The sequence below is a fragment of the Symphalangus syndactylus genome, chromosome 6 (assembly GCF_028878055.3).
Source record: "Symphalangus syndactylus isolate Jambi chromosome 6, NHGRI_mSymSyn1-v2.1_pri, whole genome shotgun sequence".
NCBI lineage: Eukaryota > Metazoa > Chordata > Mammalia > Primates > Hylobatidae > Symphalangus > Symphalangus syndactylus.
Window position 1 is genome coordinate 40,469,471 of NC_072428.2, and position 128,985 is coordinate 40,598,455.

General features: G+C 42.6%; 1 protein-coding gene across 1 annotated transcript; it reads right to left on the reverse strand.

Annotated features, from left to right (window-relative positions):
• Positions 1–25,987: 25,987 nt before the first annotated feature.
• LOC129483896 (uncharacterized) lies at positions 25,988–108,679 on the reverse strand. Its single transcript, XM_055281308.1, has 5 exons — positions 108,597–108,679; positions 94,298–94,538; positions 88,911–89,079; positions 26,905–27,030; positions 25,988–26,185 (listed from the first exon to the last, which is right to left on the reverse strand). Exons 3-5 carry the CDS (start codon positions 89,014–89,016, stop codon positions 26,079–26,081), a joined length of 339 nt encoding a protein of 112 aa, XP_055137283.1. The 5' UTR covers positions 89,017–89,079; positions 94,298–94,538; positions 108,597–108,679; the 3' UTR covers positions 25,988–26,078.
• Positions 108,680–128,985: the final 20,306 nt, after the last annotated feature.

The following is a 128,985-nucleotide window of genomic DNA, read 5'->3' on the forward strand; positions in this document are numbered from 1 at the left end:
ATGTAATTGTTCCAGAGGTGCCTTTGGCCCTAACATTCTGCAAGTTCACTGAGAGCAAGCTGATTTCCTTGGCTCAAAATGTCCCTTTAGGCTGGGCCTAGGACAAGATCAGCAAGGACTAAGCCAGGCCTGGAAACTGTAAGCTCTCTCCTGGGCCTGTGACAGCTGATTAATGGACATGACCTTGTTCTGGGATTGAACTAGAAGGCAGCCAGGGAGGTGAGAATCCACAGGCACTAGAGAAGCAAACAGTTGTCCACAAAATCAGGGCCCAGGAAGGGTGTGGCCACCTTGGCTGCTGACAAACAGACAAACACAGGGACATAAATCAACCTTGCCTCTTGGACCTTCCCTTGAGGGAGCTACTGCCACCTCTTACAGTGTGATGATTAGGTTTAGAATGAGCTATAGTGTAAATTTACGGTGTCTGCAAGCTCCCCATATTTTCCTGAAGAAGATTCCTTCACCAAACAGTCTCGCCTGTCCTGAGGCCCCATGCTTAAGCCACACACAAATCTCGATTTCATCAGGAGCTCTTTGTTCCCTCAGCTGCTCCTTTTTTCCCTCCGAATACGCACACCCTTCCCTGGAAGTTTTATTGTTCGCCCACTGCGTTGTTTTCTCATGAGTTCCTTCCTATGGAGCTGGGGCTTAGCTAGCCTCTTCTTATGAGAAATAGACCCTGGCACCCACAAGAAAGCCTCCTTCACTCTTCATGATGTCTCTTTTTGCCATTAAAAAAAGAAAGACAATAAAAATCTCTCCTCCTCCTGGTGCTCTTTATAGATTTTCTCATTAAGAGAATTAAGAGCAATCAAAGCCAAATCCATGGCTGCTTCTCTTTAAATAAATCATCTTGAAACTCTTTGCTCCTCAAGTGAAATATGATGATTGTTTGCTGCCAACGCTAAACTCCCAGTGTAGGTTCCCATCGTCTTCTCTGCAGTGCAGTCAGAGGAAAGGAGAAAAGCAGGTGGTGGTGTTTGAGGCTGCACATTTCCACCCAACAGCCATATTCCTCTGATGTTTAAGGGGAAGGAGCTCCACACTTGGTTTCTGACTGGGCTCTGTCCAGGGCTTATACAATTGTTCCTTCTGGAAGCCATCCAGACCCAGAATGAGTAGAGGTAATGAGCTCCCCATTCCTGGAAATATTTACAAAGAGGATGGCTGCTCCTCTATTATCTGAGGAATTAGACTAAATGACTACTATGTCCACTTCTATTTGGAGTATCCTGAATCCAGAGCCCATTTTTCACTAGTCTTACAATGGTGTCTGAACAGCAAGTCCATCAAGGAAAGATCTGATGGGATATAGGGCCTAAGTACAGCCATCAGGAATGGGTAGGAAGAAGCCCTCATGGCAGAGGATAGCTGTAATCCAGGTAGACATGTCTAATCAAATTCTTTGCAGCCAGAAGAGAACTTCTCAGGGCAGTGGTGAACATTTCACAATATGACACGTAAAATGCAGTAGGCACATTGTAGGCTTCCAGTACATGCTGAAAACCAGCTTATACTGACATTAATTTGATGACTGTGACACATTAAATTATACTGGAGCATCCAAGGATCTGAGAGTCAGGAGAACTTGGTTGCCATTCTTTTTCTCTGTGTCCTTTTGGAGAAGTTATTTTCCCATTCTAGGTTTCAGTTGCCTCATTTGTAAAATCTAGGATTGGTCTATATCTGCAGTCCCCAAGGAAAGTTCAAGGGAAACTAAGTCCCATTAGATACTTAACATGAAATTATATTATGGTATAATATGTTTAGAAACCCTGCATGTAACAATGCTCCTTAAAGAATGACAATGCTGATGTGCCTGTGAAAAGTTCCAAAAACTTCTTCAGTGAATACATCTGTTTGTCTTTATTTAACCTTGTTTTTCTGGAATACATTTGAACACTGAAGTCTTTTATCCCAGTACATACCTTTATCACCCAAGTAACCAATGCTCCTCATCGTACACTCTGGGAAATAGCAATCTAGATCATCTCTAGATAGTTTTTCTAACCCTTATGGCTCCATAGTCTTAGGACATTATTTGCCGCTCTAATTAGCCAGAGAATCACCAATGAAAAGCTTTATCAAAATGTGCATGTGCAAGACCCACGCTGCCTGCATCCCTGGATTGCATCTCTGATTAGCCTCTCTATCTATGGGCTCTGCATGCACTCTTTCCTCTGCCTAAAACACCTACCACATTTTTTAACTAGCTAACTCAACCTTCTCATCTCAGCTTCAGTGTTATTTTCTCTGGACTTCCTTCTTCGTCACTCAGGTCTGGGATAGGTATCCGTTGATGTATCTTTTACTTTCCAAACCAAGTCTACACGGGAATCAAAGCTCTGTGAAGGCTTGGGCCATGCATCTTGTGTTCTCCGTTCTGTCTCTAGTGCCTAGGAAAGTGTGAGACACATAGGAGGCCCTCGATTAATATGTATTGAATGATTAGATACAAATCAAGTGACTTTTGGGACTGCTCTCTTAAAGGGAATACCCTTAACGAACTATAGATGTCTTCCCCTTCTATTACCCCACTGCCTCAATCCCTTAAGAGTGATGATCTCTTATGGGAAACTTATTTTTTCTTGTCCCAGTGAGGAAGTTACAGATAGGAAGACATCAGAGTTGTTCAAGACAGAACTGGCTGCCTCTGTAGGAAAGAGTATCTCATAATTGAGCACTTTTACCATAAACACAAAAGAGAACATCTTCAATTGAAATTTTGACTTAAATGACTTTGACATCCTCTTCCAACGCAAGTAATCTATAATTTAATTCTTCTTTAATCAGCATTCTGTATAATTTACAGATCCCTATAAAATAAAGCCTACTTGGTTAAATGTCTGGTTTTTAAGAACAACTAAATTTAAGCAATAACTAGTTTGCCAGCAGTCTATCACATTAACAATAGCAGTCTAATGCATTAATAAAATGCAGCTTAAATGCTAGAGTCAAGAAGCGAACTATATTATACAGCTATCAATTATGATAGAGATTGTAACTTTTTAAAAGTTTATGATATAATGTTCATTGAAAATATACAGACTCAAACTAGTATTATATAGACAGAATGATCACAACCTGGTTACATGCAGAAGAAAAAAGATGGGAAGGAAATAAACACAGAGGCAGAGTATTTGGGTAAGGAAGATGGGATCAGAAGTAGTTTGTCTATTCTGTTTTTTAATTTGCTCCTGCAAAATTTGTCTCTTTTTAATGTGCTTGTCTTAACTGTAAATTTTTCATAGATAAAAATAAGACTGGAAACAAGAGAAGATATGTTCTTTGGCTTTGCAAACATTATCTTGATTTTTTTCCAGCTGAGGTTTTGGGACCTTGTTCAAAGATGACTGAACTACAAAAAAGAATAATTCTGGCCTCCCTCTTATTTCCAAGCTGTTTTGAAATGTCCTTCATAACAAGATAGAATGACAACAATCACCCCCAAATTTAAATACTTCATTAAGTCATTAACAACCCCTGAAGAACCCAAGGTGGAAACTAAGCTGAGGTTGAAAAGCTGACGTGTTTGGCCTTTGTCTGCCCTCATTTGGGGGTTAAGTTGATTTTTTATTTATTTTTTGAGAGGATGAGGGGTAGGAGGGTGGCAGTTAGCCCAGGTCAGGAACCTTTATTCTTTGTCCTAAGATAAATCCCAAAAGCTATTACCAGGAAAAAGAAAAAAAGTTTCTGTTTGGCTTTTTGCTGTTCTGGCCATAAACAGCAGTCTGAGATCACGGGGGTTGTGGGTGCACAGGATTTAATCTCCGCCAGGTTTTCTTCCCATAAACATCCTTTCAGCTGTCCTGGCCCAAGACATCTTTCCCTTTCTGAGGCTGACACCTGGTTCTCAATGGAGTGGCCTGCTGCAGTGCTCTCAATGGGCCCAGCTACCTGGTCTGACCCTTCATGCCTGGAAAATTTCAGCTCATTCATGCTTGAGATATTTGGACCCAAGACAGTCTCTCACTTGGCAGTTAAACATAATTTGATGGAACAGTGAAGGCTGGCATAGTAGAAAGACCATGGCTTTGGGGAGTCAGACAATCTAAGTTTGAATCCCAGTCCCTCTGCTTACAAACAGTGTGACTTTGGTCAGACAAGCTACTTAACTTCCAGAAGCCTTCACTTCTTCTTGAGAAAATGGTATAATGATTTCTACCTGAGGGTTTTTTCATAGATTGAAGAAAGTATCAGATGCCTAATAGAGTAAACCTGAGTTCCCATTCCTTTGGTAACTAGAGTCACAGACAGAAGTGTTGAGCCACATTTTTGAAATACCATTGAGGAACTAGACTGTGTCCTGAAGAAACTAGCCAGGATGGTGAGACATCTGGAACCCAGGCCCTATAAAGAATAAGTAAAAGAGGCTGAGCGTGGTGGCTCACGCCTGTAATCCCAGCACTTTGGGAGGCCGAGGCGGGCATATCACGAGGTCAGGAGTTCGAGACCAGCCTGGCTAACATGGTGAAACCCCGTCTCTACTAAACAAAATACAAAAAAATTAGCCGGGTATGGTGGCGGGTGCCTGTAGTCCCAGCTACTCGGGAGGTTGAGGCAGGAGAATGGCGTGAACTCGGGAGGCAGAGCTTGCAGTGAGCTGAGATCATGCCACTGCACTCCAGCCTGAAGCCTGGGTGATAGAGCGAGACTCTGTCTCAAAAAAAAAAAAAAAAAAAAAAGAATAAGTAAAAGAACTGGGCACATTTGGTATAGAGAAGACCAGGGTGCTATAATAACTGACTTCAAATCTGTGATTCACTCAAATCTGAAAAGGGAGATGACTTGTTCTGTGTTTATTTTTTCTTAGTTACTGAATAAATATTTGTTTGATGCCTTTGCTGTGCCAGATGCTGTGTTTATTACTGAGGATGAACTAGGGAACCAGAGATTTCCTACCTGCCTTGAGCTTATGATCTAATTAGAAAGATGAACTTTGAATGAGCAATTTGAAGTGTAATTGGTAATAAAAAGGGGAGAGGCAAGGGCACTGTGTGGTTTTATAATCTGTCAGAATTAGGACCAATAGATAGGAACTATAGGGATGTTGGTTTCAACATCATAACCCAAAGAGAATCATATTATTGGACAGTTTATGTGCTTCACAAAGTTCCAACTGAGGGATGATTGAGGATTAGAATCTCAGCCTTATTTTATTCCTGAAACCATGCATCTGCTTAGAGGTGACACGTTTATTTTAGATTTGCACAGAAGTACCATATAGTCTAGAAATGGTTCTGAATTGAAATCCAAATGGTGACCCATGAAAATATCTGGGCCCTAGATATTCTTTGTTGGTCTATTTTTTTTTATCATTGTTGTTTTTGTTTTTAGTTTAAACTAGTCAGATTTGATAAAGTTCAGGATATTTCACATTAGAACCTAGATTTCTGGGTCCTTTGGTTAAATTGGGAAGTCTGATTACAGGGCCACATGTTTCTTCATGGAGAATATTAGCTAGAGATGAGTGATCCCTGCTACCCTTAAAGAACTATAGATGTCTTTCCCTTCTATTACCCCACTGCCTCAATCCTTTTACTCAAGTAATTTTTCTTCCCTGAGTCTTGGGCATTTACGTTTGATATCCCTTCTGTTTTTGTACCCAGAGCAGGAGGGAATGGGCTCCCCATTGAGGTGATGGACTTCATCCCTGGTGCTATTCAAGCAATGGCTATGGGCTTCCAGTCAGGGATGCAGTGAATGAGCCTCTTATACCAGGTAAGAATTTTTGACTGAGCTTGAAGTTTTGTAGGTACCTGAAACTCTTTGGATGAAAGTCTATCCTTGGTCTCAGGACACAGTCATTATGCATACAGCACCAAAGTATATGGATCAAAAGGAGCTTTCCTTTATATATTTTTTATATGGCTATGCCAAACACCTGAATCTATTCAACAAACCTTTAGTGAGTTCCTGATGTGTGCCTAACACTGCATTACACAATATGGAAGTGATCATTCCAGTCAGAGCCTGACACCAGCCAATATTCACAAACTTAGCTTATTTTAGCTTTGTTATTCAGTCTACTAAATGACTGAATAATCAACTAACTAACTCAGTAATTGTTATGAGCTGAATTATATGACCTCCAAAATTCACATGTTTAAGTCCTAACCTCTATGACCTCAGAATGTGACTGTATTTGGAAATAGGGCCTTTAAAATAGTAATTAAGTTAAAATGGAGTCCTCAGGGTGGGCCCTAATCCAATATAACTGGTGTCCTTATAGGAAGAGGATGTTAGGACAGAGGGATGACCATGTGAGGATATAGCAAGAAGGTGGCTATTGCCAAGTCAAGGAGAGGGGTTTCAGAAGAAACCAAGCCTGCCAACACCTTGATCTTGAATTTCTAGTCTCTAGAATTATGAGAAAATAAATTTCTATTAATTAAGCTACCCAGCCTAGGGTATTTTAGTACAGCAATTCTTGAAAACTAATATGCTAATAAACTAAGAAAAAAAAGTTAAAATCCTATTTCCTGCCCTGGAAGAGCTGATATAATAGGAGGGGAGGCTTGACTTGTAAACATTTCCACCATTAGTCAGAATGATCTTATAGCGACAGCTGGATCACATTGCCTCCCTCTTCTCAAACCTCTATTGGCTTCTCCTTATACTTAAAATAAAAACCGAGCTGTGTCCTACAAAGATCCTAGTGTGACCCAGCATCTGCCTAATGGCTAACTAGGTTTGTATTCCCCACCTCTCCTCACACCACATGCCCCCTTCTCCCGTTTCTGCTCCTCTCACAAGCCTAACAAGCACGCCAAGGTCTGAGAATGTTCTCCTCTTTCTACCTAGTTCAAGCCATCTTCTCATCACTCCCTGTTAGGGCTGCAGGAAGGGGCGGCAGAGGAAGAAAGGGGAGGAACTTCCATTTTCTAAGCTACAGATGCATAGGAGGCAATGTGCTCGGTGCTTCGCATACATTATCTGGAATATTAACCTCACTTAACAGATGAGAAAACTGAGGTTCAGAGAAGTCACAAAGCTTAAGTAGGAAGAGTGGATTGTATTTGAACCTAAGTCTTCCTGGACTGGAATGCCCAGCCTGACCCTGCCTAGTCATGCTGCCTGGTCACTTGCTTGAGGGGATGTGGAGGGGCTTCTTGGCCTTTATCTTACAACTGTGAAGTCTTTGTGTTAAACAAGCCCCTCTATAGGCTTTCTTGTTAAATGCACATGACCATTGACATCCCTCCCCTCCACTCCTCTTTACTGAACTTAATAAATAAAGCTGTTCTTTTATTTAACCTGGCATCTTCAGAAGAGTTTCTGCCTGCAGCTAGACCAGGAAGAAAGGAGACTGAGCAGAGGAAATGAAAGAGTAAAGGAGAGGAAAGAGTGGGTAGGACACAAAGCTGAGGTGACTGAAGCAGCAGGAAGTAGGCAGGGCATGAAGAATTGGGATTCAAAGCCCTTGAATTTAGTCCCCAACTTCACTTATGGGGCAATGCTCCAAGTCACTCGGTCACCCTGAACTTCAGCTGGAGAAGGGGAACAGGAATAATGCCTATCTTCCAGGAGTGTTCTGCACAAAACTGAAAGCACGGATTTAAAAGCACTCTGCAAATTATAAGGTATCATAAAAATGAGAGGGGTTGATTTTATTATAATTTATATTGTTACTTTGTAAAAATATTGAGGGTGAAAGGAACCTAAACTCAGTCCCTTTGACCAGAGATAAGGTTCAAGATTTTGACTTGGTTATGGAGTCCTGTGACCTGAGTGGGGCCCAGTGCATGGAGTCCATGAGTATGGAAATTAAGCTTTATCCTAGCTAGGGTCAGTGTCCAAGGAGGTCCCAGCCGACAAAGCGAGATGTACTTTCTAAGCAGCCAGTGATGACGAAAATCCAACAGGTACTGGCATTGAGGTCTGAAGTGATGATTCCAGTCAGAGCCTGACACCAGTCAATGAGCCAGGATGGTGATTCTGTTTCCCAAAGAGAGAGGTCAGAAAGAACTGGACAGTTGTTTGTCCATAGCCAAATAAGCTAGTGTTTGAGGTAGGCTTAAATCACTAGTACACTGAATAAAAAACCGAGGCCAAAGCCCAGTAAGATTGACAGCATACTGGGTAGATAATTTCCTCTAGGTGAAGAACTTGTTGCCTCAGCTGCTGAAAGTTTTGCTGGCAGAAGGGTCTTCAGTTGTTGGTCCTCTCATAGACTGCCCAAGGTACCTAGGATCACACCCTGCCCCTGGATCCCACATTCAGTGATTGATCAGTGCAGGAATATAAAGTCCTGGTTATCTTGACCCAACTAGGACAACCCTAAAGGGCCCTCCTATCTCCATAGCTTCCAGAGTGTGGTCTGAGGCTGTCTTGGGACTGCATCACAGCTAGACTTCTCCCTCTGCCCCTTGCTTTCACAGGTGTGGACCCCAAGGCCACTTCTCAATAAACACCCTATGTCCTAGACTCTTAGAGTCTGCTTTCTTGGGAATTCAACCTACAACAAATACCCATTGGGGTTTAAATATATGTACAGGTTGGTGGGAAAGTAGAGCCAGGGTTCCTCTCAGAAAGAGAGGATACCAAGTCTATGATGGCACAACTCATTCCAAGCCCAAGAGGCTGGAATGAAATATATCAGTGAATAAAACAAAAAAAAAAGTCTCTACACTCAGGAATGTATATTCTAGTGGTATCCATGGAGCAGGGTAGAGAGGCAACATTAAAAATAGACACCTGGGCAACATTGGGTGTGTAGTAGAATTCTCAGTAAATGTATATGAGCAAGGTTCAGAAGACAGAAATAGAAAGGAGCAAATGCACACAGATTCACAATCTCACACTGCTCAGAGTTTCATGCATAGAAGCCATGTAAGTCCAGACCTGGAGACTATGTTTCAAAGTGCTAACTACTGAAGGCCAGGGCTTCTGGGCTCAGAGGGGTATATGTTGCAAATATTCCTTCTGAACTGCCAGGATGTAGGTGGACTAAACTTTGAATTGATGGAACTAAGCTATCTCCAGGTGCCATATTGACTCCTTCTGATCAGAGCTACTAACAAGTAGCCTTATTATCAGCCAGACACTCTGCTAAGCACACACCATAGATGATCTCATTTAATACTCACAACAACTCTATGGGGTAGATATGCTTCTTGTTTCCACTATATGGATGCTGTGATTTGAATGCATGTGTCTCTACAGAATTCATTTGTTGGAGCTTAACCTCCAAGGTGATGGTATGAAGAGGTGGGGCCCATTGGTGGTGATTATGAATGAGATTTGTGCCCTTTTTTATAAGGCTCAAATGGACTAGTCAGCTCTTCTGTCCCTTCCTACCTGTGAGGACACTGCATCTGTTCTGTCCAGAGGATGTGGCAATAAAGTGCCGTTTCAGAAGCAGAACACAAGCCCTCTTCGGACACCTGCCTTGATCTTGGGCTTCCCAGCCTCTAGAACTGTGAGAAAAGAAAAAGCAATTCTGTTGTTTATAAACTACCTCGAGTATTTTGTCTCAGGAATTTTGTTAGAGCAGCAGAAATTGACTAAGACAACAGATGAAAAACATGAAGTTCAGAGAAGAAAAAGAAGGACTCACACTCAAGTACTCTTTTGCTTATACAGGACTTGTCCCATGAGACCCTTCAACTTCACATATTGTATCTTCATGAGAGGTTTCTTTTTTGCCTTTATGCCTTGGAAATGGCTACTGGAGTTATAACAGGCGTGAGGCCACCCTGGGTAATAGAGACATGGGCTTCCTTGGTTTTTGGACCCAATAGTTGTCATCCTGCCTGTCCAGAAAGAGACTGCATTGGTTCCTTTTACATCATAGTAGCATAAGTCAAAGCCCTTATAAGAGGCAATAAGTGTATAAAAAGGAAACCAAGTTGGGGCAAGATTAGTAGGCTTATCTATTAGAATGAAATAAATAATTTTTAAATAAAATACTGAATCAATGGATAAATCTATTTGAGTTTAAATGAGTCAGAGAGGTTTGCTATATATGTGGATGTGTGTGAATTATTGGCCAAACTCTGGTTCTCCACAAACTGTAAGATAAACCAAGGACAAATTTAATATCAAAGCAGAATTTGGTTTGAGCTCTCCCCTGATAACATTCATTCATTTGACAAAATTTTTATTAAAGTACCTACTCTGTGTCAGGTGCAGCTCTAGATGAATGAAATATATCAGTGAATAAAATAAAAAATAAGTCTCTACACTCAGGAACTTACATTCTAGTGTGTATCCATGGAGCAGGGTAGAAAGGCAACATTAAAAATAGACATAACAAACAAATCAAATAAGATATTTTAGAAAATAAGAACTGTCAAGAGAACACAAAAATAGAGCTGGGAATCAGGCATATGGTGTGGGAATTTTTTGTATTAAAAAGCATGGTCAGGGAGGGCTCATTAAGATGACATTAAGCAGAGACTTGAAGGAGGGGAGGGTTGCACCACACAGATATCCAGGGAAAAGTGTCTCAGGCAGCAGGAACAGCCAGTGTCAAGGCCCTAAGGTGGGAGCATGTTGGGAGCATTCTAGTAAGGAAGCTAGCCTGGCTGAGAAGAGGGGCCAAACAGATTAAGAGAACAAGCAGAAAGGTAACAACGGCAGGATTGTGTAGCCCACACTGGGCTCTGTAAGCTCTTTGGCTTTTCCTCTGTGTGCTCTGGAGCCTGTGGAGGGTATGGGGAGTGACATGATCTAATGTTTTAGAAGTAACCTCCAGCTGCTGTGTTGAGACAGATGGCAGAAGTGCATGAGTAATAGGTATCACTGTCCATCCTGGAGATGTTCCCCAATCAGAGAGGAGGGTCCACTCCTTCACTGCAAGCTTTTGGACTCTCATGGAGTTCTGGGCTTTCCTCAAGCTTGGGGTCCCTGGGGCCAGACTGCATCTGCAGGGATGGTCTGTCCTGCTCCCTAGCTATGGAAGCCACATTGCATAGTTTGCCCTTGTTCTCTGCAGACTCAGCTGCTGGCCCTTTCTCAGACTCCAGCAGATACCTCTGCTGGATTCTTGCTGTCTTTATCACAGTAATCTACACACTAAACTCAAATAACTGGCATTTCTGTCTGTCTTCCCAACTGATCTCGGAAATAGAAGCTTCCTTATTGTTACTTTAATTTCAAGCACAAAGTGTTTTATACAACTAGGGTTTCATTATATGCTTGATAACTGAATTAATGAATGTATAGAGCCAATGGGCAAACATTACAGGACATTTGAGCCTATTGGGAAAAAATTCTTAACAGCCAGAGCTGTCCAACAATGGAAGAGGCTGCCTTCTAAGGTAGAGAACTCCCCATCATCAGACAGTCCAAGCAGAAGCTAGGCAACAATTTGGCAGGGCTATTAAAGATGATACAGGGAGTGTTGAATTAGGTCTCCTGGAGCAGCATTCATTAATGATGATCTGCGTAAGCTTCATTTTAAGGCTATAGTAAAAATATAACATTTCATCTGTGTGTTCAGAGGTGAGCTTCAGGGATTGGGAATGTCCTGTTTGGTAGTAAGGTCTTGAGGGTAATACACTTATCCCACACCTCTTCATACTGTAGGTCAGACCATTTGAGAAAGCTGCTGGTATCAGAGAGGTGGAGATAAAAATTTGTAAAAAGAAAAAAAACATTTTGTAAAAAGCTGATGGGAGAAAATGGCTTGGATCTCTATCCCAGGTGGCTCCCTAATTCCAGTCCCCACCAAGCGAACTTCTTGACCCATTTGTGATGGATGGGCAGTCCCAGACCTTTCTGGTAAAGACTCTAATGAGAGAAAAAGGGCAGATCTACACGGGCTGGTGTCCTTCTTCCTCATCTCATCTGCTTTGTGAGCAATTCATGGGCTGAGGAAGGGGTCACAATTTCCCCACCTTGAAACTAAAATAGAAATTTGTTCCATGCAATGAACAGTTGAGGATGGGGAATGGGGAGTCAGTGTACTGTTCTAGGCACCGCAAATGCGACGAGACAGCACATCAGGCTCTAAAGTGGGGGCTGCTTGCTGGCCCCCATTGCCCTGAGATGGCTGAGTCCTGTGGAGGGTTAGCAGACAAGAGCTGTGCTTCTGTTTGATGGGGGAGAAAGACTCTTACAACTGAAGCTTTTACTTTAAGATACAATAAAAGACACTGACATGCTGTGTAAGCATTGTTCCTGGCTGTAGTTATTCCAATTATTTTTTATGTTTTCTCCTTAAATGAGAAACATATCAGACACTAACTCAAACACCGAGATACCTATTTATGCTTCAGAACAAACAGTTTAAGGGCATTATATACAGATGTCTAAATATTTAGAAAGTGTCTGTTTATGGGAGCAAAATGAAAAGTACCTGTTTTCATTTGAAGGATTTTATGTGAAATTTGCATGTAACAAAAGACAGCCCCAGTGGCAAAGGGGTGTTAGAGATGAGAAGTATGTGCAGGCGTGAAGTTGTGGAGGAGGGGGAGAAGGGAGCATTGTGGGGTGGGGGCCGTCCTTTGCACTGACCCAGAATTGGGGGGAACTGGCAAACTTAAGCTGGGGTGATGTTTCCCCTTTGGCTGGGGTGTAAATAAATTCCTTGAAGACATCAGAGTGTTTTAATGACCTAAAATGGGCTTCTGAACTCACAACTTTATCTTCTTATTAGACACTCTTCTTAGCCCCAGAGGGACATTTAAAGAGAAATAGGATCCTGATCATTTTAGGAAAATGTAGTAAACTGGGGATTATTAGACTATCTGGGGATGCTCTGGGCCCCCAGAGCTGGGGCATCATGGGAGCTTAGACGGAGGAGTTGAGAGATCATTTAACATTTTATCTGACATGCAAGCAGGCTTCAGCTCAATTTAAGAAAGAACACAATGTGTGAAGACACTGTGTAGGGTTTTGGGAAGTAGCGAGGTCTCTGTTGACTGAGGTGTTCTAAAATAAAAAGACCTCCTATCAGAGATGTTTTAGGGGATTAGCTAGATTGCAGTTTTTCTCTGGCCCTTTTAGTCTTCATGATTCTGAGATTAGGTGATTCACAAGAGTTCCAACGGCACTCTTCTTCCACGACTTTGTTTCCTAGGGACATACTGCCAGCCCTGTAGCTCCTGGAGCTGGGGACTCCTCAGCAGCTGATTGAATCTGCACTGAAAAATTTAGAGCTGTTTCTTGAGTGAAGGATAAATGCTACCTGTGCCATCTGTTCCTTGGTATCTCTCTGAAGCTCTCACTGGTCCCATTTCTAAAATTCTACATTTCTCATGATGGGGTCTTGCTCTTGCTTGACTTGGGGTGTGGTCTTAGACTTCTCTCCCCTTTTCTAGATGGGGTGGGATCTTATATGGGGGGATCCTAGTAGAATCATTTGCTTCAGGGGCTGTGAGAACAGAAACCGGCAGTCCAGGGGAGGGAGCAAGATTCCTAGGCTGTCTCCCTTTCTCTGTCCCACATTGGAATTTAACAGTGAGGCTGGGCTGATCACCTTGGCATTAGAGGGCAATGGGGAAGTTCTGAGTTCTGCCAAAGCCTCCTCCAGTTGGTTCCGTTGATTCAACCACCTCAGTATGATGGTGTGGTGTGTGTTTGGGGTGGAGCAAGGGATGTAGCTGAATTAGATGCAAGGGCTAAAGGCAGAAGCAGAGGTTCTCCTGTTAAAACAGGCAAAACGCCCATGGTGCAGCCCTTTCTATTTATGGTTGAGAGTTGAGACTCAAAGTTGGCCCTGGAGACAGAATGTAAATGGTTGACGTATCTTTCTAGGGCTTCCATTGAGAGCAGGACTTAAGGACAAGGGTTCCAGACCTCAGCAGATGGGAACATACCTCACAGGTGATTCACACATGTTCACTCCACAAGGAACATTCATCTTTATGCCAAAAGGGAGTGGCCAAAATAGTTAAGATGGGAAACTGGTTGGGGGTTAGGAGTTGGGGGTAGTGTGATGGAGATGCAGGAGCTTAGGCTGAGATGGGAATTGCTAGGATCAGCAAGACAAGAAGAAGATGAGGGAGACAGACATGAGATTTAAGACTATTTCAAATGGCTGTTTTCACTCTATTTTTCCCTTATCCTATGGAAGAGGAGCTCTGAGGCTGGGTATTCATTGTTTCATTTATTCATTCAGTGTTTTTTCAGTGGCATATTGAAAACAGGCCCCATCCATATATTGGAATAAGGTCCCTACTCTCAAAGAGCTGAATATTTAGTGGTAATTGCAGTCACCAAACTCTATTGAAGATTTTACACTCAATTGTCAAAGTCCAAGGTAGCTGGTATAGAGAGCAAGTCCCAGAGACCAGCTGAGGATCAGGAGCAGAACCTCACTAACTGGAGAGGGGTTGGCAGGAGCAAAGCAGGTCCCTCTTGCCCCTTAGAGGAAATTGGTGGCCAGAGAAGCTACCTGAACTTGGGACCAAATAGGCTAGTCTTACACCAGAAAGCACCTAGTAAAAAGTCTTGGCTGAAAACCTGAGTTCTCTAGAGGTACCCTAGCTAATTGGAGGTGACGGGAGGGCAGCACAGAAGCTTGGTGGTTAACACAAACCACCGCCACACCAGACCAATGGAGAGGAAACTTGAGAAAAACAGTGGAATCCTGAACTCAGTGCCTGGGAAATGACTCACAGATGAGGCTAATAAACAGAGAGAATCAACATTAAGCCCCATTGGACTGGATTCTGAAGATGCTTGAGGACTTCCTGCCTTAGTCAGATTTGGTTTGGAACTGGGGCAGGGCCAGGCCTGCAGGTGGAAGCAACATCAGCCCCAGCTGTGGGTCCTTCTGATCTCTTTTTCTCTCTACCAGAGAACTGGCTATTTTTACCTGTCAACTGGTAAGTTTTTAGAGAGACTGAATTCAACTGACATTTACTTTGTGTGTGTCCTCACACCCAGACCTAGAGATAAAAGAGAGAGCCTCTGCACTAACAGAGACAATGACTAGTGGGAGCAGGCCTTCTAAACAGCCAATTGCAGTGCAAAGCGACAAGGGCTTATAATGGATTTGGATAAAGAGCTTGGGATTCACGTAGAGGAGGAAGCCCATAAACATGCTGTAGAGCAGGCCCCTGACCACATGCTCAGTGAATGAATTAACAAACTGTTATTAGTTTTTTCTTTTTTGTGTGTTTTGGTTCAGAGAAGGATGGATAGAGAAAAGCATCATTACAGAAGGTGAAATGTGTGAATTTTATCCTGGCTTGAGTAGATTGAGTAGATGAAGAAGACAGTTCCAGACAGAGGAAACTCCACAAGAAATATCATGGAAATTTGGAAGAACACAGTGGGCTTGGGAAGAGGTGAGTTGTTTGGCGTGGCTAAAAAGAGATGAGGCTAGAGATAGCAGGCAAAGTGCAAAGGATCTTGAACACAGAATTAGGCAGCTTTTGCTGTGTAGCAAAAAACCACAGGATTTCAGGACACAAAAAAAGCTAGCATTGATGTCTAGCACATGCATTCACAAGGGGCTGGGATGGGTGTTTCAGGCCTGAGGTCAAGTTCAGCTCTGTCCCACACGTCTTACTGTGAGCCCAGGCTACCCAGTAGCAGTTTTCTGGGGTATGTTCTTCTCATGGAGGAGGTTGGAAGCTCTTAGAGGCGTAAGTGGAAACATATAATATTACTGAAATCCTAGGCTCAGAACTTAGACACTGTTTCTTCTACCAGTACAGAATCATGCCCCACGCCCAAGATGAATGGGGGCAAAAGAGCACTTTTCCCATAGGAAGTGATAGAGGGAGTGAGTTAAAATAGTTGTTTAACAATTCTCTTATCTGCCTTAAATACTATGCAATACTATTTTGTTTTGATTGTGGAAAAAATCGGGGATGTTGCTAGGTCTTCTTTGTAGTTGAGATGGTTCCATTTAAACAGGAGTGTCCAGAAACACTCACCATAATGCAAAGGGACATTTTATTCACACCTAAATGTAGTTAATATTCTGTACTTTGTTACATATTGGAGTGTCTGAAAGACAGGCACTGTGATTCATTTATCTCTATAGCTTCAACACTGAGCACAGCTTACAGCACACAGCAAGTGCTCGTAACATTTGTTGAATGGAATGGCCTTACATTGTCCTCGATGTATGATTAAAATGTAATGGGTAATGCACATTTCTATACCTCCATTGACAGTTCAAGGTAAGGGTGGGGTAATGAGTGAAGAGCAGACATGACCCACTCGAGGTGGGAATGAAAATGCCAATCAGAGAAACCAGCAGCAGTCGGAAGCAGGTGGCCCAAACCCCAGCTGCTATAGTCAAGAGGCCACTTGATGTTGGGAGCCAAGAAGGACTTTGAATAATGGGACTTCTTCCAGGTAACCGTCGATTTGAAAGATATGTATATATTTCTAATGACAATGGCTAACACATATTGGCTGCCTCCTATATGCCTGATACAATCTTAATATGTTGTATATATTATTTCATTTAATTAATTCTTCCTTTGGGCCACAGTTATTAATGAGAGACATCATTGAAGAGAAGCATAGTCTGTTTCCATTGTACTAGAGTTGCATTTTTATGTGCTGGTTCAGTGGCAAACGAGGACAGAAGGGGCCAAAGCAATGTAAATACAATTGAGTATTGTAAGCACAGCTGATGAAGTCAGTAAAACTGAGCAATTGCCGATGAAAGACTGAAAATGCACTGCAAATAGTTTCAGTTCTCAAATAAAAACATGACCAGATCAGTGAACAACAAAGAATGTGGACAAAAGAATGAAGGAGCCAGAAAAACTGATTCCCTCTCTGCCACTTTTGGTTCAGAATTCCATTGATAATTCTGGTGAGGAAGCACTTAGATCTCAGGGATCCTGTGCAGTATATCTGGTCCTGCAGACCCTTGAGAACAGGCATGTGGTTGTTCACTTTTGATGCCCCAGAGCCTAGCATAGTGCTTGGCAAATAGTGCAAACTCAACATTCTTTAAAGACCTGAACTCTGGCCTATCATAGGGTGAAAAGAAGCTTGAGGAAATTTACCAACCTCTTGACCAAGTTTCCATAGACAATGCCTCTTTCCGTTCCTCTCTGTTAGAGATCTCAGTGGTGGAAGCACCATCATCCCAAGGAGACTTAGGGTAAGTAACTACTCTTCAGTTCTCTCCTTTAATATCTGAATATAACCTTTTCCCTATCCCTGTACCTGCCCCTCACATCTGGCCCAAGATCTTGGTCTGCAGAAAGCAGGCAGATATCAACAGGCCATTGAACAAAGGCCTCTTGTGCTCTGAGTAGGGCTAAATTGTGGGGATGTGGCTTTGAAGGCTGTCATAGAAATTATGTGAGGCTGTGACTGGTGAATGGTGTGAGCTTTCAATTCATTACCAGAAAGAGTATGCACTGGGGCCGGGTGCAGTGGCTTACACCTGTAATCCCAGCACTTTGGGAGGCCGAGGAGGGCGGATCACAAGATCAGGAAATGGAGACCATCCTGGCTAACACGGTGAAACCCCATCTCTACTAAAAATACAAAAAATTAGCTGGGGGTGGTGCCGAGCGCCTGTAGTCCCAGCTACTCGGGAGGCCGAGGCAGGAGAATCATTAGAACCTGGGAGGCAAGGTTGCAGTGAGCCAAGATTGCGCCACTGCACTCCAGCCTGGGCAACAGAGGAAGACTCCGTCTAAAAAAAAAAAAAAAAGAGTGTGCATCACTCCCAAGCCATCTGGAATACAAAAGATGGTGCAAAACAAACAAACAAACAAACAAAAAAGCCTCCATTTAAAAAAAAATTTTCCTTCTTAGATCTTCTAATTCTATCAAGTTCACCTTGAATGGGGAGGAAAGGGAAAACTTTTCCTATCTATCTAACCCAATTCCTCTAATATATATAATAGAAATTGGCTATTAGACTGAGTAATTTCTAAAGAAAGCGGGGGCTTATTTGGCTTGCAATTCTACACGCTGTACAAGCACAGCACTAGCATCTGCCTCTGGTGAGACCTCAGGAAGCTTTTAGTCATGGTGGAAGGTCAAGGGGGAGCAAGTGTGTCCAACCCGCTCTCACGTGAACTATTAAAGTGAGAACTCATTACTACAGGCAGGGTGCATTTCACGAGGGATTTGCCTCCATGACCCAAACACCTCCCACCAGACTCCACCTCCAACATTGGGGACCATATTTCAATCTGAGATTTGATATCTGAAGCACATCATGGGATTAGTGCCCTCATAAAAGAGGCCCAGGGTCCCTTGTTTGCCCCTTCCACCATGAGAGGCACATAGCAGGCAATATGTATGAGGAACAGGCCTTTACCAGACTCCGAATTGGCTGGCACCTTGATCTTGGATTTCCCAGCATCCAGAACTGTGAGCAAAAAATTCTGTTGTTTATAAATTACCCAGCTTAAGATATTTTATTGTAGCAGCCAAAATGGACTATGGCCCTCTGGGTGATGGATGATGATGCAAGCATCTATACAGCATTATATAGGCAGAAAAAAAAAGGGTGTAGAATTACGGACAGTCTTCACAGAAGAGGTGCCCTTGAGCCAAGTTTAAAAATAAATGTCCATTTTCAATAATCTGATGAGAATATAAATTACAAAATGGCAGGTAGAAGGAAGAGCACTTACATGGGCATGGAGAAATAATAGAAAATGGCGCATTTGGGGAGCTTGAAGTATTTCTATTTGGCTAGAGTGCATGATCTCCACATGAAGGCACAACAGGAGACAAGATTTTTTTTTTTTTTGAGATGGAGTCTCACTCTGTTACCCAGGCTGGAGTGCAGTGGCATGATCTCGGCTCACTGCAACCTCTGCCTCCCGGATTTAAGCAATTCTCCTGCCTCAGCCTCCCGAGTAGCTGGGATTACAGGCATGTGCCACCATGCCCAGATAATTGTTTCTGTATTTTTAGTAGAGACAGGGTTTCACCATATTGGCCAGGCTGGTCTCGAACTCCTGACCTCAGGTGATTCACCAGCCTCGGCCTCCCAAAGTGCTGGGATTACAGGCGTGAGCCACCGCACCCAGCCAGAAGACAAGACTTGAAATATTTAAACAGAGTCTGCCCTACATCTTGGGTAAATCATTTTCCATTTCTGACTTTTAATCAGTTCATTTATATAGCTGGACTAGAGTCCCTGCCCTCCCTAATTCCTAAGGGCTTAGCTTCAGAATTTATTTTAATTTTTTTAGAGACAAAGTCTCACTATGTTGCCCAGGCTGGTCTCAAACTCCTGGCCTTCAGTGATCCTCCCGCCTTGGCCTCCCAAAGCACTGGGGTTTCTGGCATGAGCCACCTGGCCTGGCAACTTTAGAATTATAAAGGGAGACAATATCAGCCAGATGGTGGAATAGGAGGCTCCGTATTTTCTCTCTTCCTACAGATACATGGAATAAACAGCTACACATGGACCAATTTTCTGTGTGATAAATCTAGAATTATAAACGCGAACAAAATGGGCTGTTAAATATAATCTAGTCCACAGGTTTTTAAACTGTGTTGCCAGGGCTTCCTTGGAGTCTGGGGGTTCAACTGCCCTCAGGATGGGGGCCAAATAGGCTGAGACCCTTGTCTCCAGCTTCAGTCAGAGCAGCTGTGCTTTGCTTTGAGTATTGGCATCTGCGTATGAATTAAGAAAAAAGATGAGGTTCTGATTCTAAAAGGCGAAGTTTGAAAAATCACTGGACTGGACCAACCCTCCCACTTTGTAGATGAAGAAAATTTAGAGGCAGGAAGAGCAAGGAAATGACTTGTGTGGGGTCAAGAATGAGTCAATTAATGGGCTTTAAGAAGAGACTGGACTTCCTATTATTGAAGACACATTTTCATGCTCATTTTCTTCTTCAGATCAATCAAGGTGTCCCCCTCCTTCTTCTTGGAGGAGTCAGGCTCCTGCCAGCCAGATCTTCCACAACACTTAAAAGACAAAGGATCAAAGTGAAAAAACAAATGCTAATGCTCCCAACCCTGCTGACCACCTACTGGGCCCAAGAGGTTCAAAGCTTCAAACCGTGGAGGAAAAGCCCAGCCCCCTCCTATCACCTGGGCTCTCTGCAGCTTCTAGGACCACTCTCCAGCTCCCCCTTCCACATGGCTTTCTAGAGCTACTCAGGCCTCCTGACACACTTGGTCCGAAGAGGCTCCCAGAAGGCCTGGCCCCTAAATAGTCCCTGTACCATGATGACTACCTGTGCGCCTGGGGTTAACTGTGGTGGATAACTGTTCCATCTGTTCAAAATATGTTTACAAGGTATAGGCAGAGAAAAGGATTGGCAAGTACACACATTTCAAACTGCTGAAGAATTTTGTGGAAGTGTTCTGTGTGTTTTTAGGCAAACCACTCCAGTTTTCTGGGTCTCAGCTTTCCACTTTTAGAAATGAACAGCTGGAGGAGTTATTTCTAAGGCCCTTATCGGCTGACAAATGCCGCTCAGTCTTGTTGTTTTCTATTCTCTTAAGACATTCTTTGAAGACAGTTTTCCCCTGAGGAAAGTGCTTCAGAGGAGAAAATACACCAGGTACGTGTTCCTAGTGGAACACATGTTTAGGACAGTTAGGAGTGTAAGACATTGTAAAAGATGGAAAGGGAATGAGGACAGAAGACTCACGCTGAGTCTGCAGCAGGGATTTGCTGCTCCTTTTGAAGAATGTAAAGGGCCACTGTGCCAGGAGTTGGGCTCTGAGCCCTGTTGGGAATCCAGGGAGGTCCATGGTGGCTTGATCTGCTGCAGGCTCAAATTCACGCCATGCCTGGCCCCTGGGAATTCTGACACCCTTGGAGTCCAGTAAAATTTGAGTAGGGATGCATTCCAAGATTTAAGTAGCAAAGAGTGCAAAGTGAAAGATAATGAGAGGGTACCACCTGTGCCTTTTGCTTTTGTAATTCCTGCTTTGAACCTTTCCCTTTTAATGGTAATAAAAAAACGCAGGTAAGTAAGTCACTTTTATGCTGTCATTTCCAAGACCCTCCTCCAGGCAAGACTGATGTATGGTGGGTCCACATACCAAATGGATTGTTTACCCCGTTTCTGACCTGATTAGTCAGTCTTGTGCAATACTGGATTGTTAAATATTTTGAATACCACTCAAAACTCTAGGACTTTTTACTTGGGGTATTGGAGCAGAGAGACAAAAACCCTCAGGAAGACTTCTTTTCATCAAAATTCAACTAAGCACCTACTATGTGTCAGCCTCTTAGACATGCCTGCAGTCCCCAAACATCAGGTCTGCTAGGTGTGGTGCTGTCCAGAAGGAATTATGATTTCCCAGTATTATCAGATCCAGTAAAGAACTCAGTGAGAATAAAGGCTGGAGAACTAACCGCAACCAAATCCTAGTGCTCCTTAGGCTGCAATAATGCCACCTCCCTATTATCTTCTGGAGGGCAGGAGGTATTGGGCAGGAGGGAGAATGGAGGAGAAGCCCACTTGGGCTTTATTCTAAATAATTATTTGCAATTATCTGAAAGGGAAAGGAATTGCAATAGCAGGGAATCAAATCCTCTTAACCTTTGCTTATCTGGAATTTCCTTCTTTACCTATTTTCTGAGAAGGAGATTACCTCTTCCATGAAGTTTTTGTTTTCAGATTTTAGAAGCGACTTCACTCTCTTTTTTGCTTCTATTGCTATTTGTAAGGTCAGCTACTACAGTCTCATAGCACTTTACTATATTTATCTATTTAAAATGTTGTCTTCCCCAACCAGACCCAGATCTTCTCTAAGAAAGGACTGAGTCCATTTATCTTTTCCTTCTCGATGCCTAAGAGTGCCTGGTACATAATGCAACTTTGTAAATACTTGTTAAATGAAAAAATGAATGACTAAATAAGTAAAAATGAATGAATAAATAAAGAATTCCTAGACTCTGGCTCTCTGTAGGCATCACTAAATTATGTTGCCTATCTGGCTCCTGGTGGCATTTGTGTTCTAGCCCCTGCTGTAGGTGATAATTAATTAAAATTAGGACCAGCTGGAGTGTTAGAAAATCCTGAAATAGCAGTGGCTTAATAAGAATCGAGGTTTCTTTCTTTCTCATTGAAAGTTTGAAAGAAACAGCCAGGGTTTGCATGGTGTTCCATGGTTTGTTTCTATCTTGCTGTGCATGACCTCCACTGCTAAGGCCATTTATGGCCCAAGATGATTACTCCAGCTCCAGCCATCACATCTGTATTCCATCCTGCAGAAAGGAAGAAAGAAGGTAAAGAGCACATTATGACTCTTTAAGGACACTGGTTAAAGTTGCACACTCCATTTCTATGTAAATCCCATTGATTGTAACAGGATTAAGTCACGTGATCACCCCTTGCTCAGAGGACGTTGGAAGATATGGTTTTGGTTGTTAATAGCCACCGAAAATGTGGGAGTTATATTACCATTGAAGAATGGTGATTGAAGAACAACACACAATGTCTGCTATAGTAACCACTTATGGTTTTTTTCTTTGTTTTTTGGCAAGAGAGTGGATGGATGAAACCAATAGTATAGAAAGATCAATATGGTGGCTGGAAGGAATAAGACATTAAACAAAGAAGATACTGGAGTCAAGGAGACCAGTAGGAGGCAGTTTCGCAAAAGTCTAGATAGATGAGATGAAATAGGACAGTAGCAGATAGGTTGGAAGGGTAGATGCAGATTGCTAAAGCAGTTTGGTAGTGAACTAGTCAATGCCGTGTGAATATCGCTGGGGTGAGGAAAAAGAAGGAGTCTAGAATTAGGCTCCCTTTGTGATTGGTGCCCTTGGAAATGGAGCTGTCACTGATTGATTTGGGGAATTTCAGGAAGACCTCAGCAGGTGAGGTAGAGATGAGTACTGAGAGCGCTGATTTTGATTTGGGACCCTTAAAGAGCTGAGCACTGACTGATTCAGGTAACCCCTAGAGATCTAGGTAACCCCTAGAGTTTCCCAGAGTGCACCCCTAGAAGAAAACTCTAGGGATTACTTGGATCAGTCAGTAAGAATGGACAGTTGTCCAGTTGGAATGAGTATAGTGGAGCAGGAAACACAGTTGGAGGGTGAGGGTAGGCTCATCTTCCTGTCTTCTCCCCGGTACTGTGGTCATTGCCCTGTTAGAAGGGCCCCCATTGTCCTAGGGGCTACCAACCCGTTCTCAGAAGAGTTTGAAGACAGAAGTGATTTCAAATTCTCACTAATTAAAATGGAGGCTATCAGCATGTGCCTGAAGTCCTGCTGCTGCTGCAGAGGAAGTAAGGAGGGGTTCTCAAATCCACAGCCAAGCCTCTAGGCAGCATCCTGACTCCAGGGGGAGGTGCTGGGAAGCTGGGGAGGGGCAGCCACGTGCCAGCTGGCTGTGCCAAGTGAGGGAGCCACATGCCTGGGGTTCTGCCATGTGTTTGTTTATTTGGTTTGGCTGCTGTAAAACATACACACACAGACTCACAGCCTTAGGGCCTGTTTGCAGAGCCCATGTTTAATCCTCAACTAAAATCAGGAACAGCACAGGGAAAAAGAAGGAAGCCAAAATAGCAGAATACAACCAGGTAGCAGAGTTTGTCCATTCATTCATTAATTTATTCATTCACTCATTTAGCAAATTAATACCAGGCACTATGCAAGGCACTAGGGCAATAACGTGAAGACGTTTCCCCAAGGAGCTCCAAGACAGGGTCTGGGAACAGAGACAAGGGAAGAGGTCATTTTAGTACAAAGTGAAAGGTGCATGATACAGATTTACAGCACAGCTCTGATCTGGTCATTTCCTGGCTCAAAATTCGACAGGGGCTCCCCTTATATCTAATCACACCCTTAAACCTTCACCCATGCTCCAAGTTCAGGGGAATTCGAGCAGCTCCACGATCATGCTGCCCCTCACATCTCCTGACCTGCTCACACTCTGTTTCTCCTGCTTGTTAGGGCCTTCTTTCTTCTGTTCTTTGTTGCTTCCCACTCAGCCTTGAAAGTCAGGTGTCATCATCTCCTGGTGACCATCCTCTGGGTCCTCACTACATGCCCTGCAGCCTTTATTGCTGGCACTGCTCAACTGCAACTTTCACCTGCCCATCTCCCCTGTGGCCTGTGAGCAACTCCAGCAGAGATGGAGCTTGTCCACATCTGTATCCTGGCAGCTAATCGATGCCTGGCACAGAAACACTCTTAATAAATGCCTGTCCAATTGAATGGACATAATTTGGTGCCACTATGGATAGCCTCAATGTGCCATAATTAAAATACACTTGGATTCTGGAGTCAAACCCTGAGCTCTGTCACCTCCACCTTATCATTTCCTTCTCTGAGCATCAGTTTTCTTTTTCTTCAGCTTAATCTGATAATATTTCTAAGTATGTCTTATATGAAAATGCTTTATTTGGTACTCGTTCACCTTTCTTTCTTTAATGTGATAAACATGGAGCATTTATTTATTACTTTTATGATTATCCTCCTAAGAAAAAGACAAGGCCCTGCTCTGAGGAGTGAAGACACAATCCAGCAGGCAGGAGGGATGGCTAAGTTCAAAGTCTTCAGAAATGCCCCTCATGGACACCCCCAGGGTGCCCATCTCCAGGTTTCCACCAGGTAATATGGCCTTTTAGGTCATTATAAAGATGGATTTGATAATATGAAAGAGTGAAAACATTCTATTCTTCAAGTTTGCTTTCTTGATGTGTAACATTTAAATATTTAGATGTATGGTGTTTGAGTCTGTAGTTAGCTTGGGCTGTGTTTTAGTTAAGTTTTGGCTGCCACAACAAAATATCACAGATGGAGTAATTTATAAACAATAGAGATTTATTCCTCATGGTTCTGGAGGCTGTGAAGTTCAAGATCAAGGTGCTGACTAATTTGGTTTTTGGTGAGAGCTGTCGCTGTGGCCACATTTTTGCAGTGTCCTCACATGGCAGGGGGCAGGAGGGGAGTCTCTTTTTATAAAGAGACATCCCCCAACATGAGGGATCCATCCTCATGACCTAATTACCTCCCAAAAGCCCTGCTTCCAAATACCATCATATTAGGGGTTAAAGCATAAACATATGACTTCTGGGGAACACAGCTTAGTCTGCAGCAGCCTGCCTTGGTATCCCTGCTCTAGGTGCCACAAATGTTAGTGATGGGCCTTGGATGATGGAAGTGTAGGGGAGTTAGCTTCCCATGGTGGGGATCCCTCGGACCAGTGAGAAAAGGGAAAGGGAAAAAGAAGGAGCCAAATACATAAATACCCAGTTAAAAGAAAAAACTTTAGACAAATTAAACTTTACACAGTTTAATTGGGCAAAGAACGATTTGCGAATCGGCCAGCCCCCAGAACCAGAATAGGTTCAGAGCTACTCCACATGGTCGAATATTTATGGACAGAAAAAGGAAAGTGACCTAGCAAAGCCAGAAGTGAGGTACAGAAACAGCTGGATTGGTTACAGCTGGGCCTTTGCCTTATTTGAACCTGCTTTGAACAGTCAGCTGCCTGCAGTTGGCTGAGACTCTGGTACTTGTTACAAGAGTAGTTTACAGTCTGTTTACATATAATGTTGGTTTATGGTTCACTATGTATGGAGAAACATTTAGGCCAAACTTATAATATGTATGGAGGCAATTGTAAGCAAACTTAATTCAACAACTCCTTCCCTTCTCTCCCCTTCCTTTCTCCATTACCCTTAGAGGTGGTTTCTCCTTGCAAATGATCTAGAGGAATTCCAAGTGCTGCAGCTTACCTGCCCAGCAAGCTGCTGTGTCTCAGGGAGGAGACATTGCATATTTTCTTGCCTCATTTCCCTTTTCAACTCATTCTCACCACCCCCTGGGCCTCACCCTCAAGGCCCTGATTTTGCTTCTACTAAATGTCAGCACTTTAACCTTGGGCTTTGCTTTCTAGAGGACTGACAGTGAAGAAACTGCCTCTGTCACTTACTAGTTATGACTTTGAAGCAGGTTACTTGACCTCTTGTGCCTCAGTTTTCTCCTCTGTAAAACGGTGATAAATGATAATAACTCCCATAGAGAGTTTCTGTGAAGAGAAGACTAAATGAGTTATTAATGTCAATAACTGCCCCATAAATGTTAGGTTTTATAATTCTTCTTTCTTCAAGGATACTGTATTGGTTTGCTTGGGGCTGCCATAACAAAATACTACAGACTGGGTGGCTTAAACAACAGGAATTTATTTTTGCATAATTCTGGAGACTAGAAGTCCAAGGTAAAGGTGTCGGCAGGGTTGGTTTCTTCTGAGGCCTCACTCCTTGGCTTGCAGCTGGCTGTCTTCTCGCCATGTCTTCACATGGTCTTTTCTTGGTGTGTCCTCATCCCTGGTGCCTCTTTTCCTCTTCAAATTTCCTCTTCCTGTAAGGACACCAGTCAGATTGGAATAGAGCCCACCCTGATGGCCTCCTTTTAACTTAATCACCTCTTTTCAAGGCCCCATCTTCGAATCCAGTCACATTCTAAAGTACTGGAGTTTCAACATATGAGTTTTGGAGGGACACCATTATAGCCCAGGACAGACACTGGTTAAGTGCTACCTCTGTGTAGAGTGACCAACTCAACCTCCACCAGGTTTGCCTTGGATTTTCCTGGTTTTAGTACAGAAATTCCGGCATCCCAAGGAATCCCTCAGTCCTGGGTAAGTTAGGAAGATTGGTCAGCCTAGCTCTTCCAGAAGCTTTACTCAAGTCTTTTGCAATATGTAAGGACTAGAGGAAACCCAATGTGTATCTAGAACTCCATCCTTCCCAGTGAACTTTGACAGCCATTAACTTGCTTAATCCTCATTTCAGCCTTGTGAAGTAGGTGGGGAAGGAAACAATATTCCAGTTACATAAAGGAAGAAATAGGCTCAGAAAGATTCATCTTGGCTCCCTTGGCTCTGTTTTTCTTTCTCTGGGTTCTTTCATTATTAGGTGCTTCCAAGACCAAGATAACCAGGCAATCATAGTAGATGCATCAATGCACCCTTGCCCAAGGGCCTAGACAAGAGGTAAGTAACCATGATTTATCAGTGAGTGAGTCCTGAAATTTCTCTCGTGCGATTTGAATTAAAGAAATTAAACAGACAATCATACCTGTACTACTTGGGTAGCAGTGATAGGTGGGCCACAGCCTGGGCCTTAGAGCAAATGCCCCTGGCTGGAAAACTGGAGGGTGGGAGGGGAGCAGGGAGAGATGCAGGCTGTGTTTGAGGATCTGCTCTGAAAGGCAGGGAGGGAAGCCATTGATTAGTGAGCTTTGTTTGATCTGCTCAAGGATCAAAGGAACAAATACCATGTAGGAAGATAAAAGTTGACCTGGAAACCCTGTGTCCTAGCCTGCTGGGATCCAGTCTGCCTTAGGCCCATGGCTCAGGCTGGAGGACTCTCACAGGAACCACGGGCAAGACTGCAAGCTCACTTCTTCCTCAGCCTGACCCCTGACCCCTCCCTTACCCATGGCCTTTAAGAAGAGCTTTCTTTTGTCCCTTGGGCACTCTCTGGGGTAAGGGGTGCTCAAGGTTATAAGGGGGCCCAGAGATCAAGAATTATTTCTAGCCTTTGAAGAACACAGGGAGTCACCAGATGATATGTGATGAATGCTATGATTAAGCTGGGCTTGGAAGACTGAAGGTATACCACTCACTAAGAAATCCCTAAACCTACCCAGTAGGGCACAGAGGAAGGCAGCCCAGCTTATGCCTCAAGGAATAAATTGATAGAGGAGATGGTTTCTGGTTTTCTTTTGGGAGGAAGGAAAGGAGGAGCATATGAACAAAGCTAAGGAGGTGATTAACAACATGATACAGTAAGGACCAGCCAATATTAACTGAATTTCTAATCTGTGCCAGGACCTCCATCATTTCATGGAATCCCAATGGCATTCAATGAAGCAGACTTGGGATTCTTCCATTTCATAATGGAATGAGAGAAATGAGGCTCACAAAGGTTGGATAACTTGCCTGAGGTCACACTGTTGACATATGGCAGAGCTGGGATGTGAACACAGATCTCCCTACTTGAAAATCTGACTTCTCACCCGTAAAGGTGTGGTTATATCCATGTTTTCAAAAGTTCCCTCTGGTTGCTGGGGGTAGACTGGAGGAGCTAGAAGTGGTGTCTGCGGAACCAGTTAGGACTGTATTGCAATAGTTTCAGGTAGCCGGTATAGTTTCCTAACCCACAAGATCAGGTGTGCAGAAATGAAGCGAATTTTCCACAAACTTGAACCCAAGTCCATTGTTGGCAGATATTTAATCTTAGTTCAGGGATTTCTCCACCTCTTCCTTCTCCCCATGGTAGCATCTAAGTTCTACATGAGGAAGAGATTGTATAGCATCAAGTCATGGAATGAGAGTTAGAGGTGGAGGCTGGCAAGGGCTATCATCTATTCACACTTTGACATCCAGGGCCTTCTTGGTCACTTTTTCAGTAAGATCATCATGTGGCCTTTTCAGTTTCTAGACAGGGAGGTCTAGACTCTACCATTTCCCCAGCCCATGCTTTGTGGGGAATGCAAAAGGGCTGAATTAGGTCCTAAGCCTAGATGTCTGAAGCAACTACACCTAACCTTCCTGTTCTGTTCCCTGGTAGCTAATGGCAGAATTCTGGAGGTTGCCATCTTTCCAGGCAGAAAATGGGAAGGGGAGCACAGCCTCTCTTTGTCCTCAGATCCTGGAAATAAAGGGGAGAACTATCCCCCACTTCCCACTCTTGGGCTCAGACCAGGCATGCAGGTCACAGAGACCCCTCTCAGGGGTCCAGACAGGTGTTCACTTGATTAATCTTCTGACTATCTGCCTATTCTACCAGATCTTTAAACTTTATGCTTTCTGTAAGTATCCTTTCTAGTCTACTGTTTAGACTAGGATTTTGGCTGTTGACTCAATAATTAATTTGCTTGTTTCTCTTTGTATTTCTGTTATAGCTACCTTTCTCTGAGGCAATGGATGCTCAGGCTTTATGTTCTAGTTTTAATGGAGGAAAGACCATGGATGTGTAGAAATAATAATGGGAACAAAAGCACTGGAGTTAATATTTCAAATTACTATTCTGTTTTACATACAGGCTATCTGAAGATCTGGATCATGACAGTGGCAGTAGGGGAGGCAATGAGGGAGTTGATTAGAGAGAGCTTCAAGGATCAGAATTCAAATGTTTTGGCAAATGGTAAAATCTGGAAGATAAGGAAGAGAGATGTTTTCTGTGTCTCTTTCAGGTATCATTTAGCTTCACATGAATTTTATCACCTTGCCTAGCATCAGTCACCATCTGCCAGGGTAAGCTGTGGCTGGTCCATGTCATATAGAACCAAATCAAGGGTATCAAATTATTGTGGACTTACCCGATATCTGGCCTCTTTTTGTTATTTACTTAGGCTCCTGACTTTTTCTGAAATGAATAGACACTAAAGCCTGCTGGGGAATTTCATGGAAATCAAGATGACTCAACCCAGAGTCCATTTCAAGGCTAGGATGCTAGAGGACACCAACAAAGGAGTAGGGCAGTGAAACAGATCAGCTCACATCCAAGCCCTTGCATGATCAATCCTACAGTAGGACTGCTGCTCAGTTGGGACTCATGAGAGCCTGGAAGAGGAAAAGGCAGCTCTAAGCATAGCAAAGAAGCTGTTATGGAAAAGACCCAAATGTTAAAATGGTGGACATAGTAAAGTGATTGGTTCTGCTTAGGGGAATCTAGATCCCCACATTTGGACCTCCACTGGAGTCTCAGAAGAACAAGTGCCAGTGGGACTTGCCACAGAGGCCAAGGCAGTGAACATCAGGCACATCACAGTCCCCAAGATGGGGAGAAGACTGAGATGCAGGGTAACAACTGCAGTCCATTCATGGGAGCCATGTTTATCTTAAATCATCGACAGTGAGATGAGGATCATGTCAGCCTTCATACCTTTGATGATGATCCCAGGCTGCAACAGTGACACATAGAACTGGATTCAGTAACTAACTACAGATTCCATCAACCAGGACTAGTAAAGTGAAAGGCAGAAATTGGGAGGAGGGGCTTCTTTCTTGCTTATAAAACTTTATTTGGTTGTGTTGAGTATGTGCATGTATGTATAAAATCCCATAAAGCACTCTTCTTAGGAACAAGCCAACATGCCACAATGTAGGAGATCTTTGGAGCACTGGCCTAAATGGGCAGAGAGCTCAAGGGACTCTGCTTTGTACAAGGCATGATTTGTACCACCACCACTATCCCTGTTTCAGAGCACTGTTGAATTGTTCCAAGCCTGGATTTCTATGTCAGTTCCTTGTCTATAGTACTTGACTGATAAATGCTAGTTTCTGAAATCTGCTTTGGTTCTGTAATTTATTAGACAGCTTTTTCTTCCCATTTTATTACTTGTTTTTACTGTCATTGGTATCTTATCTCTTACAGTGAAAACATTCATAGGCTGATTGAAGAGAAGATCTGAAATTATTAGGCAGCAAGCATACAAAGCCATTGCTTTATAAAGATAATGTCTTAAAGGCCTAATGTCTATGGTTCAAAGTAGCCTGGAGATGTTGGCTAAATCTTCCATCGTGGAGTCTTCATGGGATCTGGAAGCCCTGTTTGAATTACTGATTTATCTTCCTTCAGGCCCTATAAGTTGGCTTTCCGTATCTGTAGGTTCCACAATCAACTCTGGATCGAAAACATTTGAAAAAATAATAATACAACAATAAATAATAATATACATTAGAAAATAATACAACAACTATTTACATAGCATTTACATTGTATTAGGTATTATAAGTAATCTAGAGATGATTTAAAGTATATGAGAGAATGTGTGGGACTTATATGCAAATACTATACCATTTTATATAAGGAACTTGAGCATGAACAAATTTCAGTATCTACGGGAGGGCCTGGAACCAATTTCCCATGGATGCCATTACACAAAGACTAATTAGAAACTTTTGCGTGGATATGGAACCCCTGGCTATTTAGAAGTGCCTTTGAGGTTGGTATAGTGTATTAATAACTTTTAACAAAAGCTTCTTGAGGTAGATAGGGTATATGGTAGTATCATTTTTATTCAACATAGAACAGTGAGGTCCAAAGAGGACTAAAGTTTCTTGCTGCAACATTGGTCTCATCCATTTGTTCGTATATTCATCTCAAATATTATTGCTTGCCTAACCTAGCACGTTCCAGGCTCTGGGCTTGGTACTTACTATGCTGAAAGAAACAAGATCCAGTATTGAGCCCAGTTGCTCACAGTCTAGTGAAGGAGACAGACACACAAAAGAACATGATAAACCAATTAATTTATTCAACAAATATTTATTGAGATCTTACTCGATGTCTGGTACTGGGAACATAGCAAAAAGTAGGTCAAAGTCCATGCTCTCAGTTTTGGGAGACACAGATAATAAATGAGTATATAATATGTTAGGTGGTGATAAGTCCTGTGAAGAAATGTCAGGAAGGAAAGGGGACAGAGTGTAGCAGCTGTGGAACTGTGGCATTTTAGATAAGTTAAAGAAGACCTCTCAGATAAGGTGGCATTTGGGAGATAATTAAATGCACTGAAGGAATAAGTCCCAGGAGTCCAGGGAGGGGTAACATCAAGTGCAAAGATCCTGAGGCAGGAGTGGGCCTTGTGTGTTGAAGGAACAGCAGGAAAGGCAGCGGGACTGGAGGGGAACGAATGAAGGAGGACGAAGGAGCAGATGAAGGCATAGAGGGAGAAGAGGGCCAGGTCATGGAGGATAGAGGTCCAGCAGGCATGGTAAAGACTTTGGATGTTTTTTAAAAAAGACAGGAAGCCACGAAAAGATTTTGTGCAAAGAATTGACGTGATTAAATGATGTTTTGACAGGGTTACCCCATAACTTGCTGTGAATAGACTGTGAAGGTCACGAGCAGAAGTAGAGCAGTCAGTCTGGAGATTATTGCAAACGGGCCAGGGGACAGGTCATGGTGCCTGGTACCGGAGCCGTAGCCAAGGAGGCAATGAGAGATGAGGTTAGGGATATTTCTTTAATACATTTGCTGACATTTGGGTATTGGCTGTGAGAAAAGGAGAGGAATACACAAAAACGTGGGCGCACTGAGAAAAGACACTGCCATTGGTCAAGTTTGCTGGGAGACAGTTTCTAAGTCTTTTAAGATTTGGGTGCAGGAGGTTTATTGGGGTGCATTCTCAGAAACAACACCTTTGAAGGAGCGAATGCAGCCTGGAGAGGGAGAAGTTGTGCTGTGATGCAGTCACAACAGAGGCTATAGCTGATCCCACAGGAAGCTTGGGAACTGGGACGACCCTTTCTTATTGTCTCATTTAAGCAAAAGGTCTAGACCTTTGTAGCTCCACATCAACCAGTCATTATAGTAGCACACTGCCCCGGGGATGGGGCATAACCATGGGTGAGGTTGCTTCTTTTTGCTGAGAGCAAGTCCTGGAGAGAGATTCTTCTGTGACTTATTAGCACCCAATACTATCAGCAGCCCCGGGGGGTGAGAGCCTGTGTCCTGAAGGGTGCCTGGGTGGCACAGCACACACACTGTCAACTGCAAATGCCCACTCCAGTCTAGGCAGGGAAGAGTCAGGGAGGACTTCCTGGAGGAGATGATACCTAGGCTGGTTTCAAAGCACCCCATGCTACTTTTCTCAGTTATGTGATTTTATTATGAGCAAGAAGGTGCTTAAACACTATCCTAACTCAAATACCCTAATTATGCTCATTTGTTAAATCTTCAATGAAACTGAACTCTGATGTTAATTGCCTTTTAAACTAAAGCATTTTCAGCTCCCCAAATTATAATAAATCCCTCTGATTTACAGCTACGCCATTATATTTTTTAAAAAATCGATTGATTCAGAATATATAACTATTTTTAAAATCTATTGATTCAGAGCATACAACTGAGGCAAAATTGATATTCCAATTGTTCAAATTTCTGGCAACCAAATATTCCTCAATAAACAGAATTCTAACATGCTGATATTTTTATTAGCTCTTATTGGCAGGAAATCCCTTCCAAGAGCTAACATAAATCCTGTTTGGTACAATTTGGGACATTTCCTCTAGATTTTTCTGCAGAGGAGTTGGAGAATGGCTGGCAGCCGGATCTATGCCATAGGCTATTCCTGCACTTAAAGCCTGTTTATGAGGATGATTCTCATCGTTTTGAGAGAAAAATGTTAGTGATAGAGACTGGCAACTGGAAGAATATATTACAAAATGTATGCCCCATGAATGAGCAGGCATGTATATGTGTGTGGCTATGTATTTGCATCTGTAAGTATGTATAGTGCTATGTGTATATATACACACACATATGTAAGCAAGTATGATGGGTATTAGGAGAATGTGTGTATGAATATTTTTGTTTGTGTTTGTGTGAGAATCTTCATGTGTAGGGATATGTTTATAATGTATGTATGTCTGGGCAAGTGATTCAAGTGTGTGTATATATTTAGGTTTGTGCATGTGTGTGCATGAGAATAAACACATGTGGGCAGGTCAACAGTTGTTCCCAGCCACATGAAGTAATCAGATCTCATGGTGCCATGGCAAGAATATAAATGCCAAGGTCAGGTTTCTTGGCCTGCATCAACTTTACTCTAGTGATCTTGCTCCAAACATTTTCCTTAGGGGGCCTCTCTAGTTCCTCCCTCTCTTCCCACCAGGGGTGCAGGCCCAGAGTGGCCTCAGACAGCTTCCCAGCCTTTGGAGCTGTGCTCTGATGTCTGCCCCAGGAGCCTTAGCTGTGGCAGTCTTGTCATGTTGGACTCTGCTGTCACTGCCAAAGTGACAAATGATGATCAGAACTGGAGCTGCCCAGAAACCCAACTTCTGTGCAGGGCCCTTTGATCTGCCCAGGCTTGGAATGGAGCAGAGACTGGCACAGGTGACTTTGATGGGGCCAGGCCAATGAGGGGGCTGTAGGCTGGTCCCACCCAGTCCCCACAGCCTTTGATGCCCACCTGCCCTGCAAGGATCAGGCTACAGAAGCAGGCTAGTTGGAGCAGAAGCCAGCCGCAGCACTACACTCTGCTCCTCAGCTTCGGTGGAAAATCACCATCTGGGTGTTTGGCCTGGTGATGCTTGGATCTCAGGGCTGCAGAAGCCAATTCTTAGAAATATTGTTCTTGCAACTACCCATCTATCAATTCAGCTAGTATTTATGGAAAACTTACAGAGTCAGCAGAGCAAAGTTATTACATGCACAGCCTTTCGAGTCAGAATGCTTGGATTAAATTTGGCCACTTATTAGTTGTTCCAACTTAGGCGAGTTAAATAACTTGCATGTGTCCCTCTGTGTCTCCATTTTCTCATCTGTTATGAGGTTGTTATGAAGACCAAATTAGATAGTGCAAATAAGGCGCCTGAAACCTATTAAGACTTCACAAATGTTATATATTATTATTGCAGGGGACTGTATGTTTGAGTGGAGAAGTCTTATCAGCTCTGAAGCCCTATGACTTGGGTTCAAATCCCAGCTCCAGGTCCTGGCCCCATCATTTTCCAGTTAACTTATCTCATGGGGTTATTATGAGGAGTAAATGAGCAAATATACATAAAGTGCTTAGAATAGTGTCTGGCACTGAATAAGAGCTTCATAGAAGTTAGTTTTTGATAATGATAATGACTTGAAACAAGGCCAGCCTGGGTCAGAGGGTATGAAGTTCTTTGACTATCTCTGGAATAAATCCTCAATCTTCAATTTATTTATTTATTTTTCTGAAAGATCAGATCTACTCCTATAATTTTGACTGCTATTCTCTGACTCCCAAATTCCAAATTCAACCTGTCATTTTCCTGCTTAAATTCCTCTAGTGGATTCCACTTTCCAGAGAATATTCCAAACCACTTAACACAGCATTTGAGACTGTCTGCCATCTGTCCTTTGCTGATCTCCTCAGCATTGTAACTCATAACCCTTCCTGTTCCTACCTCCCACATCCACTGCCAAGCATACTGAGAATGCAGACTCCATGTACCTTTATGTGCTTGTGCCCTCTACCTAGAATGCCCTTTCCTCCATTGTCTGGCTGTGAACTATTTCTGTTCCTTCAAGACTCAGATCTCAGGTCCTTCCCATATAAAGCACAAAGCCTTTTTTTTTTAACTATTCCCTGCAAAGTAGAGTTAGGCATTACTTATTTTATGCTTCTGTCTTAGACTCAGGACATGCCTTGGCTTCTGTGACATGGCAGGACACTTGCTGGTCCACTTTCCTTATAGACTATGAGCTTCCAGAGTGGGATCCTGAACCATGAGACTCAATCAGTAGCATTAAGCACAGTGCTTGTCACCTAGTAAACACTCCATAATCATCTGCTGAGCAGATTAACTCAATCTATCTCTCCCACTTCTCAGGTCCACTGACCTCCTGGACAGCTTCCCCTTGGAATCTCATGGCTCCTCAAGTTCAGCTGATACATGCCATTTCAATATCACTCTCCCTCATGCTGTTCCTTCTTAATTCAATGAATGGCACCATCCATCCATCCATCCAGTCTCCAGATATGAAAACTGGAGGTCATTGTTGAAGTCCTTGCTCATAGTCATTACATACCCATCCCAAGCCATTTTGATGTCTTGGGACACCAAAAGCCCCCTTAAATGTTTCTTCTGTTTTTCCTTCTTCTCAATTTGCATCCCCACTTCCACTCTGGATGATGCCTATGGAAATCTTCTCACATTCCTCCAGGACTTGAAAAGTTTCCCGTAATTTCCAGGATACCATCCAAACTCCTTGGTGGCACTTGTAGGGTCCTCCAGGATCTTACTCCAGCTTTACTCTCCACAGTTACAACTCCTCATTGCATCCAGTGCTCTTGTTATGCCTGAAAACTCATCCTTCCAGAATATGCCAACTTTTACCTACCACTAGCTCACTGGACAGTTGTTCCCTGGACTCCTTGGAATGCCGTTCTCCCACTTCCTCCCCTAGAATATGCTTCCTCTCCCTAGAAACTCAGCAAAAATGCCACCTCAGGACAGCTTTCCAGACTCTTCTTCTATATCCTCCCGCCTTTTCCTGCTACGGCCATGCTGAGACCATTGTTCCCTCCTGGGTGCTCTCACAGCTCTTAATGATCAACTGACCATGCTGTATTGTATCTACTTATTTTAAAGAATGTGTTTATCCCCTGTCTAGACTATGAGCCCTTTGAGAACAATTGTGTGAACTTAAGTTAATAATACTGTCTGACTCTCAGGTTCTTAATCTATCAAATGGGGATAATGTTAGCCATACCTTCTTGGCAGGGCATTGTAAGGGTGAAATGACACAATGTGTGACAAGGGTCTGGGCTCATAAAAGGCACTCAGTAAACAAGCATATCTGTATGATCTTGCTGGCAGGAACAATGCCTGTTGTGAGAGAGTTCCAGAGATGAGAACCCAGAGAGCACCCAATCACCCCAGCTGACTTTTCAGCAGCTTAATGGTACTTTCAAGTAGACTTAGTGAAATGGCTCCATCAATTTCTTCAACTCTCTACAACTGAGTGACTTTGCACTCATTATCTTGCCTCTTTGTATCTCAGCTTCCTTGTTTGAAATATGGAGATAGTAATACTATACTTATCTCACAAGGAAGTTTGTTATGAGAATTAAATAAGATGCATGTAGGTATTTGTGTTAGCTATTGTTATTATTATTAATGAGTGAACATCATGGAGCAGATGGATCTATGCTTGAATAATGCTTCATAAATAAATTATTAGCATCTTAAAGGGGCTAAAGATACAGGTATTTGAAGAGATGGAAACTGAGAGATTCAAAGCCAGTGGCAGCAATGATTGCAAGGAGCTATAAAGGTGAGCCATGAAATTCCAGCTAAGAATGGAGAATTCCTACCCTGCTTGCAGGCTTGAAAACAGAGGGGTGAAATATGTAGCCATCAAGCAGCTCAAACCTAGAGAAGGTTAGGAAGACTTTTTTAGTAATGCTAAAATAGTGCTACCCCCCTCCCTAATCCTGAAATTAGGGGTCAGACCTCACTTCCACTTCCCATTCCTAACCCCTCCCCCACCACAACACCCTGTGATGAACAAAGAGCCTCTGGGTGTTGGACCGTGCTCAAAAGCTCTGGCTGATGCTAGTCTTGCCTAGCCCTCACCTCACCCAGCCAGCATCATGGTTAAATTCTGGGCATGGACGTGTCAGTCTGCATGGATCACATTAACAGCTATAAGGCTAAGACCCAGGGTGAGTGGGGGGAGTTACTTAGCCTTTTGCAATCTCTGTTTCCTTGCCTGTAAAGTAGAGATATTATAAGGACCAATTTCATAAGGTTGCTGTGAGGATTACATTATATAATGCATATAAAGATCACTGTTTGGTATATAATAACTGTTCAATAAATGCTAGCTCTTTTGATTAGTTGCCTGCCAGCTACCACACACTTTCTCCTGGAACCAACGAAAAACCTGCTGGTTCATATGTCAAGATACTTCTCCCCACTTCTTGTTAAGTGGGTCATAGTGTATATCCTGAAAGCTATATAACTTCCAGCACCTCAATAGACCATGTCTGAAAGAAGAACAATGCCCAGGATCCACTTTCTGGCACCCAAGAGTTCCCAACACAGTCCTCACCTGCAGCTGTATCTTCAATAACCTTCATTCCCACACCTGACACCTCATCCCAACTGGGCTTTTCCCAATGATCCTAGCCAGCCCTGCCCTTTCTTGTCTCTGGGCTCTCCTCACGTCACCTCACTTTGCTTTTCTCAAATTCCACCTCTTCTATGAAGCCCCTGTTGATTTTTCTTTTTCACTTTTTTTTTTTTTTTTTTTTTTTTTGATGGAGACTCACTCTGTTGCCCAGGCTGGAGTGCAATGGTGCGATTTTGGCTCACTGCAACCTCCACCTCCCGGTTCAAGCAATTCTCCTGCCTCAGCCTCCCAACTAGCTGGCACTACAGGTGCCCACCACCATGCCCAGCTAATTTTTGTATTTTTAGTAGAGATGGGTTTTCACCATGTTGGCCAGGCTGGTCTCGAACTCCTGACCTCAGATGATCCACCCACCTTGGCCTCCCAAAGTGATAGGATTACAGGCGTGAGCCACCATGCCCAGCCCCCCTATTGATTTTCTAATGAGAGAGAACCATTCTTTCCTTGGTCTCTTCCCACTTCACCTTTCAATGTGTATCTCATTCCTACATCTTACCCTGGCCATGCACACTTACTGAATGCAAGGTTCCTCTGGGAAAAGGTTTCAGCTTACTCATTGCTATATCCCTGACATAGGTCCCAGCACATAGTAGGTTTTGACATATGACATTTTCCTTTTCATTATATACCCATCAAAGAGAATTTGTGAGCTGCCCACTTCCCCCAAATTTCTCTGCTTTGAGAAAGATAAAGCTGTAGGAAATAGCAACAGCCACCTAGCTAATGGTGGTGCCTGGAAGTCTGGTCTCTCCCCAAGCAGAGCCTGAGAGAAGGATTTAGTTATAAGGAGATAATCCCAGTAAGCAGAGATTGGGGAGGAAAATTCAATATAAAGGTATATTATTGATGTTGCTGCTTTGGGCCTCAGGGGCTATATTCTGCTGTAGCCTTCTGAGTGGTGTCTAGACCACATCCCAGCATGACTCATCTGAGGGACAGGAAGCTGGATGATTTACCTCTCAGTTCCCATACCCCCTCAGTTTAGGTTTGTTCACTTGAGGTCAATAGTTCGTCTGCGTTTCCAGGATCTGCATATGTAAAGACCAAGTGGCTTCTCACGGAGCGGATGAGGGCCCTAGGTCCTCATGACAGTGAATAGATGTGCAGCCCATGGTTGAGGTGGGGCCTGGCCGGTGTGAGGTAAGTCTGAGCTTGCATGGTAGTATCAGCTGAAGCTGTCACTAAACTCAGAGGTGAGCTCAGAGGAGATGATGTGGAGCCCTGTCTTAGGTCAAGATTCCTGGAAACAGACTCTAGGTGAAAGTGCATTGGTTAATTGGGCAGCGTTGTGAAGAATAACTCAGAGGATAAGGAAGGCAGAGTTGGACAGAGGCAGAAATTAAATGGTAATGTACTTGCAACAGGGGATCTGCCAATTCCAGAAGGATCCCTGGAGCTGAGATGGTCCTTCAGAGATGTTCCAAGGCAAGACAAGGTGCCTTCACTTTGGTACCCTCACACCAACCAGTCACTGAATGTGTCTTGCCCTAGGGAGGGGGCATAAACTAGATTTTCCCTTCTACAAACAGCAATTCCAAGGAAAGAGACTCAGCAGAAGCCATCAGCATGTGACACACTCAGCAGCTGGAGAAATAAGAGCTTTAGTCATGAAGCAGGGACCCATTTGGTGCCTACAGAATCCACTGCAGACACAAAAGGCATCTCCAGACTCAATACAGGAGACTTGGTTGAATAAACTCATTGGGGATTTTTAAATAACTGTTATCATCTCTCTCTTCTTCCACCCATTCTAGATTTCCCGCACCCTTGGGAAACACTTCAGGTTGTTTGCCCTGAGTGATCTAGACTGAGTGATTTTGGAGATCTAGACTTTCATCTCAGAGGAGTCTGAGTCTTAGTAGCCTTGCTCTGGTTAGGCCTTGAATGCTGACGTTATTGATTCACGATTTCCACTGGTTGTAGAAGAACCAAAAGACTCCCTTTGAACTTTCTGAGTTCTGGCCACATTCCTCTTTGCCCTCACTTTATAGCAGTAACCTAAGTGCCTCCAGCAGGTCCCATTCCTTTACCTCCTGCTCTACCTGAGGAGGAGCCCAAAGTGACCTGGTGGGAGTCATAGTTTCAACTTTAGTGGAATACTTATTGTGTCCCCTGGTGAAAATGCTCTTTCCCTGGGAAACAGAACTATTAATCCAGCAGAAATTAAGGTTGTGGGGATGGGAAACACAAACTCTGCAGGTGGGTCATGAGAGTGAGAGAGGACAATTCTACTTTCACATTTGGTTCCTGGACTACTGGAGCCAATAGTGGGCTCAGTCATGGCCCTAAAAGATATCAAGTTTTCATCTCTGGAATCAGAAAATGTAATCTTATATGGAAAAATTATCTTTGTAGATGTGGATTAAGTTAAGGATTTTGAGATGGAGAGATTACTGTGGATTATCTAGTGGGTTCTAAATGTAATCAAAGCATCCTTAGAGAGGTAGCGAGAGCAGAGTTGCAGACGGAAGAGAAGGCAATGAGAAGCTTGTGGCGAACGTTGGAAAGATGTGGCCACAAACCAAGAAATGCTGGCAGGAACCAGAAAGGTGAGACAGGCAGGAAATGGATTTGCTTCTAGAGCTTCTGGAAGAGGTGTGGTCCTGCCAACACCTTGACTTTGATTCATAGATACTGATTTCAGACTCTGGCCTCCAGAACTGTGAGAGAATAAATTCCAAGTCACCAAGTTTATGGCAAGTTTTCACAGCAGCTGCGGGAAACTAATACAGAAACACAGTACAATATATTGTTGTTTGATTTATGCTTATATCACATACTGGAAAACAACAACCTTGCCCCTCAAGGTTTTGCTCCAAACTGGTGCCTAGCTGAGTGTTTAATGGGCAACAGCCCATTATTCTGGTAGACCTGTATTCACTGATTCATCATCAATATTTATGAGAATATACATCTTTATAGACATTTTGGCAACAACATTTCTGAGCCCACCAGATCTGAGGCTATGAGGACTCACATGAATTTATATAAGATGACTCTCCCCCAAGGTTCAGAATGACCTTGCTAGGCTACAGGTAGACAAAGGGCAAATGAGACCTTGGGCCAGAATCTATTTTCTACTTGGTTCACTTTCTCTGCAGAATGCTCAGATCAAGTGGGTTTCTGATTTTTTAGCTATAGAAACATGCCTGATGATAGCTGTTTCAGTTTTAGAAGTTTACACTTTGCATATGTTCTATTTTAAACTCAGATACCATGCTGAATTAAGAAGTAAAACGTCTGAACCTCAGCAAGACCCTTTGTTTTCGCTTTTCCTCTCTTCCCTACTACCCATCCCCCATCCTCCCAACCCCCACCATGTGGAAGGATCTTTATAGCTTAAACCTTCCTCTGCAAAGCAAAATGAGTCCATTTATTTCTACCAGCCGACAGAGCCTGGGCCTGCCTTCCTCTGTAGCACAGAGCGCATGTCCTCCTTGGCAAGGAGAGAAAGAAGGGATATTGAATACTTTTATTCCCCGTCTGTTTGATAAAAAAGCATGTTTGTTTTTGTTCATAGATTTAAAGCCCAAAATGGGCCAGTACTGTAAATAAAACATGCAATCTCATTTGAAAAATTTATTACAAGGAATTTTGTTTATGATTTCATGTTCTCCAGTAATAATTAATTGGAGGTCTTCTGTGGTCCCCGCAGACCAACAATCATTCAGACTGTACAGAAAGGCGATCCAACACAGCCTCTCTCCTGTCTCTAATCCACGGCCAAAGGAACCATCTCTGGCTTTGCTACCACTTTAGCCTACATCGAGGAAGTTAAATCCATAATATGACTCGCCCACTACAGTTTTGGGGGCATGTTCACTGTCTGTGTGTGATGCTGATGTCAGAACACCCTCTTGGGAATCCCTCAGGTCAGGAAACTCTACCTTTAAACTGTACTGAGAGTTTGGATTATGGCCCACCTGACTTCTCAAGTGCTGAGAATGGAAGGTTGTTGAAACTGTTTGATCTAACAAAGGAAACACTCTTATATACACACATCCCTACCCACACAAATACAGTTGCCCCTCAAACAGTGAAGGAGTTGGGAGTGCTGACCCCCATACAGTCAAAAATCTGTGTATAACTTTTGATTCCCCAAAACCTCAATACTAATAGTCTACTGTTGGCTGGAAGCCTTACTGATAAGATAAATAGTTGAGTAAGACATATTTTGTATATTAAACTGTGTTCTTATAATAAGGTAAGCTAGAGAAAAAGAAATGTCTTTAAGAAGATCATAAGGAAGAGAAAATCTATTTACTATTAATTAACTGGAAGTGGGTCATCATAAAAGCCTTAATCCTTGTCATCTTCATGTTGAGTAGGCTGAGGAGGAGGAGGAAGAGAAGGAATTGGTCTTGCTCTCTCAGGGTGGCAGAGATGGAAGAAAATCTACCTATCAGAGGACCTGGGCAGTTCAACCCTATGTTGTTCAAGGGTGAACTATAATGATAAAAATAGTCCCAGTCGTACAAATGATAATAACTAATGTTTATTGAGTATTTTTGATGTGTTAGACACTGTACTAAGAGCTTTTCATATGAATTATCTTAGTCCTTACAACAGCTGTTTCAATCAGTACAGGTTGGGTTAGGCTGTGTTAACAAACAATTTCAACATATCAGGGGTTTACAATGACAAGACTAATTTCTCTCTTTTGTTCCCTGTTCGTGGTGGATTGGTGGGGTCTCTGTTCCAGAGTTCTCGATCTGGGACTCAGGCAGCCAATACCTGGAACATGGATGGCCTTAGTGGCAGAGGAAAGGAAAGTCCTAGAGGACCTCACATCAGCAGGTAAGTGGCACAGATCACTTCTGCTCACAACTTTCTGGCCAGAAATAATCGCATGACCCTTCCTGCTCACAAAGGGGTCACCCTCTCCTTAACATAGTAGGTATAACCCTACTATGTTATAAAACTTATAAAGTAGGTACTTTTAAAAACATTGCTAATAGATTTACAGATGAGGAAACTGAGGAACAGAGAGGATATTAACTTGTCCTAGACCATGCATCTAGTAAGTGGTGGAGCCAAGATTGAGACTCAGGCAGTTTGATATTTTCCTGCCATGTGCACTCACATATGTGCATTCATATATACACACATTTAAACACATGCACTCATATGCGCACTCATATCCCAGGGTACGGTGTAAGTGGCCAGATGCTGTTGGGTCAATGCATTCTGTATACACATCCAGGAGTGAAAATAGAGTGGTGAGTGTGAGCCAAAGTCCCTAGAGAGAATCAAAGGTCAAACAGGGAAACTATGTTTAGCCACTAAATCCAAAAGGCAGGATCAAGGCCAAGAAGGAAAAAAAACAAAAAACAAAAAAACAACTAAAAACCAAGGGTCAAGAACAGGACAAACTGAAAGGGGAATATGGTTGGCAGCAAAGAGGAGCTGGTCAATGCTGGACGCTGACCACAAAGAAGCCTTTGTGTTGCTGTAGCGTGGGTGGGCTTGGCTGAAAGGTCCAAGGAGGAAGCAGCGCATGACACATTCTCCCAAGGCTGCCTCTGCCAATCCGCATTTTCACTGGGGTGTGCATCCTTCCCAACATGCAGGAGGTGGGAAAGAGCTCAAAGATGGAGTTGGAATCTTCTTTGGGAATCGGATTTGGCAGGGTTGTTGCTCAAAGAGGTTCTCTTTGGCCCTGCCCCTTCATGTGAAACTGGCCTGACCCCTTTTCATAATGGATTTAGAGGCAGAAGCATCACTATGCCATGATTTCCTTTCTTTCTGACTCTAATTCCTTGATCTCTTATTATTGATGCTAGTCCAATAATTTTTTGAGCTGTGTCTGGCAGGGTTTTCCCTGTCTAAGAATGATTGAAAGAATTTAATGAAGGGACTATTTACAAAGGAGTGAGCAGGATTGAGGCAACTCACAAGAGATGATGAGCACCCTGAGGCTGGCAGCTGTGGGATCCTGCCACTACCCCTAGGTCTGAAGGGGTAAAGGACAGGTGCACTTACCAGTCCTGGGCTGAGCTATGGCTGTAGGAGAGCATTTGCTGATAGGGGTGATGGCATCAGTAAAGAAACATGGCAAGGAGGGAGCTGGAAGAGTAAGTATTCAGGCTTCTACCTTTCCACCTCGAATCTACTGATGAAGCCCCCCACTGGCTGAACTTGACCAGAAGCCAAAGGAAAAAGTAATCTGAATAATGCATCTATAAAGCCCATCTTTTCAGAATGTAGAGCAGGTTAGATAAGGGTGAAGAGGGACAAAACTACCCAGGATATATGCTGTTCTTGGTTTCTAGTCTTGATGCTTCTAAGGAACCTTCTCCCATCAACTCACACTATTACCAAAATCTCCTGGGGTTACCCACTTCTGTAACAGTAGCTGTGGTTCCTCGGCCGCTACTCTAGGGATTGTTGCTTACTCATCCATTTAGTCATTTGTTCAAAAAAAATTTGAGCACCAATTGTTAGCCAGGCCCTATTTTAGATTCTTGGGATCCAGTGGTGAATAGAACCAAGTGCCTGCTCTCAAGGTGCTTATGTTCTAGTGAGGAAAACTGACAATAAACAAATTTACAAAGAGTGATATTAGAGAATGCCAGCTAGGAAAACGAGGCGGCACAAGAAGGCAAAGAGTAATGGAAGCTGCTATGTTAGATGGGATTACCAGGAAAGTCCTCTCTGAGGAGGTGGCATACTGAGTCACCACATACATGCACATAGGATTGCAGTAGCATGTGGTGCATACACTGTCTCTGTCATTTGGAAATTTCAATACTTTTGGGAACAAGGTATTACATTTTTAAAAAATGAAAAGACAAAGGTTAATTAACAATTCAAGGCCCAGGGCAATGGCTCATGCCTGTAATCTGAACACTTCGGAGGCTGAGGCGGGGAGATCACAAGGTGAGGAGTTCGAGACCAGCCTGCCCAGCATGGTGAAACCCCGTCTCTACTAAAAATACAAAAGTGAGCCAGGCATGGTTGTGCATGCCTGAAGTCCCAGCTACTCGGGAGACTGAGGCAGGAGAATTGCTTCACCCTGCGAGGTTGCAGTGAGCCAAGATCATGCCACTGGACTCCAGCCTGGGCAACAGAGCAAGACTATGTCTCAAAAAAAACAATCAATTCAAAGGGGATTTTTCACAAGTTGAGAGAATGAGGCAGGCATCCTTTAAGAACTTAGAGCTCAAAGGAGAAGTAATTACCTTAGACAGGTCAGGGAAGGCTTCCTGGAGGAGACAGTGCTTTATAGTTCCTTGATGGATAAGGTCATTGACTATACAGAAAGAAGTGGCGATAGAGTTTGGATGTTTGTCCCCTCCAAATCTCATGTTGAAACATGATCCCCAGTGTTGGAGGTGGGACCTAGTGGGAGGTGTTTTTGTCCTGGGGACAAATCCCTCATAAATAGCTTATTGCCCTGCTTGTGGTAATGAGAGGGTTCTCACTCTATTAGTTACCTTGAGATGTGATGGTTTAAAAGGGCCTGGCCTCTCTCTTGCCTCCTCTCTGAGTGTTTGACACATCTGCTCCCCTTTCCTTTAGCCATGAATAAAAGCTTCCTGAGGCCTCAATAGAAGCCTCAGATGCTGGTGCCATGCTTGTATAGCCTGCAGAACTGTGAGCCAAATAAACCTCTTCTTTATAAATTACCCAGTCTCAGGTATTTCTCTGTAGCAATGCAAAACAGGCTAACAAAAATAGGGAGGACATTGGTGGTAGTAAGAGGAGCGTGGCAGAGGGAGGCAGTTTTGTGGTCGGGAAACCAGTGTGAGCAAAGCTGTAGAGATGACAGGGAGTTAGTGACAATGGGGGAGCATGTGGGAGAAAGTTAATGAATTTCGCAGGTTGCAGGCAAGGATTCCACAGATGCTTTGAATTACTCTCCAGCCAATTGGCAGCAAAATATTCTAGGATAGCAGCTGATTTAGTAGCAGGGCCAGGCCTAGGTTGAAATTTTCTTGCTGCCTGAAACTTTCATGCAAGTTTCTCAACTTCTTTGAACTTCAGTTTATTGATCACTAAAGTTAGAAGAAATACCTAATTGAGATGATATTGCCATGATTAGATGTGAAATATTTGGCACAGTACTTAGCACATACTAGGCACCAAATGAATATTCTTCTGCTTGGCCTAATCAATGAACATTAAAAGACAAGCTGCTTATCTGGACAAAAAAGAGCAATTAATTTTCAGGTAGGAAGCTGACTTTCATGGCAGTTATAAACACAGGCAAACACAGGAAATCTGCATTCAAAACTGGGCTTCTCTATTTTCCAGAGTAAACTGGGGTAAAATGGTAAGTAAACTCTTGGGGCTCCAGTCTTTTTTTATTCATAAAATATGATGTTTGTAGTAGTTATTACAGCTAAATTACAGTATTTATTGTGAGGAGTCAATAAAACACTGAAGAGATAAGCAAGGTCCCCAATACAGAGTAAATGTAGTTGGAGTGTCTTCATTGGATTAACTGTCACTTTTCACTCAGAATCATCTCAGCAGTGCTCTGATTCCCATCTGCACTGGGAGAGAGCTTCGATGCTGAGGCTGGGAAATGGTGGTTGGGGAGAGGATGGTAGATGTCTAGCTGTCATTCCTAAGATGTGAAAGGGAGATGTGTGGGTGTATTAGTCTGTTCTCACACTGCTGTAAAGAACTGCCTGACACTGGGTAATTTTTAAAGGAAAGAGGTTTAATTGACTCACAGTTCTGCAAAGTTGGAGAGGCCCACAGGAAACTTACAATCATGGTGGAAAGGCAAGTCAACATATCCTTCTTCACATGGCAGCAGGAGAGAGAAATGAGTGCCCAGCAAAGGGGGAAGCCCCTTTTGAAACCATCAGATCTCATGAGAACTAACTCACTATCACAAGAACAGGATGGAGGAAACCATCCCTATTATTCAATTATCTCCACCTGGTCCCTCCCACAACACGTGGGTGTTATGGGAACTACAATTCAAGATGAGATTTGGGTAGGGACACAGCCAAACCATATCAGTAGGAGAGAAGACTGTATGTGTACAAGGGTGTAAGCATAGCCCCATCCAGTGCCTGAGCATTCCCACTCCTACCTCAGCTCTTACCCAGCCAACAAATTGCAGAGTTGGAAGCACCCTTGGGAAACCACTTATTCACATTACAGAAATAGGATTCAGCAGAATTCCAATGCACTGAGTTTGAGTACATAGAGGCATACAAGGTAAACACACCAATGTGCATTGGGGTGTGTGTGCATGCATATGTGTGTGTTCACTTTAAAATACTACATGCTCCTTCACCCCAGGGTGCTTCTGCAACCTGGCATGAGAATCTGACAGATCAAGAGAAGGGCAGTCTTGTCCAACTCAAAAAATAGTATGTTTGCTGGACACAGCCCTACCCAGTAGCAACACTGCTTGGGTGAAGATCAATCACATTCCATTTTCAGAATGTATATGCTTTAATTATTCAGGGAAGTTGCAAAAGCAAGAATAGTTCAAGCATTTCACATTAGTTTTGAAGCACAGTCAGAAATAGATTTATCTCAAAGTACATATATATTTATATCAGGATTTATGCCTCATCAGCATTTTTTAAATTAAAAAAGTATTTTATGAGGTATAATTTATGTAATCAATTATAAATTATTTACAATAAAATATACAAGTCTTAAGTATTTAGTTTGACAAGTTTTGGCAATTGTGTATGTTAGTAACCACTACCCAAAGCGAAATATAGAACATTAGATCATCTGAGAAAGTTTCTTCATGGTTCTTTCCAGGCAATTCTTGCCTCCACTAGAGACAACCACTGCTCTAACTTCTATCACTATAGATTCGTTTTATTTTTAGATGTCTTATCAGTGGAATAATACAATATGTATTTTTTACATTTAGCTTCTTTCACACAACACGTTTCTGAGAGTCATTTATGTGGAGAATATCAGTAGAGACTGTAAAACAATTCTCCAATGTGGTACCATGTTATACTCCCACCAACAAAGTATGAGAACTCTAGATGCTCCACACCCTCAGCAAGGCTTGGCATAGTCAGTCTTTTAAATTTTATTTATTCTAATGAGTATGTAGTGAAATCACATTATGGTTTGCCTTGTCAATTCGATTTGTTGAATATCTTTTTGTATGTTTATTTGCCATCCATATTGATCTTTTGTGAAGGTATGTTTAAATATTTTGCCATATTTTTACTGGTTTATTTATTTTTTATTATTTGCATTGTAGGAGTTCTTTATATATCCTGCATACCTATCCTTTATTAGACATATTTATTAGAAATATTTTCTCCTAGTCTATGTCTTGCCTTTTCATTTTCTTCATAGTGTTTTTTAAAGAACAGACGTTTAATATTGATGAAGTCTGGATTATATTTTCCTTCTGAAGTTCATACACTTCATGTCTTATCAAAGAAATGTTGTTAACCCCAAGGTTTTAAATATTTTTCTCCTAAAATTTCTTCTAAAATGTTTATAATTTTCACTTTTAAGTTTAGGTCACTGATTAATTTAGAGTTAGCCTTTGCGTATGGATTGAAGTGGGAGTTGAGATTCATTTTTTTCCATATTGATATCTAGTTGTTCCAGCATCATTTGTAAACAAAGAGACAAAAAGACACTTTTCTTTCCCCCATTGAATTTACTTGGTAGTTTAGTTGAAAATTGATTAACAATATAAATGTGGGTTTATTTCTGAATTATATATTTTGTTTCATTGGCCTATTTGCTGAAATAAATTATTATTTTGCCCAGGCCATACTGTCTTAACTACTGTAGGGTTACTGTAAGTCTAAAAATCAGCTACTCTAAGTCCCCCAATTTTGTTTTTCCTTTTAAAAGCTTTTTTGGCTATTTTAGAGCCTTTGAATTTCCATATGAATGCTAGAGTCTCCTTGTTAATTCCTTTAAAAAGGCTGCTCATACTTCAAATGAGATTACACTGAATCAAAAGATCAACATGAGGACTTTAAGCACTTTAACAATATTGTATCTTTCAATCTATGAACATGGTATATATCTGTATTTATTTAGATTTTTATAATTTTATTGCCAAATATCTGTCCAAAATTATTTGTAGTTTTTAGTGTAGAGGTCTTGTATGCCTTTTGTTGAATTTATTACTATAAGTTTGATGTCTTGTCATGCTACAGTAAACCTTAAAAATTATATTCCATTTTGTTTATTTCTCATACATAGAAATAAAATTGATTTCTGTATATTAACTTTTTATCCTGTAATCCTGCTAAATTGGTTTATTAGTTCCAGTAGTTTTGTTTGTAGATTTCATCATGTTTTCTATGTATACAATTATTGCACATGCAAATAAAAATAAGTTTACTTTTTTATTTTTAAACTTTACACTTTTTATTTTACTTCTTGCCTTATTACATCAGTTAGGCTTCCAGGATAATATTAATTGAAGTAGTGAGAGCAGACATATAACATTGCTCTGATTCTGATATTAGGGCAAAAGTGGGCAATGCTTCACCATTAAGATGCTATCCATAGATGTTTTATAGACTCATCTTATCATTGAAGAGGTTGTCTTCTGTTTCTAATTTGCTGGGAATTTTTTCATGAATGTATGTTGAATTTTGTCAAATGTTTTTCTGTGTCTATTGAGACAACATATGGTTTTTCTTCTTTAGTCCATTTATGTGGTAAATTATATTAATTTATTTTTGGATTTTACCCCTACTTTGAATTCCTAGGATAAATCCCACTTGATCATAGTGCAGTGTGCCTTTCACATATTGCTGGATTGTAGTATTTTATTAAAAATATTTGTGTTTATGTTTATGAGGAACTTTTTAAAAAAATTTTCTTGTAATATCTTTGTTTGGTTTGGGTATCTATGTAATGCTGGCCTCATAAAAGAAGCTGATAATGTTCACTTCTCTGGAAGACTTTTTGCAAAATAGTTTTTCTGCATTCCTTAAATGTTTCATAGAATTCACCAGTAAAGCCCTCTGGAGTTGATGTTTACTTTGTGAAAAGTTTTTTTGTTTTGCTTTGTTTTTTGGTTTTTGTTTTGTTTTGTGAAAGCAATTACTTTGATAGATATAGGCCAATTTATATTTTTCTATTTCATCTTGTGTCCATTTCTGTTTGTGTTATTTTGAATTTACTGGCATAAAGTTTTTCAGAACCCTCCTTTATTATCCTTTAATATCTCTAGGATTTGTAGGGATATCTCCCCTCTCATTGATGAAATTGATTGTGATTTTTTTCACCTTTTCTTTAGTAGTCTTGTTAAGGAATGATCAATTATATCAAAGAACCAGAGTTTGACTGTTGATTTTCCTACTGTTTGAACATTATCTATTTTATCAATTTATTCTATTGTTTTACTTCTTTTCTTCTATTTATTTTGGGTTTAATTTGCTCTTCTTTATCTAGATACTCAAGGAGGAAGCTTAGATCATTATTTTTACATCTTTCTTTATTCTTAATAGAGACTTTAATTTTTTTCTTTTAAAATTAACATATAGTAAAATTGAACATGCTTTTGGTGTACATTTCTATGAGTTTTAATACATGCACAGATTTGTATAACCACCACACCATCCGACACTAAACAGTCCCATCACACCCCCCCAAATTCCTTCATGCTTCCTTTTTGTAGTCACCCTCCTACGACTTCCAGCTCCTGACAGCCACTGATCTGTACTCCATCACTATACTTTTGTATTTTAGAGACCATCATGTAAATAATATCATGCAGTCCATAACCTACTAAAACTGACTTCTTTTACTCAACATAATAATTTAAGATTTATCTCAGCTTTTTCATGTATCAATAGTTCATTTCTTTATATTGCTGAGTGATGTACCACAATTTGCTTATCCAGTCACCTCTTGAAGGATATTTGGATGGGGATTTGGTGATTATAACTAGAGCTGCTATAAACACAAACATATAAATTTGTGTGTGAATATAATTTTACGCATGGTAAATAGCTAGGAGTGGGACTCCTGGGTCATAAAGTAAGTGCATGTTTAACTTTATGAGAAACTGCCAAACCTTGCCAGGGTGGCTGTGGCATTTTGGATTCCCACCAAATATATATGACAATTCCAGTTGCACTGAATCTTCACAAACACTTTGCATTGACAGGATTTTTTATTTTAGCTATTCTATTAGATTTACCAGTGGTAACTCATCATCATTTTAATTTTTCATTTTCCTGATAGTTAATGATATTGAATATTTTTCACGTCATTTGTAATCTCATCAAGTGCCTGTGTAGGTTTTTTACCTATTTTCGAATTATGTTTTTTGTTTTCTTTATCATTTATTTTTCACCTTTTGTTTTCTTTATATTTTGTTTTTCATCTTTTGTTTTCTTTTAAGTTTCGAGTATTCTTTACAAAATCTACATACAATGCCTTTGTCAGACATGTGATTTGCAAATATTTTTTTCCCGGTCTGTGGTTTTACAGTATCTTTAACAGAGAAAAAGTATTTAAATTGGTGAAATTCAATTAACAATCTTTATTTTATATAATGAATGTTTGGAGTCATATCTAAAAGCTCATCACCAAAACCAAAATCTCACAGATTTTCCCTGACATTTTCTTCTAAAATTGTGTAGTTTTATTTTTTACATTTAGATCTGTGATTCAATTTTAGGCAATTGTTCTGTAAGATGTGAGGTTTAAGTTTATTTATTTGCAAATGACTTGAAGTTGTTTCAATGCAATTTGTTGAAAAAACTATCTTTTTTCCATTGTACCTTTTACAACTCTGTCAAAAATAAATCACCACATTTATGTGGGTCTACCTCTAGACTCTCTATGCAACTTAATTATCTTTGTGTCAGTTCCTATACTACATTATCTTAATTACTGTAGCTTCATAGTAAATCTTAAAAAGAGATAGTGTGATTTCTCCAACACTTCCATTTCAAAATTGTTCTGGCAGTTCTAGGTCTTTTGCATCGTGTATACATTTTAGACTTCGCTTGCTTATAGTTACAAAAAATCCTGTTGGAATTTTTATTGGAATTGCATTAAATCTATTTATCCATTTTGAGACAATTGACATCTTACTATGTTGAGTTCTCCCAATCCATGACCTTGGTGTGCCTTCCTACTTATTTATGTTTTCTTCTATTTCTGTCATCAGTGTTTAATAATTTTAAACACACAGATATTATATACATCGTTCAATTTATACCTAATTTTTCTTTTTTTTGAGCTATTGTAAATGCTATTATCCTTATCACTTTGATTTATAATTGTTCATTGCTTATTGCCAGTGTATAAAAATTTGATTGATTTTTGTTTGCCTTGTATATTGTGGATTGTTAAACTCTTTTATTAGTTCTAGGGTACTAGAAGATCTTTTCCTTTTACTTTCTTTCTTCCTTTTTGGGGGAGATGTGCTTATGCATCTCCAACATAGATGATAATGTCACCTGTGAATAAGGATAGCTTTATTTCTTCCTTTCCAAACTGTATGCCTTTTATTTATTTTTATTGCCTCATTTCACTGGTTAAGTCTTCCAAAGTGATACTGAATAAGAGTAGTGACAGTATACATCCTTCCTCTGTTCTCGATCTTTGAGGAAAAGTGTTTAGTCTTTCACTATCAAGTATGATGGTAGCTGTAGGTTCTTTGTAAATGTCCTTTATATTGTTGAGGGAGTTTTCTTTTATTCCTAGTTAGTTGAGAGATTTTATCATAACTTGATGTTGAATGTTGTCAAATGTATAGATCATATAGGTTTTTAATTTAGAATATTAATATGGTGAATTATGTTATTTGAGTTTTGGATATTGGGCCAGTCTTGAATTCCCAGGATAAGCCCCCATTGGTCATTTAATAATTTATTTGAATTCAATTTGGCAATTTTATGTTGAAAATGTTTGCATTTTTGTTCATGAGGGGTTTTTGAGTTTTGAGTTTTGAGTTTCTTTTCTTGTAATGTCTTTGGTTTTGGTGTCCAGGTAATGTGGGCCTCATAAAATGAGTTGTAAATCCACCCTCTTCTGTGTTTGAGGAAAAAAGCATGTAGAATTGGTACTATTTTTTCTTTAAATATTTGCTAGATTTGTTATTGAAATCATATATGCCTGGAGATTTCTTTTTTCAAAGATTTTAGTATAAATTCATATTTTTTAATAGTTACAGGACTACTTAAGTGATCTATTTCATCTTGGGTGAGCTTTGGTAATTTATGGTTTTCAAGAAATCAGTCCATTTTATCTAAGTTGTCAAATTTATATGGATAGAGTAGTTGTTTTTAGAATATACTTATTAGCCTTTCAATGTCTGTAGGGTCTGTTGTGATATCCTCTCTTTTACTTCTAATGTTGATAACTTGTAGTTTTTTAACGTTTTTGTCAATGTTAGTAGAGGTGTATTAATTTTATTGCTCTTTCCAAAGAACAAGGTTTTTATTTCAAATCCTCTGTTGTTTTTCTGGTGTGAATTTTATTTATTTATGTTCTTATCTTTTATTTTGTTCTTCTGCTTGTCTTGGGGATTTCTTTTTTCTTTTTTTGCTCTTTTACTAGCTTCTTAAAGTGGAAGCTTAGATTATTGACTTAAGATCTTTCTTCTTTGCTAATATAAGCATCCAATGCTCTAGATAACCCTCTAAGCAATGCTTTAGCTGTATCTCACAAATTTTGATATGTTGTATTTTCATTTTCAACTGGCTCAAAATATTTTTTATTTTTTCTTAAGACTTCCTTTTTGACCCATGGTTTCTTTTAGAAGTGTATTATTTAATTTCTGAGTGTTTAGAGACCCTCTTGTTATCTTTCCATTATTAATTTCAAGTTTAATTCAATTTTGGTCAGGAAATAAACTTTGTATGATTTTAGTGCTTTTAAATTTGTGAAGGTTTGTTTTATGACACAGAATATGGTCTATCTTGGTAAGTGATCCTTGTGCACTTGTGCTGTTGGGTGGAATGTTCTCTAAATGTCAATTAGATCAAGCTAGTCAATGGTGTTATTTAGTACTTACATAGCCTTGCTGATCTTCCGTCTACTTGCTCTATCAATTATTGAGAGAAAAGTATCGATGTCTCTAACTATAATTGTGAATTTGTCTATATTTTCAGTTTAGTTCATTGTTGTTTCATATATTTTAAAGCTCTGTTGTCAGGTGTGTACACTTTGGGGATTATTATAACTTCTCAGTGAAATGACTCTTTTATCATAGCATAATATCTTTCTGTATCTCTTAAAATTTTCTTTGCTTTGAAATCTATTTTATCTGATATTGTTTTAGCCACTCCAGCTGCCTTTTGACAAGTATTCGTGTGGTATATCTTTTCCTATCTTTTTTACATTTAACCTTTCTATATTACTATATATGAACAGCTCTTTCATAAAAGTAGATTTTTGAAAAATCCATTCTGACAAACCCTGACTTTTAATTGGTGTGTTTAGAAAATTTGCATTTGATATAATTATTGATATGTTTGGATTTAGGCCTAACATACTATTATTTGTTTTCTATTTGTTCCTTCTGATTTATTTTCTTTCTTTCTCCTTTTCTCCTTCTTTTGAATCATTTGAAACATTTTTTTCATTATTCCAATTTAACTCATTTATTGTGATTTTGACTACATACATTTGCCTATTTTTATTCAGTAGTTATAAGAGATTTAAATATGCATACTTGCCTTTCCATAGACTACTTTGAATGTTTTCTACTATAAACGAAATGTAGAAATTTTGACACCATATAAGTTCCTGACCCTTTTCACTTATGTTTTAGTTGTTATGTGTTATATCTACATGCATTGAAAGCCCCATCAGACAATTTTATGATCTTTGTTTTCAACCATCATATATTTTAAATAATTCAAGAGGAGGACAATCTACTTACCATTACTGTTGCTCTTCCTTTGTTTGGGATGTTCCGGGTTTCCTTCTGGTATCAATATCCTCTGTCCAAAGAACTATTTATATCAATTATTTTAGGGCAAGTCAGGTGGCAACAAATTCTCTCAGTTTTCTTTCATCTAAAGATGTCATTATTCCTCCTTTATTCCTAATGGACATTCTCACTAGATGTAGAACTCTATGTTTACAGTTCCTTTCTCTCAGCAATTTGTAAGTGTTGTACTACTTCCTTCTGCTATGATACAAATGTCAGAACCTTTGTTTTTAATCTTACATGTCCCTAGAGATCTATTTATTTTAATTAATTCATTCTTTTTCAGCTCTGTTTTTCAAGTTGGGTAATTTTTAATCAATCTATCTTCAAGCTCACTGACTTTTTTCTTCAAGCTTTTGATGCCATCTAGTGAGTTTTTAAACTTTGTTTAGTATATTTTTCAGTTCTGAAACTTCCAGTTCTTTGTGACTTCTATTTATTCTCTGAGAACTTTTGTCTTTCTACTTGGTTCAAGAGTATGCACCCTTAATTCTTGGAATATTTTTGTAATGGCTGCTTTATAGACTTTGATTATTTCAACATCCATGCTATCTCAGCAAGAGATTGTTTGTCTATTCCCTTGTGACTTCAGATTTTCCTAGTTATTCATACATTGAACATTTTGGACTGTATCCTGCTCATTTTGAATATTATGTTATGAGACTCTAGGTCTTGAATAAGACTATGCAGAAAGTGTTTATTTTAGGTTTATCAATCAGTTTGGTTGGGTTCAGGCCACAAGTTCCAAACAGGATTTTATGAGTTTTTGTTTTAACATGAGTTCTTTTTTTAAAGACCTTGCAATGATATTTGGATCTCTCCTGTGTGTGCAGCACCACCCAGTAGCCTACCTGGATCTGGATGGTGGGCTATCCTATAGTTCAGTTCTTAAAGTCTTTGGTATTCTGTTTAGGGTCAGATGAACTGCCTCAAGGAGAATTTTGATTGATGGAGTCCACTTCCAGGATGACTATGGAGGATGCCTGTATGTTCTGCGCTGGAAAATGGTAAACCATTTGTGAGTCTACAGTGGTATTGCCCAGGTGGCATGGTGGGACCTAGCTAATGTGATACTGATTCCAAGTTTACTTTTTCTTAGCTGTCTAATTCAGACTCCCTCCTCAGCTTTTGCACTTTGAAAATGCAGGTATTATTTATCTAATAGGTATGTGGAACATATTAAATGGGATACATGATGTAAAGTGCCTAGTCTAGTGTCTGACACATTGGAAGATCTCAGTTACTGTTGAGAATTCATCTGACCTAGTGAAGGAGAGCTGGTATGTCAGTAGGCAGAATTTAAGAACTAGTGCTGAATTGCTCCAATGAATTTCTCCCACATTTCTGTGGGTATTGTTAGAATGGTAAAGAGTTCCTAGTCTTTCTACTCCCCCTCCTTGCATCAGTCTGAATCATAACCACTGCACATCTGTTGCTTCAAAGAGTTGCAGTAGGAGCCACACTGTGCAAAAGGCATACCAGGCAGCTTTCAACCTCTTTGGGTAACCACAGGCTAGAGCCTTAATACACAGCTCTGGGGAGTCCTTGAAGGCATCTTTCCATTTGAGATAAAGATGATGAACTCAGCCCTATAAGTAAAGTCTTAACGGGAATCATGAGGGTCACAACACCAAAAAATATTATCAATGACCCCAGGGTATTTTATGGCTAAATAAGAGCTGAAGGGATAGGATGAGGAGGAGAAACATGTGTATGTGTGGTCCCTGTATTGACTAATAAGTTAACTGGACCATAGAAAAGTAACTTGATGAAGACTGAGCACTATTCCTCTAGTTTCTGGATAATGATACACACTTAGAGATTATTGGAAACAGAAGGGTCAGAAACATCCTTATTCTGGGCTTAAGTCAGATATTATTAACCAAACATGACAGTCTTCCCTTTTGAGCCTATTCATAGCCTCCCAACACTCATCAACAGAACTGTCAGAGATGAAGCTGAGAAGAAAGTTGTCTTCCTGGATCCAGACCAATACTTTAGCAAGAGAGAGGCAAAATTGGGATGAGAATCTAAATCTTCTAATCCCTAGTTCTTTGCTCTTTTACTTTCATCACATTGTCTTTCTGTTTCTAAAACTCATAAATAATGGTTCTAATCCCACATGTTGGTAGGCGCTTTACAGCTTCCAAAGGAATTGAGGACAGTTTCCATCTATTTTTTATCAGAGATGTGCAGAGAAGATAAGCAAGCTCTAATCCAAATGGTGGAAACACTTATGATGGCTTTTGGTCCCCGGAAGACTTTCTGAAGCGTTGAAGAAGATACAAACCCTCTTCAATGAGAGATACATTTCATGTGCTTATATAACTTTCACCACCCATATTGGACTTAATTTTTTATGCGTCAGTGCATACTTAGAAATAAGTGCATGTGTGTGCCCATGAGCGTGCATGGCTTTGTATGTGTGTCAGATCCATGACTCTTGCCCAGTGTGACATGTGCAGGTATCATGTCAACATGCATATTTTACATGGTGGTCTATGTGAATACCTCCAGCAGCATATGAGAGCACATATGCTGGTGTCTACACACATATGCATGTGAGAATATGTGGATTTGACCCACAGTGCTTGTCTCCAAAGCTATGGTTATAGGAAGTGTTGTGAGAGATGCCACCACGTTGCTTTTTGGCTGATTCCCCAGCCCTCATTAACACCCACAATTGCTCTACATTCTTCCTATCACTAGGCTTTCCCAGTATCTGGATGCCTGCCAATTAGAAGCTGAAACTCCTGACACTATCCTGGGGATCCACATGTCTGTCCCTGTCAGCCACGTGGAGAGCCAGGAATCCTCCCAGGGTCAGCAGGAGTGAATTCACAGAGTTCAGTCACTCCACATCTTAAGTGCCTCTTCAGCTGGGCCCTTTATTTGGCACCTTAGGCATCAGACTCCTGTGCCTATCTCAGCCCTACAGTGAGCCTGTACTAAGGAGAGGCTGAGCCATGGATGTCAGGCCAGCATGTGCCAAACTTGTCCTGGATCCTGGGCCCCATTGCAGACACAGATGTGACCCTGGTGATAGGCATTTCTTGCATTGGAGCAGCTAAGGAGGAATTTCTTCATCCAAAGGGCCTTTCCTCCCACTATGATTTCCAGTGCCTAATACATAGTTCTCAATATATATGTCATAAATTACTGAGTGACTTGCTGAAAATAGATAGATAACATAAGCTGAGATAAAAGATGTGGCAACATTTAGGAACAGGGGCTGTTTTCTGACGTGCATGTTCTACTTGAAGCTGACAGAGTTGGGTTTAAATATGACCTGCTGTTTCATTCAGTTTAGCCTTGATTAACCACCTTTTATGTGACAAACACTGTGCCAGATACTCAAGAAGGGGTCCTCCCCCCGCAAAGAATGTCACAGTGTTTGGGGATGGAGTGATGCCTAGCAAAGCACCCCAGAGTCGATGGCTTACACAACAGAAGTGTATTTTCTCACAGTTCTTGAGGCTGGAAGGTTGAGATTAAGGTGACAGTAGGATTGGTTTATACCGAAGGCCCTGAGGAAAGTGTCTGCTCCAGGCCTCTCTCCTTGATTTGAAGATGGGGTCTTCTCCCTGTGACTCCACAGCATCTTCTGTGCCTGTCTGTGTTTAAATTTCCTCTTCTTATAAAAACATGTCAGATTGGATTAGGACCGAGCCTAATGACCTCATTTTAACTTAATTATCTCTTAAAGACAGTGTCCCCAAGTCTGGGGACTTCAACATAGGAATTTGAGAGGGGGACACAGTTCAGCCCATAATATAGCCCAGGCCTATATTATGAGAGATACATTTCATGTGCTCATGTCTACTAAACATCACTTTCTTCATGAAGACTTCTGAGCTTTCTTAGATAGAATTTGATATTCTCTCCTTGGAGCTACTGCTTGGACAACTGCTTTTCTGAATTTGTAGTAGTAGTTATGTGTTTAGACAAGTACCTTCCCTACTAGCCCAAGAACTTCCAAGGAGGCTGCAGGAGCTCAATACTCTGTTCCTAATACCTGGGGTAAACTTGGCATCTAGGAGTAAAGGAGAGCCCTGTTGTACGGGTGCATAGATAGATGGATGGAACTGATAAAAGTTGAAAAAGGAAAGACAATACCCAGGGAATACTTCTGGAGGATTCCATGGAACCAGTGATGAGAATAAGGGGGCAACAGAGAGAACAGTTTGACAGGCCTTCTCAGAGAGATCCCCTGCACCAGAATTGGTCCACAAAGTTAATCCTGATGCGCAAAGCAGTCAATAAGAAAAAAGTGTCCCCAAACCAGAGATAACTCCACCAATTGAGGTTGCATTGTTCTGGACTTCTCTAGCTTCAACAGGAGGATTGGTCTGATGGGTCCATGACTGCTGAGGTCACCTGCCAGAATATCTCTCATCCTGTCCCAGCCCTAGCCTGCCTGTTGCCACGTTCCTTTCCTGGAACCAGTATGGGGGCAGCCTAACAAGGGATTTTACATTTTAAAAACCAGAAAAAAGGTTGAAAATAGTCACTGATGCTTCTCCCCTTGGAATGAAGCCCTAACTGTGTGAGGATTGTTACTGAGTGGTGGCCACCTTTCCCACACCCCTCGTCCAGAACACTTCTCTGGTATAGCCAGGCTACCCAGTGGACCCAATGGCTCTACTCCCCTAAATTTCTGGGGTTGCCCTCCTCACTTTGCCTCCTCCCCAGAAGGTCCCAGGACCTAGGACAGAAGTCCTGTGTGTACCCCACCACATCATGGGGCTAGTTTTCTTAGACTCTTGCCAGCCTTATCACAGAAGGCCTGGACTTCTTTCATGCCTGTTGCCTTCCTTCTGGCTGAAATTCCCAGAAACACCAGGCTTGGTACCCAATGCCATTCAATGCTCTCTACTCTACCCTTCTGAAGCTGCACCCTCATCCCTCATCCTGGTGGCTTCCTGCTGGGATGCCTGGCCCCAAATAGAATTAGAGCTGCTTCTTTCTGGTTAGGACACCTCCTGTGATTGCTTACTCCCTGAAAAGGTCCTGCTCCAGTTCTTCCTGCACACCTTCCCCTTGACCTGGGGCTCTCTGGGCCTGCTGAAGCCTGGGCTTAGCAGAAGGAGTGGATTGACAGTCACGGAGTGTGACTTCAGGTGGCCCTGAAGTATGGTGGCACCAGGAGCACCCTGGCACTGCTCTCAGCCCTGCCTAGGGACCTCACTAGCAAATAGAACCCTGGCTCAGACAAAAGCCATTAGAAATCACGACGACATCCATACCTTGCCATGTCCCTGGCATAAAGGGCCTGGCTAAATACCTTTGCAAAGCTTGTATTGTGCTGCATCCTGCACCGCCTTCCCGACCATCCCTGCAATATCAAATCTTTCTAGGGCCCTTTGTTGTGAAACCAAATATAGCACTACATTGTCTGGCCTTCCACCCATTCTGGCTGGATAAAGAGGCCCGGTCCCCAGACTGGGGGCACACGGCTTCGGGCGGCCTCTCAATGCTATCTCACCACCACAGCCCACGCCGGGAGTCTGCGGCTCCCCCACCCACCCTCTCTGCTCCTGGGCCGGCGGCTGCTCCATTGATATGGTGTATATTCTTTTCCATAGGTTCCCACGAGCATGTCACTAACCATTTCCTAGGCCTTATCACTGGGAGGAAAAAAAGGAGCGCCTTTGAAAAGTGGAAACAAAACATCAAGCCCCATTGTTGTGTGACTTCCCTGACCACAATCTGGGCTCTCCATCGCTCGACACGCAGAGACTACAAACACGGCCTAATACAGATACTCCAATCGGCAATTTGAAGAGGACATTTATTGTTCTGTATCTGCAATCTCTGCTCTGCGTGTTTGTGTCTTTTAAATCATCCTTTTCATTCCTCTCTGTTGACTCAGAACAAGTCAAAAGCCTCTAACGGCCGTAGTCACTGGGAAAGGCAACTGAGTCAATTTGCAAACTTTGATGTGCCTTCTTGTTCCTTGGGGACTCACAGTGGAGAGAGTCTTGTTCACCAAGTTCACTTTGTCCTTTTTCACCCCTCTTCTCTTCTTCACATTTTTTTAAAACTTTTTCTCTTTCTTCCATTCTGTCTCAGTCTTTCCCTCTCTAATCCATTTGTGAACTCTCACTCCTTACCTAAATGATCAAGTAGAAGAGGGCACTTCTGGTTAATTTCTCAGAATGAATGAGAGGGGAGAGAGGACTTTATTCCCATTGCCATAAGGAGCCTACACTGAGGGAGGCTTCCCAGGGGCAGCACCTGAAGGAGAAAAACCTTCCCAAGCCAGTATCATTGTCTCTCTTGAGCTGGGCCTGTCAGTGAATTTCTATATCCTTCTAGCATAGTGATCTTATCAAAGATAAGATGCACATGATTCTGGACTATTATATATGAGAAGCTTCAGAGGTGAACTAGTCAAAGCCTTTATTTTTATGGAGGAAGAGGAAGCAGACGCTCTGAGAGTGAAGTGACTGGTTCAACACCCTACAGTGACTTGGTGATTGCCAGGACTGGAAACCAGGTCTACCCAGCTTCCTGATCATTGCCAGGAAATGCTGTGCCCTAGCTGTGTCTCAAGAGCTCTCTGAGAGTCTTTGTGACACATTCGCATTTTAGGTGTCTATCTGAGATGGGGACTTAAAAGTCATTCATTAGTCCCACCTTAGGGACCACTAAGGAGCATTTCCTAGCATAGTACAAAGTGGCTAAGAGCCCAGACTTTGCATACAGAAAACCCAGGCTAGAATCTTGGCTCTGCCATTTATTAGCTGTGTGACCCTGGGTAAGTCACTAAACCCAGCTGTGTCCCACATTCTTTATTTGCACAAGTAGAACTTGCCTCCTAGAGTCTTTGAGAATTAAGTGCTTTCAATTATATACAGTGCCTGGCATATAGCACACCCCCTATACAATTTTTTTTTTTTTTTTGAGACAGAGTTTCACTCTTGTTGCCCAGACTGGAGTGCGTTGGTGCCATCTCAGCTCACCACAACCTCCACCTCCCAGGTTCAAGTGATTCTCTTGCCTCAGCTTCCCAAACAGCTGGGATTACAGGCATGCGCCACAAAGCCCAGCTAATTTTGTATTTTTAGTAGAGATGGGGTTTCTCCATGTTGTCCAGGCTGGTCTTAAACTCCCGACCTCAGGTGCTTGACCCACCTCAGCGTCCTGAAGTGCTGGGATTACAGGTGTGAGCCACTGCGCCAGGCCACACTGTATAAGTTTTAACTATTGAACAGTTCCCAGGAGAAAAGCTTGTGTTAAAATCCATTTTTATATCAACCATACACCCATCTTGTTATCTTATAAATACGGACTTCTCAGAGCTTTTCATACAGTAGAGTTCTTGTATATGCACACTCTAGTTGATTCCAATGCTAGGGCTCCTGCTCACCCTTGCAACATAGGCACTTGCCTTTCATCCAATAAACATGTATTTATCTGTTTAACGGTGTATGTGGAACACACACTCTGTACTAGTCACTGTGCGTACTCCTTGCCCCTGTGGTCAGGTGCAAGAGATAACATTAAACAAACAACCACACTGATAAATATGCAAGTACAAACTGTGACATGAAGGAAAAGTACAGAATGTGATTAGAAGTTACATTAGGGGACCAATTCTAAGTTGAGAGTTTAAGGAAGGCATCCGTAAGAGAGTGAAATTTAAGTTGAGGTTTAAAAAAATGACAGAAGGTGGCCAAGTCAGTAGCCAAAGAGCACCCAGGCAGAGGCAGGTGGGGCCACCTGAGGACCTGACCAGGGATGAAAGGAAGGCTGGCGTAAGGGGGGCACAGAGAAAAGCAGGAAGGCCGAGAGGTCCACCGAGGGTACACCAATCACTTAAGGCTGCAAATGATTTTGGAATTTCCCCCTTTAAAGTCAGTACAAATACTTTAACAGTTTCTGAGTAGACCTTGGCTGGTGAGTTAGAGAATGGATAGAGCAAGGCAATTAGGAGTGCAAGAAAGAAGCTCTAGATCTAGTCCAGGTTAGAGAGAAGAGGAGCTTGGACTGGCATGATGGATATGGAAATAGAGACAAAAACTCCAGGGATATTTTGAGTAGAATCTATAAAACTTGGTAATGATTAGACTATGGTGGGGAAGAGAGAGGGATGAGTTAAGGATGCTTCTGAGATGAGCATCTGGACTCATGGAGCCTCCACCTACAGAAAAGGGGAAACCTAGAGGAAGATCTGGGGATCAAGGGCTCTAGCTGTATTTGAGATGCCAAGTAGGCAGTGGGATTCTTGAATCTGGAGCTCAGAGTAGCAGTCCAGGCTGGAAATGTACATTTGGGTATTAATTACATTTTACGCACTGTGAATGAAAGACTGAATGAACAAAGTGATCATGCTAAGATTTGAACTCAGATTTGCCTGACTTAGAAGTTAATATTTTATGCACTATCCAATCACCTTCCAGTCAACTGAATTCAATTAAAATTGTGACTTTTCCAATATCCAGAGACTGTCAAGTCCAGGGGGAAATGTGATGAATGCTAAGTCCAGAGAGAAGGCTAGATTCTCAGAAGAATTCTTGAGAACAGGCAGAATCTGAGAGTCCCAAAGGCCAGGTGTTCTGGCATAATTTCTGGAGATGCATAGGAAGAAGCTAAGTCTTGGGGGATGTAGGGATCCTTCACACCCTCAAACTTTACTAAGCCAAAACTCTCCTAGAGTAGACATTCATAAGATCGTTTTGAGATAATTTATTGGAAAGAACCTAATACAGTGCTGGGCACATAGAAGATGCTCAGTTGTCAGGCTGGGCTACACTAGATCACAAGAACAAACAATCCCAAAATCTCAGTGACTTAACAGAGTCCATATGAGTCAGACAGTGTTCCTGAAGGCACTTTTCCAACAGTGACTCAGGGATCAGGGCTATTTTCATCTTTCAACCCTGGTTATCTCAACTGTCTTCACTTCTCCCACTGGCAAGAAACTGGGGAATTCACACCTGTTCTTACCAGCTTCCAACTGGGGCAACACAAATGACTTCTACTCCCAGCTTGTTGATCTGGAAAGCATCCCAACATAGCTGCAAAGGAGGCCAGGCAAGGGCTAGGGCTAGGGGAGCATGTAGAGATTCTGTGAGGCTTCATTTTCTGTGCCTACTCAGCAAATGCTCATGCTGTCTCCTTCTTCTGGTGAAAGGATGAAGCAAGGAAGAGGACTGGAAGATCCAAGTGGGAGATGAGGTGGTCAAGGCTGAGGATGATGGGGTTGGAGCAGGGACCCTAGACCCTACTCAGATCTTTGACTCCAAGAGCTAGGATCAGAAATCTGTGCCTGGAACTTAGTCTGTTTCTAAGCATAAAAAATGCATTTTCTCCTATTCTCTATGTCTCTCTCAGCATTCTCATTGGAAAATACTGGAAAATAAAGAGGAGGTTAAAGTAATTTACTGTCACAGTCTGAGGTCTGTGCCCTCCAGTGACTTTTGCTGCCCACGATCCATAAGGAAAGGATGTCTGAGAGACTGGGACAAGACCATTCCCTGACTAAGCTGGATCCTAAGGAGCCCACATCCAGGAAACTGCCCAGGGGCATCACCTAAAGGAGCAAAATCTTCCCAAGCCGATATCATTGTTTCTCTCTTGGGTTGGGCCTGGTGATGAGTTTCTATATCCTTCCAGCATAGCGATCTTATCAAAGCAAATTAAAAATGAGAATGGGCCCATAAAACATGCATTATGGGCTCTCGTAACCTCATAAAACCAGACAAATGCTCTGCTCTAGAGAACCCTAGATCGAGTTTACACCTCTCTCCCTCCCCACAATGGAATCATCAACAGCAGATAATTGAAGTTAAAAAAAAAATCAGTAACTTGTAAAGTTCAACTCAGTGGATTGATTGTTTGGCCTCATGAGTTTCCTGGAAAAAAGGCAGATTGTGCCAGAGACACCTGCCTTTCCTTGACCCCAAAGAGCTGCTCCATGTTTTCCATGAGGTTTGGACAAAAGGTATAGAAAGAAATCTGGGTTCTTTTCTCTTTCTAGGTGGTCCGTCTACCCTGCCCTTCTGCCCACTGACACCTGAGTCCCCAGCCCCAAGCTGAAGTGTTTTGATTCAGTTAGTTATCAGGCTTGCTATGAATCTACCTCCGTGATTTAGACATTTTCCTGGGACTTGTCTTTGACTGAAAGAAGGGAGAGCTGACAATCATACAGCAGGTTCTCTGTCCCCGTCCCACCCATTTCAGCTCATCCTTCCCTTTCTGTTCTCAGGGAGGATTGAAGGTGCTGGTTTTGAACAATGAGCCCCAAGCTTGACAAATGACTCTGCTCCAGCTGCACCCAAGTCATTGAATTAAAACTGTGCCCTCTGAGAATGGAGACTGTCCCAGGGATGGGAATTCTGCCTGGGCTTAACCAGCCCAACTACTGGGACTTCCACCCAAGCCCTCCTTTCCTGTGAAAGCTCACTTTCAAGAAGAGAGTTGCTTATCCCTGGTGTTTGTTTGTTTGTTTGTTTGTTTTTGAGACAGAGTCTTACCCTGTCACCCAGGCTGGAGTGCAGTGCCATGATCTCGGCTCACTGCAGCCTCCACCTCCTGGGTTCAAGTGATTCTTGTGCCTCAGCCTCCCGAGTAGCTGAGACTACAGGTGCACCCCACAACATCTGGCTAATTCTTGTATTTTTAGCAGAGACAGAGTTTTGCCATGTTGTCCTCAAACCCCTGGCCTCAGGTGATCCACCTTCCTCAGCCTCCCAAAGTGCTGGGATTACAGGCATGAACCACCACTCCTGGTCTATTCCTAATGTTTGAATAAATCCTTCCATCAACCATCCTCTCTATACTTATCCTAAGCCCCGACCCGAACTAGTTTGGTGCCCCTCACCCTACAAAACTCTGAGCCCCTATTATGGCAGAGACAGTGAGGAAGGAGGGTTTTGGGTCTAGTTTCATGGCTTTCCTTTGAGCTGAGTGTGGTAGTTCAGCCAACATAGATGTCAGACCAAGTTCCCCCACCAGGCTAGAGGAAGACACGTTCTTCCTGAGCATAGTGTTTGTGCCCTCTGTACCCACTGTCCTGACTGTGGAGATGGGCAGGCCTCTCTTCTCACAAGAGTCTTTGTTCTCTCCTAGACTTTAAGCTTAGATAACATCTGGATGAAGTATCCTCCGTGCCCAGCGATCCAACTGCAACCACAATCTCCAGGTTGGTCCCTAGTCTTATAGCACTGCATGAAAACCACTGACTTATCTCCAGTTATACTTTATTGTCACTGTTTGTTTGTACATCTGCTTCCTGACTAAACCATATGGGAATGTGAAGAGCAAAGGCCAGCTTTGACTTATCTTTGTTATCTCCAGTGCCTTACACAATGCCTGGCACATAGTACGTGCTCAATAAATATTTGTGGCATGAGTAATAATATTTAATTGTGTCTGCTTAGTCCAATTCTAAGCACGCAAGAACTTTTGCAATGTGTTGTGATTGTTTTCCTGTAAACGGCACAGGGAGGCACTCTGACTCTATGACCTCCTCGATGGGCTCTACAGTACAACTGAGACAGAATAAATGTCTGACTGCTCTGTTTTGACTGGTGACAAGAGTTGCAAGCTGATTAATACATTTAAAGTGGTGATCAATTTGTCTTATTCATATCCTCTTATCCTGATTGTAATGACTAGATCTTTTAACATAATGAAAACTGCATATTTCACTCAAATTCACAGTTTTGCATTCCAGAGGAGTTGAAATGCTGTTCTTTATTTAATGTTAAAATGAGGTATAAGCTCTTGTCTTGGGAGGCCAGGAAAGGTGACAAGCTGCCTCTCCCTTTGAAGGCCAAAAGTGTGGAATCAACTGAAACCTTTGAATTTGACTATGAAAATAGATTTTCGAACTGTGAAATGGGAAGGCACATCAATCTCTTGCCTGGTTTATGGGTACATCAGCCCCGAGTGGAGGTCATCTAGCTTTGGCTTGAATACTCTCCAATGATAGAAGGCTCACCACTGTTCATTTTATTTTTCAAAGCCTCCAAGTGTGAAAATAATTCTTATATTGGTTCAGCATTGACCTCCCTGTTGTTTCCATTTGTTTCTGTTTCTGTGGACTTACCTGCTTCTTTTCCTTCTTCTCTCCCTCCCTCCTTTTCTTCCATTTTAAACTTCTTATAGTTTTCCCTAAAAATGTATAATACCATAATAACCTTGTACACTTTGCCAAGGCTTTGAACTTTACTTGTGCTTTTCACATAGCCTTGCAGTGGTTTTCTGTTGATTCTCTGGCATTGCTGCTTCTCTTGGAACAACTTGTCCTAAGAGTGGCCTCTCTGATCCACACGCCTTTCTCCCTCACTCACTGCCATATATCCAGCACCCAGAACCTTGCCTGACACACAGTGAGCTCTCAGTCAGTGGTCCTTCAATGAATGAGTACATAAATTGATGGTGGTGCCTAGAAGGCATTTTATTAACTGTGACCCTGAAACCCTGTCCATGGTTGTTTGGTATCCCTCCACTAAACAGTCAGCATCACACAGGAGCAAGATGGAAATGGAGACAAAAGATATTCCCACTGCCTTCTATGATTGAACCTGTGTCAGAAAAGCTCAGGAACTATGAGGAGGTTGTGCTTTTGCCAGGGGACCAAAGAAGTAGGGGAAATCTGAAAACAGAGGAAAAGAACAGCAGGTGCACAGAGAGGAGTGGAGATGAGAAGCAGAGAGGGTGCAGAGGGCTTAGCAGCCCTGGATCCCAGGGGTGTCTGAGGCCTAGCCCTGTCCCTGTCAGTGCTCCAGAAGATGACCTGGCCTCCTTCCCCAAATTCCCCTTTATTGCTCAAGCCAACTCAAAATAGTTTATTTACTTGCAACCAGGCATGTCCAACTAAATACTGGTAGACACGAAGACGTCTGTTTCTTAGCCTTGGAAAGGAGGCTCTGAAGGGTAAGAAACTCTCCCAAGGCCACAGGAACAGGAGTGGCGGAGTCAGGCCCACAGCCAGTTTTCCAATTGAATCCTAACCCGACGCCCTCCCACTGTGCTTTGTTCTGTGCAGTCACTGAAGCGCGTCCCTGGCCCTGGCTTGTGCTCTGCCCCTGCGTCTTGCTTCTAACAAAAGAAAGAGTCACTTCTGGAGCAGCCAGATGTAGCAGAGCAGTGGGAACCCAAACCAAGAGGAATTCACTCTCCATAAATTATGCTTTAATAGATGTCAATTATTAATTCCTAAATAAATATTTGTTAATATTCAAAAGAGTTTGCCTACCAAGAAAAACTCAGGCTACACAGAATAATTAGTGCTTCTTACTGTGCGATGGATGCAGCCCATAATGATTTTTTTTTCCTGTTCTGCATCTTTAGTTTTTCTGAAGTGTGAATGCCTGAGTGTGCTGGGTTTCCTGCGGGGGTTGGCTGGCCCTCCTCTGAGCAGTCTTGGTTTGAGGTATGTGCACAGAAAGAATGCAAGGAGCTGAATGCTTCCACAGTAGCTCCCATACTGGCCAGTGGGTCTTTCTCTTTCTTCTTTGTAAAGGAAGATTTTAAGAAGAACTGAAGCTAAAACATGTCTAATGAAAGAAAGTTGTAGATCTAGTCAAAAATTGACAGGTGGGGAAGTCATTCAATTGAACAAAAATCTCATGTCATGTATCACAGTTTTGAGCAGTGTGCTAGGGTTGGGTCAGCAGGCAAGGGTGGGACTGGCCACAGAACAGAATAGATGTGTCTACAGGGTTCCACGGAGGAGTATGCAAGACTAATAGGAGAGAGCATCGTGCTAAGTTCTTAGCTCAGGGAAGAGTGAAATTAGTCCACAAAAAAGAGTACAACAAAATGCTAGAGGTGGCTTGGAGAAGCTAGAAACCACACTAAATTGGGGACAAGGGAAGGGAGTGATTCATGAAAGGAAGTCAAATTTGAGTCAGAGCTTGAAGAATGGATAGGATTTTGATGGGGCAAAGATGGCCTTGGCATTTGAGTTTTGAGCAGGCATTCATTTGCTTTTTCATCCATTTAAGATACATTTACTTGGTGCAACTGGTAGTTGCCAGCCAGCCTGGTCTAGATGCTAGCCAGCCTGATCTAGATGCTGGGGATTTACCTTTTAATTCAAAAAATCCTGGGTCTGCGAACTTGGAGTTTACAGTTCAGTGACATATATTAATAATAATGACACATATAACATTACCTAATAATTTCACATAGAATATAAAAAATAGTTGCAATACAGTGAGATATGGATCCAATAGAATGATAACCTCCACTGGGGACATCAGAGAATTCTTCAAGTGGAGACTCTTGGTATAAATCCCAAAGGAGTCATTTATCCAATTACTCATTCACAGCAAATATTTACTGAGTACCTACATATACCAGACACACTTTGTGTATCCGGATAGTACAATAAACAAAACAAAGTCTTTTTCTCTTGGTGTTTATATCCTAAAAGTTTAGCAAATGAAAGGAGGGAAGGTCATTCCTCTCAGAGAGAATAGAACATGCAAGTCATAGAACCATGATGTCCTGGGGTGAAGCTACCGTTAAAGTTGCACAAGGAAGGGGGTTGTCAGGAGGTGAGACTGGAGAAGGAATTAGAGACCACATTTCAAAGTACCTTACAACTGGGCTACACACTCAGAACTTTATCTACAGCTGATAAAAACAAAGTTTGAAGAAAGTGATGTTGAGGGCTATGGGGAAGCTGGATTGGAAGAATATGAAGCTGGGGGCACAGACACCAGTTAGGAAGTGATTGCAATAGCCCAAAACACTCCTGACAAGGGCCTGGATCAGTGTGGGGATGGAGCAAGGATGTGTTTAAATTGGAAGAGTGGCATTGAATCTATAAATTACCTTGGGCAGTATGGTCATTTTCATGATATTGATTCTTCCTACCCATGAGCATGGAATGTTCTTCCATTTGTTTGTATCCTCTTTTATTTCATTGAGCAGTGGTTTGTAGTTCTCCTTGAAGAGGTCCTTCACATCCCAATGCCATCCCCATCAAGCTACCAATGACTTTCTTCACAGAATTGAAAAAACTACTTTAAAGTTCACATGGAACCGAAAAAGAGCCTGCATTTCCAAGTCAGTCCTAAGCCAAAAGAACAAATCTGGAGGCATCACGCTACCTGACTTCAAACTATACTACAAGGCTACAGTAATCAAAACAGCATGGTACTGGTACCAAAACAGAGATATAGACCAATGGAACAGAACAGAGCCCTCAGAAATAATGCCGCATATCTACAACTATCTGATCTTTGACAAACCTGACAAAAAGAAGAAATGGGGAAAGGATTCCCTATTTAATAAATGGTGCTGGGAAAACTGGCTAGCCATATCTAGAAAGCTGAAACTGGATCCCTTCCTTACACAAATCTGGATCCCTTCCTTATACAAAAATTAATTCAAGATGGATTAAAGACTTACATGTTAGACCTAAAACCCCCTAGAAGAAAACCTAGGCAATACCATTCAGGACATAGGTATGGGCAAGGACTTCATGTCTAAAACACCAAAAGCAATGGCAACAAAAGCCAAAATTGACAAATGGGATCTAATTAAACTAAAGAGCTTCTGCACAGCAAAAGAAACCACCATCAGAGTAAACAGGCAACCTACAGAATGGGAGAAAATTTTTGCTACCTACTCATCTGACAAAGGGCTAATATCCAGAATCTACAATGAACTCAAAGAAATTTACAAGAAAAAAAACAAACAACCCCATCAAAAAGTGGGCAAAGGATATGAACAGACACTTCTCAAAAGAAGACATGTATGCAGCCAAAAAACACATGAAAAAATGCTCATCATCACTGGCCATCAGAGAAATGCAAATCAAAACCACAATGAGATACCATCTCACACCAGTTAGAATGGCGATCATTAAAAAGTCAAGCAACAACAGGTGCTGGAGAGGATGTGGAGAAATAGGAACGCTTTTACACTGTTGGTGGGACTGTAAACTAGTTCAACCATTGTGGAAGTCAGTGTGGCGTTTCCTCAGGGATCTAGAACTAGAAATACCATTTGACCCAGCCATCCCATTACTGGGTATATACCCAAAGGATTATAAATCATGCTACTATAAAGACACATGCACACGTATGTTTATTGCGGCACTATTCACAATAGCAAAGACTTGGAACCAACCCAAATGTCCAACAATGATAGACTGGATTAAGAAAATGTGGCACATATACACCATGGAATACTATGCAGCCATAAAAAATCATGAGTTCATGTCCTTTGTAGGGACATGGATGAAGCTGGAAACCATTATTCTCAGCAAACTATCGCAAGGACAAAAAAACCAAACACCGCATGCTCTCACTCATAGGCAGGAATTGAACAATGAGAACACATGGACACAGGAAGGGGAACATCACACACTGGGGACTGCTGTGGGGTGGGGGGAGCGGGGAGGGATAGCATTAGGAGATACACCTAATGCTAAATGATGAGTTAATGGGTACAGCACACCAACATGGCACATGTATACATATGTAACAAACCTGCACATTGTGCACATGTACCCTAAAACTTAAAGTATAATAATAAAAAATAAAAATAAAAAAAATTGGAAGAGTGGCTCCTAGCTTTGTGTGTATATGTGTGTGTCTAAGCTTTTTGAGAGTAAAATGGATGCTTCTGCACCCAGGAAAATGCTCATACTCGCCTACACATATTGTTTTGCAAGCAACTTCAAAGGGCATGAATTCCAGATTAAGAACCCCTGAGTTATAGCAAACAGTTGGGGTGAGTGGGGGCCAGGAGGTGTACACATAAAGTAAGAGGCTGCAGCAATGGTTTGGACATGAATCTGGTGCTATTCTAGTTCCCCTTTCAGAACCCACCTTCTCTGGTTCTTCTAACTGTCCACACACCAAGACTTGGGTGGCTCCTGGTCCACAGAACCTTTCAGCTACCCATGAACTTGGCTGTCCCTCATTCCTTCTAGACCAGGCTTGTGCCTGTCTCCATCACTCAGATGCCCACCAGAGCCAGAGGCCAAGGAGACAAGTTCCTTCCTGTCTTTTCAGTCCTGGGGGAAAGTTAGAGTATTCCTCAGTGGCGTCAATACCTCATAGTACAGATAAAAGAGCACCTCCTTATAAGACACCAGAGTACTAGAGGTGGGAGGACCCTCAGACATCAACAAATCTCATTCCCTCATTGCACAGATAAGAAAGTTAAGGGATAGAGAGGGGAAGAAATTTTTCCAGAGCCACACAGAGTAACTGGGTGAGCTGGAACCAGAACTCTCACCTGCTAATACAATGTCTTTTGCCCCTCACAGAAGGTAATGGCTCCCTTCTTCATTCTTCTAGAAAAGCAGGATGTGCCTTATTAATGGTACTGATTGCAGCCATGACCTGAACCAAGGTCAGTAGACAGCAAGCTCCATCTATGAGTGTGTCCACACCCAAGAGTATTGAATGCAAACCATGACAGAGGAGAGGTTGGCTGCCCCTAGGTGCTCACCAGTTTTCTCTGCCTGCATCACCATCCCATGTAGGGAAAACAGCAGCCCATGCATTTATTTTTCCTAGGCCCCCATATGCCTTTGCAATACCACAAGGATGATGATAACCAGTTCCCAGGGGTGTTGCATACATGAAAGGGGAAGAGCACGTGAACAGACTCCCACTGCCCCATAGAAAACACTCTTTCCTGCTTTTCTTCTTGGCACTTCTTCCCACACTCACCTTAAAAGTGCTATGGGAAGAGCTGGGGCTAGGGAAGGTCGAGTTAGTGGTCAGAGAAGAAGGCACAGGCTGAGTTTTGCCTTTGTTGTGGCCTAGGGCTGCATCATTTTCCATATAGTCTATCTCCACATAAACCCACACAGACACCTTTACAGGATCATTCAGAACCAAAGTCAGAAAAAGCAGTAAGCACAAGAAGATAGAACTGGGATGTCCCCAGCAGATGCCACAGGGATGGCAAGGCCCAGGCAGGCTGGCTGGGCCTGGACTTGTCAGAGAACACAGAAAAAATCATGTCTTTGCCAGACTGAGTGAGCAACTTGCAGTCGCCAGGCCGTGGGCCCCACCAAGAGTTTTCACAGGTTCATGGGTGGCCATGCTGGTGGGCAGGGACAAGAACTGGAACCTTCTTCCAGAGAAGTACAATTGCTATCTACAGATGGGCAGGATCCAGAGAAGTGGGATCTTCATCCAAATCATAGGGAGGTGTGACTTCCAGGTGTCCCATGTGATCCCAATTACTTTGAGTCTGGATCGTGGACCTACAGAGTGAGAGCTTGGGAGAGACACTGTTCTGGAGTCAGGTGCTGGCTTCTTACACAATGGCTGTGTGCATTTGGGAAAGTTAGACTCTCAAAGCATCTGTTTCCTTTGTTTCTCCATCCACCGGATATGAGCAATAATAGGCTCCACCTTGATGTTGGGCTGGAGAGTAAATGAGATCAAGGAGAGCCCGTATTAGTGAGCGCTCAAAAAATCCACAACAAAAACTGGAGGGCAGGAGGGTAGACCCTCCTGAAGCCACCTGCTGTTGTCTTTGCTCAAACAGTTCCCCGCATTCTTCTGCAGCCTTCTTGTTTTTTTAAGTAAACTTTTTAAGAAAGGAAAACATACATATAGAAAAGTGTGTGAATCGTAAGTTATAGTTTGATGAGTTTACTAAAGTGAACACACCCATAAAACTGGCTCTCAGATCAAGAAAATGCCCCTCATGGGCCTTTTAGGGCCATATCTATTATCCTTTCTGACTCCTAGCATCATGGATTAGTGCTGTTTGCTCTTGGAAATTTATATAAATGGGATCATACAATATATATCCTTTTGTGTTTGGCTTCTTTCAATTAGCATTGCGTTTGTGAGATCCAGGCAAGTTGTTGTATGGAGTTGTAATTTCTTTATTTTCATTGCATGTACTATTCTATTATAGGAACAAACCACAATTTATTTATGCATTTTATGGTTGATGGGCTTTTGGGTAGTGTCCAGCTTTTGAATAGTGCTGCTAGACCATTCTTATACATGACTTTCGATGAGCATATGTAGGTTTTTCTGTTGGCTATAGATTAAATTGAATCAAATTAAGTTGACATTTTTGTAGATGAAAAAGTTAAACACTGATAATTTCATACGACTCAATCTAATACTTTGGAGTAAAAATGTTGGGCCATGAGACATGTATAATATATTCAACTTTCATAGATACTGACAAACAGTTTCCCAAAGTGGTTGTACCAACGGACACTCCTACCAATAGTATGTAAGAGTTTCAATTTCTACAGTCTTTTAAACAAGGGGTACTCAGGTTCTTCTGCAGAGCCTCATGTACCCACTTCCTCTGTTCTGAAGGGCCCTTTTGCATCATGAATTTGCAGTGTTCTCTGTATTTACTTTCCCCTTGGGAAGGTCTTTTTGACAGTTCCCCTTTGGGAAGGTCTTTGAGCCATGTTTTAGTGTATGAAGAATGTGGTTCCACATAGGACAAGTGTAATGCCGGCAGAAGGAATAAAACTGTGAGAACAAAGAACAAAGCTCATTCCCCTCCAGTGATAACCTTGAAGCACCTGAGTTTGAATGGTATTAAGGAGGATGACTTCTCCTTACACCAATGGGTTTCAATCTGTCCCTAGACAGGCTATGGAAAGTAAGAGGACAGGAGCTAAGGCTTTTCTGTCTTGCCCAGATCCGAGGAAGCTAGATATTTCCAGGGTGTTGGTGTTGATCAGAATCCATCTGCCAAATGGAGGCAGAATGGGAGGCTGTTTCTCCTTGGGCCTGGCATGGCTGCTCTATCCATTAGTCACAGTAGGCTGAGTGCCTAGGGCTACAAACATTTAGGGGGCCCATAAAAATGTTTTAATTCTCTTAAAATCAGAGAATTTTAGGACATTTTACGTCAAAGAAAATGCTTTAATTTATACTATTAATATTTTCTTCTTTATATTAATGTAGTCATAAAATATAATTTGTTTATTTACTTATCTAAATGGAAGAAAGAGCCCACGAAAATAAGAGTACCTAGGGCCCACTAAGGTCATACCGTGTCCCTGGGGCCTAAGCCACCTGCAGAGTGGATAATTCGAATTCATGGCACTTTCTGAGTTTAGTTCCCCTTTGGAATATCTTTTTGATAGTTCTATCCCTGTCTCAGCCATGCCTCGGGGTATAAATAATCCTGTCTACATTTGAACCAGAGAGTAAAAGGGGAACACTGGGAAGTTCTTCATTTCACCTTGTTCCCAAAAGTAGGGTAAACTCTAAAGATTTCTTAGACCTGCCTTCAGAGCCAGTGTGAAATCCGAATCTTTAGACAGCATAGACATAACTCTCTTGGGGTGTAGGGCAAGGGGTCTGCTGAGGACAGGACTGTGTTCTCCAGCTCCCAAGAGGATCCCAGTATGGGCATCTGGACCCTGGTCATGGCTAGACCTCAAGCCTGCTTTATTCCTGTTTGTTTACTCCTTTGTTCTTCCTCCTCCTAACATGCACATACCCAGAGACTAATTTAGGGGCTAGAGGCTGAGACATCAAGATCTTATTTCTTCCAAACATGTCTCTGTTGGGCTGGCCTTCAAGGAACTATAGAATGATGAATAGCTGTTTGCTGGCTGGAGGAATTTAGAAAGGACAAGCTATTTAAAGCTCTGTGAAGAGCAACCAAGTTGGGAATATATCTTTTATTAAATGGGGGGAAAAAGAATAATTTTGCAAAATACTAATGATATAAAATATGAACAGCATGAATATGATCTATTTTATTTACATCTTTATGTTTGAATTAGAGAGAGAAATGGACAAGGAAAGAAGAAAAAAGCAGATGGATGGATGCAGAATCAAGAAGAGAGGGTTCTACCAGTAGCTCTGCCACAAATTTGCTCCATGGTCCATAAAAAAGCACCCAACCTCTCAGAATCTCAGTTCCTGTATCTGCAAAAGTGATGACTAGATTATCCTGAAGGTCTTTTTTAGCCTTCAAATTTTAACACACAGTAGGAGCTCCATCAGTAATTGCTGAGGTAGTGAGGGAATGCAGGATTGTGACTGGACCAATATCACACATGTGTGAAATCCAGCAACAGAGGTGGTGAGCTCATCAACAATAGCAAGGAGGCTGGGAAGCAGAGCCCATCTGTAGACAGCATTTGTGCTGCCATAAAAATAGCATAACAAGATTATATTGAAATATCCCACTGTTTAACTTAATAATTTAAATGTTTGCCTAATGAGGTGGACTTGATTGGATTAGGGCATTCACAATTAATTTTGATAGATCATTTTACACATTGGAGGTGCATTCTTCTGAACCAGGAGGTGGAACGGAAGTGCAAAATGTTTACATTCAAACGAGCATGTGATTTTGCAGAAAACATTAATCCCAGATCATGCACACTAAGTCAATTTCAGAAATGGCTTCTAGATATATTATTAGAAATTGCTCCTCAAATATAAAAAGCTTGTAATAGAGTTCTGTCCATTTTTCCTTTGGCTGATGGAAGTTGTTTTATAAATATGCCTATGATAGGATGTTTTCTTCATCCAAGCCTTTTGGTACTAATTGCAACTTTTTAAACACTGTAAGTAGTAGCTGTCATGAACACTTTGAATCCTATTACAAATATGTATTTCTGAACAATTTCACATTTAGGGGTGCATTCTTTCAACTATTTTTTGCTACTTTTTCCCCCTGTTTTTTATAAAAGCATTTGATTTGGAAACTGTGGATCCCCCTTTTTGTTAAGGAAATAATTTTATTATGCAATAGGAAAATGGCATCAGCCCCCTCCTACACCCTCTCAAAAATTAAAGATCCAGGAGTGTTCACATCTGCCCCAGGAGTCAAGAATGTGCAGAGGCTAATGGCCTCTGGAAAGGTAAATTGGAATCAGGCCATAAAATCCATCCCAGAGTTCCAGGAAAAACACACTCCTCAATACCATTGCTGTCGGATCAAAACTGCATCTCTGTTTTCTATCAGAAAGTTATCTCATGTAGAGTGTCCATGGGCAAGGTGCTTCTTGAAGAATTCTTTGGGTCTCAAGCTCCGCTTCTGAAAGATGGAGCTAAATCACCCACATCTCAAACCTGAGGAATGGAGGTCCTAAATGTGACAATGTTTAGTGAGACAGCATGAAGTGATAGAAGCACTGGTTTGGCACCAACTGACCACAGCTCAAATCCTGACTTTGCTCTTATTAGCGGGTTACCTTGGAGAAGTCACTAACCCTTTCTGAGACTCAAACACATCATTTAGTAAATGGGGACAATCACACCTGATGGCGAGTGTTGTGAGAATCAAATGCTACATTCCCTAATGCATGATAGCAGCTCTGCAAGTTTTAATTCCCTCCACCTCACACCCAGTCTCCTTCTCTGGGAGGAAAGCAGTCCAAAATTCAAGGCACCATTGCCATCTTGGTTTCCGCAAATGCTCCTGACAAGTCTATTGCACTTAGGCCATGGGGGCCCTGTTCTTCCTGGTCTTGGGAAACATGAGGTCTGCTCTGAAGGCTCCAAGCCACCTTTGTTGGCAGAAGCACCTGTATCTTCCGCCCTTCTCCTCCTCTGAGGTCCAAGCTCTATAATGAGACTTCATTAAATTCACCTGATGTGAGGTTTCAGTGACCTTCATAATGAAATCCAAATACTTTGCAAGGTGCTCCGATTTGAATACGTCCCCCAAAAGCTCATGTGTTGGAACCTTAATTCTTAATGCAGCAGTGCTGCGAGGTAGGGCCTTTAGATGGTCATTGGGTCGTGAGGGTGGAGCCCTCCTGAATGGATTCATGCCATTACCACGGGAGTGAAGTGCAGGCTGCTGGAAAAAGGGAGCTCTGGAGCACTGCTACACCTTCCGCACCTGCTTGCTTGCCCTTCTGCCTTTCCGCAATGGGATGACGCAGCAGTTTTCCACGGTTGAGTTACCCGTGGTAAACTGTGGTCCGAAAATATTAAATGGAAAATTCCAGAGATAAATAATTCCCAAGTTTTAAATTGCATGCCGTTCTGAGCAGCGTGATGAAATCTTGGCCCCGCCCAGGTCATGAACCATCCTCTGTGCAGTGCATATGCTACCTGCCCAATAGTCACTTAGTAGCCCTCTGGGTTATCACACCAACTGTCACAGTGCTTGTGTGGAAGTAACCCTTGTTTAACTTACAGTGCAGTGCAATAAGATATTTTGAGAAAGAGTGATGACATTCACCTAATTTTTATAATATTGTTATAATCATTCTATTTTATTATTAGTTGTCGTTTTAAACTCTTACTGTGTCTAATATATAAATTAAACTTTATCATAGGAATATGTATAGGAAAAATGTCTTTTATACAGGGTTTGGTACTACCCATGGTTTCAGGCATTCTCCATGGAGAAGGGAGCACTACTGCATTCTGAACGCACGAATTCTCTCCAACCCCGGGTGCTTTGCTTATTTATGCTGAGGGCTCACTCATCCTGGGATGCCCTTTCCTCTATTCTGCAACTAGGAAAGGTCTTCTATTTCAAGATCTAGCTCAAATGCCTCCTCTTCCCTTGTGGGTATAGCCACCATAGCTTTTTCTGGTCCTCTTTGGGTTTGTAATCTGTCCTGACACAGATATTATTCTGATACTAAGGCATTACAGGCTCCCTCAGAAAACTCCCAGGCCTTTTCATCTCTGTGTCCCTGGGATCCTCAGAAACCAGGCTGATTACAAAGCTCTTAAAATCCTCCCAAGAATCCTATTGAGTTAGGCACTATTATTGAAGAAACCAAGGTTCAGAGGCACTAAGTAGCTTGTCTATAGTCACACAGCCAGTGGGTGTAGAACAAGGATTTGAACCTGGAGAATCTCACTTACAAGTCTGTGCTCTTTCCACTGCTCTATAAGCCTTTCCATGATCTCCTTAAATCTTCCACCAACCCAGGAGGCAGGCAGGGAAGGCCTGTTTATAGAAGAGGAAACTGAGGCTGACAGGAATGGTCACTTCCTAAGGCTTCCTGCCTCGTCATTCCGGGAGCTGACTAAAGTTCTGGGTTTCTGATTCCAAAACCGGGCCTCTGCACAGCCGCAGGCTCCTGTCAGCGACCTGCTGAGTCACCCGCTCCAGAAAGCCACCTGCAGCAGGGTAGGTGGAGCCTGGCCTATGGCAATGCCTGACAAATTCATGTGCCTCTCAGGGCCCTTCTAAGCCCCCTCACCACAGAGGTGACAAGTAAATGACAAGGGGCATCTCTGCTCCCAAGGGATTCCAGTCACGCAAACTCTGCCAATTAAGGTTGGAACGATGTCATCTCCTGAAATGGCATTTTAATGAGTGATGGTTCTGGGATAAATTGTTATCTTGTGATCCCTCGTTAGAGAGCTTAATTAGATCTATCATAAAACATATTGATCAATGGCACTGAGCAGGTCCACAGGACATTCACTGTCTGCTGGAACATTCCTACTCACCCTTTGGTAGAGCCTGGTAGGACAAGTCCCCAGGCCCTAAGAGCTGCTGGGTGCACGTTCTTTTTGAATACCTGGGCACCATTATCCTGGTTCTTTCCTCCCTCCCTTCTTTTCTTTCACAAATATTTATTTTAGCACCATCTGTGTGCCAGGCACTGTGCTGGCTGCTTATGCTTTAACTCAGTTTATCCTCATGAATAGCTATTATTTCCTTATTTTGCAAATGGTGAAACAAAGGCTTGAAGCCCCAAGCTGTCAATTGGGTGTAGCCCCAACAAACTGAGTTATCTTTCAGGTAACTTCTGGGGAGTGGATAATGCAAGATGGACAAAAGTAAAAATGAAGGGAAGAGTAGACTTGATTAAACTCCTAATCCCTGCCGAGACTCTCTGCTGGGCCCTATATATATGTCACATTTAACCTTCATATCAATGGTGAGAATTTTCATCTTCATTTTATAGTTAAGAGAACCGAGTCTCAGAAATGTTACTTGCTCAAAATAATACAACCAGTGAATATCAGAGCTGGAATTAAAACATGGCTTCAGGAACCTCAAATCCAGACAGGTGTGGGTTCAAACTCCAGTGCTATTATATATGCACTGTATAATTGTGTAATTTCTCAAATTACATAAACCTTCTGAATATCAGACTCTGCATCTATAATACTGAGGGTAATAACTGGACCCATCTCATACAGTTATTTTGAGGATTCAGTGAAATAATGCCTATCAAGCATTTAAATAGTACCTGACCCACTCAAAGTGTTCAGTAAAGATTTTTCACTGAACATCCCAATTGTTTCCCCTCGGAAAGAAATGACCTGTTTCCTTATCTATAAAGTGAGTGTAGTAATCCTTGCCCTTAAACAATTCATAGGGGAGCACTTTAAAAAAGGTGAAGTATTCAAACTGATTGGTCACCTTCTGTATACCTGTGTGCTGGCAAAAACTGGAGTCAGCACCTATTTTATGGAATTTTTTGTTGTTGTTGTTTTTGTTTTTTTCTGTTGCCCAGGCTGGAGTGCAGTGGCGCGATCTCAGCTTACTGAAAACTCTGCTTCCTGGGCTCAAGCCATCCTCCCACCCCAGCCTCCCGAGTAGCTGCGACCACAGGCACACGCCACCAAATCTGACTAATCTTTTGTATTTTTGGTAGAGATGGGGTTTCACCATGTTTCCCAGGCTGTTCTTGAACTCCTGAGCTCAAGCAATGCACCTGCCTCAGCTTCCCAAAGTGCTGGAATAACAGGCGTGAGCCACTGCGCCCAGCCTGGAAGAATTTTATTTGAATTATTATTTTTATTATTAAAATAATACACTAGCACAATGGTGGTGGGGATGGGGAGATAGATCAAGAGAAAAAAGTGGGGGTGGGTAATAAAATCAGAGTATTCAGACTTCAGTGGAAGGTAGGGATTACTGTGGTGGCCCAGGAAGTGGCCTGGGGAGTCTCACCAATGGGGCATGACTGCACTGATTCAAGGCCCTGGGCTCAGCAGGGTGTGTGTGTAGTGGTGCTATGTGCACATATCTGCATTGTGCCTGTGTGTGTATATATGTGTATGTGTGTGTGTATGTGTGTTGAACCTAATGCACATAAGATCATAGAACTTTTCTACAAAGGAAAGGACTCTGGAGACTCATCCATGGGTTGTGCAAGCAGGGGTGTGTGTGTGTGTGTGTATCTCTTTTTGTGTATTGAGGCCAGTTTCCATGAGAGAGTGACTTTTCTCACCTGTGTGCACTTGGAGATTTTTTTTCCTTTTTTATTATAGTAAATGTAGCTTGAAAGCTGGGGATAGCACAGCTTTTCCCCGAACACAGATCACATCACATAATTTTTCTTTCAGAGAAAAGTGCTGCAAAATAACCTGCAGATGGTAAGTCTCTCTCTCTTTCTGTCCTGCTCTTGCGTGCTCCCTCTGTCTCTGTCTGACTCTCTTTTTCTCCATCTGTCTCCATGTCTCTCTGTATCTCTGTCTCTGAGGCCCTATTTGTAGCTTAAAATGCTTTCGCATTTTCACACTTGACATGTAAGATGCCCCCGTATTACATAAAATAGCATACATTCGGGTTTGTAATTAGATCATTGTTTCATCCCAAGTTCCACACATAATGATGCTGGACCTTGTTCCTTATTCCCTAGTACTACCTGCAAATACTGCCAGGTCTGGGTATCCTGCCCTAACCCCTTTCCCAGTTTCGTTTTTGCCAACTCCCAATGACAATCCTGCAACCTCACTGCACCCTGCTCCCTTGCTGATCCTCTCCTGCAGCCTTCGCGATGGGTTCAGTGTTCTTCGGCGGCGGCTCAGAGCAGCCCGGACCTCCTCTCTCTCTTTCTCTTTCTTTCTCTCTCGCTCTCTCTCTGGCATGGCCTGAACAATCACTTCACTCTGTTAGCAAGGCCATCAGAATTTCTGAACACAGTCACAAAATGTATATCCCTCCAACTGCCCCGATATAAACAGTACCCAGAGGAAAGAGAGGAAAGGTCTCTTTTCTCTAAAATAAGGAGACTCAATTAAAAAAAAAAAGAAAGAAAGAAACTGGGGAGGAATCAAGATTCATTTTTAACCAATCTGGACATGTCTTAGAGGATATTGCTGAGAACAATTAGGGACGTATGAGTGAGAGGTTTATTTCTCACTTGCTTGTCAGGTCAGAAGACAATCTGTTTATTTTCCTGCTACAGTTGTATTCGATAAACTGAAAGGATGGGAGCTAGGAAAGAGGGTATGAACAGGATGTGTGCTATCAATTTGTCAAATAAATAATCGTGCTTGGAAACAACAGATTTTATTAATTAGACAGGATAGTGTATTATTACCATTAAAGTGTTATATTGCATTAATTTTTATATTTTACTCGGCTACTAATTACTGTAAAAGATTTCGGGAATGAAGCAAAATAAAATCATGCCGCATTATACATAATGTAAAGATAGCGTGAATTAATTTGTCGGCCGCTCCCCGTCTGCCTCCGGGAGAGGAAGAGGCATGGAAGGGCCTCCGCTGCTCGGCTTGCCGGCCGCTGCAGAGCTCTGCACCAGCGCTGCTCTCGCCTTGTCGCAGGAGGCAGCTATGAAGACCTGAGGTTCAAGACCCGGCTCAGCCGCGAACTTGCTTGGTACCCTTTGGTAAATCACTTCTCTGAGGCCTCGGTTTCCTCTTCTGTAAATGTAAACATCCCTTCTTTTTTTTTTTTTTTTGCCTTACGGGGTGGTTGTAAAGAGCTAACGAATTCCCGAGAGTAAAAGTGCTTTCAAATGTCAGAGGTGGGGAGGCGGGTTGAGATCCAGTACAATAAGAGGAGGTAGACAGAGGTGGGGGGCGTCCAGAGTTCAGACCCTGCAGGGGCAGCTCTGGTCAGACTTAATGCTCAGAGACTGCCAGGGCCGGGGGCCTGGAGAGTTAGGGCTTGGGGAGGGAATTAGGGCTCTCCAAGGCCATCCAGCGGTCGTCTCAGCCACCCCCTCACTGCACGGTGCCTGGGAGCGGGGGCCCATGGCCACACTCTGGCGGAGCCGAGTTCCTCACTGTAAATGCAGACTAGAAGACACCCCCCGCCCCCATTATCCCCAGGCGCTGACACCAGGGAATCCCCCACTGGGTATTGGCACAGTGGAAAAAAGCACGATTCTCGTCAGAAAGGACCAGGTTTTAATCCTTGCACAGCCACGCACGAGCCATGTGGCCACAGCCAAGTCCCTTAACCTCTCTGAAGGGCAGTTTCTTCCTCAGTTAAAAAAAAAAAAAGTTGTTTGCTCAGGAAGAAAATTCCCACGCTGGGCACAAGTTCTGGCTACGGAGGCGGCGGGCTGGGCCCTCACGAGGGTGCCAGGGTCCCCAAGGCTCCCCACGACAGCACAGCGGCATGGGGACCAGAAGCCCCAGCAAAGCCCTCCCCGTCCAGCTCCATCCAGGCACTACCTCCCCGGTCCTCGCTGACCTCCGCTCTAGCAGAAGCCACCGAGTCCCATGGCGGCCCCCAAGCCCCACCCCGGGGGCGCGGTTCTCCCTCGCTCAGCGGCCGAAGCCCAGCCACGTTTTTCTCCAGGCTGGGTCTCCGCAGCCAGGGCCAGGCGAGGGCCATTTCTCAAGACCCACTGCCACCTACCGTCCGCAGCGGAGAACTGCAGGCCGAGCGCGGCAGGCCTCTGGGAAGCTGCCACCCGGAGGGACCAGATCCCCAGGCGGCGCTCAGGCCCCTCGGCCTGGAGCCCCAGTTCCCAATGTGTTCCGGATACGTGTTGCAGCCCTGTGGGAACAACTCAGCTGGCCACCTGAAGCCCTGATGCTCTGGCTTGCACTGTCACTGGGGTAACTGGACCCCTGGGGACACAGGCGTACTAGGGCAAGCCCCTCCCTCCCCATCCGGCTATAGTTCCCTTTAGAGGCCTGAAAAATCCTGCCCCTGGGTTTGGAGGGCTGTGTCTGGCTGCTTGAACTGGACCTGATGTAGGGCTTCCAGAGACAATTGTCCCTGTTTCCAGTTTCCAGAGTTAGAACTTCGCCTGCCCTGCAAGTCTGACCTGAGTCTGAGCTGGGCCTGCCTTCGGCTTTCTCTGTATTCTCTGGATCCCTTATGTGACCCTCTCTTGGGGCATGGATCAGGCAGCCCTGCAAAAAAGCACGGTCCCAAGTCTTGACTTCTCCACTCACAAGCTGGCTGATCTGGGGTAAGTGACTCAGCCTTCTTATGCCTCGTTTTCCTCATCTTTAAACCAGCAGTATCAGTAGTAACTTCCATATAGGGTTGTCATGAGGATAAAATGAGTGAATATATATATATACAAAGGAATTAGAACAAAGCCTGGCACACAGTAAATGCCTTATACGTGCATAGTAGTGCATTATCCAAGCATTAGGGATTATCTGTGTCAGTGTTATCTGTGTGCCTGTCACAAAACTTTCATTTGATTGTGAACTCCGTTAGCGTAGAAATCATCTCTGATTCAGCCATGAATCCTCAGCTACGTGCACACAGAAGGATGCAGTACCACTTATCCATGCATTCATTCATGCATTTAATAAATATTTATTCTACTATGTGCCAAGCACTGTGCCCTGGGGTCACAAGTACTAATAAAGACAATGACCCTTCCCTTATGGAGCTTATATTGTTTGCAGAAGACAGAAATAGAGCAAACGAGTAAGTTGATAAAATGGGTACATCTTGTAGTAAGTGCTAGAAAGAGAACAGCCAGTCTCTTTGAAAGAGAATGAAGGAGGAGGAGCATGGAAGAGAGCTTTTGGATGGTCAGGGAAGGCATTGCTTCTAAAGGCCTCTGAAGAGGCGATAATTAAGCTGAAACTTAGATGAAAAGGAGGAAGCTGGTGGATGCCTGGGATATAGGCAAAAGATGGACTGCAAAGGAGCAGGAGGAAACTTCCTAAGGTGATGGAAATTTAACGGCGGTTGCCTAAGTATATGTATAAAGTTGTCAAAACTCATCAAACTGAACCCTGAAAAGGAGTGAATTTTATTCATACAAATTATGCTTCAGGTTGGGCACAGTGGCTCACGCCTGTAATCCCAGCACTTTGGGAGGCCGAGGTGGGTGGATCACCTGATGTCAGGCGTTCAAGGCCAGCCTGATTAACATGGTGAAATTCCGTCTCTACGAAAAATACAAAAAGTAGCTGGGCCTGGTGGCATGCAACTGTAATCCCAGCTGCTTGGGAGGCTGAGGCAGGAGAATTGCTTGAACCCGACAGGCAGAGGTTACAGTGAGCTGAGATCATGCCATTACACTCCAGCCTGGGCAACAAGAGTGAAACTCCATCTCAATAATAATAATAATAATAGTTATTATTATCATAATTATGCTTCAATAAAGCTGATTTAAAAATAAAAGATGGTAGCCAAGTAAAAATTCAAGGAAGAGCATTCCAGACATAGGAAAGAAGAGCTGATGCGTAGCCTCTGAAGCAGGAAAAATCTTTTTGCAACCTGGGAAAGCCTGTGTGGATGAAACAGGGTAAAGAAGAGGGAAGGTGGTAAGAGATGAGGCAAAGCCATGACATCCTGGACCTGGTGGGGTTAGGATTTTATTCTGTGTGAACAGAAAAAGCCCTTGATTTGCTATCAAAAGTCCTAAACCCTGATCTGGACTTTCTAGCTGTGTTGTCTTGGATGAATCATTGAACTATTGTGAACATTTTTTAAATCTGTAAAATAGGAATAAAAATGATATGCAGGGATCCCATCGAAGGGGGCTGCAGCCAGGGCTGACTATGAAGGCAGGTTGACACCTGATGCCTGGGGATATACCCACATATTTTTATTGGGCACTCAAAAGATTGCTCATTGAATTAAAATAGTACATGCCTGTATGGAGCAGAGACCTATGACCTTTCAAATAGCAGTTGGTGAGTGGTGGGGAGGAAGAATGCGAATTATTCTCATAATTATGGCATTGACTAATTAGGGCATTGAGTCCTTCAGTGTGTCCTCACCTACCCAATACTGTTTTATTCTCTCTTATAGAAAATTCTTATTTTCCTTGGTCTCATAGCATATGTCACAGTTTATTATTATACATTTAAATTCTGTGCATCTTTGTTCGGTGTCTGACTTTCTGCAGACTGCAAGCTCCATAAGGACCAGAACTGTGTCTCTTCTCTAAACCACTGTACCCCAGTATCTAGCACTGCCATTGGTACATAGGAGGCACTCAATAAATACTAATTGAATGAATGAATGAATGACTATAACCATCCATTTATCCAAAGACAATTAACTATCCACAGGGCCCTTTCTGCTTCTTCCCAAAAAAATCCACCTTCTTCCCCTTACCCACTGGAAGCTCATCACCTAAGCCTGCCTTTTTGGGTTTTCTCCATCATCCTCATTCTAAATTCAGCACCGCCCAACCCCACAGAGTTTCTTTCTTTCTATTTTAATAAACATCTACACAAAATTAGGGAGAGAAGACTGGTGGTTGTGTTTGATTTCACACTGGTTTTGACCTTTGGTATTGTAAACTACTTTCACCTTAATTTGATTTTCTTAAGTAGATAGGGTCAAATCAACTATAATTCCCATTTTCCACATGAGGAGCCAAAGAGTTGAAGAGATGGATTGACTCATCCCATGGCATAGCTAGGGAGTGGCACGGACACAGCTAAACCCTGGGTTCCATGGTTCTAAATTCCACGATCCTTTTCCCTTACAGGCTCCTCTGCCTGACGGTTGTATGTGCAATGCATTTCTCCCTTCACATCTTAGGCACTGATGGTCCATGACAAATCGTGATGAGGGTTCTCCACTGAGAAAAGATGATAAGGACTCTCAGGAGCAATACGCTCTTCCTGTAAGTATCTAATCCACTTCCAGTGGCCATCAGGGCAAATGGAGGACATTATGACATGATTACATGCATAGATCCCAAGTAAGGCCTCTAGAGCCAGATCTGCCAGGTTTGCATATTGGCCTTGCTACCTTCCAGCCCTCCAACCTTGGGTGATTTATTTCAGGTCTCTGTGCTACAGGCTCCTCATCCTAAATTGGTGATAAGAATAGTGACTACCATATAGGGTTTCTGGGTGAATTAAATGAGTTAATACATGTAAAATGCTTGGAAAAGTGCCTATCCAATAGAAAGTAGCCAATTGATGTCGTCCTTCCTTCCTTCCCTCCCTCTTTCCACCCCTCCCTCCCTCCCTTCCTCTTCTTCCTCCCTTCTTCCTTCCTTCCTTCCCTCCTTCCTTTCTTCCTTCTCTTTCTGTATTTATTTCTCTCTCTACTTCTTTGTTACTTTTTTTGTTCTTCTCTTTTCTTTTTTCTCTCTTGCTCGATATTACTTATTCTGCCTAAATTCCTGTCTCTTCCCTGAATGTAACTTCACAATAGTGCATCAATAAATATTTGTTGAACCAATACATAGATGAGTAAAGAAAAAGAAAAGAGAAGGAGCGAGTTGATGCCTGGCACAGGATGTGAAGAAGTGAGGATAGAACAAAACAAGATAATCGTGTGTTTTTATATGTTTGTTTTTATCTTAATGTATGAGCTATAAGAGGTAAGACACTCTCATCCTGTTTTACCATGGGAAAGTCAAGCAACTTCTCTGCGCCTCCATTTCTGCATCTGTAAGGTAGCAGCATTGAACTAGATTGTCCTTATGTTTTCTCTGTCTCTGACTCTGAGTCTACAATTCCATCTATATGAAATGTGATGTTGACTTTTCCTAGCATTTGAAAAGGGGATGGAAGAAGCCAAATGTACATTCCCAAATGAAACCTGTTTCACCTGTGGTACCCATACAAGGCTTTGCAGGTTAGTACTTGCTTTGATCTCACCCTGGTGCTGACTTCTATCTTCTACTCTGCCTCTTAATAGCAATGGGACTTTGAGCAAGACACTCAACGTCTCCAAGCTTCCCTGTCCTCATCTTATGATGGGACTAAATGAGACGCTTAGCACAGTGATCAACATGTAGTAAATGTTCATTAAATTATAATTGATGTGTGTTATTAAAGTGTGTATATGACCTCAAGCCTTGATAAAACCCACTCTAAGGCCAAATGATGAATTTCCTATTAGCTGGTATTTGGGGGCATTTTATGATTAAGCATTCATCTGTTGCAAATTGAACCTCATGATAGCATAGGGAAGTGTATGAACTATGAGTTCTGACTCAAGGTTCAAAGGATTACATGCATTTTTTCAGGTCCCAATATATTTCTGGTACTTTGCTATATTATGCCCTTTAGTCCTTCTAACAACCCTGTAGGTAGGTTTTGTTGCGGCTGCAGGAATGAATTGAACACAGGAAGCTGCAGAAGTAGAGCCTGCAGGGAGCAGGAGTGATGGGAATTCACAGGACTCAACCTGGACCACACCCAGCTCCTTCCCCTCTGTAAGCCACAGTCAGCAAATATCCTGATTGCACAGCGCCAAGGGTGGGAGTGCTGCTGAGACTTTCACCAACCCTGCAGAGTGGGAAAAAATATGAGTACCTCCCTCACGAATTCTCAGTCCTCGCTTCTGACTTCCTGCGCCTTCCCGTCTTTGACTTCTTCCAGGCAAGGCTTGGGCATAAATAATCTGTACCTGAGCATGAATAAACACTATGACTGGCTTCCCTCTCTCAGGGGATGTTTTGCTTTTGCAGCTGGATCTCTCATATCTTCAGGACCCAAACTCCAAGGCTCCACATTCTTTCCTAATTAGAATCCAAAGGCCTTAACCCAGCATGTGGGCTCTTCCCCAGCCTGCCTCCCTCTCTCCCTCCTACCTGAGTCAACTTGCCTGTGGTTGTCTTCTCTGATTCCAGCCCGAAGACCCTGGTCTACTTAACCCCTCATCATCCTCCCCATCTCCAGGATTCTACTGATGCTGCTTGCTGCTTCTGCTGGAATACTTCACATACCCAAATACTGCCTCTACTTTAGGTCTCAGTTCAGAGATCACCTCCTCCAAGAAGGCCTCTGTGATTTTACAGCTGGAAATAGTTTTTCTCTCAGAGAAATCATTACAGCAATGGTTCACAACTTTGAATATGAATTTTTGCACATGAATCAGCCCAGAGATTTTGTTAAAATGCAGATTCACAGAGAGTAGGTCGAGGAAGGTGTCTGAGATTCTGCATTTCCGACTTGCCCACCCATGATGTTTGCTGATGCTTCTGGTCTGTGCATTACCCATTGAGTAGCAAGTCATCGCCCAATCTGGCTGTGTATCAGAATCACTTGACAAGCTTATTGAAACTGTGGATCCTGGGGCCAGAGGTTGATCCAGGTTTTTTGGGGCCTGAACTCTTTCCATATAGAGAGTCCTTTTTAAAGTACACATATAAAGTTATGAATAAGAAATTGCCACCTGTGGTCCCAACTACTTGGGAAGCTGAGGTGGGAGGACCACTTGAGCCTGGGAGGTGGAGGTTGCAGTGAGCTGAGATGGCACCACTGCCCTCCAGGCTGGGCAAGAGAGCAAGACCCTGTCTTTAAAAAAAGGGAATTGCTGGAGCTTCTCCCAAGTCCCTGGAACGGGCTGTGCAAGTGAAGTCTTGAAGTATAAACTCCACTAGCTGCAAGGTAAATCCATTTTTGCCTGGGGCCCATTCGACAGCAGAATCTTGGGAGGCAGGAACTATATGTGTGTTTTGTTTTGTTTTCAGAATTTCTCCAGGTTATTTATAGTGACCAATCCTAGACCCACCCCCACGCCTTCTCTAGGAAGACAGCACTTGAACTCCTGCCCATCCACTTACCTCCCTCTATTCCTTCCATCTCCAAAGCCACTGTGCCAGGCACTGGGATGAACCCCACAGAAACAAGGATCAAAGACAGGCAGGCTTCTACCCTCAGCAAGTTCATGGTCTACTGGAAAACTGGTCACAGCTTCACAAAATGAACTCCTATCAGCTGTTTGCCCAAGTGCTGCAGGGATCAGAGAAGAAAACTCAGTCCTGATAAAAAGACAAGACTAGGAAGTCTCCCAGAGGGGCTGACATCGAGCGAGCTCTTGCCAAATTACTGGGGCTTCTCCAAGCAGAGGAAATAGCCTGTGCAAAGGCAGGGAGGCCTGAGAGAATATGTTCTCTTCAAGAACTAGCCAATCAAATCCACGTGTGGCAGAAGAGCAGGGCATATTTTGGCGGCAGGGGGCAGGGCTGTGAGGGATGGGTCTGGAGAGGTGGCTATGCTCTCAGGACTTGGGGATCTTTGAGAGTGGATGGTGGGCAGGGGATGGTTTTCAGGCAGGGGACTAGCACAATCAGGTCCTTTTACTACATGCGCATGCATTACTTTCAACTTCTAACTATAACTCGTTCTTTCCATGACATCGCATTATTAGATCCAGAGACCTTTATTTCTTTTTTAAAAACATCTTTAGTTCTGTAATGACTATTTCTTTTAAAATCATTGTTAAATGTCAGGTAGCCTGTGAAGTATTTTAATCTTATTTGTTCCTCCTACAAACTCTGGGAGGCATAACAAATGATGTCTATTTTACAGATATGTAAACTGAGGATAGGAAAGTTTAAGGGACTTGCTCAAGGTAACAGAAATAGAAAATCTGAAAAGTCTTAAGACCCATAGACTAGAATGGTGCCAGGCACATAGCAAGGACCAAAAATGTCCGGTGAATTAAGAGATGAATGCTGAGGTTAAACGAGCTTCACTTGTTAAGGCAATTTAGGGAAGCACGTGCCAATAAATTTGAGGGATGTGAGGCCTCCTTTCTGTTTCCCTAGAAATCCCAGGTTCTTGCTCCTGGGGGAGAAAAATTCTTCCTAATATCCACGCATGTGCCCTCCTACCATTCCCTTCCAGAAGCCATGCCTTCCTCATGCACTCTGCCTCAGTTAGAGAAAAGATACAGCAGAAGCACAGACCATGGAACTTAGTGAAGAAAGTTGTTTGGTGATTTTATGTGACTGGGTGGCAGGTGGATTTTAATAGGGCTTTTTGAAGCCATTGCATTCAATACAATTCAATTCTATTATTCCAATTAGGACAAATGAACTTGACTTTAAAAATATTTAGTGAGTGCCTAATATTGCTACTGGCAAGTGATAGTGAGAATCCCCAGGATGCTGTAGGCCTCTGGAAACAGGAGCTGAACTTGACATAGATCCTTGATTTTAGTTTTCCTTCTGGAATACATTCTAATCTATAGCAAAATGTGGCTCCTCGTTCATGGCTGGGACCTTCAGCCATTTCCTCCAGTGAGTTCAGCCTCATTTCCCTGCTCTCCTTGCCAAAAATGATGATGGTCATGACATTTCATAAAGCATGTGACAGTATTTTCTGGACTTGACAATAGTACAGGAGAAAAAGAAAAGTTAGATCATTACGATTCCTCTCCTACAGAAGTTCAGAGAAGTTCAAAAACCTGCACAGTTAGGAAGTTGTGGCACTGGGGCCAGAACCCGATTTTCTAATGCCTGGTGGGGACAATTCCAATATGACATTATTGCTAGGTCACCAATCTGGCAGTTAATTAACATCTCTGTGATGACATGTTCACATGTTATTCTCTCATCTGCTCACACTTGTCATTTTTTTCTTTCCAAATAAGCTGTAAACAAGTTATAGGAAGGAAGCTATGATTTCACTCCTACTCTCTTATATGCCAAACACTGTGAGATATTATTACGGGGGGTACTAGGGTTACAATTGCGAACAAAATAAACATACCTCCTGTCCTCTGAGGGTGTATCATCTAACTGAATAATCATATTTTATGACTTTTTAAATTTTTACTATGTCTTAAGTATTGCATTCTCCACTTTACAGATGAGTACATTGAGATCCAGAAAGTAACCAGGAACTTGTCTAGAAGGGGAGAGCTGGGATTCCCATGGATTCCTGGATTTCTCCTTCCCAGAAGCTGGCCCAGGGCTAAGCCACACAGTATGCTATGGCAGTTTAAACACATGGCTTTTGAAGTCAGACAGATTTAAATCTCAGCTCAGCCAATTACTTGTGTGATCTTAGACAGGCTGTTTCCCTTTAAACCTCAGTTTCTACATCTGTAAAGTAGGGGTCATGACAACTGGCTCCCAGTTATTTTGTTACATGGGTCAGCTGAAAAAATGAAGAATGTGAGACTCTTAAATGAATACCTGGTGCGGCGCAAGGGCTCAATAAACAGTAGCTATTCTCACTATTACTATTAATCATTGGCAGACACAGCACCACTCTGCCTGCACTTATGTGCATGATGCTTTACTAGTTTCTTTTTCCCCTTGAGTTGTTGAGAGTAAAATACTCTGTCCTCCCCGCTTCAGCTTTCCACATTCCAGAAACAGAGACCACTTACACAAGCAGCAACAGGGTCCATTTCTGTGATCAGTGGAGCCAATGGCCCGCTCGTTGGAAACACCAGCAAGCAAAGTGTTAGGACTCAGAAGCCGCCAACAGGCTTCAGGACCCTGCCAAGCCCTCGTGCCCACTCGAGCAGCCAGGGGGAGGGGGTGACTATGGCATAAACACACGTTTGCTTTCATTTGGCTTAGCTGACTGTGTGTTTTGTTAAACAAATTTAGGTTTGGAAAAGATTATTTTTGGTACACTGCTGCATAATTAGATGAATTTTCATGAGTTTATTCTTGAAATAAACTTTGAAATTGTCCGTGTTTTACTGTTTTTTAATCATCTGCAGATACTGTTTTTTGAGACTTAGCATGAAAAAAAAACCTTGTTACATATCAGTTTAATTTAGATTCAAATAAAATAATTTTTTGAATTTGCAGCAACAACAAGTCTGCGAAAGTGGTTGTAACTGGTGCTGAGTTGTTTGAGGATCAAGATAATTACAGTATAAAGGATAAGAGAGAATATAATATCCTGGCATCCAGTGCCTATTCAGCTAATCCCCAGCCCTTGACAGATGTTCAAACACAGTATTTTTAAAAGCTGACTTTTAAAAAAACAGGGCAATTCACTTATTAGATATAAACAACATGATAAGAAATTCAAAGTCTGACATCCATTACGAGCCGTCCATGTTGAGAAGCGTGAGAGATAAGGCAAAAAGTCAAATGCACTGTGCTCATTGCTGTAATGGGTGTCCAAGCAGGGCTGGGATTGCAGAAAGACCAGGCCCCCACTTTGCCAGGGGCACAGGTTTCATCTACCAGCCCCTGAGAAGCAGAGCCCCAAAGACAGCTTCAATGATGCCGTAAGCCTACGCAGCAGCCTCTCTGGCGGCTGCTTGAAGCCGAGGCTGCCAGCAGCCAGCACCAGGATAGTTTGGCCGGCTTTAAACAATAGCCACGTAGTGATAGGTGACCCATAAAGATGGCCAGGCAGATGGAGGGTTAATGAGTGGGGAGTCTGTTGGCTCAAAGATCGCTCTTGTCGCTGGCCTCGGACACTCCTCCACTCTCATTCATCAAACATTCTACTGAGCCTGAGTATCTGTTGGGCATCAAGGCTGACTGCTAGCCTCTGGATTCAGAGATGAATAAGACCTCATTCATGCCCTGCCTCCAAAATCCCACAGTGCAGCAAAGGAGATAAATTATATCCATTGACAACAACTACAATTATTATTCTCATTATTAAACTTTGTTTATATGCTAAGCTTAATTCTAAGTGCTCTTCCTAATTCCCACAATAATCTTATGAAATAGGTATTATTATTATTATGCCCATCTTACAGATGAGGAAGCTATGGCACAGAATGAATAAGTATGTGATGAAGTTATTTCTGACTGTGGCTCCTAGTAGTGGTGGAGGAGGAACCACAGAAGGCTTTATGGAAAGGGTAGGGGTTTGGATTGAGTCTGCATAGACAGTGGGGTTTGAAACGTGGAGATCCAGGAAAAGGACATTCAAGGCAGAGAGAACAATGAAGAGAGAAGAGCAAAAAATATTATCTGGTGAAGTAAGATATCAAGCTGCACTGAGGATGGCATGAAATTGTCTTTTTTGCCTTCCTATTGAAAAGAAATTCTGTATAAAAAGCCCTTGGCACCCTGGGAAGCACAGGCTCAACTGTGGATGCTGATGCTTCTTCCCTTTCTGTCAAATATTTTATCTGGGGTCCTTAAAACTGCCTCTGTAAAAGCAGTGGCTCCAAGGCGGCCAAGTGCAGAGGTTCAGGGGAAACTCCAGCAGATGCTTCTCTCCTGACCTGGGCCTGGACATGTGGGTCCAGGCCCGGGAAGAGCCAGCCTTCAGCATCAGCGGGTGCCAGTACTGTGGATTATTCCAAGTGCAAGCACATTCAAAGGCAGACCACCTGTTCCCCTTGTCTCTTGGTTTTCGTTGGATGCTTCAATGATACATTTCATTTCACTACCTCTAATCTCTGTTTAGTATTGTCTTAAGAATTACCTTATCCACATAGCACTTTAATTACCTAATTTATTTATCTTTAGAGACAGAGTCTCGCTCTGTCACCCAGGCTGGAGCGCAATGTTGTGATCATGGCTCACTGCAGCCTGGAACTCCTGGACTTAAGTGATACTCCTGCCTCAGCCTCCCAAGTAGCAGAGACTATAGGCACATACCACCATGCTCAGCTAAGTTTTCTTTCTTTCTTCTTCTTCTTCTTCTTTTTTTTTTTAGAAACAGGATCTTGCTATGTTTCCCAGGCTGGTGTCAAACTCTTGACCTCAAGCGATCTTCCTGCTCCCAAAGTGCTGGGACTACAGACGTGAGCCACCACGCCTGGCTCAACTTTAAAACAACTGCTGAAAAGGATCTTCTTTCAGAAAACATTGCATTTTCTCCCACCCCACCCCCCTGCAACCTGCTCACAGAGCACATCTTTCCATGAGGACATGCATGCAAGGCAAGGGAGAGGGGTCTGAGGAAGACCATGCCAAGAGCCTGCTCTCCATCCCCTGCTGTACGGTGGCCAGGGCTGACACACTTTAGAATTCAAATGGTCCCACACTAGACTGTCTAGCTGTCATGGCCTCAGAGCCAAGGAGAAAGTGGTCAGCTGCCGGGTGTGACCTGTGCTCCAGGAGTTTGCCAGACAAGTATTACTTGAGTATTTTCTAGAGACCAGATGTCAGCCACTCATGAGAGACAGTTTGTGTTGGGCTGTTTTAGCTCTTGCCCAAGAGGGCCATCAGGAGTGGGTGTGGGAACACAAAGCAGGAAGAAAGGATTAACTTCTCTATCTCATGCCTACCCTGGGCTTCACCTCAAGGAAGCACGGGTCCTCACTCTCGTTTCAGCCGCACACTCTCTTGGCAGCCTTCAGAAATGTGCAAGGCTTCCAAAGAGCAGCCTCTTTCAAGGAACTTCTCAGCCCTGGCTTAGTTCTGGGGGAGGAGGTGAGCCTGGGCAGGGTGTGCCAGGGCTGCTCTCCTGCTCCTTCAGCTCCCCTGAGGTGGCCTCTGCTCAGGATGTCCTCATGCTCCTCGGGGTTCCTGAAACAACCACAGGATTCAAGGATGTGGGGCTGGGTCATTGCCCTCTCACCCTTTTTACATGTTTCTTTCTGACCAGACATCTCAGATTCTCTGAACTCAGGCTCAATTTCAAAAGCTTCATGCCTTTTCTCCCCATATAATAATATTAACTAGCCTTCATGGAGTGTTTTTCAGGTACCTGATGCTGCTCTAAGAATTTTACATATAGTATCTAGTTTAATTCTCACCCAATCTTAAGGTCTGTAAGTTGAGATGCTAGTACATGCCTATCCTTCCCCACATTTAACAGAGATTTCATTAAGGATGAAGATCAAATGACAGACAGACTGAACAAATGAATGAATGATGGAAGGAAAGAAAGAAGGTCGCCAAGAACATGAAAAGAACCACTGAGTTGAAAGTGAAGGAACCACTCAGATACTTACTAGTTGAGGGTGACTTTGAGCAAAATACGTAAGCCTTTGTTTTCCCTTTGTAAAAAGGAGTTATTGGCACTAGAGTAAAGGAAGGTATAAGACGTGAACGTAATTTGTTTATAGTAAGTGCTCACTTGTTGTTAAATACATATATATATATATATATATATATACTTTTTTTTTTTTTTTTTTTTTTTTTTTTTTACCTAATACAGGGACAGATTCCACTTTTCTGCATGGCCTGTCTTGGGGAGGGCATCAGAATTCCTGGAAGCACTATAAACATTCTGATGTCTCCTTACACAAATAGAATTATAACCACAGCTTTTGATTATCTTTAAAAATGGCTGTCCAGTCTGTGCTTGATCACCTTCAGTAACAGGGAGCTCACTACTTCTTGAGACATTTTAATCCATGGTCATGTCACACAGTCTTCATGGTTGACGACTTGCTCTTTGCATTGGGCTGAAATTTCCTGACTGCCTCACTGGACAAGAAACAGGGCTTTCTTGTCCTGGGCTTCAGCTCTTCTCAAATTGTAATTGAAAAGTATAGATTCACAGAATGTCAGAGTTTAAAGAGACTTAGAAACCCCCTATTCTGGAGCTTTAATTCACAGGAAATCAGGAAATCTCTATGCCAGAGACAGCATTTCAACTGGTTGGTAAGCTGAAAATTCTTTATTCGGCCTTTGTCCAGAGGGTCGTAGTGAGTAATTTCTCTTTGGAATACATTAAGAGGAAAGGCACTTTGGCTTCACGTGCACGTACAAGATGCCTATTTCAGAAATGAATTATTTCTCCCAAAACATATTCTATGGTGATTGTGGTAGATTGTTGCAGTAATGGATTCAAATTGTTCACATCATCCTACACCCTTGAGAAGTTCCCTTTATACTACTGTTGTGGCTGTGTGACTTGCTTCGGCCATTGTGATGCAAGAGGAAACTTGAAAAGTGTTTGTGTATGGAGACATCCTTTCTTGCATCTCCCATAACCCCATGACTGCCTGCTCTAGCTTGATGAATGTTACTCCATGGCCCCACCAATAGCCAGCTAATCCTCAGAAACAGAGTCACCTCAAGACTGGCAGTTAACTGCAGACACATAAGTGAACCCATTTGAGACTAGGAGAAGAACTGCCCAGCTGAGCCCAGACCAAATTAGCAACCCTCAGAATCATCAGCTAAATAAATGGTTGTTGGTTTAAGCCACTAAAGTTTGGGATGGTTTTTTATGCAGTCCTCCTCCAAATAAAAGCATACAGACCATTTCTCTAACTAGCCTGTCAGCTCAGAGCAACCTTGCAATTGACAAGACCACTGGTTACAAAGTTTAAAGCTAAACAAGGAAGAGTTCTTTTACTTGAGATTTTACTCTTCAATTAGTAAAAATTTAACAACCATGTTAAATGCATCACTTAACAACAAGGATATATTCCGAGAAATGCATCAGTAGGTGATTTTGTCATGGTAGGAATATCATACAATGTACTTAGGCAAACCTAAATGGTATAGCCTACTACACACCTAGACTGTACAGTATGGCCTATGCTCCTGGGCTACAAACCTGTAGAGCATGTTACTATACTGAATATTGTAGGCAATTGTAACACAATGGTAAGTTTTGTATATCTAAATATATCTAAACATAGAAAAGGTATAGTAAAAAATACAGTACTATAATCTTATGGGACCACCATTGTATATGTGATCCATCATTGACCAAAACACGGTTATGCAATACATGACAGTACATGTCCATTCTAAGGTCCTGAGATCTTGCTGAAGGTCGCAGAGCCAGCTGGTCATCAGAGAAATCAGAATTTAAACCCAAGTAGGCCTGGTTCCAAAGTTTATGCCCTAATCTTTTCTAGGAAGCCTACCAGATCTTTCTTCAGGGCCTTTATCTCCATAGAGCCTATGGGCTAGGCTCCTGACTTTCTTATGAAGCCTACTTTGCTACCACCACACAAGACTGGGACCCACCATGATGGAGCTGTCACAGAAGGAAGGGGAAGAAGGAAATTATACCATACTCTGCACTAATAATTATAATCACTAACACTGACCTGTAATTATTAACCACTAACTATGTGCTAGACATTCTTCTAGCCCCCTATGTGTATTATCTGGTTGAACCCTCACCACAGTGAACTATAGGTATTACTAACTCCATTTTACAAATATTTAACTAAAATGGCCAAGTAAGTAAAGAGCAAGAATTTAAACCCAGGTCAACTGGTATTGGAGCCAAGATGTTCACCGCTGTGCTGTGCTGCCTCTTGACATGATCTGGGGATTAGGTGATTTACTTAGGTGGGCTTCTGAAAACCAGGCAGTCAGAAAATCTGCAAGGTTATTTGCAGATACTAGAGCCAATGCTTCCTGCTCTGCGCCTGGGTTGTTTAGGGCATTGGAGAGTTTATTGCTTTTTTCTGTTCATTGTTTTTTAAATGGTCTCTAAAGACTGCTCCCCAAAGGCCGGAAGAGAAAACACAGTGGCCAGTCCTCAGAGCCCCATAAAAGAATACAAACATATCTCAACGTATTTTTATCACTGTGGTAGTCGCTGTGCTAGGTCACCTCCATATGGTGTATTTAGCATGTTCCTTGCCACCACCTTGAGACATCAGTGTGATTATCCCCATTTTACAGATCAAATTAATAGTAAACCCCAATTGATAGAACTCTGGATAAACTGTATTTTCCCATAATTGGTACTTTTCCAGGGTTGCAAAATAATTTAGCTCAGTAAACATTTTTCCTCCAATTTTGTTTGCATCATTCATTTACTTATCAAACCCTTTTCCACAGAGGTAAAATCCCATTAAGAGAAAACTCTAGGGATATCCAAATTGTTTTCTTGACAGAAATTCTGATAAGATGAGTAAGTGACTGCAATTCTTGTTACCAACCTATGACACCTTGTAATGCAAACAGGTGAAATGTCTTGTCACAGAGTTCCACCTCCAGTTGAGTGAGTGGACCCTTTAATATCTGTGATTTACCATATGGATTCTCTAACCCCACCCCCAGAGTGTCTTCATTTTCTTGTTGCCCTTCAAGTTCTGTTGGTTTTGTTCAGATGTTTTTAATGAGTTTGTCCTGCGGCAGCCAGGGAATGGCTAACAAGTCTTCTGGGCCCTTAAAAACCCATTAGAATGTTATTTCTTACAAAGTGAAAAACTAACCTCATGCCAGATGCAAATAGGGCTCAAACCATCAGAAATAAAGTTTGATTCTGAAGGAAAATTCCACTGAGACATGAAAGTTCTTCAGCTTGGGGAAAACAGTCTTTGATGTCTAGTCTGACTCGGCAGTCTAATACCATTATTAAGGGCATGAGTGTTGCAGAAGTTGGAATGGGTTCAAACCCACTCTCTTTTATATACTAGCTCAGTGATCTAGGGCATGTTGCTTAACCTCTCTGTGTTTCAATTATCTCACCTGAAAAACTTAGGAATAAAAATACTTACCACATAAAACTATTGGAGGATTAAATAAGAAATTATAGGTGTAGCACTTAAGATTATATTCAAGTATAATCACAAAAGCAACAGAAGAGTAACTTAAATTAGTAGAGGCTTATTCCTCCCTCATTTAAAACAGTTTTAAAGATTGGCAATCCAGGATTGACAAGGCAGTTCCACAGTTGTCAGGAGCCTAAGGCTACCTCTACTTTTCTACTCCACCATTTTTAGCACTGACTTTCATTCTCAAGGTCGCCTTATGCACCTCATGGTTCAAAATGGCTGCCAGGTACCAACTCTCAGTCCACATTCTAGACCAGAAGCAGAAAGAAAGGTGGAAGGCCAATATGAAAACCCCGCCTCTACTAAAAATACAAAAATTAGCCGGGTGTGGTGGCATGCACCTGTAATCCCAGCTACTAGGAAGGCTGAGACAGTAGAATCGCTTGAACCCAGGAAGCAGAGGTTGCAGTGAGCCGAGATCGCGCCACTGCACTCCAGTCTGGGCAGCAAGAGTGAAACTCTGTCTCCAAAAGAAAAAAAAAAAGAAAGGTGGAGGGACAGAGGACATGAAGTCATACCTCTCACATGGGTTATTTCAGGACTTTTCCTGGTAGTTCCAACCAACACTTCCTTAGATCTTTTGGGTCCTCCTTAACTGCCAAGGAAACTGGGAAATGCTGATCTGTGGTTAGACATTCGCTACTCACAATAAAAATTTGGGATTTTGTTAGTAAAGAAGGGGAGAATGGAAGTGGATAGTTAACTAGCAGTCATAGCTGTACCACTCAAAGTACTTACAACAGTGCCTGTTACATACTTAGCTGTAAATTTGTGCCCGAAACAGGAGGTAGCCTCTGTATTGAATTGAACATAGCCTTTGGAGTTGAGCAGACTTGGATTAAACCCTACCTCCATCCTTAACTGTGGATGACATCGAAGCAACTTATTGAATTTACCGATGAGCCTCAGCATTCTCGGTTATCAAATGTAGTTGTACATATTGGCCTTTTGGGATTTCTGGGCAAATAAAGTGAGAATGAGTATTTAAAGGGCCTGGCACATAGTAGATGTTTAGTAAATGTAAGTTCTCCTCTCTATGTCAACCCATTAAGGCTTAGACTCTTCAGTGCAAAACAAGGATCAGAAGAGTAATCCCCACCCTGACCTGGGAAGTGGTCAGAAACCTCCCAGAAAATAAAGCCATGCTTTGCCTCTCAGTTGCCTGCTCTCTGCCCACAAAGTGCTAAAGTCAGTGAAGCCAACCCTGTAATCAAACAATACCAGATACTTTAATTATAGTTTTTTGCCATGATCTGAATCACTGTTTTCATGTGCATTGCTGTGAATTAATCTCTTAACAGTGGTGTTAATTCCTTGATGCATAACGAAGTGTTTTAGCTACTGAGATATTCCACAGAGAAGGGAATGACATTCACATTTAATTAGCTCCTACTCTCTGCCAGGCACTGAGCTGAGTGCTTTATAAATCTTATGTCATTTTTTTTCACAATAACTCTGTTTAATAGCTATTACCCTCCCATTTTATAAGCGAAAGCATAGAGACTCTGAGATGTTAAGCAACCTGGCCAATGGCACAGTTTGTGCAAATCCCAGAACTGAGATTTGAACTCACGTTTGTCTAATTCCAAAGCTCATGCTCTTGTCATCATATCCTGCTATCTTGCTGCCTTCTCAGACCCTAGACCAACCAGTCTTTAGAACTGGACTATTGTGGCTGGGCACGTTGGCTCATGCCAGTAATCCCAGCACTTTGTGAGGCTGAGGCAGGCGGATCACCTGAGGTCAGGAGTTTGAGACCAGCCATGCTGGCCAACATGGTGAAACCCTACTAAAAATACCAAAATTAACCAGGCATGGTGGCATGTGCCCGTAGTCCCAGCTACTTGGGAGGCTGAGGCAGGAGAATCACTTGCACCCGGGGGACAGAGGTTGCAGTGAGCCAAGATCATGTCTGTGCACTGCAGCCTGGGCAACAGAGTGAGACTCTGTCTCAAAAAAACAAACAAACAAACAAACAAACAAACTGGACTACGGAGCTAGCTGGTAGAAGAAGGAAAAGAAGACTGGGCTGCAATTTGGCTCAGTTTTTCTGAGTCCTGGTTATGATCTCACAGCTCAGAGACCTGTCCCTCTGGGGCTTCATTTTCCTTTTCTGTGAAATAGTTGGCATTATGGATTTAATGGGATGGTCTATGATCTCCCCTGAACCTCTGAGAGTCAAGAATTATAGAGTGAAGGTATGCACCCTCATATCTGTGTGCTCCAGTAAATATACTCAACTATACCTGACTTGTTGAAAATAAAGAAAAAATAAGATGTAGTCTCTATCTTAGGAAAGTTAAAGTTAAGTTAGGAGAAAGAGCAGATTTTATGTAAATATATGAGAATACTTGGAGGTGCTTTCTAAAAAATAAATCCATCCAAAGGTCTATGTCAGAGGGTAGTAGGCTTCTTGTCCCTGTCGGAGATCCTATATATGTGGCTGGATCGCCATATAATAATGGTGCTATTACAATATTGAGCTTTTAGGCAAAAGGATATCTGAGACCAAACACCCACCTAATACATGGTCATTAGAATGGAATGCAAAGATATAGACATAGCCAAATTGAAAGTCCCCATTCTCACTGTCTTTCCCCCAATTCCAGTCCCTAGGGGCAACAAATATAGTGGGCTTCCCTCCAAATCCCTTTCCAACATACTGTCTTACTAATCACATATCCTGAAATTTCTATTCAGCATGAACATCTTTCCATGGTGAGTCCTGAATGACTGACTTCATTCCTTTTACCAGCGACACGATGTTCCACAAATGAAAGGGACAAAGTTCATTACTACAGATATATTTTACGCATCCTGTTCTTGGCCCATTCTTCCATCTCACCTTCATCTGCTAAAGATACTTTTTAAATTATTGGCTCAGATTAATTTTTAAGCTTATTTATGGTGCTGTTTTCTTAAACATTCATATACAGCTTTAAAAATAGACATGGTCACCTCTGTCAGCATTTTCTCTTCTGACTTTGAACTTTCATAGCTTGCTTCAGAAAATATCGTTCTGTCTTATTTAGCTATAGTCACAATAAATCTGCATAACAAACCACCCAAAAGTGTAGTGGCTTTAAAATGCAATCATTTATTCTCATTCATATGTCTGAGGATTGAGTTTTAGCTGATACCACTTGGGCTTGGCTGGGCTTTGCTTTAAGCTGTAGCTTGGGATCAGATCTGCTCTAGGTGGCCCTTGTCCTCCTGGGATTCAGTGAACTAGCTGGGCATGTTATCTTCATGGTGATTGCTGATGCACAAAATACTTTATGTATTTGCTCATGTTGTGTCTACTAACATTCTACTGGAAAGCAAGTAGCAGGGCCAACCCCAGAGACCTGGGGCAGAGGATATTTAGATCCCACTGGGAAAAGAGGAAAATAAATATCGCATGTCCATGATTTTTAAACAATAATTTCATATTCTTTAGTTGTTTTATAGTTTTGTTTTGTATAGATCTTATCTGTGCTGATTTATATATGCAAGTGTGTGTGTATATGTGCACATTAGAGATCTAGTGTTAAACAAGGGAGTGAGCATAAGATATGATATCAGGATGTGGGAAGTGAGCTACAGCATCCTCTGCTAATGATGGAGAATGATGAAACCACCAGATCACTACTTTCCAAACTGGAAAGCTGGTGCTCCATGGGGAGGGGCTTATTTGGAATTTCATTACAGTTCATTGATCATAGAATATATGATGTGGGTTTAGGTCTGGGAGAGCTTATCAAATTAAGAGGCCTATATTAGATTAGTTTTAGGGCTTTGGTTAATGGTGGACAATCTTACCCAGGTTTTAGCCCTGACAAAATACAACCACTTTTTTTTTAATAGAAACCTACAGGAAGGCAGTGGTAATAGACAAGGGATAATTTCAGGTTCAAATATAAGAAATAAAAAAGCAAAAAAGAGACAATCAGATATGCTGAGGTGCAGTTTTTTTCATTGTGTCTGTCCTGGGAAGAATGACAATGCACCTTCCCTTCCCTTCTACACCAGGCTTCGGGTGTGAGGAGGCTGTTGAATGTCTGCGAGCAGGACAGAACAAATTATGGGGCTAATCAGGCAGGTAAGATTCTGACTTTCCTTCAAACCCACAGACTTGAAATATTCGTTCAACACTTACTTACTGGGGAAGCTGATCACTACAGGGTAAAGAGTGAAGAGTGCAGACTACCAGGGTTGGGGCTCTGCTTCTCCTCTACCACACTGAACTATTCCGCCTAGCCCCAAACGTGCATACCTCCCTTAGCAAAATGAAGCCCCCCAGCTAACCAAACCCACTATTCTCAGGATGCTGTTCAGCACAGGGCTTTGGGAAAGGTCCTACGCTTTACTGAGAGGCTTATCAAATATTCTTTTGTTTTGGAGATATCCTAAGGTATATCTGCTGTCCCCTGCAGATTGCTATCCAATTCAACAGCTCTCTATAGTACAACACAGCCACTGACCTATTGCCCTAGAGAGATAGAAGCCTCAGAAGTCTGAGAAATCAGCTACAGTTGCCTTCTAACTTGGGCTAATGCTAGGGCTTACTCTATTAAACAACACAGTGGCTGTCTGTGGCAGGAGCCTAACCAAATGGTAATAGAATATCTGGGTGTTTCCTCCAGCTTAGAGACCCAGTTTACATACTTTCCCTGTGTGATTCTATGTGCCCCATTCCTGTTCAGTGCCTCCATGCAAAGTCAAAGCCAGCAGGAAATCTTCCTGGGAATGTTACCATTTATTTCTCTTTTTTATATAGCTTATCTTTGGGGAAATGCAGAAAGATTGCAGAAATAAAGCATCTTGGCATGTGGGATTTTGTGGAGCAGGGCTTGTCAGTCTTGAAGGCTTAAAGAGTTTAGGCACGCACTTGCAAGAGCATGTGCCAGGCCTCGTATCTTCTCTGTATAGCTTTGTGCCTTTTAATCATACACAGTATTCTCTTTGAGAGGACTTCTCTCCAATACAATTTTCTTGATTTCCCTCCATTTCTCAAGACCTTTTAGCATTCCGTTTGGTTCCCCTTGAAGACTGGCATCTTGGGCAACTTCTTACTGATCTATTTCTCCATTGCTCAAGGTGGAACCTTACAGGGTTGTCAGGGCCTCCGTAGCCAAAGTTTCTACCCTTTCAGCATCCCTGTGAAGACTCAAAAGGAGCCCTGTGATTAGAATTGGGGTGGACAGGGAAATCATAGAGGTCTCAGCATTCAATCACCTTTGCTGAGTTCTCTCAGTATCCCGGCTGGGAGAGGAGCCCCTCAGGACCAAAAGCTTGGCATACACAGTGTCCCGTGATGAATGCACAGTGCAGTCCATCACAAATTTGTTCCCTTTATTGAGAAGAGTAAGTGATCTAATACTTTTCATGTGGCTGTGGAAGTGCTTAACTGTGACACTTTGTAAACAGACTAACTGGTTGAAATAAGAGAAGCAAAGGATTCCTTCTAGTTTAGCGAGCGGCTATATTTGGAATTATGGATTTATTGATAAAGGCACTGCCTTAATATTCTGTCTTCTGGATTCCATTTAAATCATCTTTTCTTGACCCACAATTATTTGCTTTGATCAAGTATTGGTCAGGATCCTTTTAGTTGCAAATGACAGAAACCTAACCGCTGCCAACTTGAGCCGAGAAGAGAATTTAAGTGGGGCTAGACTCAGAGACTCCAGGGTCTCCCACAACACCATCAGCACTTTTCCTCCCCCTCCCTGCCATGCCGTCCCTCCCCTTTGAATTGGCTCAGCTCCTCTGTTGAGTTGGTCCTATTCTTTCCTCCTACAGCTTGGCTTCCTCCGTGCACCCAGGAATGGTGGTGGTGTCGGCTGACACGGCTGCAGACAGCCGGATGCTTACAGCACCTAGGCTAACACCAGAAAGAAAAAGAAAATTTTTCTTTCTAAAGTTTGCATACAAAATCCCAAGGAAGTTTTCTAAATTGCCCTGCTTGAGATGGGCTCTCATCTTCAAAGGGTTGCTTCAGAGCCTTAGGTGAATATTTATCTGGATGCTTTAAAAAGTGCCAATATCTGAGCCCTGTGCCCAGAGATTCTGATTCAATTGGTCTACGTGGAGCTTGGCTTTGTGCAAATGATTCTAATGGGTCGTCAAGATCAAGAACCACTGCTTTAGACTCATTTGTTCACTTATTCCTCAAAAAAGACCCCACACATTTTTGAACTCCACCCCTGTGCTAGGCAGTATACAAGGTACTGATAGAGCAGTGAACAAGAGAAAGAAAATCATTCTCATGAAGTTCACACACTACAGGGGAACACAGGCAATGTACTCATTAATAAATAGTGCTAGCAAATAAAAAGTGCCATCCAGAGAATTAAAACAGGATCAATGTATGCATGATGGGACAGAGCCAGTCCTGAGCAACTTGGAGGGAAGAGCATTCCGGGCAGAGGGAACAACTACTGTAAAGGCTAAGAGGCAGAAACAGGCTTGACCTACACCAGGAATGGAAAAAGGCCAATGTGGCTGAAATACGGTGAATGAAGGAAAGAGTGACATGGGGTGAGGTCAGAGAGACCGAGAGTAGCCAGCTGCCATGGGGCTTAGTAAGCCAGGCTGAGGGATGTGGATTTCATTCTCCAGGCAATGGACTATTAGCAGATATGAAGGAGGGATGGGATTTGATTTATATTTTAAAATCTTTATTCTGGCTGCTGTGTGGAAAAAGGACTAGATGGGGTAAGAGTGGAAGCAGGTGGACCAACAAGTAGGAGACAAATGCAAATGTCCAGGTGAAAAATGCTGTTTGCTTGTACTAGGTAGGTTTTGGGGAGAAGTGAATGGATCCTGGCTAAGTTTTTGCAGTTGAGTTGACAGGACACCAGAATGTAAGCCCCTTAGTTGTTCTTTTGATATCCCCAATATCTAGGGTGGGGAGAAAGGGGTAATGTATTTGAGCCAGTAAGTGCTCCAGAAATCCTTGTTAAATTAATAAAACCAGAGTCCAGAGGTATGAGGATGGAGGAGAAGGAATGGAAATAAAACTCTGAGCCTGCATAGCCAAAGAACAGACTCCTCTGATGGAGGCCTGTGCCCAGCACGGTGCTAACACATAGAAAAGAGGAGTGGAGGGGGATGCAAGTGCTAGCTGGAGGAAAGTGTATTTAGTGCCTCTGAAGCTTGTCTAGGAAGCAAAAATATACAGGAGAGAGATCCAGAAAAGGCTTTCAGCTCTGCTCCCAGGCAAGCGGTTTGACAGAAGAAGACACTGCATCACCATCACAGTAATGAGATTTAACAACTCTACTAGTCCAAGTATAACTAGTACAACCAGTAAAGACAGCTTAATGAAACTAAGTAGGGATATATCCTGTGATCCAGCAGTCCTAGTCTTTACCCTGTTACCCAGAAATCCTAGCCTTAGTTCAGTTTTTAGAAAAATTCCTATGTGGGTCCAACTGGGACCCTGAACAAGGATGTCTGTCATGATAAAGCTCAGAGTAGAGTGAAGGCAATATAAGAGTCCATCAGTGGAAAACTGGATACGTAAAATGAAGTAGATGTTACGAAATAATATGCAGTTGTTAGGAGCATCAAACTCCGTGTGTACAGAACGGCATGGAAGACTTTAAAAACATAGTGTTGAATGAAAAGCATATAAGAACACCATAGATTAAACATAGAATAATACCAATATGTCAATTAAAAACATATACACTAATGGCATATTTACAAGGAAACATGCAAATTTCAGGGCATATGTCAGGCATGTTAGAGTAGATGTCAATGAGGACAGAGAATAGGTGTAGGATTAGGGATTATGGTAAGGAGAATAACATCCCTCCTCCAAAGATATCCACGTCTGAATTCCCAGAACCTGTGAATCTGTTTTGTTACATGACGAGTGGGAATTAAGGTTACAGATGGAATTAAAGTTGCTAATCAGCAGACAGAGAGCATATCCTGGGTTATTCAGATGAGTTCCATGTAATCACAAAGGTCCTTAAAAAGTGAAGAGGGAAACAGGAGTCAAAGGAAGGTATGACTAAGAGAAGACAGTGTAAGAGGGACTAGGCCCGAAGTTGCTGGCTTTGAAGTTGGAGGAAGGAGCCATGAGCTAAAGAAAGTGGGAAGTTTCTAGAATCTGGAAAAGGCAAAGAAACAGATCGTCTCCTATAGCCTCCACCGAAGGAATGCACCTTGCCAATACCTTCACCTTACCCCAAATCATCTCCTAGAGCCTCCACAGAGGAGTACACCCTGCCAATACCTTCATCTTATCCCAGTGAGATTTGAGTTGGACTTCCCATCTATAAAACTGTAAAGTAATACGTTTGTGTTGCTTTGAGCCACTCAGTTTGTGGCAATTTGTTACAGAAGCAACAGGAAACTCATACAAGGGTAGAGAGAGTCACATGGACTGATGGGGGTAACCAACATGCCATGAACCGAGGAATCTGAATGACTCAGCTCTCCTCATCTAAGGTTCAAAACAACAACAGTAGCAGCAGCAACAACAATGTTCAAACTGAAGGGAGAGAACAAGAAAAGAAACACTCTCAAAATATAAAACCAGATTCCATGGAAAACCACGGACCTGAAAGTAAGCATTCATTGTGTTCTAAAGACCAAAGTAAGAACCTTATAAGCATGACCTCTTTGTTGGTTCTTGGAGGACAGGGTACTGGGACTGGCTTTCTGGTGCAGGGGAATGATTGCTAATAATGATGATAATCCCATGAAGCCTGTGCATGTCTCCCCCTCCAGTGAACATCACTGTCCACTTTTTTAAACCTGCAGAGAGAGCCCTTCCCACTCTCTTCTCTCCCCCTTGTCTCTAGCCTCAACCCTTGTTCCTGACTCACTCACAGCACCAAGCACAGTACCTGAAGCACAGTGAATCGTGATCTCGTGTAGAGCTGAGCCCATTTTGATGCTTAGGAAAGCTTCCGACTATCCTGTTGCCCACCACATCCCAGAGATTTTGTATCAGCGAGTCCATTCATAAAGGAACCGTGGGACTTTCATGAGCTATTTCTTCTAAACAACTTAGAGCAACCCTCGGGGCCCCAGTGTGATGTTTGTGTGTCTAATTTCCGTGAGCTATTGATAAGAGCCCACTCCAGCGAGCTAGTTGTCAGCCTCTACTCCAAGGACCTGGAAAATGTACTATTTGCAATTACTTGAAAAGAAACTAATTAACTCTAAGGAGGAAACCATAGGTAGAAATGACTAAAATCAGCTGTTCAACTGTGCTTGGCAAAAAATTAAAAGGAGTAGGTAATCACACCTCACATTTGTTTTATTTGAAAGAAAAGCAGGAAGAAGGGGGACTTAGGCAGAAGGGGTTTCTTCCATGGCATTTTCCCTGTAGGGACAGGCCTCTGAGCACAAGCAGTGTCAGCCTACCTGTCAGGAGGCTAAAGGTTATGATGTGTCCTTGAATGCTACGTTTGGACTTTGTTCAGTGTCAGGCAAAGGAAGGTATTTGAAAAGAGAAGTGATGATCAGCTCAGGACTCTTTAAGTGTGTATTGCTCTTCGATTTAAGTGTTGGACTTCTGCATTTGTTAAATAAGTTATTTGTTCTCTTTTAGAAGAAACCACCCTGAATCGTTTTTCAAGACAAATTAAAAAAACACAATATTACCATTTCTCAAAGCCTGGCACTTGCCTGGTATACAGCGGGCCAATGGTAGCAGTGAAATAAGGGGTCAGCACCCTGGCCATGGTGCAGAAGCCACCTTGGATGAGAGAGGATTGCAACAATCTGGAGGAGAGATGAAGAGGCAACAGCAAGATAGCAGAGAAAAAATGCTTCCGACGTGAGTCAGAGCAATAACAATTCAATAATAATAACACTGGAACTGGACATTTATCAAGTGTTTGCCATATGCCATGCTTTACACGCATTCTCTACTGTTATTTCCATTTTACTGTTAAGAAAGCTGAAATCTAAGTACTTGCCCAAGGTCACATGTCTCCTAAGTGGTAAGACGACTGTTCTGAGTGCAGAACAAGACTCTGACCAAAGGATCAGGGTGTCAATTCATTTGCAAGGTGACTCCATGAAATAACCAGTAAAGATGAGAAACATGAAATACAGAATGGAAAGAAGATAAACGTTGAGTTATCCAGCTACTTACCATGATGAGCGACTGGGGCTCTGTCTTGCTGGGGAACTCTCGGAGATAGAGCAGAACACTCTTAAGAGTTATTATTCCATCCTAGAGGCAAGAACACTACGGTGTTCATCTATAGATCCCTTATCTGCCATTGGTTGATGCGGCTTCAGGGACATTAACCCTCCGCCCTTCCTGCTTGTCCTTTGCTCAGGCTGCTCATGCTCCACAGGTGCTTGTTGTAAGCAGCTCTCAGCACCAGAGAACCAAGGTCACCATCAGCATCTGCTACAATGATCTCACATCCAGTTTGCCTGGGACAGTTTCAGTTTATGTCTATTGTCTGGGAATAATTATTAATTTCCCTTTTACTCTCAGAAGTGTCCTGCTTTGGATGATGATTTATATGGCCACTTCTGTAAGAAAAGGAACAGATTTTCAAATCCTGCTTCATGTGGTTCCAGAATCTCTGCTTTTTGCCTCTTTCTCATCCTCTGTGATTGCAACCGTGGCTTTCCTCATCAGGCGTTGGGCAGTAGCCCTGGGTGAGGTAGGAGGATGTGGGTCCTGGACGATAAACGGCTGCTCCCCAGAACCTAGAGCACTTCTCCAGGTAAGTCCTGGGTCACCATATCAGCATTGCACGTGGTGCTGATTAACACACAGCTTCCTAGGTGCTTTCCTTAACCTACTGAATCCAAATCTCTGGGGCTTAGGCCAGGTGATCTGCATTTTTAGCAATCTCCCTGGCTAATTCTTCCGCATAGTAAAGTTTGAAAACTACAGGGCTAGCAAAGGGAGACAATGAGTGTTAGCATTTTTTTTTTTTTTAAGCAGCCAAGTGGGGTGGTTTATAGCAGGGCCTCTGAGCTGGCTTGCCTGGTTTAAATCCCAGCTCTGTCTCCTATGGCTAAGTGATCTTGTGCAAGTTATTGAACTTATGTGTTCCTCATTGAAAAAAACAGGGATAATAATAGCATCTACTATATCAGGGCTGTTATGAGGATTAGACAAGTTAATCTATACAAAGCCCTTAGAACAGTGCTGGGCACGTAGCAAACACTTGAAAATGTTAGTTAGTGTTATTACCGACTTTAAGCATTATGCCAGTGATCTTACCTAGGCTGTGGTATTAATCCTCAGAACAGCCACACAAGGAAGGCATTATAAAGGATTTGGGGTAAATAACTGATGCCAGCTGCAGGGTTAAAACACAAACTGGGGGGTGGGGGTGAGGGGTGGGCTGGGACATGATCCCAAATCTGTTACCTCTACCTCTGAAATCCTGGCTGTCTCTCTGATATCAAGCTGCCCTTGGCAGTCTCATTCCCTGTATCCACTGTGGCATCCAGTTTTTCGCCCCAAACCTTGGGTCCACCAGGGACTTCTGGGCATGGGGAGGAGGGAGGCAGCATATTGGTAGTGTTTACCTGCTATATCCAGTCCGCCTTGGCTGGGCTGGAGCTGCTCTCTGGGATCTGGTTAGCAGCTAATGATCAGTGGGCTCTGGCTATAATGATCGGATTAGCTGCGCTTTAATCACTGTCTATTGTTTCAGCAGGGAGAGAATTTCACAGCTCATTGACTGCTCTGACTCCTAATCTACACGGAGGAAACAATGTTGCAGCTCATCAAATGCAATCAGCTGCTAATTGAAAGGAAATGGAATTTTACAATTACAGGCCACCTTTCAGTGCTCAGGATTTCTAAGCACTTCTCCCCACCCACCTTTGCCAGCTCAGCACTGGCAGGAGCACTTGACAACCTGCTAGAGACTTCCCTAAAAGCTGCATTTAGGACCTGGCCCATTTCTCCCCAGCTCCAGAGCAGCAGCAAAGGGAAGCAGCGTCCTCGCCAATACCTGGGCTGTCCTTCAAGGCTCAGTGCAAGGAAAAACACCTGGGTTGGACATCAGGAGAGCTGAGTGCTGGTCCTTGTTCACCTTCCTCCACGCCTTGTGGCAGTGTGACCTTGGCATGCCCCCCTTTCTCTCTTTGCCCCACTCCCCTTCTCGCCAAAATCAAGAAGCTGAATTTGATGACCTCTTGGTTCTTATCAGCTCTGATGATTGTTTGTCTTGTTTTTGCGACTATCCCCATCCAATGGAAGACATCTAAATTGACACCCTCTTTCTTGCCCAACTATCTGCTGTTCCAAATGCTTCCAGGGTGACTGTCTTAGGTCTCCCAAAAGATTTATCCTGATGAGATTTTAATGGGCCAGAAAGCAAATTTGGGAAACATCCTACTCAACCTTCTGATCAGACATCTCTCTCCCCATCCTGGATCCATTCACTTCCTTGGACAAATATCAATCATGATTAAATCTAAAACAGTCACATAGATGTTTCTGGGTTCTGTCTTTTTCCCAGTGAGATTCTGTGGAGACAAGGCTGGGATGAGGGCTGCCAGCCAGAAAGAGCATTGCTGCTTTTGACCCTGTCTCAAAGCTCCATTTCCAGTCGGCTTTTCCTCTGAGAACAGGACTAACTAGCATCTGCTTTGAGGTCTGGTCTGTGTCATCCCACAATAACACTTGTTCTGTCCGGGAACATGTCCGAGGCTCATGTAACCCTGCAGTGCCATTTTCTCTTGGTTCCCATGATCTGTGGGCTGGTCTAATGTGCTTATCGGACACTGCAATATCACCACTTTCCCTTAGGCTGATGAGTTATGGCGTGTATCAAAAAAAAAATTTTAAAGCACAGTCAAAAATATTTTTTGTTTGGCCAAGGTTCAGTCTCAGTCCCATTTCTGTCTATCAGAGGAACACTCCATCAGGGTCTTAGTCTGACCTGTTGCCTAGAGAAATGGGCTATAAATGAGGAAAAGAAAGGCAGTGATGGGCTGGCTGGATCTCCCCTCTAACAACACTGCAATGAGCAGGCTGGGTCCAGGAAGCTCCTGATGCTTTTCTGGATCTCTGTCTTTAGGGAAGACTGGGGAGAGAGAGGACAAAGGAGGGGTCTCCATTAGGATGAGAGGGGAGGAAAGTGTGAAGGAAGCTCTGGAGCTGTGGGTTTGCACTGTAACGTAAATAGGACAGGAGCTGGAAGTGGGTCCAGGTGGAGGCAGGAAGAGGACCACTTGGGCAGATCCCACCTATAGGTCTATTGGCCAAAGGGTCAGGGTTCAGAAAGCCAGTGTGATTATCAAAGGTAAGAGTGATGGCCTAAAAAGGGAGGTTAAGAGCCTGAGAGATGTCAGAGGGCAGTAAAATCTGCTGTGTTTGAAGGGCCAGGTGACACTGCCTCATGTTGATACCAGCCACTGCTCAAAGGCCTGCCCATCCTAGAAGAAAAGTGCTGGTTGTTATCAGAGCTGGGATTGGTCTGTCCACTGTAGGTAGACTGGACACCAGGAGAAATTCCATGGGTGGGCAGAATGTGGCATCCAGAAAGTATGAAAATAGGCACTCTATGGTATTTCAGAGATGTAGTTGACATTTGAGGTCCTAACCCAGACCCCAGAATGTTCTGATGTGTAAATGGAACAAGATTATGGAGGTTCAGACAGATTTTGATCAGGGAGGCAGCCCTGAGATGTCCGATGCTGTTTAAATAAAAGTTGTTATTTAAAAAAGGAAGTAAGGAAAACAATTTACATTTCTAGGTTTTTAAAAATCTTTTTATGCCTTGATCATCATTCTGTTAGGTATTATATGAAACTTAACATTAAAACATTGGTATTTTGTCCAAGATTGGGATGCCCTGAATTTAGAAGAGCCTGAACAGTGTAGGTCAAGATACATTTTTTAGAAAATCACCTTTTAAATGTAACTGGAATATTTTATGGGGCTACCAAATTTTGAGATACTATAGATAAGTCTCATGGATAAAATTTTCACATGTCTGCTTTCAGATTTGGGGTACCTTCATTCATTCAACAAACATTGATCAAGTACCTATTACCTGTTGGGTACATGCCAGTGAACAATACAGGCAAAATAATTCCCTGCCTTCTGGAGCTTACCTGCTGGTGCTAATGCAGCATTTGTTTAAATTAGTCAATCTTCATTTCATTTTAAATACACTGTTTAACATTTTCTATTTTTTATTAATAAATAAATACCTTTAAACATGTGATGTAGAAATGGTCAAGTAGGTACACAGTTGTCAAAATATTTTAGGGCATACATAAATGAAAAAGTTTGAAGTTTACTGTGATAGTCTATCTGCCATGCAGAGCAAAAATTTCCTCTATAATGCGCAATTGCCGAATTGTTGCCTAATTTTTGCTTGGTCTGTCATGATACTGAACCATTCCATTCTTTTCCACAGAACTCTGAACAGGTGGAAAGTTCTTTAGCTAGGAATCCTGTACTTTAGCGTCCGCCAAAGGGCTCTCTTTCTTCCCTCAGGGGCTACTTAGAGCCTAGCTACACAAAGTGTGGTCCTCAGACCAGCATATCACATCACCTGGAGGCTTGTTAGAAATAAGGAATCTCAGGGCCCATCCCATTTTCCCTCAATTAGAATCTGAAGTTCAGTAAGATTTGCAGGTGATTTGTGTGCCCATTTAAGTTTCAGAAGTACTTATAGAGTGTATGTCTGCTCTTCATTTCATAAAGAGCAGCTTTTCAGTTATTTGAATAGCTACTCAGCTTTTTGAGGTTAATCTTTTCTTCTCCAGGCCAGTTTGGTGATGAGGTGGAACCTCCAGGTAGGAAGCAATGTCTGCATATTGGAGGAGTTCTGCATGAGTGAGGCTTGGGCCCAGCACTTGGAGAAGCTGGTATTACAGACTGGGCAGTAGTTCTCTCTACCAATATTTGACCACTGCTTCTGCTGCTGTGGGCCTTACTTCGGACCAAAGCCAGTGGGCTTCATTCTTGACCAATGTTGGTTAGTTCTGAGGTCCAACTGTTGAAAAGAAAGAGCTCTGGCCTTTGAATCCTATCTGCACCATTGATTGAATAATGTACTTTGTAGTTTAAATTAGACCATCCCAAATAGACCCTCTAGATTTAGGAGAAACATATTCTGTTGTTTTGGTATAACGAACAATGCAATAAATGTGAAACCAGAAAGTTGTTCGGGATCCAAGACGGCTCTAGAGACTGTCCTTCAGAGACCAGAGTTGATTGCTTCTACCCTCTTGCTGCTGCCATCTAATCACCCTATTTACACTCCATGCAAATTTCATCTTTGTCTTGCTCATTTCTGTTTACTCATAGCTTCTAATGTCTCATGGTGACCAAGTTGGCCTTCTCCTTGTGTCTTTTATCTTTTGCTATTAACTGACTTTCCATATCTCAAGTTCAGATATTTGTTTGCTCATGACTAACATGCTAGTGAACTCTGTTTATCAGAGTTCTCCTCATATGCAGTTCACAAGGTACAATCCAGGTTCCAGAATGGCTGTCTTGGGTCTGTGTCCTCCCTAGATTCAATTAGATCCAAGGCTGGTGACTTACGAGGAAGGAGCCCATAGAAAGGGCTCTATGTATGGCAGTCCAGTTCAGTACATTCCTCATCTCATTTATTTGTTCTTCAAATATTTATTGAGCATATATTTATGCCAAGCACAGTACCTAGAATAAATACAAAGATGTATACACAAGACATAATCTCCTGTATTACAAAGTTCACAGTCTAGTGAGGGAGGTAACAAGCAAATAAATACCTTTTACACAGGATAAATGCTGTAATAGATATCTGTATAGTGTGCTACAGGGATGAAAGAGAAGAGATCAATTCTACTCGAAGGTGATAACGGAAGATTTCACAGAGGTGAAAATAAATGCACTAAAGAGTAAGGTTGAGTAGAAGATTTCAGGCTGGTTAAATTGCTCAGAGTGTGCTGGGGAGAAAGCTAGCTATGCTTTCCTGGTATGGTTAGAGGGTAAGGTTTGGGCTTCCAGGCCAGAGATGATTTAGCAGGGTAGGGATCAAGTTACTATGGGCTTTACTGGCTTTGCTGAGGAGTTCGGCTACATTCTGTGGAACAAGGAGAAAATCCCTGAGTGATTTCAGTAGAGGAATATCATGGTCAGATTTATGTTTTGGAAGGAGACCACTTCAGTGGCAGAAGTAACAATGGATTGAAATGTGTGACAATGGAAGATGAAGACTAACTAGGAGGCTGTTACCTGGAATGAGAAAATGAGGGTCCAGGTGAAAAATGGCAAAACAAATGCACACATGCTGCTATTTCTTGAACAAAATCCATGGTAGACATTGTTAATTGATCATGGCACTGCCTCACTGGATCATGGATCCATGTGGATCCAGGTGAAATCTCACCATCCTACCCAACTTAGTATATGAGGCAGACATTTCCAAAAGATCAATAGATGAAGCCTCTTTGCAGCATATGTCTAGTCCAAGTCACTGATAGAGAGGGAATAGGAGAAAGAGGCTGGATATGTTTATGTACCCCCAGACTATCCAGAGTTCTTTCTTTGAGTTGTCTCTCTTACTGCTAGACAGATGTGTGATCACATCCTACACTGCATTCACTTAAAACTGGGTAGTGCTTTAAAGCTTACAATAAAAGCCTCTTATTTTAATTCTCACTCTAACCCTGCAAGCAAGGCTGGGAAAGAAAGCCCCACTTTTCTTTATATTCAGCCTAAAAAATTGAAGCTTAGAGCAGCTGGACATCTTTAGCACTTTGGGTTCTTAGGGCACTTTCATCCCTTCAACAAGCATTGCCTGAGAAACTGTTATCTTCAATGTTGTGTCATGCACTAAGGATATAGCTAAATGTGACTTCGTCTCAGTAATTTTTTTATTACCCATACTGGATTTATCTGAGTATATTTGTTTTATACCTTCTTCCAGATTGTCAGTTCCCTGAGGGCAAAATCTCTGGAAAATATTGCTGTTCCTAATCACAGCCTGGTCACCGCACATGAGAACGCCCCACAGAAACCAGGCTTGCGGCCTGGATTTGCCTAACCTTGGCTGAAACATCAGAGCTCAGGGATCTAGTTGCAAAACAGCCTAGAAGTCTGTTTCTGATCAGCCTGGCAGCCATCTTTAATGCCTGCTAGTCATTTAGACTGGCAGAGAGTAAAGGCCTATCCCCCAAATAGAGTGTAAAACCACAACCACAACCCATAAGACGTTGAGACGTGCAAATCCAGCAATTACCCAATGGCAAGTATGGGTTTGCTGAAGGGCCGTCTCTTACAGAACCTCTACATCTAGATCCACTTGGATCACCCTCCACTGAATGGAGATGGATACCCATGGGATGATTGACCCTTCAGCTCCACAAACCCTGACAATCTCAGAATCCTGAGGATGGCTTTGAAACTGAATGCTTTGTAAGTCTCATATTATCAAATTGCTTGGGGGGATTTGGCAAGAAAGAGGAGCAGTGGGATTGGCTGGCAGTGATGTAACAGCCATGCCAGCACCGCCTGTAAGTGACTGTCTGCCTCTTTGACTAGCCTTCACCCCATCTTGATTTATACATGATATTTTATAATAGCCAAAGCAACACTCAAAGAAATTTCCTTAGCCTCAGCCTCCCACCACCACCCCAGGCATGTAATAATGTCCCAGAAATACACAGCCTGTCATGTCTTATTACTTAAATATAGGCCTGAGAAGCTTCTCTATATGACAGCGTGATGTGAGTGCTACCCAGGAATGGCCCCGGGGAAGAGGGAGACAGAACACTATCATCTCAGCGTTCTTAAGCGGAGTTATCTCCCGGCATCGTTCCAATTAAAGCTGGAAAACATGGAACCATGGTGCCCAACTCTCCTTTCTGGCATGTCAGGGTAGAAACACACCAAGGGACGTGGGCCCAGAAGTCCTGCTTTGTTCCCCAGGTCTGCCACTCATTGCCTGACTGTTTTGGGAGAGTCGAGCTTTCTGAGTGGCAGTTTCCTTCTCTGTAGAATGAGGCATGATGACACAACTTGCCAGGCAGGTTTTGGACAGGATCAAGTGAAACACTTTGTAAAGCAGAGATATGCAAAAGCAAATATTATTTAATAATAATGATAATCATCAATTTACGTTCCTCTTAGCCTCCATAAAACAGCTATTTCATACTGAATGGTATTATCAACCTCAAGTGTATATTTTACAGTTTTGCAGAGGACTTCAATAGCTATCCTTTCATATTTATTATTTCCCATCTATAAAGGAGGAAAGTGTTTCTTGGACATTTTAGTGAATCACCCAAGTCACACAAGCAGTGAAGGAGCAGAGAGGGGCCTTAACTCCCATCCTCTGAGCCTAAATCTCATGCTCTTCTTCACGTGCACTCCACAAGTAACAGTGGAAGCAATGGTTGGTGCTGCTGTGTGTGGGGGTGCAGAAGGCAGAAGGGAAAAGGCTGGCCAGTCTCCACCCCAGCCACGTTGGGCTCTGTTACTCTGTGCCAAGCAAACCCCAGGCCTTCGTCCAGTTACACGGAGGCAACTGCTATACCTGAAGCTTCTATCTTAAGTAATTGTGTTCATTGGTCTTATTGTGCCCAGGCCCCTAGCCCTTTGTGCTGTGGTAACTGTCATCTGTACTAATTTTACTAAAGTAATCCTGTCCACTGGTTCTTTGGCACTGAAAAAATAATGTGTCAAGCAAACAGTTTGTGCTGAGATAGCTCTTCCCCCTGGTTAGTCTGTGCTTGGGTAACTGGGTCACCTTGTCCTTCTGCACAAAGGCATCCCTGGCTTCGTTCCCTTTGTTCTCAGGAATTCACGTGCTCTGGTCTTCTAAGTCAGTGTTTCTGGGCCTGGAATGTTTCTGAGCCCATTGCTCCTGGATGCAGGCAATTCCTGAGTTTCCCTGGAAACAGTCTGAAGCAAATGCAATTGCATTTTATTTTGGAATGGAGGACACTTGAAAGAGAGGTGACAGAGTAGAATAGCAAAGGAGAGAAGGCTAGTGCAAGTATTTGCTGGGGAATTGGCTGCTGCTGTGAGCAACTGATGCTCATCTCACAGGGCCTTTGGAGAAGGTGCATGAAATGTATCTTGAAACTGTCAACTAGGAGTACGAAGGGAGAACATATCTGTCTATCACTTCCTTTGGTCAAGGGTAGCCCTTGGGTAATTTACTTGCCTGCATTTACAGTTGCACATGCATATGGCTAAGCGGGGCCCATAGTTACTTCTCCCCTTCAATCAGAGAAGCCCCAAGGCAGGAGAGGGAGTACATGATGTGCACCCAGGTGAAAAAAGCACTGTCAGGTAACCCTGGAGAGAATCTGGTCAAGATCCAAGCAGAACTGGTAGAGGTGGGAGGGGCTGGAGTAGAATAAGAAGTGGGACTGAGCAGATAAGCAGTGGTGCGCAGGAGATGTCCCTGGCCATAAGAGCATCATCTGGTCCATCTGGAGCTCACGACTTCAAGGTAAATGTTCACCAGAGCCTGCATCCCTGTGGGCATCTGAACTGACTGATATAAGGCTATCAGAAGGCACTATCCCTTAGGCTGCACATCCTCAAAGCTGTGGCCTAAAAGGACTATGCTTGGATGAATCCAGTCATGGAGTGAGTGTTTGATTCCAAGGTGACCAGTTCTGTCTGTGACCCGAATCAGACACCAGGAGCGGCACAAGCCATTAAGGGTTTAATAACATGATTATGACAAGGTGACATAGTGTGGGAAACAAGAGAGGCACTCAGCAGCCTCAACAACATGCTCCAGGCCTCACTGAGGGCCACTCCTTGAAATGAAGGGAGGTATTGAAAATGCAGAGCAGAAAGATTGATAATTATTTGAAACAAGCTTAAACATTTGGATTGCTCCAACCGCCTTAAATCACTCTGCCATATTTATACTTGACTAGTGTTCTACATAACAACTTCGAAATCAAAGACTTTTGAAAAATTTCAATCACTGTGTTTTGAAGTGATTGAGAGCTCAGGGCGTGAGCAGTGTAGAAATAAGGCATATTAACATTATTAGCGCAACAAATTTCCTGAAATAGTTACATTAAGAAATGATCAAGGCCTTAGCCTCTATAAAGGAGAGGGAGCAGTATGTGGCTCAGGCATCTGGTTCTGAAAGAATCTTAACTCTTTTGATGCTGAAAGGAGATCAGTAGTCTCCTTGATGATTCCAAATGGATTGTGTTGTCAGGAAGAGCTCTTCTGTCATATTAGCACAGTGGAAGAGAAGAAACTAGAGAAAGGAGGAAGGAAAGAAATCATGAAAATAGCTAACTCTTACAACAGAACTTACTATATGCCAGGTGCTATTCTAAGTGCTTTACATATATTAATAACTTGTACTTATTCATCCAATTTCTCTTATGGGGCTTAGCCAACCCCGTGAAGTAAATACTATTGTTGTCCTGTTTTACAAAGTGGAAAGGCACTTGAGATTCTATATTTAGATAGTCAAAAAGCTGGGATATAAACCAGACTCACCCCAGAGTGTCTGCTTTTGACAATGGGATGGATAAGATGTATTTTTAGTCCCATAATGTGCCAGAAACATTTTCTCATTTAAACCTTTGAAGAATCTTCTGAAATTTTGCCTCTCATTCAACAGATAAAACAGAAGCCCAAATAGACTGGCCAAGGTTACATGGCTTGTGAGTGGCAACTACAGGATTTTAATTCAAAGCTGTCTTTCTGGACCTCTAGTTCCTTTCTGGGATGTTTGTTAAGGTGTGGGTTACACTTGATATGCAGAAAGAACTAAATAATCATAACATTAACATGTTGAAGTTAAAGACATCTTTCTCTCTACTGATATCAGGCAACCAGCAAAGCCTACTGCCATGAAACCAAACACTGTTGCCAACAATAATAATTATAAGAATTCCAGGCTATCATACAAAACCATCTCACTAGTATTTATGGCTCTACCCCCCTGGAGGAAGTTAAAGTGAAATGTAAACTGTTAACAGATAGGATCTCAAGAGGTTCTTGCCATGGGACTCAGATAAAGCTCCGGTTTAAACTTGACTCAGAAGGCAAAATTTTCATAAACTGAACATTCTGGCCCCCTCCCCATCAGTTCTGTCTCTTCTGAATAGACCCCTGAGTTGTCCTCTTCCTATTAGGGTGGGCAGGGAAAGACGGAATAGATATCCAGTGGCCTGCATCTTAGTTCTGAGACATCTAGCCCCTCACCACCTGGTGCAAAAGGAAAGCTTTCCATATCTCTGATGTCTTTAGCTATTCTAAAAGGATTCTAGCAAGACTTCTGAACACTTTCAGGCTATCCACTCTAAATAATCTGGAGTTTTCAAATACTAGATAGAACAAATGCAATTTATTTGTTTTCCTTCTCTTGTTCAAGGCAGGCTGAAACCTTAAACAAGGCTTAAAACATAACAGAACTATTGATACTTTACCTATAGTGTCTAATTTAAACCTCACACTCATTCTCTAGGGTCAGAATTATTATCCTTGTTTCATGGGTGAGAAAACTATTGGACAATTATACCTCATCTATATATTAAGAATGACTTAATTTAAGCAGATAATAATAGTTGCTCAGTATTATTTTTGGAATGATTTGATGATTGATTATCAGATCAATTCCAAGCCGTGCCTGTGGTGCAAAGACCACTTCCTTCAGATGTTGGAACACTATTGCTTTCTATGAGTCACCCTGCAGCTACCCTGGGTTTGGGAGACTTGGGGGCCCTTGCTGGGCTGAGAAGCCTCATTATGAAAGGATAAAATCTCAATCTTTGTCAGAGGCAATCATGTGTTATAAACATTAATAATATGGTCAGCTTCTATAGAATTAATGCCAAAAGCTTCTCCAGATCAGTGGATTTTCTTAGCTATCCCTAACGTGAATATACCCCCCTGAAATTGTTGGATGCAGCAGTTACCAGTAACTTCCTCCGATAGCATTTGGGAAATCTGGATCACAACAACATCCCCCAGGATTGTAACTGCATGTTTCTTGTCTGTCTTCCTCGATGAATTCTTAACCTCTTGACGGAAGGGACTACGTTTTATTACCCATAAGTATTAGTTCTATCAACTCACTTGATGATGGGCGAACTGTAGCCTACCACACTTAACAGCTCTAGAATCCACTGGGTTCTGCTAGTTTCTCTTCTCCAGATTGCAGCATCCTTTACTGGGTGGCTCTGCAGTGAACTATAGCACAGTGTGAATTTATGAAGCTTTTCTCAGATTTTTGGTTTTTTTCCCCCAAAAGACTGATTTGCTTATCCTTTGGTACACAGTGTCCTTTGGGCTAGGTTGAATAAGAAGACAATACCACTGAAGTACGGGGTAGTGAGGTTGTGGTTGATGTTAAGAGGTCAGGGTTCTAAAGGCATATCTTGGCAGGGTGAGGGGGAGCATTTTTGGGGGAGGAAAGAAAGGGGAAATCAGTGTTGCAGCAGGTGGCCACAGTATTTGAAAGCTAGGTGAGCTGAAGGGCATGGTTCAAGACCAAGCCTGTGAGTAGAGATTATGTCCTAAGGTACAGCTTTTACATAGTATCTGCTCCATGCCACAAGTCAAGGTAAAGTGGTAACAGTCTGGGCACTCAGAAAATTATGAGGGGTGCTGCTCTGACTATCTGCCAAGCCTTCTGCCAAATATCAGTGTAACGGGCTATAGTCCAGTGACTGTAATGAGATTTTGCATTTGTAGTAGCTGCAAGTGACTATACTTGTAGGATTTGCTGGACTTTGGTCAAGTTGTCCTGTGCATCACTTATGACCAGGATTCTTGGAGAGAAAATGGGATGAGGAGGCAGCCAGCAATCAGTCCTGCATCCCAGAGCACACAGACCCCACCTCGGGACAAATGAATTGAATGTGACAGTGCTTTGTAACACTCTGTAACAAGCTGTTACACAGATGTGAGGGCCTTTATGGCGAATATCACACAGGATCTGAACAGAAGTGCTGGTGAGACCCTTGGTACACAGTGCTATTTGAACAGTAAGCTCCTCTGGTGGGCTGAGATTGTGTGAATCTTTAGCACAGAAAAACCAAGACCAAACCCTTGAACTTTTAGGTGAGTATAGAAATGCAGATGATTATTCAGCTTCATCTTTGTTTGTTTTGGGTTCTGTAAGAAAGGCTGCATAAGGGAGGAGATGCACAGAAGTTTTCCAATGAAGACAACCCAAAGACGTCTGCAACCTTCACTCCCTCTCCCTCATTTGTCATAGTTTCAGCCGTCTTCTTCGTCAAGCTTTTTTCTTGGCAAGCTTCCTGGGATGACTTCTGTCGAAGTTGGATGATTATTGTAATATTGGATTCCTATAGCTCTGGACAGAGCCCAGAGCCCACACTGCTCTTCATGTTTGATCTCTCATTCCACTTTCTGGAAGAAGTTGGCTGAACTGAGGATCAAAGATTTCTCCACTTGCTTCTCTTTCTCCCCTATGACAGCCTCAGTGCTAGCAGTTTAGCACAACAGCAGATTAACTCCTTGACTGATCATTTGCTCAGAATTTTTCAAATCCTTTCAGAAAAGGCAGCTGAAATGAACCTAGATTGCATAGGAGGAGATTTTTATTTCAGCTTGAATGTACCTTCAGGTAAACACATAGTTCAGTTTTCATCCACTCCAATGGGACCTCTCAAGAGAGCTTGCTCATTCTGGTGAAGTGATTTTGTTTGCTGAACAAAACTCCTTGTAAGAAATTGTCCTATAAACACAAATAACTTAGATGGTTCTGTGGAACTTCTTGAATTCTGAAATGCTCAGACTGGAAACTTAAGAATTTTCAATGATGACTTGGGCTTTCCAGAAAAGAGGCATATTCTTGTACAAAGAACACATATATGATCAGAGAATCTTATTTTCTGTTAATAAGATTTAACTAATACTCTAGCAATTAATTGTGTCATCTTTTCTCCCTCTGGGCCTCAGTTTTTTAAGTCAAGCCATCATTCAGGAAAAAAATCAATTCTTAACTTTCTATGATGTGTCTGGCAACGTGCTGGTCAGTGCTCTAGAAGCTTGAGCTCCAGAGCACTGCTCTTCAGTCCTGAAAATGTTTACTAATCATCTAAGGATCTTGTGAAAATACAGACTCTGATTCAATATGTCAAGAGTGGGACCTGAGATTCTGCGTTTGTAACCAGGTCCTGTGTGGTGCTGATGCTGTCGGTCTGGAGAATGCACTTTGAGTAGAAAAGTGTTGGAAGGGCTAGTGTTCTTGTGTAGACCAGAGGAATTTCCAGCAGATTTTAACATCAGTTTAAAGGGAAGTCTCATATGTAACAGATAGAAATTGAATTGTTTTGGATGAAGGAGGGGAGTGTGGTAGAACCTTAAATCTATCCAGCTCAGCCCTCCTCCCTCGCCCCTGCTTCTAGCCTCATTCACTGATGAGGGAATTCACAAGGCACTTCTGTGGTACCACAGAAGGTGCAGGTTGAAACTCAGAGCATTAAAGATGAGATTAACATTAAATCAATGGACTTTGCATAAAGCAGATTACCTTCTATGATATGGGAGGGCCTTGTTCAATCAGTTGAAGGCATTAAGAGAAAACAAACTGAGGTCCCCTGAGGAAAAAGGAATTATGTATCCAGACTGCTTGGACTTAATACTGCAATATCAACTCTTCTCTAGGTTTCCAGCCTGCTGGTCTACCCTGAACATTTTGGTCTTGCCAGCTCCCACAATCTCATAAGCCAATTCCTTAAATCACTTTCTCGCTCTCCTTTCACATCCTATTGGCTCTGTTTCTTTGGAGAATCCTGACTAATACAGCTCCTTCAAGCATAAAAGAGTTGACTAAAATAAAACCTTCTCTTCTAGCTTAAAGCACCCATGACCATTTGATTCTGCAAATGTGTGATTTGTGATCTGTGATCCCAGGTGTGGTCCCTGTGGCGTGAATCTGTGGAAAGCCCACACTGGCCCTCTTACCATACCTTCCTTTGTTGTAGTGAAACATGGAACCTGGCCTAGGTCTGAACTCAGCACAACTGGGTTGTTGTCTCTGCTATTAACATCCTGGGACTTGGGAGCAAGCCACTGCACCTGACTGGGCCTTGGTGTCTTCCTTTATAATATGACAATCTATCTCATCTTTTAAAATAATTTTCTGAAGAATATTAGGATCCTATAGAAAAAGGTTTGTCACCAAGTAAGTTTGGAAAATGCTGCCTGCATCATCCTCTCCTTTGAGAGTCACAATGAACATCCATTTCAAAGGCCCTGAGAAGTCTTGCAGCAAAGAAGCCTCCTTGATTCTTGTCCTCAAGCTTAGTTGATGCCCAAATGCTAACACCTAGCAAATCTAGCAGAGACATGTTTTGGGAAATGTAATACTAGATGGTTGTTGTGACTTACTTCAGCTCTCAGATGATTTATTCTTTTCATATGATTCACAGACTCAAAGACAGAAGCCAAGAGAAAAATTGGTCAAAATCTCTTCCATAATACTTGAAGGGGGGGTCCTGCTTTTTACATCCCTAAAATAGGAACATTAATAGAACTTCCCACACTAGGTTGTTGTAGGGATTAAGCTAAATAATGCATGTAAAGCTCTTAGCATAGAGCCTAGCACCTAGTAGTCAGCCAGTAACTTTGTTTAACCTTGAGCCAAAATGGTCATATTTGAAAAGTTCAGTTCTAAGAGGAACTCAGGCATTCAATCCTTCAAACCAAACCCAAACCATTTTATGCTTGGATTATTTCACCCTGGGTGAGGGGCAACTTCCAGGCATTTGAAAGCTCTGACATCCTGCTGGCAACCCAGGAGCATTCTGAAGCCAAGATACTAATGATTTAAGCATTAATAAATCCAGAGATAGGTCATTCAATTTTCTTTTAAATGCAGATCATAAAAGAGGGAGGAATATTTGGGTAAAGATGTACTGAACATTTTTCTGAATCTGAAGGCTTTGGAACATTTTTGTAAACAATGACTAGGGCTCCACTGCATTTTCTCTACTCCGGTGTTTGGAGGTGGGATATGTGAACCTTGAGCAATAGCCTACTTCGTTTCTGACCGTGAAAATACTCAAAAAGTTATGTTATGCTTGCATCGCATTTTCAGCCTGTCCAAGGATTTCCACATCTATATTTTCTCTTCAACCTGTCAAAACCCACTGCCTTAAGAAAGGCCGGCAGAATTGCCTATTTAACAGATGAGGAAACTGAGGTCCAGAAAGTTACATGATCTGTTCAAAGTCCCAAAGTGAGTTGACTGACAGGCTGGACTAGAAATGCCACTCCCTGACCCCCAGTCCTGGGCTCTGTCTACCAGACCTCACTGCTACACAGGTGATCCACTGTAGCGGGAGCACAGCCCTGGGATCTGAGCAGCTCACATGCGGAATGTAGCAGATTGGTATGCAAGCTTAGTGGGCTCTGGCTAATCTTGCAGGGAACCCTTCAATCTGAATAACAATCAACAAGATTTTAAAGAAATTTGGGCCAATTTCCTGGAAGTCTATGATTAATCTAATTGCTGGGTTTTCCTCTGTTTTTGTCTCCCACTGTTAATTTCATTTATTTTTCTTCTTTCTTCCCCGACACAGACTGCCTTGTCTCTGTACGCGGTTTTGTCACTGTTGTTATTTGTCCACACATAGTTTATCATTGGCAATGCATTCAATGGGATTATTGTACTCTATGTTTGGGGAAAGAGAATCTTTCAATAGAGACAACATCACACAGCAGGAAGAAAGAGCGCTGGGCTGAATTTCAGAGACACTATTTCAAAGCTTCACTTTGCGAATACCTGCTATGCCTCCCTGGCTCCTCAGATACCCCAGGGTTAAGGAGACCTCCTGCTTCTCCTGGCCCATCCCCCCATTACATAATATCTGGAGTGTATGAGAAGCTTTAGGGGCTGCACTATGCTGCCAGCTATTGCAAATAAAGGTTCAAAAATAGATTTTGGTCAAATATAATAGAAAATGCTTCCTTTTAGCAAGGGGGTTTTGTTCTCTAGAGGACACGTCAAAGGAATGGGATGGTGATAATATTTTTATAACCAGATGGACAAAGGTATTCCAGCACTTGGATGAAGACAGAGGTGAAGGAATGAGTTGAGGAGAGATGGGGAGAGCAAAGGAAGGTGTCAGCAATGGCCATGGCTATATGTGTTAGAAGGGCCAGAGGTGATCGAAGAGGTCTGGACAGAGATAGAGCCAATCTAGTGTATTCATCAGGTGAATGAAGAGTGCAGCCAACTTTTCTGTTGCCTGTGTCTGTTACCTTGCATGTGCCTAGCTTGGAAGCATAACTAGTCACTGGTTGGAACATGGGAGACCACTAATGAGCAACTGGCCTGACCAAATCAGACCAGCATCAGAAATGGTAAACTCTTTGGGATAGCAGAGTGGCATTGCTATTGGGTCACCAAGGAGAGGAGAAGGTGAACTTGCCTGTAGGGCAGCCGGTCACCCCTGGTCACGTCTCTGCAGCCTACCACATGTAGATCCTACTTCACACCCCATAGGCTTTCTGAAAAAATGTGCCATGAAGTCATCCAAGATCTTGATTCTTTATTCAGTCTAAGTCTTATTCAAGCATTAAAGGGGCCTTGTTTTTGACTGTCGTGGAAGACTAGTACTGTCCTTTCTAACCAACTAGCTGCTGGAATGCTGGGGAGGTATCTAGTTCTTGGTAGGTAACCCAAGAGGCAATAATAATAATGTCCCTTAATGTCAGGCCCTGAATGTGTGCCAAGTACAGACCTGCCTTATCTCACTGTTCCTCTCCATGAGTATATGTTCTGGTAATAAATATTTATTTGGTATTTGATAATAAGAACCACCTACTTAATTTGCAAGGTCCAGTGCAAAATGAAAATACAGAGCTACTTAAAAAAAAAATTGGGAATTTCAAGACGGTAAGAACAGAGTGTTAAACCAAGTGCACGGCCTTTATGAGGATGGGGCCCTGGGGGAACACACAGGTCACATGCCCATGAAACGGGCTCTGCTTATAATTTTAACTGAGACGTAGAGATATGAAATAATTTCCCCAAGATGACAAAGTTAATAAGCTGAGGGTCTGGCTGCAGAACCTGAACTCTGAACCACTCTGCAGAAGTGTCTCAAGCTAGATAGCTGGATAATGGGTGAATCCTCAAGCCCTGCCCACATTCTCCTGAATAGGCAAAACTGGGAGGAGCCAGATGATCCCACTTAAGGGGCCTCGGCCTGGTTGAGCTCTGTCCACCACTCGGGAGGCTCAGTGAATAGCCTGGGCTCCAGCCCCTGGTGCTCAGCACCCAAGCCTGCACCCTCTGACTCTAGAGGCAGGAACTTCTGCTGAACCACAGTTGCCTCATCTAAAAACAACAATAGCTACAAAAGCAACAACAATAGCTACAAATGCAACAGCAACAGCAATGAACAAACCTGAATATTTGGAAATGGCTTGCTCAGTTGGACCACAGCCCTCTCCCACACCCGATGAAAAGGAGATGTATGTACTTATACACACACACACTCACATACTCACTCACTCCAGGCTATGTTCCTAGTTGGGGTCATTGGTCCCAATTGCTGTGCCTTTGCCCCTACAGCAGTGACAGAGATTGTGTAGGGGTCTTCTGCCATTTCTCTTGGACTTCTTGTCCTGGGGTCCCAATTTCTCTTTTACATTTTCTTCCAGGATCCCAGAGCTTCCTATGCCTCCATATCTCAGAGTTGTCGAGACGTGGAAGCAGGCTAGGCTAGGCTCCTTCTTCACCTCTCACAATGTGGGAATGTGCATCTTCACTCTCCAAAGGGCAAAGGGGAAGTCTGCCACCAGAATCCCTCCTAACTAGACTCTGTGACACTTATATGACACTTGGTGATACTTGGCACAGTTGCAAATGGGACTAGGGTGTGAAGTCAGGAGGCTGTCTGGCCTTTTGCCTAGAAGGGGAGGAACACTGCTATGGTGTGAGGCTGTTGAGAGGACTGACCCTGCGCTCTACTGGGAATGGAAGATGCAGCAATGAGTAAGGCAGATGCGGCTCCTCCCCTCCTGGAGCTTGTAGTCTAGCAGGCAACATAGATAGCAAACAAATAAGTTTTACAAACAATCACTTAATTATAATTTTGAAAAGTAATGGGGAAACGCAAAATGATTACAGAGTGTACACACAGATGGCCTGATCCAGTCAGATGTGTCAGGCATGGTCTGAAGAAGTGACATTTAAGCAGAAACCTCAGCGAAGAATAGGAGTTAGCCAGAAAGTGGGTGGAGGGAGGTGGCTGGAGAGGATTCCTACAAAGAAAACAGTGACCCTAAGCCAGGCATGTGGCTGGTCCTCACCTCAGTGGCGCCAGGGAGGGTCACTAGGAGAAATGCTGCTATGAAGAGTGGCCACTTGGTTGAAAAAGGAATGTAGAAGAGAATGGCAGATGGAGAGAGGAAAGAACAACTGGAAGAGGGGCCAAAGAGAGCAGGGCTGGAATAGAGGGCAGAGTGAGGGAGATGGGGATGACCTCTGTAGAGAGGAATGAGACAATTACCAATCCCATTTCTAAGTCAAATTCCAGGAGCTAACCCTCAATTCTCAACTGCGGGAGAAGTGGTCCCAGGCAGAGCTTGAAGCTTCCTGCTCCCTCCCACCAAAGGCACTGCTAGACTGCAGCCTTCCACGGGAAGCACATTCAATCCCTCCTCTGCAGGGAGTTATAACTTTCAGCACTTCTCACCTTGCATGAAGGTAATCGTGATTGTCCAGGTGTGGTGTGAGGATTGAGAGAGAGAATGCTTGTAGAGCACCGAGCACAGTGCTTAGCATGTGGGAACACTCCAGAGTGTCCACTGCTTCTAACATTCTAGAATGGAAAAAAATATGGAAGCTTTGGTGTCAGAATAAACCTAAGTTTGAAACCTGGTCGTCCCGTTCATTTTGTGATCTTGAGTTGATTACTTCACTTCTCTTAGTCCCAGTTTCATCATCTATAAAACAAGGACCATAAGGCTTACTAATGCAAAGATCTATGGCACACAGTTAATAACCATTCCTTCCTTTTCATTTGCTCTTAATTTCTTAATTTATTTGTAAATTCAACCTCTTTCAACATTTGAGGGAATCAGGGTCTTCATGCAAGCAGGATGCAGTCCGCTCACTGTCCCTTCCAAAGGACCTTGGATCCTGTCTGGAAGAGGAAGAGTTCTCACATCTACTACCCACAGTTTGCAAAGCCCATTTATATGCATCATCTCAGAATCATCTCAGAAAGGGGCCTGGAGGCAGGAGTTATCATCTGCATTTCCTGGAGAAGAAAACAGAAGCTTAAAAAGGTCTATTTACTCCTCCAAATCATGGAACCTATAACCCATCTAACTCTTCACCTCTACGCAGGGGAGCACACAAATTTACCAGCTACAAAAAAAAAATAAATAAATAAAAGCTGGGGTTTACACTCAGAAAAAAAGTTAAGTGAGTTTCCTTGAAAGGATTCTTCAGTGGGAACCAGTTTGGGGTAGATGTGGATTGGTAAAGGTGACAGAGAGTAGGGCAAGGAAGGTGTGCCAGATCTTACCCGCTCATTATATTCAGGAAAAACTGAATCCACTAAAGCCTAGAAAGGGC

Bases quoted from the DNA above. Each gene is read 5' to 3' on its own strand.
- LOC129483896 (XM_055281308.1), bottom strand. From the start codon at position 89,016: ATGAACTTGCTGAGGGTAGAAGCCTGCCTGTCTTTGATCCTTGTTTCT. The intron at 27,031-88,910 runs GTAAGTGGATGG...CCTGCCTTTCAG, and splicing joins GATGGAAGGAATAGAGGGAG to AGCAGATCCTCAAACACAGC. The intron at 26,186-26,904 runs GTATGATTGTCT...GTGTCCTTACAG, and splicing joins CTGCTACCCAAGTAGTACAG to GAAGAGGAAATTTGAAGAGG.